This window comes from Zalophus californianus, chromosome 4, assembly GCF_009762305.2.
Source record: "Zalophus californianus isolate mZalCal1 chromosome 4, mZalCal1.pri.v2, whole genome shotgun sequence".
NCBI classification, from domain to species: Eukaryota; Metazoa; Chordata; class Mammalia; order Carnivora; family Otariidae; genus Zalophus; species Zalophus californianus.
This window is the reverse complement of record NC_045598.1, coordinates 115,095,491-115,239,669: the sequence shown is the minus strand read 5'-3', so window position 1 is coordinate 115,239,669 and position 144,179 is coordinate 115,095,491. Positions and strand designations below refer to the sequence as shown.

The 144,179-nt window shown below is 39.6% G+C and overlaps 1 pseudogene; it reads left to right on the top strand.

Annotated features, from left to right (window-relative positions):
- Positions 1-32,511: 32,511 nt before the first annotated feature.
- Positions 32,512-87,299, top strand: LOC113926232 (annotated as a pseudogene).
- The last annotated feature ends 56,880 nt before the right edge of the window (positions 87,300-144,179 follow it).

The following is a 144,179-nucleotide window of genomic DNA, read 5'->3' as shown; positions in this document are numbered from 1 at the left end:
TTCCTTTAGTTTTTGTTTGTTCTGGAAGATTTTTATCTCTCCTTCAATTTTCAATGACAGCCTAGCTGGATATAGTATTGTTGGCTACATATTTTTCTCCTTTAGTTCTCTGAAGATATCATGCCAGTCTTTTCTGGCCCGCCAGGTCTCTGTGGATAGGTCTGTTGCCAATCTAATGTTTCTACCATTGTAGGTTACAAATTTCTTCTCCTGAGCTGCTTTCAGGATTTTCTCTTTGTTTCTGAGACTCGTAAGTTCTACTATTAGATGTCGAGGTGTTGACCTATTTTTTGATTTTGAGAGGGGTTCTCTGTGCTTCCTGGATTTTGATGCCTGTTTCCTTCCCCGCATTAGGGAAGTTCTCTGCTATAATTTGCTCCAATATACCGTCTGTCCCCCTCTCTCTTTCTTCTTCTTCTGGGATCCCAATTATTCTAATGATGTTTCATCTTATGGTATCGCTTATCTCTCAAATTCTGCCCTCGTGATCCAATAGTTGTTTCTCTCTCTTTTTCTCAGCTTCTTTGTTTTCCATCATTTGGTCTTCTATATCGCTGATTCTCTCTTCTGCCTCATTTATCCTAGCAGTTAGTGCCCCCATTTTTGATTGCACTTCATTAATAGACTTTTTGATTTCGTTTTGGTTAGATTTTAGTTCTTTTATTTTTCCAGGAATGGTTTCTCTGATAACTTCGATGCTTTTTTCAAGCCCAGCTAGTATCTTTAAATCATGATTCTGAACTCCAGGTCCGACATCGTACTAATGTCCGTATTGAGTAGGTCCCTGGCAGAGGGTACTACCTCTTGTTCTTTTTGCTGAGGTGATTTTTTTCGTCTTGTCATTTTGTCCAGAGGAGAATAGATGAATGAGAGAACAAAATGCTAACAGGTTAAGACGGTCCCCAGCAAATATACTCTAATGAATCAGAAAAGACCTGACACCGGGGGAAAAGAAAGGGACAGAAAGAAAAAGGAAAGAGAAAAGAAAAAAGAAAAAAAAAGAAAAAGATAAAAACAAACAAAAACAGAACAAAATGAAACAAAAAATAAAATATGATCAAATATGATCAGTCTCGTGAATAGATCAGTGCCACACACTAGATTTTGGGCGTATTTTTGTCAAAGAAAGTGCCTCCTAAAATTTTAAGGAATGAAAGACTAATATATGTACAAAATAAGTGTTGATACAATGAAAGGATGGAAGATGAATGTAAAGATGAAAATTATAAAAGATTTTATAAAGGAATTGATAAGATAAGAAGTCATTTGAAAAAAGAAAGAAGATTTTTAAAAAAAAAAGAAAAAAAAGGGAGAGAATGTGATCAGGCAGGAGACTAGAACAAAGCCATACACTAGTGATTTAGGGTATATTTTGTTCTGTTAGAAGAAAGTGTATCTCAAAATTTTAAAGAGAGAACAGTTATATATATAGGCCAAAAATGAGGGTATCTACTCTGAAGGGATAGAATATGACTCTAAAAATGAAAAATAAAATTTTTTTAAAAAAGGGATTGATAAGATGTTGTTTGAAAAAGAGAAAAAGAAAAATTAAAAAAAAAGCAGTTAAAAAAATTAACTTTGAAAAACTAATGACTCATGGTAAAAAAGCCATGAATTCTATGTGCACTCTTCCCCTAGCGCTGGAGTTCTCCCGTTCTCCTTGATCGGTAAACTTGGTCTTGGCTGGCTGTTCGTGCTGATCTTCTGAGGGAGGGGCTTGTTGCCGGTTCCCAAATGTCTTTGCTGGAGGCGGAATTGCTCCGCCCTTGGTCCAGGCTAAGAAATCTGCTCGGGTTTGCTCTTGGGAGCTTTCGTTTCCTGCAAGCTTTCCGTACAGCTTTGGAGGACAAGAGTGAAAATGGTGGCCTCCCAATCTCTGCCAGGAGGAGTCAAGAACTTGGGGCCTCGCTCCTCAGCGTGCCCCCAGAGAAAAGCAGTCAGTCAGTCCCGTGTCCCTGGTCTCCAGCCATACTCCGTGCTCACCCAGCCTGCGACCGAGCGTTTCTATCTCTGGCACCTGACTCGGCGTGGAGTCTCCAAACCCAGCAGATCCCTGTGGTGCGCTCCTGTGCCACTCCTCCTTGGGGAGGAAGGGGAGTCTCCCCAGATCTGCTGCTTGTTGGGTCCCTGCTGGAGGAACAGTGACCCGACTGGGCTGCGGATCAGTTTATGGCAACCCTGAGCTGGCAACCCATGCCTCGGCTCCGTCTCTGCAGCTGGCTTCCCCGCTCTGATACCTGGGAGCTCTGCTGCACTCAGGCACCCCCGGTCTTTCTGTGACTCCGAGGGTCCTGAGACCACACTGTCCCACGAGGGTTTCACTCCCCGCTTAGCCACTGAAGCGACATCCCTCAGTGGAGCTGACTTCTAAAAGTTCCGATTTTGTGCTCTGTGGCTCTATCACTTGGCAGAAGCGGCCACGGAGACCCCCTCCCCCGCCGTCTATCCTCCTGAGTATCGCCTCAGATTCACTTCTCCGCATGTCCTACCTTCCAGAAGGTGGTCGTTTTTCTGTTCAGAGAGTTGTTGCTGTTCTTTTCTTCGATCTCCTGTTGAGTTCGTAGGTATTCAGAATGGTTTGATCCCTATTCAGCTGATTTCCTGAGACCAGAGGAAATCCAGGTCTCCTACTCCTCTGCCATCTTGCTCCGCCCCCCCTACAGCATCTATTCTTGATAAAACCCCTCAGCCAAGTAGGTATAGATGGAACATACCTCAACATCATGGAGGCCATATATGAATGGCCCACAGCTAATATCATCCTTAATGGGGAAAAACTGAGAACTTTTCATCTAAGTTCAGGAACAAGGCAGCGATGTCCTCTTTCACCATTAGTATTTAACATGGTACTGAAAGCCTTATCCTCAGCAATCAGACAACAAAAAGAAATAAAAGGCATCCAAATCATCAAGGATGAAGTCAAACTTTCACTCTTTGCAGAAGACATGATACTCTATTTAGAAACCCAAAAGACCACTAAAAATTGGTAGAACTAATACATGAATTCAGTAACGTCACAAGATATAAAATAAATGTACAGAAATCTGTTGCATTTCTATACACCAATAATGAAGCAGCAGAAAAAGAAATCAAGGAATGGATCTCATTTACAAAAAAACTGTAAGAGTTCTAAGAATAAAACTATCCAAAGAGGTAAGAGATCTGTACTCTAAAAACTACAGAAGACTTATGAAAGAAAGTGAAGAGGGTTGGAAGAACAAATAATTATGTTAAAATGTTTGTACTATCCAAAGCAATCTCCACATTTAATGCAATTCCTATGAAAATACCACCAGCGTTTTTTCACAGAGCTAAAGCACACAATCCTAAAGTGTATATGGAACCACAAAAGACCCCGAATAGCCAAAGCAATCCTGAAAAAGAAAAGCAAAGCTGGGGGCATCACGATTCCAGACTTCAAGCTATATTACAAAGCTGTGGTCATCAAAACAGTATGTCACTGGCTCAAAAAAGGACACATAGATCAATGGAGCAGAACAGAGAACCCAGAAAAGGACCCACAACTCTATGGTCAATTTATCTTCGACAAAGCAGGAAAGAATATCCAATGGAAAAAAGACAGTCTCTCCATTGGGAAAACTGGACAGTGATATGTAGAAGATGGAACTGGGCCACTCTCTTACACCGTACACAAAAATAAATTCAAAATGGATAAAAGGCCTAAATGTGAGACAGAAAACCATTAAAATCCAAGAGGAGAACACAGGCAGTAACCTCTTTGACAGCAGCCATAGCAATTTCTGACTAGACATGTCACGGGAGGCAAGGGAAACAAAAGCAAATATGAACTACTGGGATTTAATGAAGATAAAAAGCTTCTGCACAGCAAAGGAAACAATCAACCAAACTAAAAGGCAGACTACAGAATGGAAGGAGATATTTGCAGATGATATATCTGATAAAGGGCTAGTATCCAAGGCCTATAAAGAACTTATGAAACTCAACACCCCTCAAAACAAATAATCCAATTAAGAAATGGGCAGAAGACATGAATAGACATTTTCCTAAAGAAGACATCCAGATGGCTAACAGACACATGAAAAAATGCTCAACATCACTCATTGTCAGGGAAATACAAATCAAAACCCCCTCACACCTGTCAGAATGGCTAAAATTAATAGCACAGGAAACAACAGATGTTGGTGAGGTTGTGGACAAAGAAGAACCCTCTTGCAGTTTTTGGTGGGAATGCAAACTGGTGCAGCCACTTTGGAAAATAGTACGGAGGTTCCTTAAAAATTTAAAAATAGAATTACCCTGTGATCTAGCAATTGCACTACTAGGTATTTACCTAGAGGATCCAAAGTACAGATTCAAAGGGATACATGCACCCTAATGGTTATAGCAACATTACCAACAATAGCCAAACTATGGAAAAAATCCAAAATGTCCAACAACTAATGAATGGATAAAGAAGATGTGGTATAGATATTTATATACAATGGAATATTACTCAGCCTTGAAAAAGAATGAAATCTTGCCATTTGCAACAATGCGGATGGAACTAGAGGGTACAAATACCATATGATTTTACTCATGTGGAATTCAAGAAACAAAACAAATGAACATATGGTAAGGGGAAAAAAAGAGAGAGGGAAACAAACCACAAGAGACTCTTAACAATAGATGATAGAAAAGAAACTGAGGGTTGATTGAGGAAGGTGGGTAGGGGATGGGCTAAATGGGTGATGGGTATTAAGGAGGGACTTGTGATGAGCACTAGATGTTATATGTAAGTGATGAATAACTAAATTTTACTCCTGAAACCAATATTACACTGTATGATAACTAATAGAACTTAAATAAAAATTTGGAATAAAAAAATAAAAATAAACACTACATTTAAAAGTGAAAAAAAAGAAGAAGCTCCTAGTGGGTCTGAACCTTAGGAAGGCTGAATCTCTGTAGAGACAAGGAGTGGATGGGAGAATTTGGAGCACAGATTTACTGGGGTTTATTTGCATGGAGCAGGGGCTCAGTGAAAAGATCTTGGAGAAGGGTAGCAGGGGGAGTTGGAGTTAGGAGTCTAAAATTCAGGACTTCTGAGACCTGCAGTGAATCTTATGCTCAGTGAATCCCACCTATATCATGCAGTGGTGGTTAATTTTATGTTGACTTAGCTAGGTTATGGCATCCAGTTTTGGTCAAACAGCCTAGAAGTCACTGTGAGGGTACTTTTTGGATGAGTTAACAGTTAAATAAGTAGATTGTGTATAACAGATTGCCCTCCATAATGTGGGTGGGCCTCATCCAAGCAGTTGAGGGCCTTAGGTGGAAAGACTGAGATCCCTGAGGAAGAAGAAATTCTGCCCCTAGGCTGCCTTTGGACTCAAGCTGCAGCATCAACTCTTGCCTGGTCTCCAGCTTGCTAACTGGTCCTACATATTTCAGACTAAGACTTCATGATTGCCTGTGCCAATTCTCTAAAATCCCCCTCTCTCTCTCTGTCTTTCTCTCTCTCACACACACACACACACACACAGACACACACCTTGTTGGTTCTGTTTCTCTGGACTACCCTAATACACATGCTTACTATTTTCCAGTCATTTTTCTAAGCTTTTCATTTATTTACTCATCTTGCTTTCACAGGGATATTAAACCTCTGGAATCAGTGGTGAATGGGAGGACACAGGCCTCCTTGGAAAGAGTTAGCAGCATCCTGGTCTGATTCTTGCCTTACATGAATTCCTGGCCTGGGGTTTGGGCACTCAGATTAATTAGAAATGTCCAAGGTCTTGGTCAGGAATTAGATCATGCATTCAATTTTATGCATCTCCTTTCCCCCGCTCCCAGCACTGTGATCTCTCACTGTGATTAACATTTTATACATGAAGAAACAAGGCTCAAAGTTTTCACATGGGTAAATTCTGGTTTAGGCAAAAGATAGACTTAACTAATGTTGATCATTCATTCTACTCCTTTCTCCTGCCCAGCTTCTACTTTCCTTTTCTTGTGGCAAATATATATAATATAAAATTTACCATTTTCACCATTTTAAAGTAGACATTTCTCCATTTCTAGGATGATAGTGAACTCTTTCCTTTGGAACTATGAAATGTCTCCTAGCATAAAAAGAAGTTTAATAACATAAAATAACATTTGGAAGTCCAGGAAACAATTGTGTTAGACATCACTCATTCTAGAGACTATTATTAAGCTGTTAAACCAGGTTATTAGGTAAGGCACGCATGTGGAGATCTAAGTTTTGCAAGTGAACATGTGAATATATTTATATTGTCTCTGCATCCATACTTGGTTTCCTCATGGCAAGCAAAATGAGGCAGCCAATATGTTATTCTGTATTGAATGGGCTTTTGAGGTTGGGACTCCATTCAACCACCAAAATTTGAATTGAGCACTACTATGTGCAGGCAGTGTTAGATATTGGGGATGGGATGGCAGACGAGACCATTGCAGTTCTTGTCCCCTGAGAATTGATAGCCTAGTAAGGAAGACAATTAATCTAGGAATTCCAATAGAGGTGGCAATGCTCTGGGAAGGACAGGTGGGGATACAGTTGAAGCATCCCACCCATATATTTTCAAGATGTGTAACATGGTTTGAAAGTGACTTGTAACTACATCCATCAGTCACTCAAAATGGGAATCTGGAATTTAAAAAAATCAATAGCAGGAAAAACTGGATCACTCACACATTGCTGGTAGGAATCTAAAATGGTATATTCACCCTGGAAAACAATTTTCCAGCTTCCTAACAAACTAAGCATACACCTACCATCTGACCCAGCAATTTATTCCAGAGAAATAGAAACCCATTTTTACACAAAAGCCTGCACACAGATGTTTATAGCTGCATTGTCTGTAAGTGCCTAAACTGGAATCAGCCCAGATGTCTTTCAACAGGTGAATGGATAAATAAACTGTGAAACAGCCATATCGTGGAATACTACTCAGCAATGAAAACAAAGTACAGATATGCACCACAACCTGGATAAATCTCCAGGGAATAGTGGTGAATAAATCTCTCCAAAAGTTACATACTGTATGAGTACATTTATATAACATTTGTAATGGCAGAGTTTTAGAAGTGGAGAACAGATTAATGGTTTTCAGGGGAAGAGGAAATTGGATGTGGTTATAAAGGACATCATGAGCGGTCCTTGTGTGGTTGGAACTGTTCAGTATCTTGACTGGGGTTGTGGGTGTGTTAACCTAAACTTATGATACAATTGTATAGAACTTAACACATGCACAATGTGCAAATAAAACTGGGGAAATCTGAATGAGATGGGTGGATTCTAACAGTGTGCAGATACTGGTTGTGATACTGTACAGAAGCCTTGTAAAATGTTACAATGGAGGAAGCTGGATAAAGGGTACAAGGATCTCTTCTGTGTTCTCTAACAACTGTGTGCAAATATATTCCCTAAAAAAGACGTTCAGGGGTGCCAGGGTGGCTCAGTCATTAAGCGTCTGCCTTTGGCTCAGGTCATGATCCCAGGGTTCTGGGATTGAGCCCTGCATCGGGCTCCCTGTTCAGTGGGAAACCTACTTCTCCCTCTCCCACTCCCTCTGCTTGTAGTCCCTCTCTCACTGTCTCTCTGTCAAAAAATAAATAAAATCTTAAAAAAAAATAAAAAAGATGTTCAGAGGAGTGAGACAAGTGGAGATGGAACAAAGGAACCATGAGGGGAGGACATTAAGGAAACACTGTCATTGCTGAACAGAGGATCAAAGGTAGGCCTTCAGAGATCTGGGGAACAACTTGTCCAGGAAAAATCCCATCAGAACCACAGGTTAAGCCTTCCAGAAAGGTAATTTTTATTCAGAGTGACAAAAACTTGATGCTTGTTAATATAGTTTAAAAAAAAAAATCTCTATTGTTTAGAGATAAAACCTCTGGCAAGTGTATTGGACCTTAATATTCACTGGATGGAGAGGTGAGCTGCATTGGAGGTCCTGAAGATGACTCCCAATTTCCCTGATTCACTAGAAGGAATCATGGAGTATACAATGATATTCAGTGATATTCATGACTGTGATTTATTACAGTGAAAGGATACAAAGCAAGATCAACAAAGGGAAAGGCTCATGGGGCAAAGTCCAGGGGAACCAAGTGCAAGACTACAAGACTACAAAGGGACATTTCCCAGTGGAGTTCTGCAGGACACACTTAATTTCCGCAGTAATGAGATGTGACAGCACATGTGAAATGTTGTCTGAAAGGGAAGTTCATTAGAGGCTCAATGCCCAGAGTTTTTATTGGGGACTGCTTAGCAAGTACCCAAATTCTAGACTCCCCAGAGGAAAGCAGATGTTCAGCATAAACCACATTATTTGTATAAACGGTTTCAGCACAGTGAGCAACCCTTATTAGGATGATGGGAACATTCCCAAAATCCAGGTTTTCAGAACGTGGCTGAAGGTCTTTCAACCTTGTAAGTAGGTCTTTCAAAGGATAGCAGTCAGGCCGTCACTGTTTACTGCACAAAGGCCAACATGATCTCTATTTCTCTATTTTTGTCTCTGCCTCTATTTCTATCTCTAGTTCTACTTCTGTATGTCCTTACATATCTACATCTATATATCTTTATTTCTGTATTATTTCTCATACCGTAACAAGGTGTAGAATATTGAAATATTATTCAAAGCTAGCGTGTCCTTAAAGGCCCCATGCCAGGGACCAATGGCACATGGTGTTGTGTGCAGAGGGCTGGGCGGTGGAGCTGGACCCTTTGGTTCTCCTAGGTCTGCTGAAGAGCTGGTGGGTGACAAAGGCACAAGCAGTGGAAGGGATTGTTACTCTATGGACTGAAATCCTAACTTGGTCACTCAGTTGCTGTGGGACCTCAGGCAAATTATGTACTTGCTTTCTCAGGTGATCACTGTAAAAATTAAATGAAAGGAAGCATGTGATATGTCTGGCACATGGTAGACTCTCAGTCAATGCTTGTTCTACCAATCCTTAGAAGGAACTACAGTCTCCAGGGGAATGATTTAAATGTTATAGAATTATAGGAAGCTGATTAGCAGATCACATTCTTATAAATAAAAATTAATGTGTATGGTATGTAATATGTTTGTGTAACTTGCTGATATTTTGTGAAAATAGTTCTCATTATAGCACATTAACCTTCACAGACAGTGAGACCATTAAGCTATTTATTAGTTATAACTACCCCATTCTACCAGTATTAAAAATAAATTCCATATATAGCCATTCATACACATTTATTGAAATCTTGGATTTTTTTATGAAAAAAAGTTTACCTAACAATAAATCATTAAAATAAAAAAAAGAGGTTCTGAAGTTTCCTGGTACATTAAAAAAACATAAAAATCAATCGTTTTTCTTTTTTACCAAATTAAAGAATTAGAAAAATAAAAAAAAGGTGCCATTTCTCAAAGCATTGAAGAGTGTGAAGAATCTAGGAGTCAAATAGCAAAGGATGTGTGAGACCTCTATGCAGAAAACTATACAACATGATTTAAATTGACTTAAAACAATGGAAAGATATGCTATAGTCATGGATTAAAAGATTCAATATTGATATATTGAGCCTGTATAATTCTAATAAAAATCTAGCAGGACATTAAAAAAAATTCTGAGAGGCTCATTCTAAGATTTATATGGAAATGCAGAAGACAAAGAACAGCCAAGACACACTTGGAGAAGCAGAGGAGGTAGGATTACTGGTCCTACCAGGTATTAGGACATTATAAAAGTATGGTAAGTCATAAGAGAAATGTTTGTGTAGGGGAGCTGTGGCTTGAAAATTCATAATAGAGGGCCCTAAAAATTAGAGACCAAGGCACATGTTGACACTTGTTATATGAGAGAGTTGGTACTACAAAACAGTGTGGGGAAGAACAGCCTTTTTAGTAAATGATGCTGGGACCATTGGACTTAGTGGACCTCACATCATGCACAAAAATCAATTCTGGGTGGATTAAAGACATAAGTGTAAAAAGCAAATGAAAACATTTAGAAGATAGTCTTAAAAGAGAATCTTTATAACCTGGGGCATAGGGAAGAATTTCGTAAAAAGATGCAAAATCCACTAGCCAAAAGGAGAAATATTGATAAAATTGAATACATTATAATTGGGTGCAAATTTTATCAAAAGACTCCATTAAAGAGAGTGAAGAGACAATTCCATCTAGTAGGAGAAGATACTACGGACATATGTATCTGAAAAAGAGAAAGTATTAAAAATGTATAAGGAGCTCCTACAAATGAATGGATGGAAAGCCCAAAGGAGAAATGGGCAAAAGGCTTGAACAGGTATTTCAAGCTAATGGACATGAAAGGATAATCAACTCATTGGTAATCAGGAAAAGGCAAATTCAAACCACCATGAGATTCTATTACACATTCACTGGATGGATGGGTAAAACTCAAATGGCTGATAACACCAAGTGTTGATGAACTATGAAGCAGCAGGAACTCTCAGACACTGCTGGCAGGCAGATGAACTTATTCAACCACCTTGGGAAATAGTTTGGCATTATTTACTGAAGTTGAACATACCCATACCTAATGCTCATCAAATTCATTCATAAATACAGTCAGTGAAGTCTTACACATTAATGAGAATGAAAAAATGGATAAATCTCACAAACATGATATTGCACAAAACTAGCGAGACATTAACTAACACATGTGCACACAAAAATCATATGGTAAGACTGATTCCATTTACATGACTTTCAAAACCAGGCAAAGTCAGAGTACATCAGGTAGGGGTATATATACAGATGTGATAAAACTAGGAAGACAGCCAGGAAACTAACATCATAAAGGGGTAGGTAACCTCCAAGGTGGATTGAGTAGTGGTCTGGGAAGGATGCAGGAGGGAGGGGTGACTTCTGGGGCTCTGGCACATAATTGCTTGACCTGACTGGTAGTTATAGAAGGGTTTGCTTTATAATTATTCTTTAAAATGTAATTCTGTTATGTACTTTTCTGCACGTATATTTAATGACAAAAAGAAAAAGAAATAACAGAAAAATGTAGTCTTATTTTTGGCTTATAATTAACAGTCAATATTATTAATATTATCTTGTCCTGGGTCTTTCCCCTTCTTGGCAACTTTTATTTCAATATACTGTCCATGTAAAGCCAGATGATGAATGAAGGGAGAGTGGGAGAAGAGTATGCAGTAATCATGCCAGCATTAGAGAGTATTAGTATTCTCATCAAGTTTTAGAGTGATTGTGATGCCAGGTGAGTGCATGCTGAATTCAGAAATTGGCAGACAGGGACTTAGCCTTTTCCCAGAACTTCCTGTCACAGGAAGATGTGCTGATCCCCAGCTGTTACTACTGACAGTGGAGAGAATCGAGTGCCAAACACCCTGGTGTTGTGCACCAGGCCTGATGAGTTCTGCAGTCTCATGGCAGAGATTAGGAAATTAGCTTCCTTAGAGAGAGAGAGACAATGAAACGGACCAAGTGTAGTCAAGAAAAAAGCCCTCCCTATCCCTCATCCCACTGTGAGGCAGGCCCTGGTAGGCTTTCCAGACTTTGTGTTCAGGGGAAGGATTTGCCCCCATTATTCTTCCTTTTTGTAGGGCAACCTTGAGGCATATGTACTTCCCCACAGACAGGCTGGGCTCAAGCTATTAAACAGGGGCTGTCAGGACCCTCTGAGTCCATGAGGACACACAATCCCTCCTGCTGGCGGGAAGAAGCCACTGGTTCTATGGTGACTTAGTTCAGGTTGCTCTAACAAAATACTATAGACTGGATGGCTTAAATAGCATTTATTTTTTATAGTTCTGGAGTCTGGGAAGTCTGAGATCAGGGTGCTTGCATGATCAGGTTCCTGGGGGAAGGCCATCTTGGTTCACAGACAACTACCTTCTGGTGTGTCCTCACTTGGCAGAGAGAGAGAGAGAGCGAGCGAGCGTGAGCACTTGAGTGAGAGCAGCTCAGGTCACTTTCTCTTTATAAGGGCCTTAATTTCATCATGAGGGCTCCACCTTCATGACTGAATCACCTTCCTAAGGACCTGCCTCCCAATACTATCACATTGGAGCTTAGGGTTTCAACATATGAATTTTAGGGGAACACAAGCATTCAGTCCATAGAATATGGGAAGCTAAGCTTGACTGCAGCCCCCTCTGTCTGGAAGAAAGGGGAGTCCCAGGTCCCAGGTTCATGGTCCAGAGTGAGCGCTCAGTGTGGCTTTCAGATGATTTTTCTCAGTGAACAGCAATGGCTCTGGTTGGAATTTTTAAAAATGACAAATTTATTTATTTTTTATTTTTTAAATTTTATTTTATTTTATTATGTTATGTTATTCACCGTACAATACATCATTAGTTTTTGATGTAGTGATCCATGATTCATAGTTTTCCCATAACACCCAGTGCTCCATGCAGTATGTGCCCTCCTTAATACCCATCACCAGGCTAACCCATCCCCCCACCCCCCTCCCATCTAGAACCCTCAGTTTGTTTCTCAGAGTCCATAGTCTCTCATGGTTCGTCTCCAAAATGACAAATTTATGAATGAATTCGTAGGATCTTAGGTATAGGTAAGTTCAACTTCAGTAAATAATGCCAGTATAATATCTAACATCTCTTTATTTTTCTCCTTAAAAATATTCTTTTGTTTTTATTTTACAATATGTACATACAGGAGATAGGATATAAATACATACATAGTATCTATAATCAAACTCTATATAAATATTTAACATCATATTGGGTTTTAAGATTCTACCTGTTAGAACTGTTAAAATTCTACATTACAGCAGAAAGTTTTTTCAAGATGGCTTCCTTTGACTTTTACTGAAACAGCCAACTTTTTACTGATGCTGGCATAACATGAAGTTTGAGACAGGTGAGGGAGCTGGCTTAGTATGTATCACTTAGAAGACATTTGAGTTGTATCTAATGGTGTTTGGTATGCAATTTTTTTCTTTATTTTATTGTGGTAAAATATATAACAAAATTCACCATTTTAACTATATTTAAACATGCAGTTCAGTGGCATTAATTATATTCACAATGTTGTGCAACCATCACCAACATCGATGTCCAGAACTTTTTCATCTTCCCAAACTGAAATTCTAGACCCATTGAACCCTAACTACTCATTCCACCCCTCCCCCATTCCCTGGCAATCACCATTCTACTTTCTGTCTCTATGGATTTGACTGCTTTAGATCCCTCATATACTTGGAATTATACAGTATGTGTCTCTTTGTGTCTGGCTTATTTCACTGAACATAATGTCCTCAAAGTTCATCCACAGTGTACCCTGGGTCAGAGGTTTTTTTCTTTCTTTAAGGTGAGTAACACTCCATCATATCTACCTAATTATCTATCTTACATTTTGTTTACCCATTCATCTGTTGATAGACATTTGGGTTGTTTCCACCTTTTGGCAACTGTGAATATTGCTGCTATCAATGTGGGTGTACAAATATCTGTTTAGGTCCCTGCTTTCAATTCTTTTCGGTAAATACCCAGAAGTGGAGTTGTTGGATGATATAGTAATTGTATGTTTAATATTTGTGAGGAACCTCCATACTGTTCTCCACAGTGGTTGCTCTATGTCAAATCCCCACGAGCAGTGCATGAGGGCTACCTCCCCATCTTCAGTGCATTTTCTATTTTCATTTAAAGAGTTTTGTTGCTTTTTGAACTTTGAGGGTTTTGTTGCAAAAGACTGTAAAGCCATGGGGAGCAACACTCTAGAATATACACCTGCAATTCATTCAGTTTTAGGTGGCTTTCTGTTAGGGGCAGCCAGGACTGGGTCAAGTCATTTCTTCCAGAAACTTCCAGAAACAACTTCAATCACAGAGATCTCTTTCTTTTCTGGGTTCTGATTGTCTCTCTAGTCAGTCTCAATCAATCCAACGCTGGGTTATATGTTGCCTTTATCTAAACTTTAATCCTCTATTTTATCAAATCCAGTGGAGGCATTCTTGTCTGTTGAGCTATTTTGATGTTTCTAATTTTTATTTTCAGAATTTCTATTTGATATTTTTCATATCCATCTGTTCTTAATCATAATTACCTATTTTAAACGTACTTTTGTACTTGTTTTTTAATATTACTTACTTGAGAAAATTAAATATACTTATTTAAAAGTCATTTTTGTGTTGTTCTATTTGTGTTTTGTCAGTAGAACGTTTATACCTTGACTGTTGCATTTGTTGAACGTTTTTCTTATCAACTTTTTTCTCGTGTGCTTTGGAGTTTTGATAAGCAGCTGTTGTGTGCTTGCTTCCTTAAGAGAAACCCTGGGCTGGAAGCAGCTCTTGTGTAGGCAGGTTCGGGGTCCTTGCCTGGGGGTGAGCTGGTAGGGAGCATGGATATAGCCATTGAGAAGTGAGTGGTTTGGCTTATCTTCTGCTGACTTGCCTCCCTGTACCTTCCTGGAGTTCTGTAAATTTGGACCTTCTGCACTCTGGTGTCACCCCCATGCCCCATACCCCAACAATGTGCAATCTCATTTCAGGGGACCAATGTGTTCAGGTGTTTTGAACATAGTTATATCTTTAAAATAACTTAAAAACTAATTTAGGGGGCACCTGGGTGGCTCAGTAGCTTAAGCATCGAACTCTTGATTTTGGCTCAGGTCATGATCTCAGGGTCATGAGATCGAGACCCTCCTCAGGCTCTGTACTCAGGAGGGAGTCTGCTTCTCTAACCCTCTCTCTCCCTCTCCCTCTGCCCTTCCCTGCCACTCATAAGCTCTCTTTCTCTCTCTCAAATAAATAAATAAATAAATCTAAAAAAATAACTTAGGATGGAGGGAGATTACATTGTGAGTCTCAGTTGTCTTCTCACATATAATCCTTGGTCATATATTGTATTTTAATTTTATTTTCCAAATAAACTATAAATTATTTCTATCTCCCCAAATTTTACTGCCTCCAAATACCTAGCAAAAATATCAAACACCCATTGGTGTCATTTATTTGATTAATAAATATTTGTTGATTGTTCACTGAGCTTGTTTTTTTTATGTTATGTTAATCACCATACATTACATCATTAGTTTTTGATGTAGTGTTCCATGATTCATTGTTTGCATATAACACCCAGTGCTCCATGCAGTACATGCCCTCCTTAATACCCATCACCAGGCTAACCCATCCCCACACCCCCTCCCCTCTAGAACCCTCAGTTTGTTTTTCAGAGTCCATCATCTCTCATGGTTCATCTCCCCCTCCAATTCCCCCCCTTCATTCTTCCCCTCCAACTTTTTTTTTTTTAACATATGATGTATTATTTGTTTCAGAGGTAGAGGTCTGTGATTAAACAGTCTTACACAATTCACAGCGCTCACCATAGCACATACCCTCCCCAATATCTATCACCCAATCACCCCATCCTTCCCACCCCCCACCACTCTAGCAACCCTCAGTTTGTTTACTGAGATTAAGAATTTCTCATATCAGTGAGGTCATATGATACATGTCTTTCTCTGATTGGCTTATTTCACTCAGCATAACACCTCCAGTTCCATCCACATTGTCGCAAATGGCAAGATTTCATTCCTTTTGATGGCTGTAAATTTTCCATTGTATGTATATACCACATCTTCTTTATCCATTCATCTGTCGATGGACATCTTGCCTCTTTCCACAGTTCGGCTATTGTGGACATTGCTGCTATAAACATTGGGGAGCACGTACCCCTTCGGATCCCTACATTTGTATCTTTGGGGTAAATACCCAGTAGTGCAATAGCTAGATGGTATGATAGCTCTATTTTCAACTTTTTGAGGAACCTCCATACTGTATTCCAGAGTGGTTGCACCAACTTGCATTCCCACCAACAGTGTAGGAGGGTTACCCTTTCTTTGCTCCCTGCCAACAACTGTCATTTCCTGGCTTGTTAATTTTAGCCATTCTGACTGGTGTGAGGTGGTATCTCATTGAGGTTTTGATTTGGATTTCCCTGATGCCGAGCGATGTTGAGCACTTTTCCATGTGTCTGTTGGCCATTTGGATGTCTTCTTTGGAAAAAATGTCTGATCATGTCTTCCACCCATTTCTTGATTGGATCATTTGTTCTTTGGGTGTTGAGTTTGATAAGTTCTTTTTTTTTTTAAGATTTTATTTATTTGACAGAGAGAGGGAGAGACAGCGAGAGGGAATACAAGCAGGGAGAGTGGGAGAGGGAGAAGCAGGCCTCCCACGGAGCAGGGAGCCAGATGCGGGGCTCGATCCCAGGACCCTAGGATTATGACCTGAGCCGAAGGCAGACACCCAACCGTCTGAGCCACCCAGGCTCCCCGAGTTTGATAAGTTCTTTATAGATTTTGGATACTAGCCCTTTATCTGTCATTTGCAAATATCTTCTCCCATTCTGTCGGTTGTCTTTTGGTTTTGTGGACTGTTTCTTTTGCTGTGCAAAAGCTTTTGATCTTGATGAGGTCCCAATAGTTCATTTTTGCCCTTGCTTCCCTTGCCTTTGGTGATGTTTCTAGGAGGAAGTTGCTGCAGCTGAGGTCGAAGAGGTTGCTGCCTGTGTTCTCCTTTAGGATTTTGATGGACTCCTGTCTCACGTTTAGGTCTTTCAAACATTTGGAGTCTATTTTTGTGTGTGGTGTAAGGAAATGGTCCAGTTTCATTCTTCTGCATGTGGCTGTCCAATTTTCTGAACACCATTTGTTGAAGAGACTGTTTTTTTTGCACTGGACATTCTTTCCTGCCTTGTCAAAGATTAGTTGACCATAGAGTTGAGGGTCCATTTCTGGGCTCTCGATTCTGTTCCATTGATCTAGGTGTCTGTTTTTGTGCCAGTACCATACTGTCTTGAAGATGACAGGTTTGTAATAGAGCTGGAAGTCCGGAATTGTGATGCCGCCAGCTTTGCTTTTCTTTTTCAACATTCCTCTGGCTATTCGGGGTCTCTTCTGGTTCCATACAAATTTTAAGATTATTTGTTCCATTTCTTTGAAAAAAGTGGATGATATTCTGATGGGGATTGCATTGAATGTGTACATTACTCTAGGTAGCATTGACATCTTCACAATATTTTTTCTTCCAATTCTTGAGTATGGAATTTTTTTTTCCATTTCTTGGTGTCTTCTTCAATTTCTTTCATGAGTATTTTATAGTTTTCTGAGTACAGATCCTTTGCCTCTTTGGTTAAATTTATTCCTAGGTATCTTATGGTTTTGGGTGCAATTGTAAATGGGATCGACTCCTTGATTTGTCTCTATTGTGTCTTGTTGTTGGTGTATAGGAATGCCACTGATTTCTGTGCATTGATTTTATATCCTGCTACTTTACTGAATTCCTGTAGGAGTTCTAGCAGTTTTGGGGTGGAGTCTTTTGGGTTTTCCACATACAGTATCATATCATCTGCAAAGAGTGAGAGTTTGACTTCCTCTTTGCCGATTTGGATGCTTTTGATTTCTTTTTGTTGTCTGATTGCTGTGGCTAGGACTTCTAATACTATGTTGAATAGCAGTGGTGCGAGTGGACATCCCTGCCGCGTTCTTGACCTTAGGGGGAAAGCTCTCAGCTTTTCCCCCATTGAGAATGATATTTGCTGTAGGTTTTTCATAGATGGCTTTTATGATATTGAGGTATGTACCCTCTATCCCTATACTCTGAAGAGTTTTGATCAAGAAAGGATGCTGTCCTTTGTCAAATGCTTTTTCTGCATCTATTGAGAGGATCATATGATTCTTGTTCTTTCTTTTGTTAATGTATTGTATCACATTGATTGATTTGCGGATGTTGAACCTTCCTTGCAGCCCAGGGATAAATCCCACTTGGTTGTGGTGAATAATCCTTTTAATGTACTGTTGGATCCTACTGGCTACTATTTTGGTGAGAATTTTGGAATCCATGTTCATCAAGGATATTGGTCTGTAATTCTCCTTTGTGATGGGGTCTTTGTCTGGTTTTGGGATCAAGGTAATGGTGGCCTCATAAAATGAGTTTGGAAGTTTTCCTTCCATTTTTACTTTTTGGAATAGTTTCAGGAGAATAAGTATTAATTCTTCTTTAAATGTCTGATAGAATTCCCCTGGGAAGCCATCTGGCCCTGGGCTTTTGTTTCTTGGGAGTTTTTTGATGACTGCTTCAATTTCCTTAGTGGTTATAGGTCTGTTCAGGTTTTCTATTTCTTCCTGTTTCAATTTTGGTAGTTGATACATCTCTAGGAATGCACTCATTTCTTCCAGGTTTTCTAATTTGCTGGCACAGAGTTGCTCATAATATGTTCTTATATTTGTTTCTATGTCTTTGGTATTGGTTGTGACGTCTCCTCTTTCATTCATGATTTTGTTGATTTGGGTCATTTCTCTTTTTGATAAGTCTGGCCAGCGGTTTATCAATCTTGTTAATTCTTTCAAAGAACCAGCTCCTAGTTTTGTTGATCTCTTCTACTGTTCTTTTGGTTTCTATTTCATTGATTTCTGCTGTGATCTTTATTATTTCTCTTCTCCTGCTGGGTTTAGGCTTTATTTGCTGTTCTTTCTCCAGCTCCTTTAGGTGTAGGGTTAGGTTGTGTATTTGAGACCTTTCTTGTTTCTTGAGAAAGGCTTGTATTGCTATATACTTTCCTCTCAGGACTGCCTTTGCTGTATCCCAAAGATTTTGAACAGTTGTGTTTTCATTTTCATTGGTTTCCATGAAATTTTTTAATTCTTCTTTAATTTCCTGTTTGACCCATTCATTCTTTAGTAGGATGCTCTTTAGCCTCCATGTATTTGAGTTCTTTCCGACTTTCCTCTTGTGATTGAGTTCTATTTTCAAAGCATTGTGGTCTGAAAATATGCAGGGAACAATCCCAATCTCTTGGTACCGGTTGAGACCTGATTTGTGACCTAGGATGTGATCAATTCTGGAGAATGTTCCATGGGCACTAGAGAAGAATGTGTATTCTGTTGCTTTGGAATGGAATGTTCTGAATATGTCTGTGAAGTCCATTTAGTCCAGTGTTTCATTTAAAGTCTTTATTTCCTTGTTGATCTTTTGCTTAGATGATCTGTCCATTTCAGTCAGGGGGGTGTTAAAGTTCCCCATTATTATTGTATTTTTGTCAATGCGTTTCTTTGCTTTTGTTATTAATTGCCTTATAAAATTGGCTGCTCCCATGTTAGGGGCATAGATATTTAGAATTGTTAGATCTTCTTGTTGGATAGACCCTTTAAGTAGGATATAGTGTCCTTCCTCATCTCTTATTACAGTCTTTGTTTTAAAATCTAATTTGTCTGATGTAAGGATTGCCACCCCAGCTTTCTTTTGGTGTCCATTAGCGTGGTAAATGGTTTTTCACCCCCTCACTTTCAATCTGGAGGTGTCTTTGGGTCTAAAATGAGTCTCTTGCAGACAGCATATTGATGGGTCTTGTTTTTTAATCCAATCTGATAGCCTGTGTCTTTTGATTGTGGCATTGAGCCCATTTACATTCAGGGTAACTATTGAAAGGTATGAATTTAGTGTCATTGTATTCCCTGTAAGGTGAGTGTTACTGTATATTGTCTGTGTTCCTTTCTGATCTATGCTGCTTTTAGGCTCTCTCTTTGCTTAGAGGACCCCTTTCAATATTTCTTGTAGGGCTGGTTTCGTGTTTGCAAATTCCTTTAGTTTTTGTTTGTTCTGGAAGATTTTTATCTCTCCTTCTATTTTCAATGACAGCCTAGCTGGTTATCGTATTCTTGGCTGCATATTTTTCTCGTTTAGTGCTCTGAAGATATCATGCCAGTCCTTTCTGGCCTGCCAGGTCTCTGTGGATAAGTCTGTTGCCAATCTAATGTTTCTACCATTGTAGGTTACAGATCTCTTCTCCCAAGCTGCTGTCAGGATTTTCTCTTTGTCTCTGAGACTCGTAAGTTTTACTATTAGATGTCGGGGTGTTGACCTATTATTATTGATTTTGAGAGGGGTTCTCTGTGCCTCCTGGATTTTGATGCCTGTTTCCTTCCTCACATTAGGGAAGTTCTCTGCTATTATTTGCTGCAATATACCTTCTGCCCCTCTCTGTCTTTCTTCTTCTTCTGGGATCCCAATTATTCTAATGTTGTTTTGTCTTATCATATCGCTTATCTCTTGAATTCTGCCCTCATGATCCAATAGTTGTTTCTCTCTCTTTTTCTCAGCTTCTTTGTTTTCCATCATTTGGTCTTCTATATCTCTGATGCTCTCTTCTGCCTCATTTATCCTAGCAGTTAGTGCCCCCATTTTTGATTGCACCTCATTAATAGCTTTTTTGATTTTTACTTGGTTAGATTTTAGTTCTTTTAATTCTCCAGAAAGAGTTTCTCTAATAACTTCCACGCTTTTTTCAAGCCCAGCTAATATCTTTAAAGTCATGATTCTGAACTCCAGGTCCGACATCGTACTAATGTCCGTATTGAGTAGGTCCCTGGCTGACGGTACTACCTCTTGTTCTTTTTGCTGAGGTGATTTTTTTCGTCTTGTCATTTTGTCCAGAGGAGAACAGATGAATGAGAGAACAAAATGCTAACAGGTTAACAACGTCCCCAGCAAATATACTCTATACAAATCAGAAAAGACCAGAAACCAGGGGAAAAGAAAGGGATAGAAAGAAAAAATAAAGAGAGAAAAAAAAAAGAAAAAAAATAAAAACCAAAACAGAATAATACCAAAAAAAAAAAACCAGAATATGATCAAATATGATCAGGCTAGTGCATAGATCAGTGCCACACACTAGATTTGGGGCATATTTTGGTCTGTTAGAAGAAAGTGTCTCCTAAAATTTTAAAGGAAGAAAGACATATATGTACAAAATAAGGGTTGATACAATGAAGGGATGGAAGATGATTGTAAAGATGAAAATTATAAAAGATTTTATAAAAGGAATTTATAAGATAAGAAATTGTTTGAAAAAAGAAAGAAGATGATCTAAGAAGAAAAGAAAAAAAAAGGGAGTGAACATGATCAGGCAGGAGACTAGAACAAAGCCATACACTAGTGATTTAGGGTATATTTTGATCTTTTAGAAGAAACTGTATCTCAAAATTTTAAAGCGAGAGCAACTTATATATATATGTCAAAAATAAGGGTAACTACATGAATGGATAAAACATGACTCTAAAAATGAAAAATAAAATTTTTTTTAATAAAAGGGATTGATAAGATGTTGGTTGAAAAAGGGCAAAAGAAAAATAAAAAAAACAGTTAAAAAATTAACTTTGAAAAACTAGTGAATCATGGTAAAAAAAGCCATGAATTCTATGTGCAGTATTCCCCTAGCGCAGAAGTTCTCCCGTTCTCCTTGATTGGTAAACTTGGTCTTGGCTTGCTGGCTGTTTCTGCTGATCTTCTGGGGGAGGTGGTTCCCAAATGTCTTTGCCAGAGGCGGAATTGCCCCGCCCTTGCCTGTCCAGGCTAACTAATCTGCTCGGGTTTGCTCTCAGGAGTTTTTGCAAAGGTGCTGCATCCCAAAGATTTTGAACAGTTGTGTTTTCATTTTCATTTGTTTCCATGCATTTTTTAAATTCCTCTTTAATTTCTTGGTTGACCCATTTAATCTTTAGTAGGATGTTCTTTAGCCTCATGTATTTGAAATTTTTTCTGACTTTCCTCTTGTGATTGAGTTCTAGTTTCAAAGCATTGTGGTTTGAAAATATGCAGGGAATGATCCCAATCTTTTGGTACCAGTTGAGACCTGATCTGTGACCTAGGATGTGATCTACTCTGGAGAATGTTCCATGGGCACTAGAGAAGAATGTGTATTCTGTTGCTTTGGGATGGAATAATCTGAATAAATCTGTGAAGTCCATTTGGTCCAGTGTGTCATTTAAAGTCTTTATTTCTTTGTTGATCTTTTGCTTAGATGATCTGTCCATTTCAGTGAGGGGGGGTGTTAAAGTCCCCCACTATTATTGTATTTTTGTCAATGTGTTTCTTTGCTTTTGTTATTAATTGGCTTATATAATTGGCTGCTCCCATGTTAGGGGCATAGATATTTACAATTGTTAGATCTTCTTGTTGGATAGACCCTTTAAGTAGGATATAGTGTCCTTCCTCATCTCTTCTTATAGTCTTTGTTTTAAAATCTAATTTGTCTGATATAAGGATTGCCACCCCCACTTTCTTTTGGTGTCCATTAGCATGGTAAATGCTTTTCCACCCCCTCACTTTCCATCTGGGGGTATCTTTGGTTCTAAAATGAGTCTCTTGCAGACAGCATATTGATGGGTCTTGTTTTTTTTATCCAATCTGATAGCCTGTGTGTTTTGATTGGGGCATTTAGCCCATTTACATTCAGGGTAACTATTGAAAGATATGAATTTAGTGCCATTGTATTGCCTGTAAGGTGAGTGTTACTGTATATTGTCTGTGTTCCTTTCTGGTCTATGTTACTTTTAGGCTCTCTCTTTGCTTAGAGGACCTCTTTCACTATTTCTCATAGGGCTGGTTTCGTGTTTGCAAATTCCTTTAATTTTTGTTTGTCCTGGAAGCTTTTTATCTCTCTTTCTTTTTTCAATGACGGCCTAGCTGGTTATCGTATTCTTGGCTGCATATTTTTCTCATTTAGTGCTCTGAAGATATCATGCCAGTCCTTTCTCGCTTGCCAGGTCTGTGGATAGGTCTGTTGCCAATCTAATGTTTCTACATTGTAGGTTACAGATTTCTTCTCCCGAGCTGCTTTCAGGATTTTCTCTTTGTCTCTGAAACTCGTAAGTTTTACTATTAGATGTCGGGATGTTGACCTAGTTTTATTGATCTTGAGAGGGGTTTTCTGTGCTTCCTGGATTTTGATGCCTGTTTCCTTCCCCAAATTTGGGAAGTTCTCTGCTATAATTTGCTCCAATATACCTTCTGCCCCTTTCTCTCTTTCTTCTTCTTCTGGGATCCCAATTACTCTAATGTTGTTTCATCTTATGGAATCACGTATCTCTCAAATTCTGCCCTCATGATCTAGTAGTTGTTTATCTCTCTTTTTGTCAGCTTCTTTATTTCCCATCATTTGGGCTTCTATATCACTGATTCTCTCTTCTGCTTCATTTATCCTGGCAGTTAGATTCTCCATTTTTTATTGAACCTCATTAATAGTCTTTTTGATTTTGACTTGGTTAAATTTTAGTTTTTTTATTTCTCTAGAAAGGGTTTCTCTAATATCTTCCTTGTTTTTTTCAAGCCCAGCTAGTATCTTTAAAATCATCATTCTGAACTCAAGTTCCGACATCTTACTAATGTCCATATTGATTAAGTCCCTGGCAGTTGGTACTGCCTCTTGTTCTTTTTTTGAGGTGTTTTTTTTCTGTCTTGTCATTTTTTCTAGAGGACAATAGATGAATGAGAAAACAAAATGCTAACAAGGTAACAACGAGCCCAGAATAATATACACTAAACAAATCAGAAGAGACCTGAAACCGGGTGAAAAGAAAGGGAAAGAAAGAAAAAAGAAAAAAAAAGAAAAAGAAAAAGATAAAAAAAAGAATATGATCAAATATGATCAGGCTGGTGCATAGATCCGTGCCACACACTAGATTTTGGGCATATTTTGGTCTGTTAGAAGAAAGTGCCTCCAAAAATTTTAAAGAAAGAAAAACTTATATATTACAAAAATAAGGGTTAATAAGATGAAGGGATGGAATATGACTGTATAGATGAAAATTATAAAAGATTTTATAAAAGGAATTTATAGGATAAGAAGTTGGTTGAAAAAAGAAAGAAGAGGATTTAAAAAAAAAAGGGAGAGAATGTGATCAGGCAAGAGACTAGAACAAAGCCATACACTAGATATTTAGGGTATATTTTGATCTGTTAGAAGAAATGTATCCCAAAATTTTAAAGAGAGGACAACATATATATATATATGTTGATATATATATATATATATATATCAAAAATAAGGGTAATTACTATGAAGGGATAGAATATGACTCTAATGTGAAAAATAAAAAAGATTTTTTAAAAAGGGATTGAGAAGATGTTGGTTGAAAAAGGGAAAAAGAAAAATTAAAAAAGAAAGATAGTTAAAAAAATTAGCTTTGAAAGACTAAAGAATCATGGGAAAAAAGCCATTAATTCTATGTGCAGTATTTCCCTGGGGCTGGAGCTCCCCCCCCCCCCCCCCCCCCCCCCCGCCTCCCTGTTCTCATTGATCGGTAAACTTGGTCTTGGCTGGCTGTTCTTGCTGATCTTCTGGGGGAGGAGCCTGTTGCTGTGGTTCCCAAATGTCTTTGCCAGAGGCGGAATTGCCCCACCCTTGCCTGTCTAGGCTAAGTAATCTGCTCGGGTTTGCTCTCGGGAGCTTTTGTTCCCTGCAAGCTTTCTGTACAGCTTTGGAGGATGAGAGTGAAATGGCGGCCTCCCAATCTCTGCCCCAGAGGAGCCAAGAACTTGAGGCCCCACTCCTCAGCCCAGAGAAAAGCAGCCTATCCCTCCTGTCTCCCCAGTCTCCGGCTGCACTCCGTGCTCACCCGGCCTGTGACTGAGTGTTTCTATCTCTGGCACATGACCCCGTGTGGAGTCTCTAAACCCAGCAGATCCCTGCAGTGCGCTCCCATGCTGCTCCTCCCGGGGGAGGAAGAGTAGTCTCCCCGGATCTTCCACTTGTTGGGTCCCTGCTGGAGGTGCAGTGGCCCAACTGTGCCGCAGATCACGGTTTATGGCAACCCCAAGCTGTGAGCCTGCTCCTTGGCTCCGTCTCTGCAGCTGGCTTCCCTGGTCTGATAACTGGGAGCTGTGCCACACTCAGGCACCCCCTGGTCTTTCTGTGACCCTGAGGGTCCTGAGACCACACTGTCTCAGCGAAGTTTCCAACCCCTGCTTAGCCACTGGAGTGATGTCCCTCAGTGGAGCCAACTTCTACAAGTTCCAATTTTGTGCTCCGCTGCTCTATCACTTGCCAGAAGCGGCCAACGGAGGCCCCCTCCCCCACCGTCTATCCTCCCGAATATCGCCTTGGATTCACTTCTCCACACATCCTACCTTCCAGAAAGTGGTTGCTTTTCTGTTCAGAGATTTGTTGCTATTCTCTTCTTCGATCTCTTGTTGCGTTCATAGGTGTTCAGAATGGTTTGATCCCTATCTAGCTGAATTCCTGGGACCAGACAAAATCCAGGTCTCCTACTCCTCCACCATCTTGCTCCCCCTCCCTATTCATTGAGCTTGTTAAGAAAATAAATGGATTAATCCTTTTGCTCAGTAAATAGGGTGTCTGTATCCGGGGCTAGAAACAGGAGGATAAAACTAAGTCAGACAACGTTGGACTGTAGAATCCCTGAGATTGAAGGTTGCTTTTGGTGCTAAACTTGCATGGATGTTGGTTCTGTTTCTTTATTTGGGACTCCAGAATTAATGGCTATGAGAGATTTTAACTCTCCCAGAGGAAAATGGGGCATTTTCCTGATGGCTAACTCCTTTCATGGGAACAGGGTAAGATCAAATCACAGCAGCCCACAGACAAATTTTTTCCACTTCTGAGCAGGGCACAGAGACCCGTCCTTCCTGACAGCTCCTCTTGATAGTTTGGCTAAGCATCAGCTAACCTGCCTTGAAGACTTCCTATGTTCCAGACTCTGGTTCAAGCAGTAAATTATTTAACTCTCACAGTGATTCAATGAGATAGGTACAGTTAAGGTTCCCATTTCATAGATGTGGAAGCTGAGGCACAGCGCTAAGTAACTTTCCCAATATCTATAGTTAGTAAGTGATAAAGCTTGGAAGGCTGGCTCCCCAGATGCCCTCTGAGCCACAGCAGAGCTATGGACATTTTGTCATCTCTGGGGTGAGTGGCCTGAGGGGCTTCTTGCTTTGACTTTGGGAATCTCTGCTGACCCTCTCAGAAACCGAGGTCATCACGTTCCCAGGTTAATTCGTCCTGACCCTGTGGGCTCCTTTCATGCTCCAGCTGGTGTGGGTGGGTCCTTGGCTGCAGTTGATTTCAGGGTCCCTGGGAGTTGGGATTAGCCTGAAATTCATCAAACACTGTGTATCCACAGACACTTGCCGGGTTCCTAGACCTTTGAGATGTTTAGTCTCAGCAGCTTCATCTTTTTTACATGGTTGTTTCCAGAGCTGCAGGGTGGGGGTTTGGAGGTACAAAGTGGAGGTCCCCCTTCCAACTCAGTGGAAATGGACCCCATGGTTCTCCCTGTGATGCTAGGGTTCTCCCTCGAGAGCAAGTCAGTGATGTGTGCATGCCACTGGTGCCAGAGTCTCTTGGGCAATGAACACTTCTGATAGTTCACCATGGGCTGGCAACTCTGCTGGGCACTGTCCCCTGCCTTTCTACCCTGTTATCAAGTTCACTCTGGCGTGAGCACGACACTGTGTTGGTACCTCCTGCTTCTTCAGTGGGCAAGCATCTAGAGTCTGCCAATCTAGATACTTTGTTTGAATTCATACAAATCCATTTTATTTATTCCTTAGGGAGAAAGCAATTTCAGTTATTTCCAGTGAAATGGCATTTCTGAAGAAAGGGCAAGCTTGCTTTCTTCCAGCCTGGAGTGGGTATCATGCTTGTCTTTAAGTACCTGCCTGGAAGGAGTTAACCTACTGCAAGTTAGTAATAGTCATATTTTAAAGTGGTTAAAAAGGATTAAAAAGACTATTCTATTTACTTGCTCTCGGTAGTGGAAACAAACTCTGGGATCATCTTTTGGGACTAAATAAGCAAATTAGAGTCCTGCCGTTTGTTAGTGGGCACTCACCAGGGCAGTCTGCAGCACTTCTAGTGCTTCACACCACATGCCACTTCATGAAGGGGGAGCTGAAGAAGACCAGTTCTGTGCTCAGGACAGAGCCACCCCTTGGGCCAAGCAGGTGTTCAATAAGTATGTTTGAAAGGAATGAATCTTTTTTCCCCCTTTTTTTTCTCATGAAGATAGAAGTGTTTTTATTTTATTTTTATTTCTTATTTCTTTTTTTATTATTATGTTATGTTAATCACCATACATTACATCATTAGTTTTAGATGTAGTGTTCCATGATTCATTGTTTACATATAACACCCAGTGCTCCATGCAGAATGTGCTCTCTTTAATACCCATCACCAGGCTAACCCATCCCCCCCCCCAGAATCCTCAGTTTGTTTCTCAGAGTACATAGTCTCTCATGGTTTGTCTCCCCCTCTGATTTCCCCACTTCATTCTTCCCCTCCTGCTATCTTCTTTTTTTTTTTGAATGAATCTTAAATGATCTAGTGACACCTGAAGGCATTTTACATGAAACAAGATATTCCTCTAAATCCTCTAAAGTTGAATAATAAACCATTCAATTCTATCAGATGGAACTTACAGGCAGATGACTATGTACGTCACAACAGTAGTGTTGTGGTCTGTCTTCCCTTCTTTGTTCCCTACAGTGATCCCATGCCCCACTAGCTGAATAGAGTAAGTCAGTGGTTCCAGAATTTTGCATGTAATTAGGCATTTCTGTAGGAAGAGACGGCCTTTTTTTTCTTAAAAAAAAAGATTTATTTATTTGAGAGAGAGAGAGAGAGAGAGAACACGAGTGGGAGGGTTAGAGGGGGAGGGAGAGGGAGAGAGAATCTCAAGCAGATTCCATGCTGAGTGCTGAGCCCAATGAGGGACTTGATCTCACACCCCTGAGATCAGGACCTCAGCCAAAACCAAGAGTCAGGTGCTTAACCGACTGAGCCACCCAAGAGACTGCCTTTGATGCAACTGAATGTATCCTATCAAGTGAATTTTCTTTTGGAGGGGGAGTTTTGAGAATTGATTCAGCAGGTAGGATATTAGAGAATCTTCTAGGTACTTATGAGTTCTTGATCAAGTAAGTGACAGTTCTCTAGCTTCTTGTGTTTCTTTCTGGTTTCTGCTCCCAGCATGTTTACCCGAGACCACAACACCCTACCAGATGGGACAGCTACTGCTCCCAGGGAGAATTTTTACCTTGTTGCAGCCTGTGAGAGACTCTGAGCGAGAGGACACTGGTACACTGTGCCTGCATTCCCGTTCACAGAAACTGGGAGTTCATAAACGCTCTTTTAAGCTGCTGAATTTGTGGTGATTTTTTACATAGCCATGGTATGCAGGAATAGCATACAGATCTTAGGGGAGGTGTGGTGGTGGTGGGTGTTTAGAAGGAGAGCTAAAGCAAAGATACACCAAAGAGGAGTAGCAAATGCAAATGCTATGGCCTAAGAAGGCAGATGCTTTCAGAGAACAGGGTGGGTTCAATGTGGCTTTTGGTGAATGAAGGTAATGGTGAATGAACGTGCTGGACATATCAGAAGATGAGGCTGAGAAGGAGTTTGGTGCTGGGTTATAAAAGACCTTGTGTAACATCCTGAGAAGTTTGGTCCATATCCTGGAATCTTTGGGAAACTATCAAAGCATTTTAGGCTGGGAAGGGAAAGTATCACTTTTATTTAGAAGAAAACATGGCATTGATATGATCAATGGAAGTGGGAGACCAGTTCAGTTGACTGCTTAAGAGGGATGCACTATGAGATTCTTGCCACACCTCCTTCCCTATAAATTGGACCAACCCCTTATTCCGAAGTGATATTGATAAAGGGGCACTACATAAATCTTCGGATCATGGTACTGTCTACAGAACAGCATTCAGGGAAAGGAATCCAATGTCTAGAGTCAACTTTGTAGGATGCATTGCTATTATCTCCAAGGTGGAAAAAATTTAGCATATTTACCTAGTAGCAGATTAATTACCAGTAGCTGCCTGGTCTGCCCAAGGGGACTATGCTGGCAGACTGGGTGTGTGGAAGAGCCATAGTGAATGGAGGCCATGCAATTGGGCCAATGAGCAGTCCCCCTCCTGCCACCATAGCTGCACTATTAATGGGTCACCTTCCAGCCACTGGGTGTTGGGGATGGAAACTGACATCTCCTGGGTGAGTTATTTGTCCACCCTGTTGTTGTCTCCTCTGAGACACATGCTGTCTGGTGGGCATTGATGTGAGAACACAAAGACCCACATACTTGTGCCCTGAAGTCCTGAGGGCCCATCCTTATGACTCTAATCCCAGACCTTGTGCCCAGCTGGGTTTCACAAGGGATATAGATGACCAGTGATTGCTTTGTGTCTTCTGTTTACTTTCTTTTGCATTGGGAGTGTCTTATTTTTCCTCTCCTGGCTCCATCTTTGCATTTTTGGTGCCTATGGGGTGATACCTTGTCTCTTGAGTTCACAGGTCTTCCAATCAAGAGGAACTGCTCCTGGAGAGCCTCCTCTGCACCTGGACCCGATTTAGGTGAGATCCCAGACCTGGAGCTTGAGTCTGGATTGGAACATTTAGATACCTTGGGAGGGGGTTTACCCGCAATATGGATCATCAGAGTCTACCATCTTCTACTTTGTGCTTTTGGGAACCATGAACCTCAATACAAAAAAATCAACTACTCTGACCAATGGAATTGTGACAAATAAGATAGTTTGGGCTGCTTACTTTTGAGGGGTTTGGTATATAGTAATAGATAACTGAGACATGGTGGATCAAGAATACTGAGCTCATTATGGGCAACTAGGGTGATACAGTAACACAATGTCTGGTGAATAGATGCTCACTCTTTACTAGGATTCAGTAATGCATAGGAGCTACTTTCCAAAGGGTGAGTTAATCCTCTGCATGGTCTTGTTCCAGAAAATTGGAGTCTATGTTGCAGTTCTCCTACTGGGCTGGCTAGAGATTCCACGTGTTCTCCTAACCTACCATGGAAACCTCTGGCCCCTTTGGACCTACCAGGTCATGCCTTGTCCTGGAGGCTTGCCCTGGAGCCTGGAGTTGCTGTGGAACCCTCACTTGCTCTGGTAGCATTCTGAGATACCTGACGTATAGAATTCCCAGTATAAGTATACCACGCCTCCAAAATCTAAATCAAGTGCTATACATCTTTTTTAGTGGTGGGGGTGCAATGCTCTCTCCTTGACTGTTCCCCCAGACCACTGGACCCCTGAAAGCATCATTGATGTGGTGGGCCCCTTTTAAGAGTTACTTCTCATGCTATGGGATACATATTTCTTATCAGTGCCTTTGTGTGTACTTGCCACTCCTCTGCACCAGGTACAGTCAACATAAAGCCACTCGTGTAGTGGGTCTTTGAAATTCTGTGGACTGTCAGGTGATCCAGAGCCCTGTGAACTATTGGGGGCAGGCTAGGAGAGTTAACATAGAGTCAGGCAAGAGACTGAATGGTCCTGCTAGTATTCTCAAGAATACCAGCAGCCTTGGGTCCTCTTTAGTGATGAAGATTGAAAAGAGTGCATTCATCCTGACCATAGCTACATACCAACAGCCAGAGACTGTATTATTTGTTTGAGTAAATATGCCATGTCTGGCCTAGCAGCAGTGATGAGGGCTATTGGTTAATGGGAGCATGCCATTGTCCATCTTACTGGATCTGGCTCTTTGCAGGGGTCATGCAGGTTAATTGAATGGGGATATTCTGGGAACTGTCAATCAGAATATTGTTTCTATTTACTGTCTTGGCTGGGAGGGGGCAGTTTCAGTAGCCTCTATTTGACTTCTCTTACCATAGTGTCTTACTCCACCTTCTAGAAAACCACTGAGGGTTCTGCCAGCTGCTAAATATCTATCTCAGTATGCACTTGGGGTCCAGGGACATGACCACTAGGTGGGCCCACAGACCCACTGAATCTGCAATTTGATGATCTGGTTTGTCATTATGGCATTTTGTCTAATTTGGTCACCTAAACACTGACACCTAATCCAGTAACTTTGAAAGATCTGGATATTCTCTGTCTCCCCAGTTCAGGAAATCTGGTAAATTACGCCAGGTCTCTTTGGAGAAGACTTAAATTCTCATTGCATATTCTTGTGGGGACTTGACAGGGTTATTTTTCAGGGACTTCACGTCTGAGAAATGGCTCATATCTGGAGTCTTGGTGAAGGATTATGACTTTCAATTGCAACAGTTGACATCATCTATATAAGTCAAATAATACTCAGGTTGACTGTTGGGTCATCTTACATGAAGAAACATAAGGGTGGGTCTATTTGCCATTCTGATAAATTCCTGTAGAACAAGGTGCCTTGTTTGCAGTTCTGGATTTGACACTTATTATAGTAATTATATCTTCCTTGATGTTCACTGATAATTAAATTTTGTCTCCTGGCCTCTCTTAAATCAGGACTCCTTTTGTCCCTGCTGACACTGGGTAACCCGCTCTCATGGTGACATCTTCTAATATCAGCCCTAGATTATAGGGGACACTGAGCTTCTCAAATGCTGGTTTCCTCTCACTAGAGCATTTCTTCAAGTGAAGGGACTCTAGGTGATGGGTTCTCTGATTTCATATGATAAAGCCATTTGAACACGCCCTCCTCCTTGAGTTTCTCATCCCTTCTGCAACACCCTACCAAGGTGGGTCTGGCCTCTGTCTCTTATTCACTGTACGTGTCATGAGATCCACTTTCAGGGAGCCATCCTGCCAGCTCCATAGGATCAGCCCCAGTCATCCTTGCCAGACTATTAAATCCTGAACCTCAAGAGAAAGTTTCCATGTGAATAAACTCTCTCCTGTCCAACCCCATATGCTCTCCTTCCCTCCAACACCCTCAACACTGATGCCCATACATGTGCTCCTCTGGCTCCTTCCAGTAGGTATCGGTAAGATTTGGCACTTTGTGGTGAGGTATCTGTTTCCTCTTCACTCACCTGACCCTCATTATTGTTTTGGAGGCAAGTCAGAGATGCAGAGATAGGCTGGTGTCACTTTGCCTCTGCCACATGTGAGGTCTTGGCATGTTTTCAGCAGGGGATGATGCCTTCTAGATTCTTCTATAACAAAAAGGAAGGGCAGGGGGACTCAGCTGACCTGGGGGATTTAGGGACATCTGACTCTTCAAGACCCATCCTCTGACTCAGGGTCCCACTTTTTCTTTAAGACTGGAGACCTATCAGTGCTCACTCATTCTCCTTGGCAATTCTACCATTCTCATGACAATCCTGAGCCAAACCTCTCAGTACAGTTTGCTCATGGACTATAGGATATGAAGATGGCATGGGGCCTTTTAGCTTTCACAGAATGCTCTGGCTTAATGTTGGCCAACTTGAGCCTTTCTTCAAGGCTTTTAGGACAGGCAAGGCCAGAATTAGGGTGAGGCAGGTGAGGCATTCACCTCTGGTGCAAAATTTAAGGGGGTGCCAAAAAACTTTAGTAGCCAAGGAAAATATTTTAATGCAATACAGTTAACCCTTGAGCAACATGGCTTTGCACTGCATGGGTGGTTATATGCACTTACTTATTATATAAGTAGTTATATGTAGCTTTTTTCCATAAATACACTACAGTACTGTAAATGTTTTTGTCTTCCTTATTATTTTTGTAATAACATTTTCTTTTCTCTAGCTTACTTTATTGTAAGACTACAGTGTATGATACATATAACATATAAAACGTGTTAATTGACTGTTTATGTTATCATTAAGCCTTCCTATTAACAATAGGCTATTAGTAGTTAAGTTTTTGGGGAGTCAAAAGTTACACATGGATTTTTGACTGCATGGATGGTTGGCATCCCTAACACCTGCATTGTTCAAGGGTCAACTGCATTAAAAAAGTGAAAATCAATGCAAACCATACATAATGAATAAAATATAAAAATGTTAAATCATGATGGAACTAAAGCGAGTTAAACTATTATTTAATTTGATTAATGAGTATCTTGATGCCCCCTTAAATTTTCAGCTTGCCTCACCCAAATCCCAGCCCTACCAGCAGGTAACAAAAGCCAGTCAATTCTACAATATACACATGTATTCTTGTACCAGTGCAAGGGCTCCTGTCTAGACCAGTGCTTTCCCTTCCCCTGTACCCCTTGCAGTCCAGTCAGGTGAGAGTCTCAGTCATTGTCAAGCTCCATAATGTCAGAAATTATCGCTGTTGACCACTTGTCATCTACTGACTGGTGAACAGTCCAGTTCCTGAAGCCCATTCTGAGCTTCTGCTTTCTTGGTCTGCTATAGTTATCAGTTCATGAAGCTATCCTAGAAAGCAGGCATCAGAGGCAAGGAGAATGAGGCAGGGACAGAAGTATATTCAACAAAGTGTTTATTATTGAGCTGGTTATTGCTGAGGGCACCTAGAGTGTAATCCCCTTGGGATCTTCTTGTCTGGAGGGGAAGGCAATTATCTCAGAAATGAGAGTTTTTCCTGGGGGTGTGAACATCCCTGGGCCTGCTGCTGCTGAACTGGCTTCCAAGGCTTGGGGGGATCTCAGGGAGAAAAGCAGAGGGATGCTGCATCTTGGACTGGAAATGGGATGTGGTCTGTGCCACAGGAGCTGTGACTGAAACCCAAGGGGTGTTGAAAGGGTGTAACGTGGGCTCAGGAAGCACTTGGGCTTCCTTTCCATGCATGCATGCATGTTTTCACTCCGTTCTCTATTTGTGAGGAGAATGAAGAAAAACAAACTGTATTTGATTCTCTATGCTTGTACATCTTTCTGGCTGAGTAAAAATATTTTAAGATTTGCTATGAACTCTGTCAGTGATCAGGCATTGCAGCAAAAATTGGTTTGGATACCCACAGCTTCTCTCCCTTATTCTTTCCTAAGGGATGGTGGAGCATACTGATAAGGTGCACGGGCCCTACGAATGCTTGGGTTTGAACTGTGGCTCTCATACCACTTAGCTGTTTCATCTCATGCAAGCTAACTGAGCTCACTGTGCCTCAGTGTATTCACCTTATAGAGTTGCTTTGAGGATTAAATGAGTTATAACATATGATAACTTGCACTTGTGCTGGGCACAGACTAAACTTTCCATACATGGCCTGTAGGCCATGTTTCCTCTCAAAATCCTTCCATATTTATCCACTGGGTCCTTTTGTTTCTTTCCCAAGCACCCCCAAGTGCCATTCCTAGTTGTAATGGCCCCTGTTCTTCTGTTCTATGTCTCACCTATTAAGTTTTCCTGTTTTGGCCTCCTCATCCTTTTGGTCAATCAATCAATTGGTGAGTGTTTACTGAGACTTTGTGGCCCAATGCCATGCTAGGTATGGTAGGAGATACACAAGAAATATAACACTTGGTTACTGCCTTTCAGGAGAACTTGCTTCTTGAGGAGATGAGATTTGCAACAGCAAATATTACATAAAACATAAAGAATATTCTGAGTTCATGTGTTCATAGGGGCTTCAGGAAAGAAGGTTCATCACACACAGAAACTCTTTTGGAAAAGGTGAGACTTTCTTTTGGAACTGGACAGGTGAGTATAATTTAGTTCAGCAAGAGAATGGTCCAGAGCAACACTGTTTGGTGCATTTCCCTTGTTGGGTTCTGGACTTGATATCAGTGCTCCTCCTGAGGGTGTGCAAGCCTGGTGAATTGGGCTCCTCAGGGAAGTAACTAACCAAGGCTGATTGGGCTTTAACAGATCTTTCTAACATTTCTTCTTACCACTGCTTAAATTTCTCCAAGAATATTCTAGCTTGGCTTGTGAGACTTTGGGTTTTCAATTCCTGTGCACTTTCTTGTGGCTATGTGGATTGATGCCCAATGGAGTTATCTAAACTCATAATCTTAACTCCTGGTTTTTTGGGATGGCATCTTTCTAGTTAAGTTTTTGGCAATTAACTTGTAATTCATTCATTCAGTCATGTCATTTTTATTTTGACTATAAAGCCACTTATTGGAGATAAAAGTGCTCCAATCTTATCTTTTTTCCCTGCACACTAAAAAATATGATTAAGGAAAATAGAATTTATTCTGTTCTTATGAAGTAGTTTTCTTACCAGGGAATGGGGTGTGTGTGTTGAGTGTGTGTGTGTGTGTGTGTGTGAGAGAGAGAGAGAGAGAGAGAGAGAGAGAGAGAGAGAGAGAGAGATTGAGAGGGGAGACTAAGTTCACATGATGAATAAGAGAACCTGTTAAACTGACGTGGCTTCTAGAAGGGCCTTTGTTGTTGAGCTGCAGAGCCTGGGCAAGATCTCTGGTGTGGGTGGGAACAGTGTGGCTGAGAACTTGACCTCCTGCATCTCTGAGACACCATGGTCACGGACCCTTAGAGAGCCAAGGTTTTAAAAATCAGGATAGTAGTCAGTTTTAAGACCCCTGTAATAGATAAAGGCATAAAGCTCCCACTCCATCCTTGTTCCTTCTTTATCTCAGTTCCTATTTCTCTTCACATCTTTTTTTCTTAGTGGCATGAGAAATAGCTTCCCATTACCAGCCATAAAGCGTTTTGGAGACATCTGTTGTAGTCTCCTTAGCCCCATATTTCAACAGAACACAGAACACTCCCTATTTTCTTGGGTTGTTCTCAGCTGGCCCATTTTTCCTTCTAGTCACATTTGTCCCTCTCCTGGAGCTGCTTTGAATCTTCAGGTGTCACTCATTTTTGGATTCTGGAGTCAGGACACTGCCCAAAACACAAGGGTGTCCCAGAGTCACACACAACATTGTCTCCTTCCACCACACTTCAGTGTTAAGTGTTCAAGGACAGCTACAGAGATCCAGTCAAAGGCCTCAATGAATTCACTGTGGAGAAGTAAAAAGGATAGAGGTAAAATGTAACCTATTTCAGGAAAACAGGTCAAACAGTGGGTGTCTGAAAAAAATGAAAAGACAAAAACAAAAACAAAAAAGAGGGGCAATCTTCCAGGTTCTACACGTCTGACTTTCTGAGAATCTGGCTGACTTTGGCAGGCAAGTGTGTGATCACAGGGTCTGGGTTTCGCTCTGTTTCTCCCAGGTGCTACCATGTTGCTGCTGGAAGTTCTATCTGAGATAAAGCTCCATTGAAATCAATTTCATTTTGCAATGTTTAGATGGTCAGGGAGGTTCTTCCAACTCCTCTGGTAAAGGTGAAAGGCATGTCAGTAGTCTGTTCTAATGAATTCTGTGACTTTGGACAAGTCCCTCTTGGCCTCAGTTTTCCTGGCACTACAATGAAGGATTTGAATAGATGATCTTGAAATCCCCTCCTCACTTTAGAATGCTTGATTTTATGAAGCTGTCACTCTGCACTTTCTGTAGTAGCATCCCGTACCAGGAAAGCACTCTGAAGAACCCATGGGCGTTGAAAGAGCAAGTCCATGTGACAGCTTGAGTTGGGTGTCAGTTTAATAAACAAAGGACTTGGAGGAGTCAGCCAGTGAAAATCCTTTCCTGCAGTTCTTTCCCTGGGTCCTCTTGCCCTTCTTTCCCTAGCATCTCTGGGTGCAAAAACTGTCTACAATCCTAAACTTTAAAATTTTTCTCTAAGTCACGATTTGCTGACATTTACCCTTTTTAAAGCAGCTGTTGTAGAGTTTTCCTGCAAGATCCTCAAAAGTAGAGCTTAGCTGGGTTAAGACTGCTTTATGGGTGGAAGAGATAGTAACTGAGGACAGGGCTGACCCTGGGATCAGGAAGCCGAAAAATGACAAAAGAGGTATCTGGATGCAACCCATGAAGTCATCACCCTTTTCTAGAGCTGAGAAATGTTTTTCTGAAACAATAGGTTGCCTGGAGGCTGAGCTCATGAACCTAGGCAAATTTGCATTATGAGACCTGATCTTGTGTGCTCTGCCAACTGCTATTCAAAAATGCTAAATTATATATGCTATCTAATGCAACAATTGAACTTGGCGGGGAGGAAGAGAACAGATTCCACTGTCGTGGAGACAAGGGCCATCAGCCATCTTTCACCTTTGTTTTTCCCACAGACATAATAAGCAATCTCTTACTATGCCTCCCTTACCTCCTGCTTCAGAGGGCTCAGGATTTTGTGTAATAACAGTGAGTGAAGTGCTCGTGTCAACTCAGAAGTAGAGTGGTATTTGAGAGTGGATTAAAATCATTGCAGACCCCAGCAGGAAGAGATATACCTTGCATTACCAGCAAAAAGAAGCTTACTTTATTACTTCAGAAGGAGGAAAGAAGAATTTCTCCCTGCCCAGTGACAAGCTCAGCCAATAAGAAAAAACCACAACTCAGCTAATGAGAAATCTTCAGCACCTGGAACTCTCTCTATCCTCCAATGGACTTCCATTCAAAGTACCACCTCCCAACGTCCTTCTTTCCTCTTCTATAATATTCCTTTCCAGGGCACCTGGGTAGTTCAGTCAGTTGAGTTTGACTTTTGGTTTCAGCTGAGATCATGACCTCGTGAGTCATGAGATTGAGCTCTGTGCTCAGCAGGGACCCTGCTTGAAGATTCTCTCCTTTTGTTATTCATGAGCACCTTCTTTCTCTCTAAAATAAATACATACATCTTTAAAAAAAATAATGTTTTTTTCCTTGGATTTCCAGACTTGCCTATGGCTTGCCATAGCTTGCATGTCCCGAATTGCTATTCCTCTACTATTTCCAAATAAGCCCATTTTGCTGGTAAAACTACTGGTCATTTTACTTTTGAGGCCCACAGGTGAAGGAAACATAACCAGGACTAAGATATGGAACAGGAGCAGCAGAGTACCTTAACTTTTCCACAGTCTTTTATTGTTCTTATAGGAATTTCTTGGTTGAGAAGGATAATGTTCTTGACATCATGAGAATACAAACACACCATCACTAGACTCAAAGTCCTAGGCTTTGGTGTTGAGTCCTAGCCTGGGCACTTTGAGCTCTGTGCTCCCGCCAAGCAGCAACCATTCTGAGGATGTTATGGGATCTGCTTCTCACACAGGATTGTTGTGTAGGCTGCAATGGTTTATGCTATACAAGCAAGCATATTAATATTGTTTTCCTAAATTACAAAAAAAAATTTTACTTTTGCTATCTCTCATAAGAATTTTTCTTCTTTTTTTTTGGCTAAAATTCTGAAATGATGCCACAGTATTTGCTAGTATTTGTTGGGTTGCTGTTTAATAGCAGTTTCTCCACAGCCTATGCTCATTTTTGGATAATAAAGGGAAAAACATTTCAGTGGAGTTTTCTCCGAAGTTGAGAAACTTTTTTCCCTTCTCTGTTTATTCATGTTGTCCTACTAACTAGCCCATAGGTACTAAGGGATTTACAATGTAATTTGAATAGTTTTATCATATTACATGTGTTATACACATTGATTTAAGATAATTAATCTTAATGAAATACAAAGGTAAATATATTTAAAAAACTTATCTGCTATTTTGGATCTTCCAAGTCTTTACCTATTGCCCACTACTTGGACTATTTAGAGTTAATTTGAAGTCACTTCCTTATGCCTGAAAATTGATGTTTATTTTTTCTTCTATAAAATCAGGATAAGGAAAGACATGTAAATAAGGGTCTCTGAATCTTTCAGATAGTCTTAAAATGATCAGAATGATGATTCTAAATTATATATTTCTCATCAGAAGTTAAAAAGTATTTATTTGGAGTTTAGGGATTCATGAAATTGAAATTAAGAAAATGAAATTGACTTGGTGACTCTGGGCAGATTTTTCATCTTAAAACCTGGAGGGAGAATTACATTAGTGAGGTGTAAAATATAGTGGGAGGGATGAAGAGTTCATGTCCTTTGTACACATGAGAAGACTGTATGTCAACTTGGTTTATGCAAATATAGGAAGACAGACACACCAATTTCCCACCTGGGAAGTTCCATAATCAGTAGCTACCTATAGGTGCTTGTCTCCTATAAGTGATTAGAAAATTATCAGGTCTGTTTTTCAGTACCTTATCTCCTAAACCTCCTTGTAATTTTTGCAAACTCCCTTCTGTGGTTCTTCCAGAATGATCTCCCCATTCACTCAGTAGGGGAGATTGCTTGATAGATTCAATAACTCCCAATGACCTTGTTCAGGCTACAAAATATTAACTGGGGCTTAGAAAAAGAAACCAGGTGGAATTACATCTCTATCCAAATTCTAGAAGTTTTTATCTGGCTAAACGGAAAGAATGCCAACATGTAATTTCTAAGTCAGCTTTATCCCAAGAGCCTTTTTTTCCTGCCATAAATACTTTGACCTTTCTACACCCATCTAGGAAGCTCAATAGCTACACATCTCTGGGGCATATTTTCTGGAATCAACATTCAGAGAACAGGCAAAGGGTGAAGGCTCATAAATTTAGATTAGCCTTTTAAAGTGGTTGCTGTCATCCTCTCAGACAGAGATTACTCACCATTCTCTGGAGACTTTGGTGCTTCCTCCTGCTGCCTGCTGTGCAACATTTACTTTCTGTCATGATGGCAGAGACAGAAATGTGGGCTATGATCTGTGAGTGTCTCTTTGGCTTTCCAATGAAAATCCCATGTGTGGCTATCTGAAAACCCACACAATCTGTGGAAGGTAGTAGAGTTTTGGCAATCTCTGTTCTAATGTATTTAGAGTTATTTTTTTAAACAGTTTGTTTCTCTTGTTTAGCATTTCTGGATTTTCTGTTTACTGTTTATTCTTAATTGCCCACATTTGTTAATCTGGGAAAGAGAGGGAAAGCTAGACTTTAAAAGTCTGGAAACTGGTGAAATCCTCTTGGTCAAGCTCACAGATAAAAATTCCAGGGATGGAAAGCTCCTGTGGCATTGTACACTTGGAAAAATACTGCAGCTCTGGAGGAAAATCCTCAATTTCCTGTACACAGGGTGACAGAAGACAATGAGGGCAACAAAGACTACTGGAAGTCTTTGGTTGGCCATTAGTGGCTCATTAATCCCATCCAAGAGTTTAGACAAGTCATTCTCAAAGTAGTGTACAAATTAGGAACAGTAGAGTTGAGGATAAGTAACAACTTGTATTTATTTTATTTCTTTAACTCTCTGCATATAGGGCTGAGGGAATAAGAATTTTGGGGGATGGTAAATGTTATGTTCTCATTTTCAAGATCATACAAGATATGAAAATTAGCATGTTGAGATGGTAGCTAGATTTATCATTTTATACTTCATAATGTATATAAATGTGAATCACTATGTTATACACCTGAAACTAATATATTGTCTGTCAACTACACATCAATAAAAATATCAGCATGTCAATAGCATTAGCAAAAAAGAGTAATTGGAGGCATTCTGTAAAGGTGACAAGAACGCTACATTAGATGGGAAGCTGTTTATTTCCAATAACTCTAAGGAGAAAATGTAACACTTCCTTGTCAAAGCTCACTTTACCTCCTACAGCTTTTATGTTTCTGGTTGCAAACCTCATTTCTGTATGAACCTGTGATTTCTGTAGACCAGATATATCTGAAATGCAGTGCATTTCCCTGAGTTGTAGTGATAGTTAGTTACACTGCGTTCATGGGCACTTGCACATACCAGAACACACATGCAGTTCCTGGAGCCTGCCTTCCATCTTCCATCTTTCATGGGCATGAGACTCAACAACTGGCAACTCTGATTTCAGAGCAAGAGGCTTTTCTGAGATAGAATTGATCCTCCATTAAAAATAATAAAAGCAGTAAGCCACACTCCCCACGCCCCATTCTGTTCTGCTGGCTCCTCATGCCCACCCACCCATGCCCCAAGTGGCCCCATTCAGCAGCTGGTAGGAAGATGGTCCTTAGTGGAGAGCAAAGGCTTTGAAGGAAGTAAGAGTGGGAATGGGCTCTGCAAAAAGTGGATGCCATGGCCAAACCAGATTGTATCATCTCTTCTGATAGCAAACACCTCACCATAAACACTGAGAGCACTTTAAAAATAGCATAGTTTTCATGTAATCTGGAAGGGAAGTTTGAAGAAACTACAGCTGATGACGGAAAAACTCTGTCTGCAACTTCACAGATGGCGCATTGGTTCAACATCAGGATTGGAATGGGAAGGAAAGCACAATAACAAGAAAATTGGAAGATGGGAAATTAGCGGTGGAATGTGTCATGAATGTCACCTGTTACTTGGGTCTATGAACAAGTAGAGTAAAAATTCCATCATCCTTTTGGACAGGAATTAGCTGTGAGGATGAATGAGCTCAGTTCAGTGAGCAAATCTCTATACTGCTTTTTTTTCCTCCTTTACTATGTCCAATTATTTTTATAACAAACATTTTATACTCAACTATTTCGAAGTGTTGATTTAATTAGGATCATCCCTTTGGCTAGGAAATAAATGTGTTTGTGCTAAAAAAAAAAAAGGAAAAAACCTCTTAAAGTCTTATCATCCTTCAAGGTCCAGTCCATTCATTAGTGCAGTTAAAAGCAGTTCACCCAACCTTGATACTAAGGTTTGTGGATGAGTTTGTCCCAGACTGGGTTTGTCTTGGTCTCCAGACTCAGAGCGTTAATGGCTTCCTCAAGTTGATGTGACCACTCAATTCAACACTGGCCATATGTTGAGGGGTGTGTGTGTATGTTTGTGTGTGTGTGTGCATGCCTGTGTGTGTGCGCATATCTGTTTGCATACTTACATATGTGTTTTGTGTGTGCATGTGTGTGTGTGCATGCACATCACTGGAAATAGTTAAAACTGTCCAAAGCTGCCTCTCCATAAGCCAGGAACACTTCAAAGTGTGACATCTCCTGGGGGATATTGTTGATTACCTTTTGGTGTTCATGCAGACTTAAATCTGCAGGGAAGCTGTGTTTGCCTGTGGTTGTGGGCTTGGGATCCAGAACCGGAGGGTCTGGAATCAAATACCTGCTCCACAACTGACCTGTGATATGACCTTGAGGAAATGGCTTAACCACTCACTTCCTCACTTCCTCCAGCTGTAATAGGGTTACTGTGAGGGCTAATTGAATGAATCAATAATTATAAAGTACTTGGAACAGTGTGCAGCACATAGTAAGTGCTCAACAGTATAAGCAGACAGTATTATTTTTACTGAGAAATATCAGGAAGTTGATGTGGGCAGCCAGCCACTAAGAGTTAAAGCTGAAACTGGACAAGTGTAACTAAGGGAAATGTCATATATTCCACTAGTCAGGCACCATCATGAGATGTGACCAGGTAATAGAAAATGCCAACATTGGTGGAACTTCCCTAGGGGCAAAGGAAAAAAGGAGGAAGAAGAGATGAAGACTTTAAAATTTTTTTTTTAATTTATTTTTTTTTTGAGAGAGAGTGTGCACAGGGGATGGGGAGGCAGAAGGAGAGGGAGAGAAAGAATCTCAAGCAGACTTCCTGCTGAGTGGAGCCAGAGGTGGGACTTGATCCCAGGACCCTGAGATTATGACCTGAGTCAAAATCAAGAGTTGGACACTTAACTGACTGAGCCACCCAGGCGTCCTGAGATAAAGACTTTTTTTTTTTAACAAGATGGGAACAGGGAATATGAAAAGCTCTCCATTTCTTGCCTACTTCTCTGCTTTTATTCAAGAGTCTCACACTGCAGAAGGACCCTCTCTGTTCCTCAGTTGACTTGATGGATGGAAGGTCCACCAGCAGCTTCCAAGTCCATGTGTTACTATTCTGCTGTATGCTGACTCTCACTTTCTTACCTCAGGATCAGGTACTCTTCAAGGGCCATGGGAGTGGGAGTCACATGATATCAACATGGTGGTGGGGAAGCAACCTCACGTCTTGGAGATGTGCTGGGCAGAAAGGCCACCGCACTATACACCTCCAGGGAGCATCATTCACTTGGTCCACAGTGGTGGCCTGAATGGTAATAGCCTCTTCTTTATTTGGTATTAATAAATCCATATACCACAACTATTAACCATATGAAATATATCATGTCCACATTCTGAGGTGATACCATTTGATTAAGCAAGTCAATTCTGTAGAAGATCAACTTCATTGTCATGCCAGTATGTCTTTGCCTTTTCACCACTTTCCTAGAAACATATCTTTTTAAAAAAATGGAGCAGATACATTTTTCAGCTGTAGAAGTTATCTGATCTCTAACACAGGACTTTTGTGAGTGTGTCCACCTTGCCTGTGACCTGAGGTGGAGGGAATTTAGCACTCACTTCTTGTCCAGGGAACTTGCTGTGTCTTAAAATTTACAACTTCCTCACCATCCTACCTGATATTACAGTTTTCTCAGCTTATTGCCACTTGGGGACTTTGATTTTCAATTGAATGAGATTTCTGGTGGCATGGCTCTATAAATCATGATCACTATGGCAACAGGAGGACTGTTTTTTTCTGGGTGATTGCTGCTTCTATAAACGGACAAGATCATATATGGTCTCCCACAATTTTGGAATATGTATTACAAGGAAAAAGTAAGATACTTTAAAAAACATGTTTTCATCACCTCCTTTTCAGGTGGGGATCACGTGATGCAGACAGGTGGTCTGCTTAAGTAAATTATGATAACATCTGCATTCCTTCCCCACATCTAGCATGTCTCTTACTAAATGTCCCAAGACTATCTGGGTTGTAATTATGAAAATTTAATGCTCATATTGAACATTTTATTTTCTTTCCAGGATAATAAAAGAAAAATTTAACAGCATTTAAAGATCACCAATGGAGGGGTGCTTGGGTGGCTCAGTCAGTTAAGCATCTGCCTTTGGCTCAGGTTATGATCCCAGGGTCCTGGGATCCAGCCCCACTTTGGGCTCCCCGGTCAGTAGGGAGACTGCTTCTCCCTCTCCTCTGCCGCTGCCCCTCCTTGTGCTTTCTCTCTCTCTCAAATAAATAAATAAAAATCTTAAGAAAAAAAAAGATCACCAATGGATCCATAAGGATTTCAAAATTTTGTCTGTTCGGTAAGATAGGAACCAGCAGCAAAGTGATGGTTCTACTAACTTTCACACGTCATTTTGGTATTTCTTTGTATCACCATCCCTATCACACTGATGATCAACACAGTGACTGGTGAACAATAAGTGCTTAAAGTATTTGTTGATTAATTGATTATTAACCAGTTTCTGTCAGTACTTTTTGTTATATTGTCTCTGAATCTCCATGGTCTTGCTCCTCATTGGTGATCCATTGAGGATTCATCCAGATGAAGAAGAGACAAGGTCTGAGGCTGAAGCAGCAAAAGGAGAGAAAGGAGGTGAGGCTGGTGGGAAAGAGGGTCAATTTCTACCCAGCTGGCATACCATGAGCTTCTTCTGGGCTTCCATTTCCATGCCATGAGCATTGAGTAACACGTCTCCCCTAAGGGCCTTTCCAAATCTCACTTCTAGGAGTCTTTTTTTTTTTAAGATTTTATTTATTTATTTGAGAGATAGAGAGAGAGCACAGAGGGAGAGTGAGAGGGAGAAGCAGACTCCCCACTTAGCAGAGAGCCTGATGCGGGGCTTGATCCCAGCATCCTGAGATCATGACCTGAACAGAAGGCAGACGCTTAACCAGTGGAGCCACCCAGGCACCCAAGGAGTCAAACATTTCTGCCGAGCCAGAGCTTATTAGATATACTTGTACTCATGATGAGTTTTTTCTACAGGTCTTTTTTAACTTCTTTCCTGCCCCTATTTTATGTCTGAAATGTTTTTCTTTCTCTTTTGCCTCCCCTTTTGATTTATATTATCTTAAGTTATCTTAAATCCTTTCTGGGACAAGGCAAGAAATTATTTAAAAATTCTATACAAGCGATCACAGCTGAATGATCACCTAATCTCTCTGTACTTGAACACCCTCTTATCCTTTCTGCTTCTGAAGCTAATTTTATTTGGATAATCACATGCTATTGCTGCTAAGGATATTTATAGCCCTCAAAGAGGGATGTACAGTTTTACGAATGCTCTTTCCGAGTCTCTTGGAGGAAAAAAAAGGTATTTTATTTAAGAAAAACTTGTTTCATTAAGAGTATTTCTTCTTGGGGCACCTGGGTGGCTCAGTCATTGGGCCTCTGCCTTCAGCTTGGGTCATGATCCCAGGGTCCTGGGATTGAGCCCCACATCGGGCTACCTGCTCTGCAGGAGTCTGCTTCTCTCTCTCCCACTCCCCCTGCTTGTGTTCTCTCTCTGGCTGTCTCTCTCTCTGTCAAATAAATAAAAAAATCTTGAAAAAAATCCTTAAAAAAAAGAGTATTTCTTCTTTGAAGTATATATTATTTTAAAATACCTTGCTCTAAACATAAAATTTCTTTAGTTTCATCAATGTATAGAAACTGCTATGCATTCCCTTTCCTTGTTTATTTTTTATTTGTAAGTTTTAAAAGTTTTTATTTGCAAAGCAGTTGCTAGAGTAATTAGAATGCAGTGAACACATTTGATGGTCTAAGTGGAATGATTTTTTTCCCCCATGAGCCTTTTAAAATGTAAACTTCAAGTAACACTGATCCTGAGTGTGTCAGCCAATGTAACTGATGGGCTCTAACATTTTTACTGCCGTCAGGAAGCAGTTAGCTTAGTTGGAGGAAGAGCATTTTCTGGATGAAGAAGTTAACTGGGCAGTTAGCAGTCTTTCAAGAGTGAAAATAAATTGTTATCCACAGCTAGCTGGTTTTGGCTCTGAGCTACCTCTTTGACTCAATTCCATAGGCCAAAAAGTATAAACATTGCCCTTGACACAGGAGAAAGAGCAACCAGCTGAGGGAATGGGGAGGAGGATGGGGTACAGATGAACTCCTTGAGTCTGGCTCCAGATGCTTAATCAGTAAACTAGAAATTAGAAAAGGCTTTCTCAGGAAGAATGATTTTGTGAGTTACGTCACATGTTTGAGAAAAATAAAGTAATATACTGATCCTCTGGAAGGAAAGAAAATCTCTTGGAGATATAAATAGCAACTCTCAGAAATTTACCCTAGTTGAGGGTCTCCACCCAGAACCTTGGTGAGCCTGAGAAAGTGCCAACCATAAAGCTGGAGGGCCTTCAGATGTTGGCTTTCAGGGCCTGGGGTGCGGTGAGTGAGGCACTTGTCTAGAGAGCAAAACTTAAGGAGAGTGCCAAAAAATGCTGTCATCAAGATGAATCCTATTTTAATGCAATATTAAAAAAAATTAAAATCAATACACAGAAACAGGACAGTGGATGTTACAGTGGTGATGTATGTGGTTGGATGAATCTCCGGGGTCTCTGCAGTGGGTTGACAGCTCATCGACCGACCCTTGGAACCTTGACTTGAGCCTGCAGAAGGATGGGAAGAAACTCCTCATATGACTGAGGTTAATTCTTTTGCCTACTTGGCAAAAGAATTAACTTGGGATGGAGACTCAAAATAGAAATTAAATGCATTTATTGAAAAAGAAATTTGTATAATGTTTCTCACACACTATAGTTTGTGAACTAAGGTTCATATTTATTAGGTTGCGCAGTCATATTTTGCCAATATAGAGTTTAACATAATTATCTCTGAATATGTGTTGTAGAAAAGCAGGACTTTTCGGGTCTTGCATACTGCTGTTTCCTCTTGCATAGAGTACCTACCTAAAGAGAGATTAAATGAATGACTCTATATAAGATGGTGGTTTAGACTATTCTACATAGTATAAGAGCCAGCAAGCCTCTGGTTTCCATTTTTAAGAATTAAATAATATCTAATATTAATATATTCCTTTATGTGTGTGCATACAGTAATAATAATGATGAAAATAATAGTATTTGCTATAATTTTTTCAGTGAGACAAGTTGCTATGGACTGAATATTTGTATCCACTCCTCCCCACCCCTTAATTCATATGTTGGAGCTCCAGTATGATGGTATTTGGAGGTGGAGCTTTAGGAGGTGATGGGGTCATGAGGGTGGAGCCCCCATGATGGGGTTCACTTCCTTAGAAGAAGAGGAAGAGAGCTAGCCCTTTCTCTCTCTCTCTTTCTCAGCCATGTGAGGGCACAGAGAGAACGCGACCACATACAAGCCAGGAAACAGGCTCTCACCAGACACTAGACTTGCTAGTGCCTTGATCTTGGATTTCCTCATTTCCAGAACTGTGGGAAATAAACAAAATGTTGTTCAAGCCACCCAGTCTATGCTATTCTGTTATAGCAGAAAATTATGATGTGTTCCACATGAGTAAGAGGTCTAAACATATTTGTATCACCAAACTGGGCTCCAAGGTTTATCAATATTGTGTCCTTTAGTAAGCTTGCCAACACCTGGAGAAAACTTGAGCTCCAGGGGAAGTGGATGCATCTTTGGGAACACTGTGGCAACTGGGCAAAGGTGGAGGGAGTGTCAGTGTGTTTGAAAATTGGTGATGGGAGGGGGACAAAGGGTAATTTGGTCTGGGAAGTAATAAATGTGATTAGGAAGACTTTGTTAGTGCTGCCTGGTCCGGCTAAGCTAAACACCCTGGGACATGGCCAGGGTTCTGGAAGGTGTCAGCAGATGCAAAAATAAGGCATACAGCTCACACTTGCTATTTTTTTTTAATGCCTGCACAGGGGTCCTGCTGACCACATTTCCTCAGTTTAGGGGCTGAGACTCCAAGGGGTCTCATCAGTCCCTGTATTCCATAGTCTGCAGGTTCATGAGGCATTTGAAGCACACAATCACTGGCTGCATTTTAAAGCAACGACTCAGTGGAACCTGAAATTTTATATGTCATTGAGGAAGGAGATAAGATCACCTACCTGCCTGGTGGGAATGTGGGGAGCATGAATGAGATGAGTTCTTTGGAGGAAAGATTGCTATAGAAATACAAATCAGGGCTGGGATAATTATTCTTTCTCTGAATTGCCTCAATGGTTAAACAGTGGCCAGTAGATCGGCGTGACACTATGACTTTATTTACAGCAATTTCCCAAGCCTGTGTTGGTGAACCCACCTTCAGGATTTTTGCTATAACTGGATACTGTGTATATTATTATTACCAAATACTGTTAAATTTCGCCCAAATTATTTTTAATGCTTTCATCATGGGAAATTTAAAAATGCATATAAAAGTAGAAAAAAATTGTATAATGAACCCTTATGTATCCAGAACCACGTATCAACAACTAATAACTCATGGTCAATCCTGTTTCTTTCACATCCTTGTCCATTTCTACCCTTACACCCATCCTTCCTCTGTGAATCCTAGACATTGAATCATTTCATCCATAAACAATTAATAGTATATCTTCAAAAGAAGAGGCCATTTAAAAAAATTCTTAATTATAATAACATTATCACAGTTAAAAATTAACAGTATTTTCATAATATCCTATAATATCAAATACCTAATCAGTATTCAAATATTCATAAATATTTTCTACAGACTGACTTCAAATCCTGACAAGTCTATATGTTGCAACTGGTTGACATGTCTTATAAATTTCTTTATTCTGTAGATTCCCACTTCCTTTCTTTTTCCCTCACAATTTATTTGTTGCTAATACTTCATTATTTGTGCTGTATAGATTCCCCCAGTCTGCATTTTGCTGATTGCATTCCCAAGGGAAAATACTTTTCAGTCCCCTTTACTTACAATTACTCAGCTATCCCCAACCAAGAATCCTTTCTAGGTGATGTTATGTGCTTTCATCAGGTGGAACAATGAATTTTTACTATTATCATTATGAATTCATGGATTTAAAGATTTTTGATGTGTTTCAATCCATTGGAACCATCATGATCATCATCATCAAGGTCCAATTGGCCTCACCTTTGGCCAATTGGAGCCATGTCTGAGTCCTTTTGACATGATCCCAATTGTCCTTCATAGCTTTCTTGCCTTCTCGTGGGAAAATATTCTAGCTTTACCATGTATATATTTATATTTATGTGTGTGTGTGTATATATATATATATATATACACACACACATAATGTATAAATACACACACAGACACAGATAAACACACACACACACATACTTACCATGTATGTATATTATCATGTTCCCACTTGATTCCTGAGTGTGGGAAATGGTATTTAGAAAACATTCTCAGCTGTAGACTTCCTCATTTTTTCTATGCCTTTTTATTGAACATAATGTAAAACATAAAATTTTTCTTGAGTTTGTACTGGTATTTCCAACTCAAATTTAGAACTACAAGTTTTTATTCAACCCCATTGATCTTAAGTGCCTATTTCTCTTCTTGCATGCCCAAAATATCAATTCCCAATGGTATTAATGCAGTAACACATTTGCTTATCCCCCCAAGACACACGGAATTGTCTCAGAAAAATAATAACTCAGAAAAATAATAACTCTATCACCAACCATATGATTATTGAAAACAGTTGAAGATTTTGTTTGGCTAATCTTTTAATCTTCAGGTTATATCCCTCTAAGGAGATGCAGTTCAACTGCTGGTTGGACAATCTCCTGAAATAATATCTCTATGTGTGATTATGCTACTTACTTGTTATACAGTTAGGTTCACTTATTTCATTTCCCCCAAAGTTTTAGAAATTATCTTTCACTTCAATATTTGAAAAACTTGACAGGTGAAATAGGTGAAGGGGATTGAGTACACTTATCATGATGAATACGGAGTAATGAGGTATAGAATTGTAGAATCTTGTATGGTACACCTGAAGCTAATATAACACTGTATGTTAACTATATTGGAATTAAAATAAAAAAACTTAATAAAAAAGAAATAATTTTAGATTCACGGGAATTTACAAATATAATACAGAGAGATTGCAGGTACCCTTCACCCAGTTTCCTCCAATGGTTTCATTTTACATAATCATGGCACAATATCAAAACCAGGAATATGACATTGGTAAAATGTATGTGTATAGTTTTATGTTATTTTATTACATGGGCAGATTTGTGTAATCACCACCATGATCAAAATACAGAACTATTCTATCCATGATGATCTCCCTTGTACTAATCCTTTATAATTATACTACCTCCTCCTCCCACAATATTTATCCCTGACAACCACTAATCTCTTTTCCATCTCTATAAATTTTTGTTTTGGGAATGTTGTATAAATGGAATTATACCTTATATGATCTTTTGGATTGGCTTTTGTTTTTGTTGGTTTTTTAAAAGCATATTGTTCTTGCAATACATCCAAGTTGTGTGTATCAATAGTTGGTTTTGTCTTATTGCTGGGTGCTATTCCACAGTGTGGATATTCCAGTTTGTTTAACCATTCATCTACTGAGGGCCATTTTGATTATTTTCAGTTTTGAGTCACTAAATATAAAGCTGCTATAAGCAATTATGTACAGGTTTTGGTGTGGACGAAAATTTTTGTTTTTCCTCTGAGATAAATACCCAAGCATGCAATTGCTGTGTTATATGGTAAATGTATGTTTAGTTTTTAAAGAAATTGTGAAATTGTTTTCCAGAGGGTGTGTACCATTTTACATTCCTCCCAGTAATGTGTGAGGAATCCAATTTCTCTGCATCTCACCTGCATTTGGTATTGCTAGTACTTTTTATTTAACTGTTCTGAGTGTGCAGTAGATATTTCATTATGGTCTTAATTTTCATTTCCCTAATGGCTAGTGATGTTGAACATTTTGTTCTGTTCTGTTTGTCATTTCTAGCCATTTCTGGTGAAGTATCTTTTTATGCTTTTTGCCCATTTTCTTTTTTTTAATGAGTAAGTGCCCAGGGCATGGTCAATTTTATTAATTTTTCTTTTTAAATTAATTTAATTAATTAATTTTTATTATGTTATGTTGGTCACCATACAGTACATCATTAGTTTTTGATGTAGTGTTCCATGATTCATTATTTGCGTATACCACCCAGTGCTCATTACAACACATGCCCTCCTTAATACCCATCACTGGGCTAACCCATCCTCCCACCCCCATCCCCCCTGAAACCCTCAGTTTGTTTCCTAGAGCCCATAGTCTCTCATGGTTCATCTCCCTTCTGATTTCCTCCCCTTCAGTTTTCCCTTCCTTCCCCCAATGTCCTCCGTGCTATTCCTTATATTTCACATATGAGTGAAACCATATAATTGTCTTTCTCTGCCTGACTTTTTTCACTTAGCATAATCCCCTCCAGTTCCATCCATGTCAGTGCAAATGGTGGGTATTCATCCTTTCTGATGGCCGAGTAATATACCATTGTATGTATGAATCACATCTTCTTTATCCATTCATGTATTGAAGGGCATCTTGACTCCTTCCACAAAATGTCTATGCTGCCCAGAGCAATCTATACTTTCAACACCATCCCAATCAAAATACCATTGGCATTTTTCAAAGAGCTGGAACAAACAATCCTGAAATTTGTATGGAACCAGAAAAGACCCCAAATCGCCCAGGAAATGTTGAAAAAGAAAAACAAAGCTGGGTGCATCATGTTGCCTGATTTCAAACTATACTACAAAGCTGTGATCACCAAGACAGCATGTTACTGGCACAAAAACAGACACATAGATCAATAGAACAGAATAGAGAACCCAGAAATGGACCCACAACTATATGGTCAACTAATCTTTGACAAAGCAGGAAAAAATATCCAATGGAAAAAAGTCTCTTTAATAAATGGTGCTGGGAAAATTGGACAGCTATATACAGAAGAATGAAACTCGACCATTCTCTTATACCATACACAAAGATGAACCCTAAATGGATGAAAGACCTAAACGTGAGACAGGAATCCATCAAAATCCTAGAGGAGAACATAGGCAGTAACCTCTTCGACATCGGCCACAGCAATTTCTTTCACAACATGTCTCCAAAAACAAGGGAAACAAAAGCAAAAATGAACTTTTGGGACTTCCTCGAGATAAAAAGCTTTTGCACAGCAAAGGAAACATTCCTAACATTGTTAGGAAACAAAACTAAGAGGCAACCCACGGAATGGAAGAAGATATTTGCAAATGACGTTACAGATGAAGGGCTGGTATCAAAGATCTATAAAGAACTTCTAACTCAACATCCGAAAAACAAATAATCAAGTCAAAAAATGGCAGAAGACATGAACAGACTCTTCTCCAAAGAAGACATACAAATGGCTAACAGACATACGAAAAAATGCTGATCATCATTAACCATCAGGGAAATTCAAATCAAAACCACACTGAGATACCACTTTACACCAGTTAGAACGGCATAAATGAACAAGGCAGGAAACAACAAATATTTGAGAGGATGTGGAGAAAGGGGAACCCTCTTACACTGTTGGTGGGAATGCAAGTTGGTACAGCCACTTTGGAAAACAGTATGGAGGTTCTCAAAAACTTAAAAATGGAGCTATCCTGTGACCCAGCAATTGCACTAATCGGTATTTATTTACCCCAAAGATACAGATGTAGTGAAAAGAAGGGGCAATGAACCCCAGTGTTCATAGCAGCAATATCCACAATAGCCTTTTGCCCATTTTCTAATTGGATTGTAGTTTTATGGTAGGTGTTGGAGGGTTCTCAATATGAGTCCTTTGTCAGCTAAATGGCTTTTAAAGATTTTTTCCCAGTGTCTAGCTTGTCCTTTCATCTCTTAACAGAATCTTTCATACAGCAGATGTTTTCCATTTTAAGTCCAATTTATCACGTTTTTATTTTAGGAATCATGCTTTTGGTGTTATGTCGAAAAACTCTTAACAAAGCCCTAGGTCCTGAAGATTTTCTCCTGTATTATTATTTAAAATTTTTATAGTCTTAAATTTAAATATATGATCAATTTGGAGTTAATTTTTGTGTAAGTTGTGAAGTGTAGTTTGAGGGTTATTTTGTTGTTTTGGCCCGTGGATATCTGACTGCTCTAGCTTCGCTTGTCAAAAAGAAGCAATTCTTCCACTGAATTGCTTTTACACCTTTGTCAAAAACCAGCTGATTGTACTTATGTGGCTTTATTTCTGGGATTTTTATTATGTTCTATTCATCTTTATGTCTACCTCTCAGCCAATACCACACTCTTTGATTGCTGTGGCTCTACAAGTCTTGAAGTTGACAAGAGTGATTTTTCCCACTTTGTTTTCAATTTTTAGAATTGTTGGAACTAAAATAGTTCAGTTGCCCTTCCATATATATTTTAGAATGATTTTGTCTACCTCTCCCTAAACACCTTCCTGGTATTCTGATAGATACTGTGTTAAACTAGTGTTATCAATCTGGGGAGAAATGACATCTTTACTTTGTTGAGTCTTTCAATTAATCAACATGGTATACCTCTCCATTTATTTAGATATTCTTTCATTAGTTTTCAGCATAAAAGTTCTATACATGATTTATTAGATTTCATTTTTGAGTTACTGTAAATGGTATTGTGCTTTTAACTCCAGTTTCTATGTGTTCATTGCTGGTGTAGAGAAATACAGTTGCTTTCTATATATTGATCTTGTGCCCTATGACCTTGCTGAACTTAGTTCTTTGTGTGGGTTTTCTTTTCCTCCTTCCTCCCCCACCTCCCTCCCTCCCTTCCTTCCTTCATTCGTTCCTTCATTCCTTCCCTCCTTCCTTTTGATTCCTTGGTATTGTCTGTATAGACCATTATGTTGTCTGCAAATAGGGACAATTTATTTCTTCTTTTTCAAACTATGTATCTTTTATTTCCCTTTCTTGCCTTACTGCTCTGGCTAGAACTTTCACTATGTAAAGTAACAATAGTTGCAGGGGACATCCTCACCTTGTTTCTGATCTTATGGGGAAAGCATTTATCCTGTTTCAGTTTCATTCAGCTTATTCAATGTTATGTTTTTTGCCAACTTGGGAAATTTCAGCCATTATTTCTTTGAATACTTTTTCAGCCCTAACTTCCTTTTTCTCCCCTTCTGACACTCTCATGATAGAGATTTCTCCATTTTATTTTATTTTATTTTTTTATTTTATTTTTAATTCCAGTATAATTAACAGAGAGTTACATTAGTTTCAGGTGTACAATATAATGATTCAACAATACTATACATTATTCAGTGCTCTTCATGATAAGTGTACTCTTTAATCCCCATCACCTTTTCCACCCATCCTTCCACCCCACCTCTCCTCTGGTGAAATAACCATCAGTTTATTCTCTACATTTAACAAAATGTTAGATTTTTGTTATAGTTCCATCAGTCTTTCAAGTTCTGTTCATGTTTTCTGTTTGTAATTCTTTTCTCTCTGTTGTTGAGACTGGTTAATTGTTATCATCTGTCTTCTAGGTCACCAGTTCTCTCCTCTGTCATCTCTATTCTCCTGATGAGTCTACCCTTTGTGTTTTATTTTGGTCATTTTAATTTGAATCTAGATATTTTTAGTTCTAAAATGTCCATTTGGTTCTTCTTTATATCTTCTACTTCTTTGCTGGGACTTATTATTATTTTAATTTGTTTTAAGTGTTTTCATACTTGCATGTTGAAGCATTTTTTTATGATGACTGATTTAAAATCCCTGTCAGGTAATTTTAATGTCTGTGCCATCTTAGTGTTGGCCTCTTTTGGTTGTCTTTTCTTATTCGGTGTAAGAAATCCAGTGTTAGATTTTTAAAAAAAATTTTTAAATTTTATTATGTTATGTTAGTCACCATACAATACATCATTAGTTTTTGATGTGGTGGTCCATGATCCATTGTTTTCGTACAACACCCAGTGCTCCATGCAGTACTTGCCCTCCTTAATACCCATCACTGGGCTAACCAATCTCCTCTCCCCCCCTCCCTTCTAGAACCCTGTTTATTTCTCAGATTTTCAACTGAAACTTGGAAATGTTGGGTCTTATAAGATTCTGATCTTATTTAAATCTTGTATTTTAGGACATCTCCCCTAACCCTGATCCATGGTTAAAGAGGGGGACCTCCTTGTTATTGCCAAATGGGGGCAAAAGTCCAGGTTCTCCATTCAGACTCTGTTGACATCTGGGGAGAAGGGGCCCCTTGTTATTGTTGGGTGGGGGTAGATATTCAGGTCTAGACCTCCTTTGAGGTCACCATGTCTGAGAGGAGGAGGGGAACCTTATTTCTTCTCCCCATGTAGCATCTGCTGACACTGGGGTGAAAAGGTGTTCATTAATGCTGAGCAGTTGATTTAGCTCTTGACTTTATACTAGGCCTTCTCTTAAATCACCCCAGCCTGAAGAAGATGGGAAACCTCATTATCACTGGTGTGGGTGGAAGTCCAGGCTCCCCACATCAACAGGGGATGGAGAGGGAAGCAGGGATGAAAGTCCCAGCTCTCCACTCCTAGTGTCCTTCTCTGACACCATCCTCGAGGAAGGAAGAGATGGGGCACTGCATTATGGGCCTGGGTCTCCACTCAGCCTTTGCTGGTCGGGGCAGGTGGGTCTGTAGTTTTCTGTGTTTGGCCTGGGTAAGGTGGTTATTGTCCAAACATTTTTCTCCTTTGTTAAGCTGATCCTTTGAGTTGAGAGACCAAGATTTTGGAGGATGTTTTTGTCTGTATCCATTGGCAGTTCCAAGTTGCCGGCTTCTCCAGTATTCACTTTGGGTATTTGAGGCATAAAAGAAAATTCATATGTCATTCCTCAGGTCTTGAGGTCTCTTGCTAGTCTGTCTGCTTCTCTCTATGTTTCAGAGTCTTTGTATGCTTGTTTTATGTATAATGTTGGGGGTTTTCAGTTGCATTTAATAGGAGGAGAAAAGTGTGTTCGCTTCATTTTCTTGGAAACAGAATTTGCTAATTTTGTTTTATAATTGCATAAAACATTTACATATTTCTGAAGTCAAACTTTCAAAATAAATTATGTTCAATTAAGTCTAGCCTTTATCTTTAATTTGTCCAACCTCATGCTTCCTTCCCCTTTAGATAATAAGTTTTTTTTAGTTTCTGGTTTATATTTTCATTTTTAATGTAAGCAAATGTATATTATTATATATAATAAATATATAATATATACACATATAAATTTATAAATAAATATATGCTCATATTTATTGAGGTTGGATTTATATATATATAAGACATATATATGTATATACATACAGATAAATAAATATATAAATAATTAAATAAAAAATGTTTTAAAGAAAATGACAGCCTATCTTATGCACTTTTCTTCACCTTACTTTTTCTCACTTAATATACCCTAGGGTAACTTTATGGTAGTATATAGAGCTATTCCTCATTCCTTATACAGCTGCATAGTACTCCTTTGTGTGGATGTGTCTAGTTTATCCAACCAGTCTCCCATTGCTAGACTTTTGTGTTATTTGCTGCCTTTTGCTAGTTTGATACTTTTCCAACCTCAATAAATTTATTTAAAAAGCAAAGTATATCACTATCATAAAATGGAAAACAAGTGACTCTTACTATGTGTAAAAAATAAATATAAAAATGAATAGAATAAAACCAGAACATTTTAATTAAATTCCCTCTTGTTACTATTACCTGTTCATACTTTTACATATAGCATGATCTTTCTTCATTAGAAAAAAGAGATCAACAAGTGATTGTGTTAAAAATGAATGGTAACAAAAAAAAAATGAATGGTAACTTTCTTTTTAGTGTGATCATGGGAATGCAAAGACCAATAAAATGGACTAACTCTTGCAGTATGTGATTCCCAGTGTCTCATGCCTTGTCTTTGTTCCATCAATATCTAAATGTGGACGGTGGGGGAAATAGATGAACGGGGCTCAAAGGTAAAAAGAAAAAATAATAAATAGAACAAAAACTCTTAAGCAACTTGAACTCATACATAAACATTGAACACAAAGAAACATTTTTTTTTTTGTCTATCAACCCAGTTGGCATTTGTTTACCTTAATAACATTGTTTTTTTTAAATTAACATATAATGTATTATTTGTTTCAGGGGTACAGGTCTGTGATTCATCAGTCTTACACAATTCACAACGCTCACCATAGCACATTTTTTACATGCAGTATATAACTGAAGGTTACCAAGTAGTTTGACTTCTGTAATGAGGTGTCAAAGCATGCATTGTCAAGGATCTTCAAAATCATATCAAAAAAGTAATCACATTCTTGACAGGTTTGCAAAATAACACTTCAAAAATAGTTCAAGTTATAATGAAAGTTATAGTCTATTAATCAGTAAGGTTATTCAACTGAAATCCCCTTTCATTAAACATTAGATTAAGAAACATTTTAGATAACATAAATATACCTCATCCTTTACTTCCTACTCCCCAAGGGGGACAAAATGGCAAAATAATTCATTCATACCACCTTCAAACTTCTCATGCTCTCCCATTCTCTGTAGAAGATTCAAGTTACTGTCTAAAATGAACATGGGGGGGCTCCTGGGTGGCTCAGTTGGTTAAGCATCTGCATCAGTAAGGTTATTCAACTGAAATCCCCTTTCATAAACATTAGATTAAGAAACACTTTAGAACATGGGGGGGCTCCTGGGTGGCTCAGTTGGTTAAGCATCTGCATTGGGCTTAGATCATGATCCTAGGGTCATAGGATTGAGCCCCACATCGGGCTCCCTGCTCAATAGGGAGCCTGCTTCTCCCTCTCCCTTTGCTGCTCCCACTGCTTGTGCTTTTTCTCTCTCTGTCAAATAAATAAATAAAATCTTTTGAAAAGATAAAATGACACATATGAATTTGCTTGCTAAACACAAAATCTAAATAAAAAAGAATTAAAAAAACCTAAAGAAGACTCTTTTAAGCTCAAAGCCTGAAACAGCTAAACTTGAATCCAACACACACTACTTTTAGCGTCCAGGATTTCATCTCTAATGCTTACAGATCATAACATTAGTGTAATAAAATATGAACAATAATTTAAAAAGAGCTCCCCCAAACTATACTCATTTAACTTTTCATTACCAGGTAGGTTTGGAGTACATGTCTAATGTGGCCCATGAATTAGTTTCAACCACATATATAAAGATTTACTCTTTTTTCCTCCTGACCTTAGAATGTCACAGTGAAAGAAGTAAATCCTAGCTTTAAGGGAGCATTCTCCGATGATGAAATAGGGAACTGAACTGAGTTGCCAAATCAAGACACCATTGTTCACCAAGTTCAGAGAGGTGCTCTCATGCTGATACTTATTTTCAACTAACTGAAATTCCCTAAGAAGGAAAATTAACTCAAATAACAAGATGTCCAAAAGTAGGGTGTGCTTCCTCAGGTCTCTAGATTTGCTTTTTGGAGATTTTCTTGGCTTTACTTCCTCCTCAGTTTGGCCACAACATTCTAGGTATCAAAACCAGATAATGGCAAGCTCCAGGAAAAAAAAAAAAAAAGAAATGTCTTTTCTGGGTGTTGTTTTTAAGAGACTTTACCAGAGCCCCTAGCTTCTCACAAGCTCAAATTGAACCATATGTTCGTTGACCATGTCAACCACTGGGATGGATTGCCATGAGTCTTAATAACCAAAACTCACCCCTCGTAAGTGAGGACGGAGTTACCTGCTCCTGAAGAACACAGCTACTGGGAGAGAGATGGAGAACTTAAAATCTGGGTTGTGTTGTGAAGGATGAGAATGTTAGAGAGTAATCAACAGTGTTTACTATGATCATAAAGGCATAATAGCCCTTATTCTGCTCCCCCATCTCAGTAGACTGAAGACACAAATTAGTACCTAGTGACCCATTTCATTTTACAGATATGAAAATTAGTGCCCAGAGAGGTGGCAGTCCTATTCCTAGTCAAGGACAGAGATAAGACTTGGAGTCAAGTCTCCTGATCTCTGCCCAGAAGTTCCTCCCCCAACAAAAGCCAACTTGTGCACCACTAATTGCATGAGATTCCTACACTGGGAGGCTCTGTCCTGTAGCAAAAAGAATGTATAAAATCCTAGGTCATGTGCTTTCAGTCCTTACTCTGTGCTTGGATGCTAGTGTATTACCTCATGATACTCCAAACAATACCATAATGCAGGTACTTCTGTAATTCTCATTTCACAAATGAGGAATCTAAGGCTTATTGCCCCTGGTTCCATAACTCATAAATGGGGATTTGGGTCTTGATCAGAGTCTATACTGACACCAAAGTCCATACTCATCACCACTGTGCACAGAACCATGCTCTGTGATCTACTCTGTCTGCAGCATGGGTCAGTGGGATGCCATGCAGGCAAAACTGATTATGGGGATAAAAAACCAAGTGTGATTCTCAAACTTCCTGATTACTATTTATTTTTAGGTGTGTTAGTTTTTGAGGCTTGTTTTCTTCACCTGAAAAACTGGGTTGATAATCATTCCATATATATCCCAGGTTTGTTTTGAGAATTTCTATATTATGTATTCCTATATAAATTTATTTTGTAAGCATTTACTTATTCCTTCATTTATCCAGTCAGACAGTATTCAACAGCTACTACTAGCCAGATATAGTCCTGTAAGCAGTGGAGGTCACAGTGTTGAAGCAGGCCGGTGACCTACCCAAAGATGCTTTCAGCTTAGCAGTGACTAAAACGTGTGAATAACATTTTCTGGAATCAGAAGGCCTGAGTTCAAATCTTGGTTCTACCACTTCTGGTGTCTGAATGTGAAAAGATTCCCTAATTTCACTAGCCTTCCTTTTTATTTTCCCCTTGTAAAATGTAGACAATGACACTTAATCCTGTGAGTGGTATTGTATAGTGATGAGAGAGTGAATGTAAAGACCAACCAATAATAGTATAGTTTTGCAGAGAGCAGATGATATGTAAACAAAACCAAAATCCATTCAGGAAGCATGGATATTTTTGGAGATGTCTGCTCCAGTCTTATGGTGATATGTTTTAAGAAATCAGTATATGTACAATTGCCAAGTTGAGATTCATGGTACTTATGAATGCATTAGAAGTTCATAATTAAACAAACCCAAGAGAAATTAAGCATCATGAAACTCACCCTGAATGATTAAGCTACAAACCCATCTAAAATTTAATTTGATGTTTCTGTAATAATCTGACTTCATGGAACAAATTCTTAATTTGTTAAAGCTCAGAGTAATTTGTACATGTCCTCTTAAGAAGCAGACCTCCATAACATTCTTAATTAAGTTCATTAAGTAATATATTTGAGAGGAAAAACACAATCCTTACCCATATAATTTACAACTCTTCATTTAATGTCAAACAATAAGCTCTAAAAACAAATGCATATACATAAGTGGAATAAAAATAGTATATTTCCTATTCCAGATACCCAATATTAGGGTAAAATAGCCGACTAACAGCTTGGGGAATAGAGGTGATGTTTTCTCAAAGCTTAACATTAATCGCTGAGTGCTGTCTACTTCAACTCTTAAGTATATCTTAAGAGAGTTCCCTTTTCTCTAATCTGGTTCCCAGGGTTTTTTTTATTTGTCTGCCATCAGAGTGCATAACCAAAACCAGTATTTTGCTTTTTCCTACTTAAAACCTCCTACTTAAAATGCTTCAGGGTGATGTCTTGTCTCTCAAGCATTGTCCACAAGGCTTTGACTGATCTAGTGGTTGCTTCATGTCTGTTGTCCCATGTTGGACATTTATTGCTTCACAAATGCAGATAATGCTTTTAGTTCCAGGAAGCTGCCGTGCTGGTTTTCATCTCCCTATCTCTGCTTATGCTGTTTTATCTAAAATGTGTACTTAACTCCCTATCACTTCACTGCCAACTCTTAACCTAATAATCTCTCCAGACTCAGTTGAGTTGTAGACCTTTCCTAGAACTCTTATAAGCAATGTTATAGACACTGGGACAGGCAGGGCCATGTGTTGCAAAGGAAACAAACAGTGGTGGGTGGTCTAGGAAGCTACTTTAGATGGAAAAAGAGAAGGGTTTCCTGAGAAGTGGATGTTAGAGCTGAGATTTGAACAGTGAAGGAGAGGAGTCAGGGGAGTAGTGTTCCAAGCAGAAGAAAATCAAATGCAAAAAATAAATAAATAAATAACAAAGCCCTCAAGTGAGAATAAATTTGATCTATTGAAGAATCGGGAGAAGGACAATGTGGCTGCAAGAGAACAAGCAAAGGGGAGAATGGTGGGAGAGGAGCTTTGAGGACCAGAATTTATGGACCTGGTGCTTTTATGTGCCGAGTAATGAGACTGAATTTTATTCTGACTGTGATGCGGTATCACTGTAGAGTTTTTTTTTTTTTTAAAGCAGCTTTATTGAGGTATACTTGTCATGCACATATTATAGCTTACAGTTGATATACTTTATTTTTTTAAAGATTTTATTTATTTATTTGACAGACGGAGACACAGCGAGAGTGGGAACACAAACAGGCGGAGTGGGAGAGGGAGAAGCAGGCTTCCTGCTGAGCAGACAGCCTGATTCGGGGCTGGATCCCAGGACCCTGGGATCATGACATCTGAGCTGAAGGCTTACTTAACCGACTGAGCCACCCAGGCGCCCACAGTTGATATACTTTAACAGATGTATACACCTATTATGCCATCACTGCGATGCACAATCAAGATAGTGAACGTATTTGTCACCCCTTCTTGTCATTTCTTCACCTGATTAGCCCAGGCCCACCTGGAATAATTTCCTTTTTGGTTAACTTAGTCAACTGATTAATGATTGTAAATATATCTGTGAAGTTCCTTCACCTCTGCCATACTTATTTGTTAGAAGTAAATTAAAGGTCCTACCCACACTCAAGGGGAAGGAATAATATAAAGACTTGGCTTACTGGGGGTCATTTTAGAATTCTACCTACCATAACAGGTCTTTCACATATTTATCCTGAAGATGCTACTGTAAATGGCATTTAAAAAATTAATTTCCAAGGGGCACTTGAGTGGCTCAGTTGGTTAAGTGTCTGCCTTCGGCTCAGGTCATGATCCCAGAGTCTTGAGATCGAGCCCCACGTCAGGGTCCCTGCTCAGTGGGGAGCCTGCTTCTCCCTCTCCCTCTGCCATTCCCCCTTGCGTGTGCTTGCTCTCTCCCTCTTTTTCTGTCAAATAAGTAAATAAAATCTTTAAAAAAAATTAATGTCCGGGGTGCCTGGGTGGTTCAGTATGTTAAACATCTGACGCTTGATCTCAGCTCAGGTCTTCATCTCAGGCTTCTGAGTTCAAGCCTTGCGTTGGGCTCCACGTTGTGTGTAGGGCCTACTTAAAAAAAATAAAAGTTAAAAAAATTAATTTCCAGTTGTTTGGAAATAGTCTGACATACAGTTTATTTTTGTATATTGCTCTTGTATTCTGTATCTCACTAAACTTTCTTCTTTAAGTCCCAGTGATTGTATATATATGATGGCAAAGATAGTCCCTACCTGTTAGGGTAATTTGGAGGATTTAATGTAAGGGAGTCTGATATATTATAAATACTCAATAAGTGTTAAGATGATGATGATGATAGCATTTGAGCTTATTTTTGTGTGTTTTTCTCCTTTAGTAGATTGTAATCTCCCTAAAGTTAGGCATTACATCTACTTTATTTTTGGATAGTGGACCTACCCACTACATTACTGTGTGCTCAATAAATATTTGGTATTTACTGATGACTTATAGTGCAAATGGAGATAAGGATATTAAGTGAGAAGTTACTAAGGAGAGAGAATAAACAAAAAAATGTTTAGTCTTTTAACTGAAAAGGATATAGAAAAGAGAAAAGAAATGAGTCTGACTGCTAGGTCTCTGGCTTGAGTGAATGGTGGATCATCCCCCATTCACCAACAGAGAAGGAAAACTAAAGGTTTTGGGGAAAAGGGAAAATACTCAATTAGAACTTATAAGTTGAAACTGGCAATGGTACATCAAGTGCTGATGTAGCCCAAGTTTTGACAATGTATATATATTTTTAATTGAGCCTTTATGGTGCTCTAATTTAGGCCCACATTTGGGAAATTTGATGGCACCTGATTTTGTGCTTTTTTTATTGTGATAAAATACATATATATAAAACTTACTATCTTAAATATACAGTTCAGTCATGTTAGGTACATTCATATTGCTGTGCAACCATCACCAGCATGCATTTCCAGAATTCTTTTCATCTTGCAAAACTGCAACTCTGTGATGGCACCTGATTAGAAAGAGAAATTTAGTGAATTATTGTAGAAGATTGTTTCCAAACAACATAATTTTTTTGGAGAAACTTAAAAAACAGTGATATCATAGTGATTATAAATGATTCATGATTTTTATGCAAGGTTTTTATTTTTAGAGTTATTTTTTAGGCAACTACCTAATCATTTATTCAAGATGGTGCAGGTTATCATAAGTAATTGCTACATATTTTGTCTAGAAAGGCAGGGGGTGTGATGACATCCTACAGGTTTATGTGGGGTGTTTTTTGAGAAATAAACTTTTAAAATTAAAAATTTTTATTTTTCCTTAAAAAAATCATTGTTCTCTTTTGAAGTTAAGAGGGCTCAGTTCTGGAAATCTTGGGTCAGGAATTGGACATTTCAGATAAATGATTCTACTGGTTATATTGAAATCAAGGGCAGGACAGACACTCTAAGGCCAGGAGCATCTGGTTGTCTGCAGAATAGAGACCAGCTTCCACCTTAGTGGTTGTGACTCCAAATGGTCTTTAGGGTTTGAGAGAATGAGGAGGCAGGTGGTGATGCCCATGAGACCTCAGACCATAGTTGATACGAAGTGTGGTTATTAAATTTTAAAAAATCATAACATTTAAAAATATCATTAAATGGCTTTTGTAAATAAGGTGTTCTATGAGGGTGTTTTCTGGATTTTTGAGAAGGAGTTTAAGGCAGATCATGAGATTGCCCTCACAAATATGATGTGTGTCCTTTGGGCTGTAGGAACATCTGGGTCCAGAAATACAAATGGTGACAGTGACCAGTAGCATAATAACACATAAGAGGCTGCAAAGTGTTTTGATTCAGACTATTTTTTTTAAAAAAGATTTATTTATTTATTTGAGAGAGAGAGAGAGAAAGAGAGTGTGTGGGGGGAGTGGCAGAGGGAGAGAATCTTCAAGCAGACTCCCCTCTGAGTGTGGAGCCGGACATGGGGCTTGTTGTGGGTCTTGATCTCACGACCCATGAGGTCATGACCCATGAGATTGTGACCTGAGCCAAACCAAGAGTTGGAGGCTTAACTGACTGAGCCACCCAGGTGCTCCTGATTCAGACTATTTTTAGGAATGCTACAAATGTCACTGTTGTTCTAAATGAACTAAGGATGCAAGGTTGCTGCATTCCGGCTGGGACTGCCTCTGGCTGGGACTCCGTCTGTCTGACGCGATTGCTGATGATAAATGATTCAGAGGACAGCTCCATTTGAGAGAGGAGAAAGAGTAAGCAATGATACATTATTTGAGGCTTAATAAATGATTTCAGACCCTATCTGAAAAGGGTCCATTAGATTTAAATAGGTTTTTCTCCCAAATCCCAGTTTTGCTTGCACAAAGATGTCTCATAATAAATGCTCTTTTTATTAATTCTACAAGGTTAGTGTAGCAATGTAAACATGGCAGAACGGGTCCTGTCATCCTTTTCCTTTTATATATCTGTGACCCCTGAAGTTACAGGTCAGGTTGAGAGCAAAGTAATCATTGTGAGTATTTCATCCTTACATATGAATGAGTCAATTTCTGAAGTGAAGCCTTTGTCCTTTATTTTATCCTTGCACAAATGAAGTTGCCTATCAAAAAAGTAACTTGAATCGTGCTCTCAGATATGTATTAACTTTCAAAATGTCTTCGATGTGCTTTTCAGTGAGTTAAGAGAGTACTAGCCACCACGATAGTGCTTCCCCAGTCTTAGGCCTTCACACATTTTCCATGTGGAGCCCGATGGGGATGAGGAAGGATGTTCCATGCAGCCATGGTCCAGGCATTCAGGCTGATGGAGGGTTCGACACCTTGCATGCGTGGTGCCTGTAGCTAGCTTGGTGTTGATATCCAACTGGGCAAGGAGGGAAGAGAGAGAGCCTAAGAGAACCACGTGGAAGGCTTATTTGGAGCACACCTGACTTCCCCCATATTCCATAGGCCTGAACTCAGCTCTTTGGCACCTGGAAGCCGGGATTCATGGAAACATATTTGCTCTCCAGAAACATCTCTACCCTGTAGAAGGTGGACAGTTTGCCATCTCTGCCACCAGGGTTATATGAGAAAAGCAACAATCAGGTATATAGGTAAGTTGGAGACATTTTAAAAATTTACCCATGAAACTATAAAAATTTATCTAAATTTTAAATTTGGTTGTAACCAAACAAGGAGATATGGGTAAAACATTATTCCTCCACCCCGTTTTCTCTCTCTCTCTCTTTCTCACTATCTTTCTCTCATTTTTCTCTGTTGACAGGACTTTCTAATGACAGACTTTGCTTTTGGAAGGTATCTTTGAAATGCATTGTCTTGATGTTCTCCCTTACACTTTAAAAGAACGTAATGACCAAACAACTCAGTTCCTTATTAATACCGTGCCTCTTCTAATTCCTGGCGTAGTGCTCTGGAGTCCACCCTACTTTGCAGAGGTCCTGTGATGTCTGATGCTGGTTCTTAGCTCTTCACTAACTGTTTCCCTCCCTATTTTCTCAGCCAGGCTGGTTTGCAGAGGGAGGATCCTTTCACTTGTGTTAAAGTTACAGCAGGGGTAGAGGTGCAAGGGGATCATAACCTGTTTCATGGTACCTGGGATTTTTTAAAAATCAGGTATGGTAAGACATGCAGACATGGAAATGATTCCCAGAAGGAAGATGTTTTTATCTTACTTGCTGTCCCCTAGACACAGGGAGGCATGGCGCTCCACACAGGGCCTTGTGGGAAAGCAGGAACATGGGATAAGCAGACACACAGAGAGGACTGTGAGTGAGCAGGAATCTTTATTGTGGTTTTTGTGGGAAGAAAGCAAGCTAAGCAAGCTAAGTGGGTTTAGGACTGGCCAGTTAGAATGTTTTCAGTGGGGTCTGGGCATAAGGATGGTCCTAGGTGTCTAGTACCTGGCCCTGGGGTGATTAGGGCAGAGGCATAGTGGTCCAGAGTGAGATCAAGGAGGTGGTTGGGAGTGTGGGATGTGGGTTGATTCATTTGTGTATCCCATGTCCTGTCCCAGGAGTATTTACTGTCTCTAGAAACTGGCTAAACCTGGGAAGAGCAGCCCCCCTAGGGTCAGTAAAACCCCAGATGTTAGAGCATCATGAATACAGAAAATAAAAAAATGTAGTTAATACAAAACCCAATGCTAATCCTTTGTGTATTCACTACATTGGCTTAGATGTAACAATGTAGAAACCAACCGGAGGTAGCCTTTTCAAATTATTTATATTTATAAAAGCAAAAGATTCTCTAATATAAAACTGTTAATTTATCTCAACTAGACCTTCCTACTAACATCTCTCTCTCTCTCTCTCTCTCTCTCACACACACACACACACACACACATACACACGTTTATGGTGGAAACATAGTAGCTAAGACCTTAACTGTAGGTGAGCGTCTATCTGCTGATGGACCATGAGCGGCCCTGGGGGTGGAGATGCTCTGTCCTTGTGGCAGCAGATACTGCCACTGCACAGTGGGTTCGGGCAGGAGTACTTGCCTGAGTGACGAACGGGTCTCTAGCAAAGAATGGACCTCTGGCTTGAAGAGAGCCCTAGGACCTGCAGGGGAGCAATGCTGCTGAGGTATGGAAGCTCAGGGTTTCTATATGGAGTGAACCCTACTCTGTTGATCCCATGTATGGTTCGTGCACATGCTGTCCCTGCTTATATCTGAGTGATGGCAGGTTTCACATATACGTAAGTTAGGCAGCTCAGCATGTGGATCCAGGTGGGATGAGTTAGCTTTCACTGGGATGTGGCTGTTGTGTATTGGCACAGTAAAGTGTGTGCCAGCCCCATGAATTAGAGATTTAACTAAGACACATGCACTCCATGCCCTGCTGTGTGTTTCCAGGTGAAGGGGCCTCTACTCAAACACTTTTGGTCTGCTGCCCCGTTCCTTTTCCCCTCTTCCTCAGTGAAGTAGTGAGTCTTTTGATTGGCAACTAACCATCCACCTTGACTGGGTGAAGCTAATCCATTAAATACAGGAAAGCACCAGGGATTCATTTTCTCCTCTCTTCCTGCAATCCTGGCTGAGCATGCATGCTCTGTAGCCTCTCTGGTGGGGCAGGGTGTAAGCGGGCCCCTTTGACACACATGCAGCACCATATTTTGAAAATGACTTATCAAATCTAAAAATAACATTATAATCTAGTGGTTGCCTTGTTGCCTTGTTTCTCAGTTGATTCTGACCTACACGGAGGAAAAAAGAAGTGCTCTTTATTAACCAATAAAGATTGGTTAATACATGCCAGCATCATTCCATGCATTTTCCTGTACATGTGGCGGGATGCAAAGTCTCTAGAGAGAGGTTCAGAGGCCTGGGTCTCTGTCTTTATTTACCTATTCCTTCTCGCTTATGACCTCAGGCAATTCACTGGACTTCCTGGCTCTCCGTTTCCCCATCTGTTGAGTGGATGAGTTTGTCTAAAATGATCTCTGACAATGTTTGCTTTCTGCCTTTGCTTCTTATTCAGGTCCCTCCTTGTGTACTTTATCTGAACATTGTGTTACATGGGGGCTTTCTGAGCAGGATAATTTTATATGTGAAGGTCCAGGGTTTGCATTCCACCTCAATGATTCTGGAGGTTGGCAGTGATCCTTACTAAAGATTTAAGAATGGGTTTCAGAGGGTTTGTTAAGCCCCTGAAATTGTATGAAAAATGTACATGAGTATTTGGGGTGCATGAGAATATTTCCACAGGTCTTCAAAGGTTCTCCAAATTCTCAAGTGGGTAGGGACTGCTGCTGTGGGGAAAGTTACCTGGGGAAAGTCACTGGGCAGCATGACATGAGTGGGGGAAATGTGTCCCCAGCTGGAGAGCAAGGCTTTGCAAGAGCAGTTTAGGACATGACTGGTGCACAGAGTGGGGACTAGCCTTGTCTCCCATCCCATCCAACCCCAATGCAACATCGCACAACTGAATGAGCTCTAACAAAATCTTGCAGTGCTGCTCAGTCATTCTCCATTTCATCATCCGCTCGAGTGAAACACATTAGTTGATCTTCATGGATAAAGAGAAGGTCATTAATTAGATGTGAGATTTGGGAACAAGATATAATTGGTGCCTCTAATATCAAAACAATTGATGTGGAAGTCTCCAAGTGGTTTAAAGAAAACATTAGATTTTTCTTGTGTGGAGTTCTCTGTGAATCAAATGAACCAGGTAGTTCTCCATATGATTTTGTACTGTGTGGACATGCTATAATCTTTTGTAGTCTCTGCCAATTTTCTTCTGGATCAATGACACTACAAATTATTGTCTTTCATGCCCAGACACTTTAAAACCTTTAGTAAAAACCTTTTCTGCTCCTTTGAGCTGTAGAAATGGATGGTGTATGGGTACCTCTGTCTTATTTCTCTTGCCTTTTCTCTATTCATACTGGTCTCGGGAGAGTGACTTTATATGATACATTACCCAAAGCCTTTGAGTTCATGAACTCTGTGACTGTAAGAAAATGGTTATTCTATTTCCCAATTTTCCGGGCTTTCATCTTCACATCCATCCATTCAATTAACTCAGATTCTATTAATTCCAAACAATAAATGATGTTGAGAAAAAAAGATGTAGTTTATAACTAAATGAGGTATTTTACTGACAAAGGAAATAATACTAAGAGGATATTTGTATGTTCACACAAGGCATATTTGAAGACTCGATAAATTCTTTTGGGCGAGGTGATGCAGAAAGACAAAACTCCTTAGTAAATGAAATATCTGAGAGCTCTTCTGAATCATTTCATAAAGCAAATTCAAAATTTGAGATGGCCAAGTTTAATTCAATTGTTAAAAACATAAATTGAATCTTGCAGTTTTTCTTAAATTACCTATCACCTGCTTGTAATGTTGAATTTCTGAATTATTTGATGTTGATTGAAGGACTGTCATCTAAGAGTCATCAAAGACCTCTATTTTATTTTTTTTAAACTTTAAAAAAAATTTCATTTATTTATTTGTGACAGAGAGAGAGAGAGCAAGAGAGAGCACAAGCAGGAGAAGCTGCAGGGAGAGGGAGAAGCAGGCTCCCTGCTGAGCAAAGGAGCCCGATGTGGGACTTGATCCCAGGACCCTAGGATCATGACCTGAGCTGAAGGCAGATGCTTAACTGACTGAGCCACCCAGGTGTCCCAAAGACCTCTATTTTAAACCAGAAGAAGAAAGAAAAATAAATTACTGATGCCCTGAAAGTTCTCCCCAGCTCTGTCAATTGCTGTAGATATTCTAGATATGGAAACAATAGCAAAGATCCTGCATCTTTGTAGACTGTCACAGCACAGAGCAGACTGTTCGTACGGGAGGACATTCTTGTTGATGCCTCTCCTGGGTCTGCAGGGGAAAAAGTTGGCCTTGGTACTGCAATATCTGGGCTGAATATTTCTCCTTGGTTACACAGATCCTCAAACTGCATTGAAGTTGTTGATGCGATTTCTGCAAAGTTCATAAGCAGGTCAAGAAGAGCTGTGTACACTTTGCAATACTTCACTCAAAATGCTGGTGGTGGGATGCGGGGGCACAAAAAGTAATTGGAGGGCAATGCTTTTTATTTTATTTTGTTTTAAAATACTGAATATGTTACTATACAGCTATGAAAAGAAAAGACTGATTTAAAAGATATCAAGGATGTGCCATTAAATAAGACAAACATATAGCAGGTAATCCATTTCATGTCATCCCCTTTTCTTTTTTTGTAAAAATAACTTTCAACAACATAGCTTCCCTAAAATGTGACTCTAGGTATGCATTGTTTGAACATGGGGAAAACCATGAAGGGTTCTTATCAGCCTGTATATTGGCTTCCCCAGCAGGGGAGATTGGGAAACGTGGTGGTGTGCCACTAAATGACATTGTGTTCTTCAGAAAGCATATGTTCTCAAAAATTTTGAAGAGAAATGTAAAAAAAAAAAAAAAAAACTAAAAAGGAAAATTATTCATTGCTCAAATAGTACCAAAGCAACAGTAACAGACAATTTAAAAGAGAAAACAGAATCACCCAGTTTTCTGTTTCTTTACTACTTCTTGTCCTAATGGGTATGTGTTATTTTTCATAGATATCATAGTAAAAATAACATTTTTATTCTGTTTTCCTGACTTACCTTTGTATTAAGTATATCATTTTACGTTTCTACATTCTTAATGATTTAGTTCCTGACATATCTATAAAACACCATAGAGAGGTTGCACCATAATTTATTTAACCATCGTTTGATTGATAAACATTTAAATGTTTGTACTTTTCTTTGTTAAAAATATTAAAATAATGTCTAGTTTCTGTATAACACTGTTTCTATTTTAAAAATTAAGTACCTCTTTAAATTAAAACCCCAGATTTGGAGTTTTAGAAATGGATAAAAAAATTGTGAACGTCTTCTTTATAATACACTCTAGGGACTTATTAATAATTTCTTACTCACATTTCACGTTCCCTGAAGCATTTGGAAATCTATCTGGCCAAAAGATGCCATGGAGAAATGAAAAGTATCTACTGGAAAAATGTGTATTTATGGTAGAGTTAGTGGACTCAGTTCCTGGACAACACTCCCAACTTGGAAATGAAGAACTCTGAATAACAGCCTCTCAGTGATTTGAAATAGGGCTATAATGGCCATTGATTTTACTTCTTGATGATGAATTAGCTCTTGAAATTCTGGGTCAAATTTGTGAATACAGCAGAAGAAATATGCAGCTATCAAGAAGTGGTCTTCAACTATACATTAGTTTTGGCACAAAAAGAAACTTAAGGGAGTTGCTTTGATAATCTAGATGTTTATTTCTTTCTCACATGACAGTCTGGACCCAGCCAGACAGCCCTGGGCAAAGTGAGTGGCATTGCTCCATGAGGTTATCTTGCTACACAGGCTCCTCATATGGCTCTGCATTCTCAACAGGTAGCTATCATCTCAGGGTCCAAACAGCCTTCTGTAGTTGGTTGCTGTTTTCCAGCCAGTTAAAAGTGGGAAAGAGGAAGAGGGCATAAACAGCTTCCTGATATGAGGCAGGAGTAGCACATGGTTTCCATTTGTTAAGCACGAGTCACATGGCCACACTCACCTACAAGTAAGGTTGGGAAATGTAGTCTCTGTTTTGACATCTTCATGCCCAGAAAGGGAGAATGGATACTGAGGGACCGTTACCAAGCTTTGCTACAAGCTGAGCTATGTTTTCAGAGCTTGATCAAGCAAAGATGTGTGAATCTTGATATCCAGGCTTCAGAGAATAAAACAATCAGAAAAGGTGATATACCTTAGTGGTTTTAATGGTAAGAAAGTTGGGCTTTCTATTTCTAACTTCTAGAAAAATTGGCGATTTTTTTTTTTTAGGCAGGCTTCATGCCCAGCGTGGAGCCCAGTGTGGAGCTTGAACTCACTACCCTGAGATCAAGACCTGAGCTGAGATCAAAAGTCAGAAGCTTAACCTACTGAGCCACCCAGGCACCCCTGGGCAATTTTTTTGGTTTGCTTCTTACATGCTTACTTGTAGATGGAAAATGATAGCTTTTTTACAGGACTATTATAAGAAATAAGCAATTCTAAGATATAAAAAATAAAAGCTTTCTGAATATGCTCAGAAAATAAAAAAGTGTAAAGAAGAAAATATCGATATTCAGCAATCTTATCACCCAGAGATAGCTATTTGTAAAAATATGTATACACATGTTTCTTACAGTAAATTTAGGATCATAGTATGTACACAACTTTGTATATAATTTTCCATTAACATTATAGTATAAACATTGTTCGTATCACAAAAAAATCTCTGAAAATAGGATTTTTAGTGACAATATAATGGGTTATTTTTTAAAAATATTTTTGGGACTTCTTTGTAAGTTTTTGTAGATTGAAAACAATGCTTCATCGTTAGATGTAGACTAGTATAACATGTATGTAAAGGGACCTTAGAGGTGGTCCTAATATAATATCTGCATTTTACAAGTCAGGAGGCTGAGGCTCATAAATGATAAATTAATAACTCTATATTACAAAACAGTAATATCCTCTGTTTTCTGATTTCTGGTTTAGAATTCTTCCACTGTACTACTGCTCAACATGCATTATACCCCTTTAGAGAGCTTATGATCTAAGGAGGATACAAATAAACTTTTTCCTGTGTATCCTTCAAATGACAGCCCATAAAAGGCCTCCTTTATGAAGCCTTCCTGGTTCCCTGTGAGGCTTCAGTGTCCTTTGGGTCCTCCCGAAGCTGTGTCCAGTTCTCATGGGTGGGATAAACTTACAACACATAGCACAAGAACCCATTCATATTCTTTTTTTTTTTTTAAGTAGGCTGCATACCTGGTGTAGAGCCCAATGCAGGGCTTGAACTCACAACCCTAAGATCAAGACCTGAGCTGAGATCAAGAGTTGGACGCTCAACCAACTGAGCCACCCAGGCTCCCCAAGCCCATTCATACTCTTAAAAATTGTTGAGGCCCAAAGAGCTTTTATTTATGTGAGTTATATCAACTTGTATTTTCCATATCAAGAATTAAAGCTGAGAAAATTTAAAATACATATTTATTAAATCCACTTACAAATGACAATAATAATTATACGAAACAAATAACTATAATTTCCCAAATGAAGAGAATTCAGTAAGAAAGGTGGCATTATGTCTTTTGCTAATTTCTTTAATATCTGACTTAATTAGAAAGGCAGTTGAATTCTCATATCTGCTTCTGCATTTAATCTGCTACAATATGTTGTTTTGGTTGAAGTATATAAAGAAAAAACAATCTCACACATGTAGGTGGTTGGACAAGGGAAGAATAGATTAGTAGCCTTTTCAGATAATTGTGGATATTCCCCTTTGATGCCATACCAAATTCAGCGAGTGACAGTCCTGATACCCCCAGTTTTATTGAGGTATAGTTGACACATTAAAACTGTATATAATTAAAATGTACGACATGATGATTTGGTATATGTATATATTGTAAAATGATTACCACAATCAAGCTAATTAACACAGTTTCTTAAAGGTTAGTTGCAGAAGGAAGGCTAAAACCCCAACAGCAAACTTTGGGTACTCTGCAGCATTCAAATCCACTGGACAAGCTCTCACTTTGGATGGAGCTTCAACCCATGTGTGCTCTTGTACCATCATGCATTGGTAATTTGGAAAATATTGGTTCATTTTGTTCTGCAGATCTTCCATTTCATACACAATATCAAAAATTATGTTTGCTAACATTACTACTGACCTCATTATAAAAATTTTTAAGTATTGGGAAGTTCTAAAATTTTAATTTTCACTTGAAAGCTTGATTTTACGTTGGCAGTAAATACTGTCAGTTGTTTTCCTTGAGGTGACAGGTTCAATTGAGCTTATTTTGGGAAAAGAAAAAGAGGCTCTTAAATACCCAACTCTGAATAACCATAGTTGGTTTGCAATCTTTCTGTTAGTAAAAATGATGTTCCATGAAAAAACTAATTAGTTCAGTTTAGAACTCATATGATTACACAAGTGTTTTTCTTTGAGACAATCATCACACTTTGGTATGCAGTGGAAGTGTTTTAAAAAAACTTTATTTTTATCACACAAAATTAAAAGTTGTGCACTCAAGGGTTGATATTTAATAAGTTTAGTAATTGTTACTATTTAACAATGAAGCGAAGGGTTTACATGGAACTGGCTTTTTTAGAGAGAAACTGTGGTAATGAATTCAATGAATACTGGCACAATTTGGTGCCACTGCCTTGATTCATGATAAACATCATCAATTTTACCCACTAGTGCTTTTGTACCATCAGTACAAATATCCATGCAGTAGAAAATGTCTAAGTATTATTATGAAAACAGTTTTGAACTTGCACACTCCTGGGAGGGTCTCCAGGACGCCTGAGCATTTGTGGACCACCCTTTGAGAACCTCTGTCCTAGAGGAAGGAGGTGAGGGTGAGGGACTGTGGGAAAGGTCAAGAATAGGGCTCTGAACTGTGACAGATCTAAGTACAGGCTCTGAAGGCACAAGCAGGTGATAATGGTCCCAAGCTGGTGATGAAAGCTGAGAGAGGCCTCTGACAAGCCTCATGCAGCATGCTTTGGGTAAAAAGGGGAGACTGTCAAGGAGTGCAGAACTGAGTACCAGAGCTGGCTGAGAGCAGGCAGGATTAATTTGAAGGTGGTCAGCCATCAGCTTTCTAGAGCTTAATTCCATTTGTGGATGGAGTAAGCCCTTAGCTAGAGGTGGTACTAGCACACTCTGTATTGTATTATCTGTTTACCCATAATGGTCTTCCCTCTGATTGGTAGCTTCTGGAGGGCAGGACCCATATCTACTCATAGCGTGGCTCAAAGTAGCTACTTGATAAATATTTTCAGAAAGGATAAAGATACATACAACATTGTTTATTGCCAAATGTGATAAGATCAGAGTACCTGGACTGGATATTAAAGAATATCTAAATAGAATAGCTTCAGGCAGAGAGATAGGGAGAGGAAAATAACACTGTGTCAGGCAAAGGGAGAAGTGCACACCACTGAGGGTTGCTGGAGTGGGGGTGGGGTGGGAGGGATGGGGTGGCTGGGTGATAGACATTGGGGAGGGTATGTGCTATGGTGAGCGCTGTGAATTGTGCAAGACTGTTGAATCACAGATCTGTACCTCTGAAACAAATAATGCAATATATGTTAAGGAAAAAAAAAAGAAGATAGCAGGAGGGGAAGAATGAATGGGGGGAAATCGGAGGGGGAGATGAACCATGAGAGACGATGAATTCTGAAAAACAAACTGAGGGTTCTAGAGGGGAGGGGGGTGGGGGGATGGGTTAGCCTGGTGATGGGTATTAAAGAGGGCACGTTCTGCGTGGAGCACTGGGTGTTATGTACAAACAATGAATCATGGAACACTACATCACAAACTAATGATGTAATGTATGGTGATTAACATAACAATAAAAAATTTAAAGGAAAAAAAAGGAGAGTGATTCAAATGTTAAAATCTGCAAGGAGGTAGAGCAGAGCAGACTACATTCTGTCTTTTCATGACCTGTTTCATGTCTACTTCCTCAGCTGACTTAGTATTTATGTGCACCTGGATGGGAACTGTGTGGATGGAAGTAGATTCCATTCCAAATGAGGAGCTTTAGTTGATCCTTTTAGAACCAAATGATGCTAGAAGACTTCATTTTTGTGCTTTGTGTAGAAATTAGAAACCAGAAAGCCACATCAACTAAATTCGACAGTAGTACAGCAACATCTGTCTATAATCTCATATTTGATGGCAGAATTTGTTAGTCAAAGTCATATTTATTAGTAACCTCTATATGTTGACTTTGGCTCATATTATTTTATTAACACACAATAAACTTGTAAGATTATTTTACTGATAAAAATAGAGGCTCAGAGAAGTTAGATAACTTGTTCAAGGTCAAAAAGTGGGGAAAATTCAAGCCCAAGTTCTAAAAGTGGTTGTGTTGGGAAGGAGATGAAGTAGTTTTGCAGGGTGGGATATACTTTAATTTGAAGTATTACCTTTGATACTACAGGGCAAGAGTTGTATTTAATTACTGGGAAATTTGAGAATTTCTCCCTGTAAATAATACTTAGCCATAACCTTAGGGCTCATTTCACTAGTCAATAGGGAATAAATTATCTACCTTTTGGAGGTGGATGAGTAGGTCGTAGGATATTAGGCTGCTATTCAGCTAATTGCTTTTCTGATGTACTAAATGGCTATTAATCCAAAAGGTGAGCAGTTCATTTCTTGCAGGCTGGTCAGATAAAACATAATATCTGTAATAATTATTATTAAGAAATGTATATTCATACTGGAAAAGGGGCTTGTAATGAGAGTGATCTGACCCTGCTGGGAGGGTCAACAGAGAAGTCATCAATAAGAATAAACTGAACATCAGTCCTTCATGGAAACCTAGCCACCAATTAAAGAGCAGAGGTAATTGCGTTATTTAATGGATATTTTAATTTTTACAAGCTATGAGTTTGTAGCTTGAAAAATGATCTCTTGAATTAATAATGTGCACAGAATTGATGTACTCTGTTACCATAGAAATCACCTTCAGTGCTATTAACACTGCTAATTATGTTGCATCACCCTTAATGTGTTTCATAAGTATAAATGTTTCCTTGTTGCTACATAAATCTGTGTTACTTTATAATCTAAGATCTAAGACTACTTTTCCTTTGCTATGTTTTTTGATAAAGCAAATTTTTTAAAAGACACTCATCTTATACATTTAAACAAACATAAAACAAAACCAAATTCATGTTTCCTGATGGCAAATATCAGATTAGAATCTTATTACTTGGGTCCCATTTTTCATATTTCTATCTTTTACCTCATCTCTCTGACACTGCTTGAAGCCATCTGTCCATCCATCCATCCATCCATCCATCCAAACTTTAACACATTACATGAATTAAGCACCAAGTACCCACAAGACTTTATGCTAGGTAGAACCATGGGGCTTATAAAATAAACTACACATCATACCTCCTGTTTGCATTCTGGCAATAAAAATAACACATACATATATATTATATATATAAGAAAATTTTTGGTAACCGCTGGAAGGGTATGTGTGTAAAGTGTTACCGGGGGAAATAAATCACTTCTGGATAGAGGTTGACATTTCCACCTAGATGTCTCACACTTAATAGGCAACAGTTTAAAGACACCTTATTATATACTGTTAAGGCATATCACAGCTCTCTTGTGCCTAGGAACATGAGACAGCACTCCAGCACTACACTTGGGGGCCATTTTAAAGAGTGAAATCACCAATGAGAAACGCAAAAATGCAAAAAATGTGGCACTAAATAGAATTTGGAAAGGACACTTGTAAACATTATGAGACCTGAAACAAGAAGGTGGTGTCACCTTGCCCAGCCATAGCTGGGAATCTTCATTTGGGTGACTCATAGTTTTTACCTGTCTGGGCACATCTGCACATGACCATGAAAGCTCTGAGTACTGATTTTGGACTTACATAGAAATATTAGCAAATATTACATAGAAATATTAGCAATTTGCAAATCTGAAATCCACAAACAATGAGAACCAACTGTACTTTCTAATATTTTATGATGTGAGTCCAGGTTCATGTGGTAAATTTTGTACATACATGTAGTCCAAAGCAATTGAAATCTGATTAGAACTGTGTGGCTGGCTCCTCGTATAAACCCTTGATTATGTGTGAGTCTAATAAATTTCTGAGACGTTTTCAGCTCACATAAATACATATTTGTAGGAGGCAGTGAAGGACTCTGAAGGTGACAATTAACTAAACAAACCAAAGCATGGTGAGGTAGACCAGCTGTTGGTCAATTTAAGTCATCGTGCACAGTGAAAGCAGAGTCTCCACAGCCAGGCATTCTGGATTCCCAACCAGCTCGTTTCATAGTAGCTGTATGATCTTTTGTGGAGAGAGATTTAACTTCTCTGTGCATCAATTTACTTATTTGTACAATTGGGGCAGTAATAACAATAATGTCACAGGGTCATTGTAATAATTACATGAATTACATATGCTTCCATGTGCTACAGAAGTGCAGAACATTATTATTAATTTAATATTATCTGTGCAATAATTTAATACATAAGTGACAAATATGTGTCTTAAAGAAATATAGAACCAATAGAACCTTCTGCAATGATGGAAATGTTTTATATTGACACTGTCCAATATGGTAGCCACTAGCCATATGTGGTCACTGAGCACTTGAAATGTGGCTAGTGTGACTGAAGAACTGACTTTTACATATTATTTAACATTAATTAACTTAAATTTCCTGTAAAATAGTAAAGGGGGCCTGATACAGAATTTGGCCACCATGTCCTGGTGGTATTCCCTGGAGCTCTTCTAGCTATAGGCCTTAACCTTTTTTCCTTAGCAGAAGTATACATGTAATGAATTAGAGTGCATCAAACAATCAGAGCTGAGGAACATTCCAGCAGGATTCTGTAAATATTCCTTTGTTCTGACTTTAACATACCAGATGTCCTGCTCATGGCCATTTTGACTCCAACTAGAGCTTGACCATAAGGTGAATGTGCCCAGCAAGGACTGCACCTCCAGTGCCCCAGGGCATCTCCTAGTGTCTTTGAGTCCAGCTAACACAGCTTCTTCTGACAGTGCTAACCAGCATGATTCTCAAGGCCAGAAGGCATGCCCTAGAAGATGCCTTGTAAAATGGTTTGCTCCCTTGTTGCTCCTCTGGAGCAGATAGTGGTAACCTTAGGAGGACATGTATCCCTCTACACCTTGGAGCACAAATGTAAGGCATACAAAGAAGCCCAAACCCTGGGAGGTTGAGGGACCTGTCCAAGCTATTTTTTTTAAAGATTTTATTTATTTGACAGAGAGAGAGAGATAGCAAGAGCAGGAACACAAAGAGGGGGAGTGGGAGAGGGAGAAACAGGCTTCCTGCCAAGCAGGGAGCCCGATGTGGGACTCGATCCCAGGACCCTGGGATCATGACCTGAGCTGAAGGCAGATGCTTAATGACTGAGCAACCCAGGCGCTCTGTCCAAGCTATTATTATTAATAAGTGTCTGAACTGAAATCAGAACCCTCAGCTTTTGAGTCTTAATCCCTTTGATCATTCACTACATCACATGTGTTATGATGGTGAACTTTATCCTCCCATCCCCAAATTCATGTTGAAGCCCTAAGCCCCAGTACCTCAGAATGTGATTGTACTTGAAGATAGGGACTTTAAAGAAGCAATTAGGTTAAAATAGGTCATTAGGATGGGACCTAATCCAATATGACCAATGTCCTTATAAGAAGAGGAATGAAGGCAGAGGAGCAAGATGGTGGAGGAGTAGGAGCCCTAAATGTCATCTGGTCCCAGGAATTCAGCTAGATAGTTATCAAACCATTCAGAACACCTATGAACTCAACAGGAGATCAAAGAAAAGATTAGCAGCAGCTCTCTGAACAGAAAAGGGACCACTTTCTGGAAGGTAGGATGTGCGGAGAAGTGAATCCAAGGTGATATACAGGAAAATAGACTGTGGGGGGAGGGAGCCCCCATCACCGGCTACTGGCAAGTGATAGAGCAGCGGAGCACAAAATCAGAATTTTAGAAGACTGCTCCACTGAGGAATGTCACTCCAGTGGCTAAGTGTGGGTGGAACCCTCGCTGGGACAGTGTGGTCTCAGGACCCTCAGGGTCACAGAAGGAGCAGGGGTGCCTGAGTGTGGCAGAGCTCCCAGGTACTGGAGCAGGGAAGCCAGCTACAAAGACGGAGCCAAGGAGTGGGCTCTCAGCTTGGGGTTGCCATAAACCGTGATCTGCAGCACAGTCAGGCCACTGCTCTTCCAGCAGGGACCCAACAAGCGGCAGATCCGGGGAGACTCCCCTTCCTCCCCCAGGAGGAGGGGTGTGGGAGCGCACCACAGGAATCTGCAGGGTTTGGAGACTCCAAATGGGGTTGTGTGCCAGAGATAGAAATGCTCAGTCACAGGCCGGGTTAGCACAGAGTGCGGCCAGAGACCGGGGAGACAGGAGTGATTAACTGCTTTTCTCTGGGGGCTCACTGAGGAGTGGGGCCCCAAGTTCTCAGCTCCTCCAGGACCAGAGATTGGGAGGCCGCCATTTTCACTCTCATCCTCCAAAGCTGTACAGAAAGCTTGCAGGGAACAAAAGCTCCTAAGAGCAAACCTGAGCAGATTACTCAGCCTGGCCCCTGGCAAGGTGGTGCAATTCCACCTCAGGCAAATATTTGAGAATCACTGCAACAGGCCCCTCCCCCAGAAGATCAGCAAGAACAGCCAGCCAAGACCAAGTTTACCATCAATGAGAATGGCAAAACCCCAGTGCTAGGGAAATACAGCACATAGAATTCATGGCTTTTTTCCCATGAAGCTTTAGTCTTTTGAAGTTAATTTTTTAATTTTTTAAAATTTTCTTTATTTTTTCTTTTTCTATTTTTTTAGTTGAACTTTTCTTCTTTCTTTTTTCAATGAACATCTTATCAATTCCTTTTTAAAAATCTTTTTAATTTTTCATTTTTATGGTCATATCATTTTTCTTCATTGTATTTAACCTTATTTTTTGTATATATAGAATTTTGTTTTTCTTCAGAATTTTGGGGTACAGTTTCTTCTAACAGACCAAAATATACCCTAATCTAGTGTATGACAATCTATTGTCCTATGATCACATTCTCTCATTTTTTAAAAATTTTTTTCCATTCTTTTTCAACCAACTTCTTATCATCAATTTTTTTTAAATGTCTTTTTTAATTTTCATCTTTACAATCATATTACATCCTTTCATTGTATTTACCCTTATTTTTGTATATACATTTTTCTTTCTTTAAAATTTTGGGAGGCAATTTCTTCTAACAGGCCAAAATACTCCCAAAATCTAGTGTGTGTCTCTGTTCTATTCACCAGCCTGATCATATTCCCTTTTTTTCCCCCTTCCCCCACCCCTGGTTTTGGGACTCCTCTGATTTGTTTAGTGTATATTTTTCTGGGGTCATTGTTACACTTTCAGCATTTTTTTAGCATTTTGTTCTCTCATTCATCTATTGTCATCTGGATAAAATGACAAGATGGAAAAACTCACGTCAAAATAAAGGACAAGAGGCAGTACCGACTGCCAGGGACCTAATCAATACAGACATTAGTAAGATGTTGGAACTAGAGTTCAGAATGACAATTATAAAGATACTAGCTGGGCTTGTAAAAAGTATAGAAGATACTAGAGAATCCCTTTCTGGAGAAATAAAAGAACTAAAATCTAACCAAGTTGAAATGAAAAAGGCTATTATTGAAGTGCAATAAAAAGTGGAGGCTCTAAGTGCTAGGATAAATGAAGCAGAAAAGAAAATTAGTGATATAGAAGACCAAATGATGGAGAATAAAGAAGCTGAGAAAAAGAGAGATAAACAACTACTGGATCATGAGGGCAGAATTCGAGAGATAAGTGATACCATAAAGCAAAACATTAGAATAATTGGGATCCCAGAAGAAGAAGAAGAAAGAGAGAGAGGGGCAGAAGGTATATTGGAGCAAATTATAACAGAGAACTTCCCTAATTTGGGGAAGGAAACAGGCATCAAAATCCAGGAGGCACAGAGAACCCCCCTCAAAATCAATAAAAATAGGTCAACACCCCGACATCTAATAGTAAAACTCATAAGTCTCAGAGACAAAGAGAAAATCCTGAAAACAGCTCAGAACAAGAGGTCTGTAACCTACAATGGGAGAAATATTAGATTGGCAACGGACCTATCCACAGACCTGGCAGGCCAGAAAGGACTGGCATGATATCTTCAGAACACAAAATGAAAAAAATATGCAGCCAAGAATACTATATCCGGCTAGGCTGCCACTGAAAATAGGAGGAGAGATAAAAAGCTTCCAGGACAAACAAAAACTAAAAGAATTTGTGAACAGCAAATGAGCCCTACAAGAAATATTGAAAGGGTCCTTTAAGCAAAGAAAGAGCTTAAAAGTAACATAGACCAGAAAGGAACAGAGACAATATACAGTAATAGTCACCTTAAAGGCAATACAATGGCACTAAATTCATATCGTTCAATAGTTACCCTGAATGTAATTGGGCTAAATGCCCCAATCAAAAGACACAGGATATCAGATTGGATAAAAAAAACAAGACCCATCGATATGCTGTCTGCAAGAGACTCATTTTAGACACAAAGATACCTCCAGATTGAAAGTTTAAGGGGGTGGGAAACTATTTACCATGCTAATGGACACCAAAAGAAAGCTGGGGTGGCAATCCTTATATCAGAAAAATTAGATTTTAAAACAAAGACTATAATAAGACATGAGGAAGGACACTACTTAAAGGGTCTATCCAATAAAAGATCTAACAATTGTAAATATTTATGCCCCTAACATGGGAACAGCCAATTATATAAGCCAATTAAAAACAAAATCAAAGAAACACATTGACAACAATACAATAATAGGAGGGGAATTTAACACTCACCTCACTGAAATGGACAGATCATCTAAGCAAAAGATCAACAAGGAAATAAAAGCTTTAAATGACACACTGGACGAGATGGACTTCACAGATATATTCAGAACATTCCATCCCAAAGCAACAAAATACACATTCTTCTCTAGTGCTCATGGAACATTTTCCAGAACAGATCACATCCTAGGTGACAAATCAGGTCTCAACCAGTACTAAAAGATTGGGATCATTCACTGCATATTTTCAGACCACAATGCTTTGAAACTGGAACTCAGTCACAAGAGGAAAGTCGGAAAGAACTCAAATACATGGAGGCTAAAGAGCATCCTACTAAAGAATGAATAGGTCAACCAGGAAATTAAAGAACACTTAAAAAAATCATGGAAACAGATGAAAATGAAAACACAACTGTTCAAAATCTTTGGGATGTAGCAAAGGTGGCCCTAAGAGGAAAATGCATAGTAATACATGCCTTTCTTAAGAAACAAGAAAGGTCTCAAATACACAACCTAACCTTACACCTAAAGGAGCTGGAGAATGAACAGCAAATAAAGCCTAAACCCAGCAGGAGAAGAGAAATAATAAAGATCAGAGCAGAAATCAATGAACTAGAAACCAAAAGAACAGTAGAACAGATCAATGAAATTAGGAGCTCGTTCTTTGAAAGAATTAATAAGATTGATAAACCCTTGGCCAGACTTATCCAAAAGAAAAGAGAAAGGACCCAAATAAATAAAATCATGAATAAAGAGAGATCACAACCAACACCAAAGAAATACAAACAATTATAAGAACATATTATGAGAAACTATATGCCAGCAAGTTAGATAATCTGGAAGAATTGGATGCATTCCGAGAGATGTAGCAACCACCAAAGCTAAACCAGGAAGAAATAGATAACCTGAACAGACCCATAACCACTAAGGAAATTGAAGCAATAATTAAAAATCTCCCAAAAAACAAGAGCCCAGGGCCAGATGGCTTCCCAGGGGAATTCTACCAAACATTTAAAGAAGAATTAATACCTATTCCTCTGAAACTGTTCCAAAAAATAGAAATGGAAGGAAAACTTCCAAACTCATTTTATGAGGCCAGCATTACCTTAATCCCAAAACCAGACAAACATCCCATCAAAAAGGAGAACTAACCGACCAATATCCCTGATGAACATGAATGCAAAAATTCTCACCAAAATACTAGCCAATAGGATCCAACAGCACATTAAAAGGATTATTCACCACAACCAAGTGGGATTTATCCCCGGGCTGCAAGTTCGTTCAACATCCGCAAATCAGTCAATGTCATACAATACATTAATAAAGGAAAGAACAAGAATCATATGAGCCTCTCAATAGATGCAGAAAAAGCTTTTGACAAAGTACAGCATCCTTTCTTGAGTAAAACTCTTCAGAGTGTAGGGATAGAGGGTACATGCCTCAATATCATAAAAGCCATCTATGAAAAACCTACAGCGAATATCATTCTCAATGGGGAAAAACTGAGAGCTTTGCCCCTAAGGTCAGGAACATGGCAGGAATGTCCACTATCACCACTGCTGTTTAACGTAGTACTAGAAGTGCTAGCGTCAGCAATCAGACAACAAAATGAAATAAAAGACATCTGAATTGGCAAAAAAGAAGTCAAACTCTCACTCTTAGCAGATGATAGGATACTTTATGTGGAAAACCCAAAAGACTCCACCCCAAAACTGCTAGAACTCATACAGCAATTCAGTAAAGTGGCAGGATATAAAATCAATGCACAGAAATCAGTGGCATTCCTATACACCAACAACAACACAGAAGAAAGAGAAATTAAGGAGTTGATCCCATTTACAATTGCACCCAAAACCATAAGATACCTAGGAATAAATCCAACCAAAGAGGCAAAGGATCTGTACTTAGAAAACTATAGAATACTTATGAAAAGAGATTGAGGAAGACACAAAGAAATGGAAAATTGTTCTATGCTCATGGATTGGAAGAATAAATATTGTGAAAATGTCTATGCTACCTAGAGCAATCTACATATTTACTGCAATCCCTATCAAAATACCAACAACTCTTTTCAAATAAATGGAACAAATAATCCTAAAATTTGTATGGAACCAGAAAAGATCCCGAATAGCCAGGGGAAGGTTGAAAAAGAAAAGCAAAGCTGGTGGCATCACAATTCCGGACTTCAAGCTCTATTACAAAGCTATGATCATCAAACAGCATGTACTGGCACAAAAACAGACACATAGATCAATGGAACAGACTAGAGAGCCCATAAATCGACCCTCAACTCTATGGTAAACTAATCTTCGACAAAGCAGGAAAGAATATCCATTGGAGAAAAGACAGTCTCTTCAACAAATGGTGTTGGGAAAATTGGACAGCCACACGCAGAAGAATGAAACTGGACCATTTCCTTACACCATACACAAAAATAGACTCAAAGTGGATGAAAGACCTAAAAGTGAGCCAGGAATCCATCTAAATCCTTGAGGTGAATATAGGCAGCAACCTCTTTGACCTCAGCTGCAGCAACTTCTTCCTAGAATCATCACCTTAGACAAGGGAAGCCAAGGCAAAAATAAACTATTTGGACTTCATCAGGATAAAAAGCTTTTGCACAGCAAAGGAAACAACAAAACCAAAAGACAACCAACAGAATGGGAAAAGATATTTGCAATTGACACATCAGACAACTTATCAAACTCAACACCCAGAGAACAAATAATTCAATCAAGAAATGGGCAGAAGACATGCACAGACATTTCTTCAAAGAAGACATCCAGATGGCCATCAGACACATGAAAAAGTGCTCAACATCACTAGGCATCAGGGAAATGCAAATCAAAACCTCAATGAGATACCATCTCACACCAGTCAGAATGGCTAAAATTAACAAGTCAGGAAACAACAGATGTTGGTGAGGATGCGGAGAAAGGGGAACCCTCCTACACTGTTGGTTGGAATGGAAGCTGTTGTAGCCAACTCTGGAGAACAGTATGGAGGTTCCTCAAAAAGTTGAAAATAGAGCTACCTATGACCCAGCAATTGCACTACTGGGTATTTACCCCAAAGATACAAATGTAGTGGTCTGAAGGGGCACGTGCTCCCCAATGTTTATAGCAGCAATGTCCACAATAGCCAAACTATGGAAAGAACCTAGATGTCCATGAATGGATAAAGAAGATGTGACACACACACACACACACACACACACACACACACACACACACACTGGAATATTATGCACCCATCAAAAAATGAAATCTTGCCATTTGCAACGATGTGGCTGGAATTAGAAGGTATTTGCTTAGCAAAATAAGGTAATCAGAGAAAGACAAGTATCATATGATCTCACTGATATGAGGAATTTGAGAAACAAGACAGAGGATCATAGGGGATGGGAAAAATGAAACAATACAAAACCAGAGAAGGAGACAAACCATAAGAGACTTTTAATCTCAGGAAACAAAGTGAGGGTTGCTGGAGTGGAGGGGTTGGGAGGGATGGGGTGACTGCCTGTTAGACACTGGGGAGGGTACGTGCTATGGTGAGTGCTGTGAATTGTGTAAGACTGATGAATCACAGACCTGTACCCCTGAAACTAATAATACATTATATGTTAATTTAAAAAAATGCTAGTTAAAAAAAAAAAGAAGAGGAATGAGGACACAGACATGTACAGGTGAAGAGCAGGCATAGGCACAGGGAGAAGGAGGCCATTTTCAACCCAGGGAGAGAGGCCTCAGAAGAAACCCACTCTGCCCACATCTTGCTCTCTGACTTCTAGCTTTCAGAATTGTGAGAAAATAAATTTCTGTTGTTTAAACCACCTTGTCTGAGGTACTTTGTTATGGCAGTCTTAAGAAACCATTTCAAAACCCAACCTCCAAAAGGACTTTTAAGCTAAACAAAATATTAAAATAATTCCACTAAGTTGCTTGTAGTTTTAATTAAATAGGTAGCAGGTGATATTTCAGTAGCATGGATGGCACTCACCAATGCTGAAGAATAGATGTGAAGATTGATTACACTTGCAGATCCATTTGAAATATTTTGCTTGAGAATGACAAGGAGTAATGAGGTGATGTCAATTACTCTTCAAGAAGTAGCAACGCTCAGGTAGGCAAAGACCTGAAACATCGTTTTTGAGAAAAAGAAAGAAAATGACATAGATGGGTACATCCCAGTATTTGACTTACTGGCCAAATTTAGTCCTTTTAATGAACTGTACTTTAGAATATAATGGTGCTATAATATAACAATACATATGCAAAATTCCTTGCATTTAAAATTGTTTGTACTCTATTTTGACAACACCTGGATTTCTTCATTCAAGTCTCTTGATAATGTCAGAATTTCTAAAATCCCATTAACTTGCTCACTTTCTAATTCTCTCTCCAGCAGATCCATCATGGCCCAAAGGATGCAGAGTAGCTGATGGTGATGCCATTTTCTCTAATCTGAGGATCATGCAGATGGTGACAGTGTTTGGTGCGATTCTAGAATTTTAGGAAATGCAATACTTTATTGTCAGCAAGCTTGAGAGAAAAAATCCAAGTAATATTACAAAGTAGTAAACCAATTTATACAACAAATTTTTAAAGAGAAACTCTCATGACTTCATCTAAACTTACTTACCTCCTAAAGACTCCACCCCAAGTACCATCACACTGGGGATTAGGGCTTCAACATATGAAGTTTAGGGGACACAAACATTCAGCCCAATGCAAGTTGAAAAGCTGTTTTTTATGAGATATGCCTTTTCTTACATCCTGGAAAAGAAAGTAAAAACTCATAGCATCATCATTGGTTATTTTCAAGATTTCAGATTATCTGCGAATAAAACCATGCCTTTCAAAAACTGTAGCTTGTGCAATTAGTATCAGTTTACACCTCAGAGTAGTTTATTAAGCAGAAATTAGTCCTGATCTCAAAGCAAACCTTTAGTGGGATATTTAATTCATGTTTTTTTTTTTTAGTTCTTTGTATTCAGTACATAGCTGTATTGCATCTAGTATAGGAAAAATGTCAGTCCTCCTGTGTGTCTCTTTTACCCTCACACTACCATCCTCACACTTTTGACACCAGATATGTGGGGCTTTCCCCACAACAAGCAGCTCTTTGCAACACTAGCTGAGTGTTCTATAATTTAAATCTATTTTGATATTATCTGCTTGGTGATAGTGGCAGATCCCATAGGTGAAGGGCTCTGTCCCACAAGACTATCCTCCCTTCAGATGCCATTTGCAAGTAGAAGCCCCCAGGTTACCCACAATTTCTGTCTGACTTGGTTATAAATTGGAGATGACTTCCAATGACCTCTTATCCTTTGGATTTGATTATTTTCTAGAACAGCTCACAAAACTCAGGGAAATACTTACGTTTACCAGTTTATTAAAGGATATGGTAAAGGATACAGATTGGGCTGAAAGTTCCAAGTGTCTAATCATGGCTTGGTCTTTCTGGTGACAAACCCCCAGTTAGGGGCCCACCTAGATCACCTCATTAGGAATTCTGTGTCAGAAACCGAGGTCAAAGATCAAATACTAGAACAAAAGATGCTCCCAGTGCTCTTACCATTTATGGTATTACAAGGGTTTAATGGAACTTGTAAATTCCATAATTTACACAGGAACTGGGGGCAGAGACCAATATGTACATTTTCTATTATCTCACAGTCTGAGTAGAGAATAGTGCAACTATTAAGTTGTGAATTAATTCACTGTAGTTCCCAGTCCAATATGGCAAATTATTTTCCTAGCAAATTTTTCCATATATCCATCACCTCAAGATGTCCTCATGACAGGAATATTTCTAAACTAAAAACTTATTTTCTAATTAAAACTTTTAAAAGTTCTTCACAATCTCTGATATACATAGATGGTATATATCAAGATGTTAACAGATTACCCATAAAAAATGTGTTCTGTTTACAAGTCAGTCTGAAAAATGTTGATCTAAACAAAATTGAAACTTTTTTTTTTATAGGAACTCTCAGTCTTTGAGTGTTATTGTGCCCTGTGGGCCCAAGGTACAAGAAGCTATAGAATACAACGTTTCCAAGTATGTTTCTTATGAACGCTTTATCACACAGTACCTATGAACATTTTGAAGGACACATTTAAAAGTAGTGTACAAAATGGCGCCAGAAGATGAGGTGGGATCTCCATGCACTTCTTAACTCTGCCCACATGTTTTACTCATGATCTGCTTTTGTTCGGCAGTTCTAATGAGCTGTTGTAATTCTCAGGAGGCACCATGCTTTCTCCACATTTGCATATGAGGTTTCCTCTACTTAAATGTTCTTCATCCATTTCTTTGACTTTCAGCCTCTACTTATGTTTTAAGAATCTCATCTGAGTTTTCTTTCATGGAGACTTCCTGGCCTACAGGTGAGGCTTGTTGCTCAGTTCCCCTAGCATGTTGGTTCTCAAACTCAAACATAATTCAGTGTCTCTTACTGGGCTTGATAAAACATGGACTGTTGGGCTTCACACTAACATTTCTGATTCTGAAGTGGGGTCTAAGAACTTCATTGAGTCCAACTCACTTCAGATGGGGAAATAGACCCAGAGAGATTCAAAGAGGCAGAATGGTCCAGTCTGGGAATTAGAACACCTGGGTTCTTATGCACCTGCTCCTCTTACCAATCATGTGATCCTGGAGGAGAGCTTTAACCTTCATGACTCCCATTACCCTCTACTTTAGAATTGGAATAATGATGTCTACGCTGTCTAGATATCCACAGGATCAAATGAGGCTATATGAAACAGGCTGCCAACTCTATATAAATTCCAGGCTTTATGATAAACAGGATGGTGTATTAGTTTTCTCAGGCTACTGTAATAACTTACCACTACCTGGGTGACTTCAGACCAGAGAAATTAATTTTCTCACAGTCTTGGAGGCTAGAAGTAAAAATCAAGGTGTCAAGCAGGGTCATCCTCTCTTCCTAGCTTCCGGTGGTTGCTGGCAATCCTTGGCATACCTTGGCTTACAGCTGTACCCCTCCATTCTCTGCCTCTGTCATAACATGGCTGTTTTCTCTGTGTGTCTCTGTGTGCTAATATCTTCTTATAAGACACCAGCCATATTGGATCAGTGTCCACCCTACTCTGGGATGAATTCATCTTAAGTTGATTACACTTGCAAAGACCCTGTAACCAAATAATGTCATATTCACAGGCCCTGGGGTTAGGACTTGAACGTATCTCTTTAGGAGACATAATTCAACCCCCAACAGCTGGTAATGGTCGCACAGTTAACTAGGGTAGAGCTGACCCAACAGTTCGCCTGGGACTCTTTCTGCTATATGACACCAGATTTCACTTCTAAAATGATTTAATGCATATCTGTTTTCCATCCTTTCTCCCTCTGCTTCTCTGCTTGAAAGTTCAAGGGTTCTGTGGTGACCTAGTAATGATTAGAACATTGCTAACACTGACCGGAGACTGGGAGCAGACCGATATAGCAGTCACAGTGAGGCCTGCGCACAGCAAGGAAATGGATGGATGGTGCCACTGACATAGTGATGAAATTAAGAAAGAAGCAATTACATAGAGGAGGGAAGTGAGTCCATTCGGTATATCCTCAGATTCAGGTGCTGGTGGGCCCAGGGTATAGTGAAGGCCTGGGGGACACTGAGAAACCCGGTAAAGTTGTGTGGGTCTGAGATCAACTATGCACGTTGTGCCCACAAACATGTAGAAATGATAAGCTTTTGGGGGCAGTCTTTATACAGAAAAAAAAAAAGTGTGAGATCAGAGTAGTTTAGCTTTCATCTTATTGGTTGATATTTTCATTTGTTATCTGCATTGTTTATAGTAGTAGATCAAAAGCCAAGGTTATAAGATAATCAGTGCATTTCTTTGTTTCAGTATTTGTTGAGCATGTAATGAATGCACAGTGCTTTGCTAGGCACTTGGAGTTTCAGAGATGGAATCAGATGTGTTCTACATTCTTAAAGAACTTACCATCTGGGGTTAGAGGCAGATATTAAAACCACCCAAGGCAAAGGGAAGTCCAGTCCTTTCTGAGCTGGTACCCAGGGGAGGCATCATTGGATAGGTGTCAACTGATACATGCTTTGATGAATCAACAGGTATCAGCATGTTGAGAGAGGGGATGGGAGGGTGAAGTCTGCTTTTCTTTCATCTCTGTCCCTTACTGCAGTGTGGTGGCCCAGAAGTAAACAGGTGGAGAAAGATGCACAGATGTGTCTAGGGTCACAGTATTGAATGAGGTTACTCAATGAGAACTCGATAGAAGGCAAGGAGTTTAAGTCAAATAGAAGAACAAGAAGACTGATCTCTGCTTGGACATATTTTACAGTTTTTTTGGGGGGAAAACTTTGCGATAAAGAATTTCAAGGATGAGATAATGCCTTCTAAATCCTTTGGTTGATCCTTTTGCAGGTTTGTATGTTGATTGCCCAAAAATATGGCTTTGTGAAGAATGTATATGGTACATTTATTTAAGTACGATTCTATAGCTGAAAACATTAAAGAAAATCTGAATCAGTTTCAAAGTATTATAACAAAACCCTCAGAACATGCAGCAAAATTTTTTAAAAACTTGGCAGGGTTCTAAATACTATTGTGAAATAAATATATTTGGTTCTAAGTTGGCCTCTGATTTTATTCTTCATGGCAACTAAGTCATATTCCCTGTCCCCTTTCTTCACTTAATGTTACCTCCTATTTCTTGCAAAACCAGAAATCACCAGACATGAGCTCCCTTACTGTGGTGCCTTTGACCTTCAGGCATATGTATTTCTCTGTTGTTCTCTCAAAGAATTACCTCTGTTACTTTTAAGTCTACCAGCTTACCTTGTTCTTTGGGCCCCTCATTCTCATGCCTCCTCCATGCTTGTCACATGAATCATTTCCCCATTCTGTTCTGTATTTTGTCCTTCTATACAGGTTCCTTTACTGTTGTCAATAGCCATGCTTTAGTGCCCTCCATCCAAAAGCATGGGTTCTTAAATTGGATTTGTCTCCTTTCTTTATATAGCAAAACTTCTTGAAGGAATAGTCAATAAAAGCAATCCGCACTTCTGAACCTTATTTGTTGCCACCTCCAACACGTTAAGCATGGTCTTTGTCTTGAAAGGTTGTTGGTAACCACTTCCCACACCTGTCAGTGGTAAAGTCCTCTTCCCAGCCTTGTCCTACCTGATTGTGTGCAGTACCTGACACACATGACTGTCCCATTCTTCCCAAACCTCTCCTGACACAACTTCCAAAATTCTACTTTTTTCTGGCTCATACATTGAACAAATGAATAAACATTTTAGAGGACCTACTATGTGCAAACCTCTGTACTTGGCACCAGGAATACAGTGATGAAAACTCTCATTTCTACAAGCTACTCAGATTCTCCTAGGAAGGCAAGAATCATTCAGTGAAACTACTACTGCCTCTGATCTCCCTCAGCCTCATTCCCTGCGTTCTCTTCCCCTAACACCCATGCAGAACTGGAGTTGCCCAACTTCCCAGCTGCCATTGGCTTCCTCTTCCAGGTAGTCCAGTCAACTCCCATCAACTTACCTCTTATAGGTGGATGGCTACCAATGTTATTGCTTCCAATTTAGACCTCACTCTTGGAATACAGACCTGAAGATTTACTTATGGAGTAGGCATCACCACCCGGTATGCCCACACACAATGAACCCAAAGCAAAATTCCCTTCCAGAGCCGTCTCCTTTATTCTCAGTAATGACATTGCCATTCACTCAGTTAGCATGTTTGGAAATATCACAGGTTTCATGTCCTCCTTTCTTTCCAACAAATCAATTAAATTGCTCACAAAATCACCTCCTTAGCCACCTTCCTCAGTGAACCTTTTCTCCATCCCCATTGTTTCTTAAGGATAGTCTAGGTTATGTAGAGGTCTAAAGTTAATTCCAAACTTTCATCAGCTCAATACAGAGAAGATCTATGTCTTCCTTCTGGCCTTTACTCCCCATTGTCACTGAGGGACTCTGGCAGAGAGAGGTCCCCCTCATCCTGTAAGGCCATCTCCTCAACACATGGCGGGAGGATTTTCCATGGAAGGGTCTGAACAAGGTATTTCAGTGCCTAACCTGGATGTGACACATGACACTTCCACTTATAGTGCAGTGGTCAGAACAAGTCACATCTTCTAAATTGCAGGGACACTATGCAGTGTAGTTATTGATAGGTCCAGGAGAAAGCAGAACTGGATTGGATGTTCCTGAGCTATACCTGTTGTGGGCTAGATTGTGTCCTTCCAAAATTTATATGTGGAAATCTTAACTCCTAGTACAGCTGACCCTTGAACAATGCAAGAATTTGGACTCCAACTGCCTGCACAGTTGAAAAGCTGTATATAACTTTTGATTCCCCCAAAACTTAACTAATAACCTGCACCTGTCTTTACAGCGTTAATTGAGGGAAAATGAGGCTGTTCAGATGGGTTCAATCCAATCTGACTGGAGTCCTTACAAGAAGAAGAGGTTGGGGCACAGACACAGGGAAGACCATGTGGGGACATAGGGAGAAGACAGCCATCCATAAGCCAAGAAGAGGGACCTAGAGCAGTCGTTCATTCAGAGTTCTTATAAAGAACCAACCCCACTGACACCTGCTCAGACTTTTATCCTCCCAAACTGTGGGAAATAAATTTCTGTTGTTCTAGACCACCCAATTTGTGACACTTTGTTACTGCAGCCCTAGTGAACTAATACACACACCCACTCACATACTTCAGGCCCTCTTACTTTAGTGTTGGGACATTGCAGTCATTTCTGCTTTTCAGTTTATGTCCAGACTTGCACCATAGAGCCTGAGCTTCAGTTGTGCCTTTAATCAGGAACCTAGCTGGGATCATGTGGTCTACAGGACAGTATTGCCAAAGTAGATTCCAGGGGACCCTAGTACCATGAGTTGTCTTAGGGAGGTTTGGAAAATACTGGGTTGAACAAAGTTAAACAGGTTTCTTTACTGTAAGATTGTTCAGAGCCTTTAATATGTTCCATGCATTACGAATCTTCTAGAAGGAAATCTTATAAATTGTGTTCCAGAAACGAAGATAAATTCATCTGTTGAATAGAATGTGGCCCTTTTTAAAAATTTTAGGTTATCTGGGTTCAGATTGTTTTTGCCTTTGAAGCTATCTGGGTTTCTAAAATGAATTTGCACACAGAATCCAGTTTTCTCCCAGACCCTGATGATGGGTGAAATGCACAACCTTTGGTGTGACATGCAAGACTCTTCAGACTTGGGCCAACTGATTTTGGACACCTCATCTCCCTCCATTCCTCTCTAGGGCAATGCTTCCATCGCATAAAAGTCCTTCCTATCACTTAAACATGGGGCATGCCTATAGAGATTGGCTGCAGGAGCCTGATTGGCCGAGAGCTTCTAGCTTCTATACCTTTGCACCCCCTGCTTCCTTGGACTGCTCCCAGTAATGATAAATAAATAAAATGGTGGGAGTATAAACAGTTACATCTTTCCTGAAGGGCAGTTTCGTATGTACTAAAATTCAAAATATTCCCAGGTGTATTTTCCACTTCTACAAATGTAACTGAAATAAATTATTGGCAAGCAAATGTAAAAAACCTACCTATACAAGGATGTCTACTACAGTAGAGTAGATCACAGAGATGAACAGGAAATGTCCTAAATGTAAATCAATAGAGGATTGGTTACATAAATTATAATTTATCTATTTAGGTAAGTACTATATGGCTTTTAAAAATGATAATGTAAATTATATTTACAGACTACTAAAGATGAAAGATGTCTGGGACATAGCTTTATTTAAAAGAAGACAGGCTTGCAAATGATATACTAGTTTTAGAAAATCTTTTATGGACATATATATTTATATGCCCATGTGTGTATATATATGCACCTAGGAAATGAGCAATAAGATATATATCAAATAATAACAGCTCTTATTTGTGTCTGCTGGATTTTGCAAGTGCTTCTCTCTTTACATCTTCATTATTTTCTGGAGTTTTGTTAAGATTCTGTGCTACTTCCATTTCTAAAAGGAGAAGAGCCTCTAGAACGAGGAGCAATTTTCCCGGTCTGCGGAAGGGTGTGTGGAATCCAGTCTCTGAGGAAGGAGGCCAGACTTAAGAACCAACTTATGTTGCTATGTTGAGAGCTTAGCCCAAGGCTCTAACCTTAAAGTTGCCAGCTCAGTCTTGATTTTGAACGAGGGGCAGAGTTTCATGACTGGAGACTTTATCTTCTTTCATATTTGTTAGTATGGTCAGAAACCTCAGATCTTCCAGCCTCAAGCTTGGAGGGTAGTGCTGAATTGGTTGATGCTGAAACTTTGTTTGAGGCAGTTTTTAAAATCCAGGGTAGGCAAAACTTCTCTGTTGATAAAAAGCATCAGATGGCTTGTACATTTTTAGCAAATTAGCACAGAAGAGAGGAGAGATAAACTACAGGCCAATTTGACATTGGAGCAGGCTTCCATCAGAGCATATTAACTCATTTTACCCCAGATGAGTTGGAACTGGTTGATTTTTCCTTTTAATCCTAAAAGGACAGTTTTCTTTGTGTGTTCGTGTCATGAAGACATGACAGCCAAGTCCTATACTGACAGCTTTCAGTAGGTTTATCTTAGAAATGTCTATGAACTAATCTAGATCATTATATATATCATATTTACATGAGATATATAGGGATTTTTAACTTTTACCACCTGTGTAGCTAAAATTTTTATTTTAACCTAATGATATATGCGTATGTAAAACATTCAGACAATGTATTTAAAATAAAAAGTAAAAGGTCTTGCTTTTAATTTCATCCCAACCTTTCAATCCCTGGAGGAAATCACAATGAAATGCTGTCTTTCCAGACACATGCACCAGAATTCTTCCCCCATAAGACATTCAATGTGATTTCAAAAAAATGAAAAACTCAATATTATAGACATTAATGGCTGCATGATATGGCACAATGTGGGCATGCCATCATTTATTTAACCATCCCCACGACAACTGACGTTCACGTTGTCTCCATTTATCTTCCTTTAAAATTAATACTTAAAGTACATCTTCTACACACATACTTATGTAAGTCTAGAATCTTAGATGAGGAATTATTGAGACAAAGGTGTGAGCATTTTGATGGACCCTGCTGGTACTGTCACGAATCAGCAGAATTTATGAGGCACTTGGGAGCACTTCACAACCTGGGTGGGAACATTTCTTCCCCCCCCCCCCCCGCCCCCTTTGCTCTGCCTCTTTGAACACGCACTGAGGCTGATGAATGAGAACACCAGGGTCAAATTCGTTCACTGAACTGGGAACATGATCTGTATATTCAGTCCCTTCCTGGGGAACTCCCAAAGCACAGACAGGCCCTCCTGAGAAGCACATGTGTTCCCATAAGGACTTGCGGATCTTGACAGTATTGAATGGCTTCTCAGGACACATTTAGGCTCAATGTGCTGTTAAAATCAGGAACAAAAGAACAATGAGCTTAATGGAACTGCTGCTTCCCTTAAAACTATTTGTTACTTTAGTTTCAGATATCAGTCTTAGAATGTCACATTAGAATTTTATTTTAAAATCTGTGATAAAGAATCCTTTGTCATTCATAGGAAGCCTCTTCTGGGTGTGGGCAGAATTAAAATAGCAGCCTGAAAGCCATGAAAACATCAACTTAACCCAATGTGTGTGCTCCTGTCCTGATCAAACATCGGTGTTGGGGGGGTTAGGATAGCAATTTCCCTTGTGGCTCCATCAAGATGAGTTGCGCTCCTCAGAGATCATTTTATAGTGTGTAGAGTTTTACAAATAATCCCATATGCTATAAATAATAAAGATTGGCTGACTTCTGTTTTTCCACTCCCTGATATTGTCAACATTTTTGGTGACAACAATTCCAAAGCTTGGAAGTGTTTGGGGAGGTGGATTCTAATTGTCTACTGAAGTCGTGGATCTGGACAGATAGTTGTTTAATTTGTTGCAGAATAACAACATCGTGGAGTAAAATCAAGAGTGCAGAAGTTGTTATAGTCGGGCCATTTCAGAACAGAGCCAGAGTGTTGAAGGCTGATGGAGCAAACTCATTCATGTATAAATTGATTCAATCAAAATGTATATATAGAACACCTAGTAGGTACTGTTCTACACGCTGGAGAAAAAGGGATAAAGTCCCTGCTCTCGTGGATCTTCTGTTCCAATGGACAGAAGTGTGACAAATATGCAAAGAAGTTTACATCAAAAGTAGAGAACCACTCCTCTGAGATGCTCCGAGTTGATGACTATCTCTGGAAGGAGGTACTCTCTGTAGGGAATATGGAGTACTAAGGCTGTGGGGGGATGGAGTGGAGTGTAGGCAACTCCAGATGTTTCTTTTGCTTTATGGGATGATCTAACTTTTCTAATCCAACCAGCCCTACCTTGACTTTTTCAGCATAAAATCATGGTAGCTACAATGCTTGCTTCAGCAGCACATATACTAAACATGGTAGTTAGCAGACAAGCAGTGGCACTCCCGGTGCCTTGCTTTACTGGCAGTCCTGACTGCAGCTGAACTGTCAAAAGCCAGTTACTCAAATGACATTGACCTTCCCAGCTGGGCTCTCAATGCCTCATTTCCTGATGGAGCTATTAAAGGGGGAATGAGAATTCTTTTCTGGTCTCAGTGATAGAGATGTTTTCTTCTTCACACACGTCCCTTGTTTTACTGATAATGAAACTCATGGATACGGACACTGGCTGATTGATTTATCCTTAAGTCTTAATTGTCTGGTTTCACTGGGGACCAAACTATTGGATTTGTACAGTGGAATGCAGATAATAACTTTGAATTATTCCAAATAGGTTGGAACTGGGATAAAATTCATATGTGTATATGTCAATTGATCCAACACATATCTATTGACTCCATTCTGCTAGAGCTAGGATACAAGGAGAATCAAGGAATAATCCCTGCATTGAAGTATTTACTATCCAATGTGATTAAAAAGGTTACTGTAAGAAAAGCTGCATGGGTATCTACAGAGTACAGTGCTTAATGTCAAGTGCTTCTTATTCCAACTGCATGTTCAATTAGTGGTGTCTTCATTTAAATTCAAAGCTGTCATGATATATGATAGGAAAAGGCACTTGTCCAAGAATCACAGAATAAGCACCCAGATTTGGTACTGATTAGTTCAGTAAATGTATTAGGACAGGATAGCTGCTGTAACAAACAATCCCCAAATCTCACTGGCTTAACAATGAAAGATTTATTTTTTTGTTCACGTCAGAGTTCAGGGAGGGGCAGGTCTATATATGCTGAGGTTGTGCTCCTGTAGGCTCTGCCATCCTCTACGGCCTTGAAGTTCGTCCCTGAACACACTGAATCTGGCTTGGGAAGACAAGAGAAAAGAGAAGGTAAGGGACTAAGCAGGAGTTTTATGGGTCAGCATGGAGAATGTGAGCGTCTCTTCTGCCCACATTTTATCCAGAGCTGAGTCAAAGGGTCACACCTAACTTCAAAGGAGGTTAGGAAATATATTTGCTGTGTACTCAGGAAGAAAAGGAAATGGTTGGAGAGCATACTGACAGTTATTGCTAGAGGAATCTTGCAGAAATTGCCTGGATTAAGGATCTGCTACCTGTGAGAGTCTTTATGTTGGGTAGGTCCTATAAGGAATTTCATACTATTACTCCTATCACCAAATTTACAAACTAGTTATAAGAATAAAAGATCCATACAAAGATCACTGTAAAAGAAGGCAATATGTATTAATTGTTTGAAATGGGGAGATAGTATAAGAATGTACTTTAAGGGGGCGCCTGCATGGCTCAGTCATTGAGCGTCTGCCTTCGGCTCAGGTCATGATCCCAGCGTCCTGGGAACGAGCCCCACATCAGGCTCCCTACTCAGTGGGAAGCCTGCTTCTCCCACTCCCCCTGCTATGTTCCCTCTCTCGCTGTGTCTCTCTTTGTCAAATAAATAAATAAAATCTTTAAAAAAATTAAAAAAAAGAATGTACTTTAGGAATTACGTGGGAGAAAAATCCCTCCTGGACACAGGGGAGGCTAATATCTCCAACTGAATGTGAATTGGGTATCTGAAATTCCCCATGACCCAAAGTGGCACACTAACGACTATTCAAACTTGTTCTCCCCCTGCTACAATCATCTTGGACAAGCTGTATCAGGTCAAAACCCTCCCTGTTCCAAACTTTAAAACAGGGACACTATCTCAAAGGATTATGGTGAAATTCATTCAACACATATTTATGAAGCCTCTGCTCTTATGTTAGTTTCTGTCTAGGCACTGGGGATGCAATATTGAAAAAAATAGACAAAAATTCCTGCCTTCATGGAGTTTAATGGAGCATGCAATAATTTATGAATTGGAAAATGCAATGCAAAAGCTCATCTGCAGGCCTTCAGCAATACCTGTGTGGTCCTGGAATGACCCTGCCATGGGGGCTGTCCTATCTGGGTTGCTGGGAGAATCATGAGCCGTCTGCATACAGACAGATGCCTCCACTCCACACCAAGGGGCACATCTCCGTGTGGTCACTATGGTGAAAGCTGCCTGACAGCAAACTAACACCTGCAATTCAGATCATTAGCTCTGGTGACTTTTGATTTGAGCTTTGTATTTAAAGCCACTGCAGCTTGTCTTTATCTCTAGCTTTTCAATAAGTACATCATGTTCCTCCTAATTGACAGACAGAAGTCTCCAATTGTGCTGGCTTCTGCTGCTTTGGAAAGTAATGGCTTCTCTCAGATGTCTCTCCCATGCCAACCTTGATGCAAAGGAACCCTCCAAATTCAGTTACAACCCCCTCCCCAAATCCAAAAATCCCATCTGGCTGGTTTTGTGTATTGTAGTGAAAGACAAACAGGTGAAATTTCTGTTTATTTGCAGAGGTGTCATATCTTCTCACTTGGGGGTTAGGTTCTAAAATCCACACATAAAGTCAGCCAAAATCTCATGTGGACAAGAATACCCTTGAAAGTCCCTTCGGAAGGGCCTTGTTAGGGACTGATGTTGTCTCTCAGGGGTCAACACTGTGTATTTTTCTATCCTTTTTGCAGTTGAGCATTTGATGTTGACAGAAAAGATGTTGACAGAAATGAAGCATCTTCACCCTTCTGACAGCAGAATTTCATTCTTCGGACAGCAGAATCACAGTCAGGAAGCTCAGGCTGTGAGAAGCTATGAGAAACGAGACTCCCGGAGAGGACCCCAACTGTGGGCTGACTTCTCCCCTCCCCCCTCGAGGCTCTCCTGGCCTGGAGTGGGGTTCTGTGTTCATTGGGTGAAACAGGGAGCCTCTTCTCTCCACTGTTTAAATTTGCCCCTTCTCCTAAGGTCCTGTGGTTGAATTTGTATGAGCTGAGTGTGCACACAGCACAGCACTCACTGCTGTCCCCCTGCCTTTCCACTTGCTTGGAAGCTTCAGAGTTTTCTTGCTTGGCCTCCCAGGACACATTTCAGAACTGAGTCTAAATTCAGTTAATGGAATAAAGGTGGAGATGCCCAAGGAGTACAAATGACTGACTTTATGAAGGGTGGGTGGCAGTTTTCCTAAGAATAGAAAGCTGAATGTTCTGGGGGTGGAGGAGATGAAAGACATGGAGTGTGAGATTTGGGGAGAGAACTTGGGAGGATGGTTTTTAGGATACCCTGCTGTGTCTTGCAATGTGAACACGCCTTTGATGTCAGCAGGATGGGACACTTGTTCCCCTAACGTTCAGTCCCCTCCCTGAAGTGCCCTGCTGGAGGGAGCACTGTACCTCTCTGTCTTGTTGACATCCAGTGACTTTTCGGGGCAATGAACTATGAGCAGAAGGGCTGTGGTTCACCTCTGGGAGGAGCTGTGGGAGGCTGCCCGCACTTGGGCATCATCTTTCCTGATCCTACAGGGCCAGGCCCATCCTTTTGGGCTTGGGGTGAAGGTGACATGCAGCAGAGCAAAATCAACGTAGGACAGGCATGCAGCTAGGGCCAACAGCACTGAACATTTGTTGTATGCACTGAGGTTCAAGGACTATTTGTTACTGCTGTGTAACTTGGCCTGAACATGTTAATGGGACACCTGGGTGGCTCAGTTGGTTAAGCGACTGCCTTCGGCTCAGGTCATGATCCTGGAGTCCTGAGATCGAGTCCCACGTCGGGCTCCCTGCTGAGCAGAGAGTCTGCTTCTCCCTCGGACCCTCCCCCCTCTCATAATCTATCTCATTCTCTCTCTCAAATAAATAAATAAAATCTTAAAAAAATAAATAAATACAATGTCTCTTAAAGAGATTTCAGGGAACATTAAATTTCTTCTCAGGTCTTTTTAAAAGCAGCCTGCTGTTTCTTTTGAATATGACTGGTTGTGAGGAGCACGAGTTAGCTCAGTTTTGTCAAGTTATTGTCAAATAAAAAACAACTTAGGAGAGACTTTGTTTGAAAGCATTATTGCAAAGTGGGGGAGGGGAACTCTTGCAATGGTGGGGCGTGCTCTGAACAAGTCAACAAGGGTCTCAAGGGCTAGGCGAAAGGGCTTTTCTTTTATAGGGAGAAGTAAACAAGGCTAGAAAGAACCAATCATAATGAAGTGGGATCAAAGGGTGGCTTGATTGGACAATAGATCAGAGAAGGTCTTCTCTAGACATCAGCCTTTTCTCCTGAAGGTCTGTCTGCTGGCTCAGGTTGAGGATGAGCCACGGTTCAGGGACTTGGGGGAAGGAGAGGATCTTAAATAAGTTTGACTAACAAGCCTTCTGTTCCGATTGATCATGGAGGGCAAATGTACAACTCATCACTTCTGAGGCAAAGATGGGAATCTGGAAAGTCTGCATCTGGCCCTGTCATAGATAAATGAGAGAGGCAACCATGAATCTTATCTAAATCATTTGGGGTGGGGGTTCTTTGAAGTAAGCATTCCTTAACACAAAGCGGGAGGGAGTTGTTTCTTGACTTTCCCATCTCCAGGATCACAGGCTTAAGTAAAGTTCCATGTTGTTTTTAAAACACTTCTAGGGTGGAAAAGAATTTTAGAGTCGAATTTAACCCTGTCATTTTACTAATGAAGAAACCGAGGCCCAAAAAGATTTTTTCCACCAAATTCATATAGTGGTTAAAAGCAAAGAGAAGAACATACTAGAGAGCTTCTTATACTCAGTACTATTCTTCTAAACTTTGTGAGTATAAATATGGGATTGCTGTGAGATGCAAAGGAGATAATTTTGAAGATTCTTTGGTAAATTGAAAGCAAGACATAAAATAAGCTTCCAGCATCTACAGTGGACATCTGTTCATCTCGGCACTCTGCCTCCCTTACCTCACTCTCCTGTTCTTTCAGGGCATTTACCTTCTAACGTATTTTATTTACTCATTGTGTGGGTTTATTGTCTGTCTCTCGGCACCAAAATACAAGCTCTATGACAGACGGGATTTTGGTTTCCCATTTTGTTTATTAATGCATTTTTATGGCTTAGAATCTTTCTTGGGGGTTAGGCATTCTGAAAATATTTATTGGATAATCAGTGATTATTCAATTATTTATTGAATAATTTTGAGATAAACGTGTTCTTCAACATCAGCTCCTTGGTAGATGTATTCAGTCATCTGGCAAATACTGATGGGAAGCCTTTTCAGAGTTGTACATGTTCTTTCAGGATCTGGAAATCAAGGGGTCCCTCTGAGGTTCCAGAGGGGAAGCTTGACAGCAGCTAGTAACTGTTGAACAAGGAAAGTCTCAGGAGTGACCCCACAATGCAGAGAATTAACGGGGGGGGTGTCTCGCTTAGGCTGGGGTCAGGGGAGAACCCTCTGGTTGTCATATTTAAGCTGATGTTAAAAGACCAAGAAGGCAGCCAGTAAACCAGCAAGAAAAGCACTCCAGAGAGCAGCCTAGGAGAGTTAAGCTTTCCTGTGATGTACATTTCCATAGTACTTTGTTTATTTCTAAGTGCTTTTTTGTCATTATTACCAAGAGCTTCTGAGAGTTAGGTTTTTGTTATCACAGTGTCTTATTAGAAAGGGCTCTAAAGTATGCCTCCAGTCTAGGATTCTGTCCTTTGTGTTTATCTGGGTGGAGAACAGCTAACCTTTGGAATTTCTGTTTTAATTTGCATGAAAACCTAGGCTTGTAATGAATCACAATGAATGGCAGTGAATTGAGAAAGGCAGATCTGATATACATAAAGACATACATACATACATACATATATTTTCCCCCCAAATCTTCAGTATATGGTTAGAAAACATTATATATGATCTGTTCTTACTGTGGGGTTGGAGAGGGGTAGATCGGTCAGATCTCATAGATTCAAAATATATCTAGCTTAAAGATGATAAAGGGAGAATCAAAATTGATTTTTATGAAAATATCAGGAAAAAGGTTGAATCAGTTGACACATAAGTGAGACAGTTACTAAAAAAGTATTTAAAAGAAACTGCAGGATAATAAGAATGATCATTTTAAAAGCCTTTTTTTTAAAAAAAAATATTTTATTTATTTGAGAGAGAGAGAGAGCATAGGCAGGGGTGAGGGGCAGATTGAGAGGGAGAAGCTGACTCCCCACTGAGCAAGGAGCCAGACATGAGACTTGATCCTGGGACCCTGAGATCATGACCTGAGTCCAAGGCAGACACTTAACCAACTGAGCCATCCAGGGGCTCTTTAAAAGCCTTTATGATTAATGTCAAGTGCCAATGTGAAATGAACAAACCTTTTTGAAATTTTAAAGAAAAAAGAAAAGAACTTTATTTAAGTCCAGGTTAGGACAGCTGCCTGAGATACACAATCTTTATTCATAAAGAAGAGAATGCTCTGGGGAAGGAATATTTAGTGCAGGGTTATGTATATTTTAGTTTTTACATAAAGTTACAAATCATTATGATGAAAGACATTCCAGAAAGTTACAGACATTATCTTATGCTTTAGTATGTGCAATGCTGCATGGCTCCAATCTTATGGGAATTTAGGGAGGTTTTATTCTTATCTTTGTATTTGAAATGTTTCTTTCTTTGCTAATAAAGTGGAGGTACAGGGTGTGCTTGGGGCAGAAATAGAACCCATGCTTTGAAGTTTGGTCAAGTCATTCTGACCTTGGTAAAATGTGTAAACTATAGCTTCCCTGGGACCCCAGGAATAGAACATTAAAGTTGAATATTTATTTTATCACAAGCTAGAAAAGAGTAACACCTTTTACAAGGCTATACTTTAGTGTCTGCCTGCATATTTGTCACATATAAAACTGGACATTTTATGAAACATTTATAAACATTAAAATATTTTAATTGATAAAGTGAAACATGATTCCTGTAGAGTCCCCCGAGTAGCTGCTGACAGGTCTGTACAATGATTTCTAAGTTATGTTTGCAGTGATGAATCTGAATCACTGTCAGAAAAATTCCTTTATCCATTCATCAGGTATTTTGTGAAGGCCTACTATGTGCCTGCCAGGGTCTGCGAGGGGCTGGGGATACAGAAATGAAAGTTATCATCCCCACCCTTGGTTAGCTCAGCAAATAGCACAAAACTTGTTAAGTGCTATGTGATCATCAAAAAATCATCTGGAGTTTTATTTGTTGACACACTTTTCAAAGTGATATGTAAATACATGGCCTATGAAAATGTCAAAGCAATTCTGCAAGTTAAAGATTACACTCCACTCCTGTTTGATGAAAGCCCATTCTCCTATAGAGGGAGGGGGTGCCCCAGAGCAGCAGAGACCTGGCCTTTCATGCTGGTCCTGGGCTTACCCAGAGAGAAAGTGGACTGATGCAATGTAGAGAGAGTTCTAATTATGCTAGTAAAAACAGAAAAGATTTGGAGAGTTAATAAAAAATAAATTAATAAAAAATTTAAAAATTACATAAGCCTTTTCATATTTTTTTTTTGTTTTTGTTTTTTTAATCAGGAAAGAAGTGTCTGTGGTTTCAGAGGATACCCAATCCTTATCTCTCTCTCTCTTCCTCTCTTTCCCCATGTTTTCGCATAGTTCAAGCCTTTGTGGAGTTTAATGACATTTATTGTATAATTTTAATTTCACTGTAAAATGAATTTTCTACATTTTAAAAGAATCAAAACACCACGAGCCTTGGGAATTTGCAGTCTCCTGTTTCCTGCTGCCTGCTTTCAGTGAACACCTGCTAGCGTTGAAAACCTTGAATAAATAGTCAGTCTTTTGAGATGAGATCGCTTGTGTGCCTGTGATTTGCCCATGGACTCTGTCAAACACTGCTATTTTCATAATGACATTTTCTAGCCCAAATGAAGCACATATTGAGTTGACTCCTTTCTTTTTTTTTGACATCAGACTAGAATGTAATGCATACCTATACAGCTTTAAACAAACTCAAATAAAAATCGAAACTTCCCAAACAGATGTGTCAGGATTGACTATTTCTTGTACAAAGATTCATCTGAAAGTTTGCATTTGTTTACTCCTTACAGTCTGTGCTCTGTATTGCTCCTTGAAGTGATCTTTCAAAACCCAGATTCACCTCTGATGCTTATTAGACAATAAGCAAGACTCCCCTTTACTCATTAACCAAATACCTCAACTTGATAGGAAACCTCTTTCCAATAGAGCTCTGCTTGGCTCTTCAGTAGAATTCTGGTGGGGTACCATGGGATGTCCACACTGGGCTGATCCCTGGTGTGCACACATACGTGCCCACCCCATGGGTGTCGCCTCTCATCATCGGCCACCATTCCTCACAGTCTGCAGGTTCCTGGGGGTCCCATCCCTGAGCCAAGGCGTGATGTTTTTTTTCTTGGCTCAGTTAGGGCTGGGCCTGAGAGACTTGTGAGGATGTCAGCTCTCCAGCCTGGTGAGGTTTGGCATCTCTCACCTCCTCTGAGATGGCTTGGGCCGGAACCTTGACACTCAGTCTGAGGTCCCAGGGCTAGCAATGTTGGCCTCACATGGGGGCCTGTTAGTGGTGCCATGTGCTGGGGCCCCACCTGAGCTTACTAATCTGAAACTCTGGGGTAGACCCAAAGATCTGTGTTTTAACTTCCTGGTGGGAGGAGAGTAGGGAGGTGGGGAACTGACAATAAAATAAAATAAAATAAAATAAAATAAAATAAAATAAAATAAAATAAAATAAAATAAAATAAAATAAAAAACCAAACAAACACAAAGCCCAGATAAAATAGGTTTAAAGTAATGCCAGTTCTCTGCCTAAGATGATCCAGCATGAGAAAAATAGAGCAGGAGGGGGCAATGTGAGGGCAGGATGACCAGGCCTCTCTGAGGAGGGAATATTTGATGAAATCTGAAGACAGAGCTGGCCTGTGTTAGCCAGGAGGAGTCATCTCACCTGGGAGATATTGCCAGAGGTCACTGGGCCTGCTGCAAGGTTTCTGACTTAGTAAGTCTGGGGTAGGGCCCTGACACAGCATGCTGTGTTGCCAAGCTCCCAGCAGGTGCTGTTGCTGCTGGTTGGGGACCTATTTTGAAAACCTTTGGTCTAGGGCACCTGGGTGGCTCAGTCGGTTAAGCCACTGCCTTCGGCTCAGGTCATGATCCTGGAGTCCCGGGATCGAGTCCCGAATCAGACTCCCTGTTCGGCAGGGAGTTTGCTTCTCCCTCTGACTCTCCCCCCTCTCATGCTTTCTTTCTCTCTCTCAAATAAATAAATAAAAATCTTAAAAAAAAAAAAAGAAGAAAACCTTTGGTCTAGAGAGAACATTCCAGAAAGAGGGCACTGCATTTGTTAAGATTGTGGGCTTTGGCCAGGGCAAAAATGAACTATTGGGACTTCATCAAGATACAAAGCTTTTGCACAGCAAAGGAAACAGTCAACAAAACCAAAAGACAACCGACAGAATAGGAAAAGATATTTACAAATGACATATCAGATAAAGGGCTAGTATCCAAAATCTATAAAGAACTTATCAAACTCAACACCCAAAAAACAAATAATCCAATCAAGAAGTGGGCAGAAGACATGAACAGACATTTCTACAAAAAAGACATCCAAATGGCCAACAAACACATGAAAAAGTGCTCAATATCCCTCAGCATCAGGGAAATGAAAATCAAAACCTCAATGAGATACCATCTCACATCAGTCAGAATGGCTAAAAGTAACAAGTCAGGAAATGACAGATGTTGGCGAGGATGTGGAGAAAGGGGAACCCTCCTACACTGTTGGTGGGAATGCAAGCTGGTGCAACCACTCTGGAAAACAGTATGGAGGTTCCTCAAAAAGTTGAAAATAGAGCTACCCTAGGACCCAGCAATTGCACTACTGTGTATTTACCCCAAAGATACAAATGTAGTGATCCTAAGGGGCATGTGCACCCCAATATTTATAGCAGCAATGTCCACAATAGTCAAACTATGGAAAAAGCCTGGATGTCCATCGACAGATGAATGGATAAAGAAGATGTGGTATATACACAATGGAATATTATGTAGCCATCAAAAAATGAAATCTTGCCATTTACAATGATGTGGATGGAACTAGAGGGTATTATGCTAAGTGAAATGTCAATCAGAGAAAGACAAGTATTGTATGATCTCACTGATATGAGGAATTTGAGAAACAATGCAAAGGATCATAGGGGAAGGGGGGGAAATGAAACAAGACAAAATCAGGGAAGGAGACAAACCATAAGAGACTCTTAATCTCAGGAAACAAACTGAGGATTGCTGGAGTGGAGGGGGGTGGGAGGGATGCAGTGGCTAGGTGATGGACATTGGGGAGGGTATGTGCTATGGTGAGGGCTGTGAATTATGTAAGACTGATGAATCACAGACCTGTACCCTTGAAACAAATAATACATTATATGTTAAGAAGAAAAAAAATGGTTTAAAAAAAAAAAAAGACTGTGGGCCTTGGGGTGTGAAACCGGCCTCAGGGATTTAATTCTGTGGGCAAAGGAAAGTTATTGGTGAGCTGTGGCAGGGGAAGGACATGGTCTGATTTGCATGGGACCCAAAGATCCCTTGGGTGTTTTTTGGCAGAATGAATTTGGGGACAGCAGAGATCCCTTAAGACAAGGCAGTGGCCTGGGCCAGGGTGACCGCAGGGGAAGCTTAAGAGACAGGGGTGGGTGTGGGCTGCAGCATGGGGGTGCAGCTGATGGGCAGGGTGCGGTGGTGAGGAAGGGAGGGGCCCAGTGTGATGCCCAGCTCAGTAGTTGCCACGGTGAGAGTGACGTACTAGTTATGCACCCGGAAGACTGGGGTAGGAGCAGTTTGCTGGTGGGGAGGAGGACTGAGTGTTCTTTTTAAGCTATGTCATCATGGTTTACCATGAGGCCGAGAAGTCTCAGTGGGGATGTCAACTTGGCAGTGGGTATGTGAGTCTGAAACTCAGGGAAGTAGTCAGGGTGGAGGACAGAATTTTGGGGAGCCATTGATGGAAAGGTGCTATTTGACTAAAATCACCAAACTGGCTTGGGTATCTGAGGGATTAGTACTCCTGGCGGGGGTGTGTGTCTCAATTCCCCAATTCCTAGTCTCCTCCCAATACTCTCCTGAGCTCTGTCTGGCTCTGGCTGCTTCCTCCAGAGGGTGGAACTGGCCTGCCCCCTTCCCCTTAGCATTGCTGGCACCCTGCTAGGAAAAAAGAAATCCCCAAAACCAGCTCCCTTCTCTATCTGCCACCGTGCTGGCCTCCAACACCAGGAATCTCTCCCTGCATCCCCATCTTTGCTTAACCCCCTATACCTGCCTAAACATGGTTTTGGCTTTGTGAGTCTGAACGCTTGGCTCTTTGGCCTCTGAGCCCTTGCCTAGTCTTGTCTGGGAGCTCCACTGAGCTTTGGGCCCCACGCAGCCCTTCGTCTTAGCACCACTGTGGCAACTCCGTGTCCTCCCTATTCCCAGCACGTGGAGCTGTCTTATCACCCAGTTACTGCTTTCACCCTTTTCTAAAGTAGTTCAAATCATCAAGATTTGAAAGAGAATGAGTCCTTTTCATTTAAAAAACACACTCTCCAAACCTCAGTTTTAGATCAGTTCTTCCAACTTGGTTTTCTTTTTCCTTTTCCTTTTCTCCAATGGAGGTGTTGGCAGGTCTTTTGAGAACTGTTCTGTGATTGTGCTCATTTCTTTGGCCTGAATGTGATATCCCTTAGGATCTATTTAGCTATTAGGGTCGCGCTAAGATTGATGAGCAGCGAGTTCCCCTCACTGACTTTCTCTGGCAAACCAGACTCTTAGAATTAAATGACTATACACACTGTGCTGAAATACTCATTTGTAAGATCTGTGTTCCTGTCTTCCCCAAGAAGCACCTTTGATTTGATTTCACATTCTAGTTCTTCTTCCTATAAATAAGCTCTGTTCAATTCATCATAATCTGCTACGGACAGTTCCAAATTTGAATGATGTCAACTGGGTGAGTCATGCTTAATGGAATGCCCAGTTGGTCAATACACTGGTTCTGCATAATCTAAATTAAACTTGAGGTCAAGTCTCACAGAGCACATTCAGCAGGTGATGAAAATTGTAAAGACCAAGCTGTTTTTGGTTGATTGTACATAATAAACCAGGCTATCCCAGTTCACAGGCTGATCCTGGAGAATTTCAGTGTCCCGGAAGGCGTAAAATTTTCTCAGGTGCTGAGAAACACTAAGGAATATTAAACTGCTAAATAGTATCTTAGCAGACTGAAAAAAGCAGATACTGTTTTTAAAGAGCCTCAGTAATGCTCTGGAAGTACCTGGTACATTAGGAGAAGTTTATTTATTTTATGTGAATCAGAGGAAAGAGGATACTAAATTTGGCAGGGACAGTGGCACCTTGAATATTTTTAGGCTACTTATGGTAAAATTTGTACCTGCCTTGCATAGGAATGATAGGGTGTTATTGTGTTGGCATTTTAATGGAAACATAAGTTAAGTTTGCTGAGACACTGATAGTACATTTCTTGCTCCAGACTCCTTTCCAAGATAGTACTTTCCTCCTCCTTCAGAGCCCAGAAACAAATAATTGATTCCCCCCCTCACTTTAGCTCAAATTTGGTGAGCAATTGTTCTGCAGTGGACACTATTATAGGCCTTGGGGGTACCAGTGTGGATAATGTAGTGCCCCGGGTCAACAAGAAGTAAAGAATTTGGTGGTGGAGACATATGTGTAATTAATGTCTAGTACAATGATTAGTATAGGGGCACCTTGCATGGACATGAAATCTGGGGGGCTCCAAGACAATAATAATTCCTTGAAGCCAAAACTTTGGAAAGGGCAGACCAAGAGTGAGCCCAGAGACATAAGTAGATGGGTTGCAATGAAACTTTGGAAAGGGCAGACCAAGAGTAAGCCCAGAGACATAAGTGGATGGGTTGAGATGAGAATGAGATGAGAAATTCCTTCCACATCAAGCTTGGATTTGGATTTTATCTTCCAAAGCAATGGCTAGCCATTGAAAAATTTCAAGCAGAGGTGTAAAAGTCATCAAATTTTGCATTTGAAAAATCCTTCTGGAAGTAGTATGGAAGATGGATTAGGAGGAACTGGGGTGGCAAGACCAGTAGGGAAAGGCCTGACAGACCAGGGGAGAGAGAGTGAGGCTCTGGAGTAAGGCAGTGGTGGGTAGGTACAGAACAGAGGTTGAGTCAAGAGGTACAAGCAAGGAGAAAGCAGTAGATGCCTGGAGGGAAGAGCTATGGTGGGAAGTATGGGTTTGTGTGAGGAGTGCCCCAGGAACATCTTGCCACTGGAAACATGAGTTTGGACTTGAGAAGAGGTTGGGGATGGAGATAAGTCTGAGGAATTCCCTATGTGGAGTTGGCACTTAATCTATGGATGTGGATAGGCTCTCCCTGGAAGAGAGCTGAGAGTAGGGAAGAGGAGGGGTCATTAACCTGGGGATAATGAGGGACTGACAGACAATGCTGATGGCAGCAGAAACAGGAGGAGAATAGACATATTGTCTTAAGTGAGATTCTGTAGTCATCTTCCTCTACCTTATCTTATTTGTTTCTTGCAATTTCCCTGTCAAGCAGGAATGTCCTCAGTTGATGGAGAGTAAACAGGATCAGAGGGTGAGGTGGATGGTCTCTGGGATGAGTGCCATGAACACCTTGGAAGCTGATGCTGCTCTTCACGGGAAGGGTGGGATCTGGTTCTTCTTTCTTGAGTGGGGCTCATCTGTGGCACTTGATTATCAGAACTTGGGGGGGGGGGCGGGGTTGGGAGTTTCGGGAGACCAGGTCGTAAGAGGCCATGCAACATCTGCCCAAGTCTCCAGGAACGTTCCCTCTCAGAACGGAGCCCACACCAAGTGGAGAAATCACGTGGAGATCCACACAGGGATGTTCCAGTGAGCTCTTGGGCTAGAGCCCATGTCACTGCCAGCCATGGGCATGGCCTCTGAGTCCATGTTCTTGCTTCTGTTCTGAGCTGCTTCATCCATGCTGCAGGGGTGCAAAGGCTGTAAGCAGGTGCACATTCCTACAAAAATTGTGATTATGCACAGAGCATATTTGTCATGCACAATTATTTTCCTAAATATTCAGAATAAAATTTATCCCATAGATAGACTCTAAAAGAGTAAAAAAAAAAATTCATTAGGATTTACTTTTTTTCCCCCCTCAGTGGTGAGTTAGGAAACAAAAGAGCCCTTAAGAACCCTATGACATTCCAAATTGTTTATGAGTAGTAAATTAGTCAGCTCAGGCTGCTGTAAAAAAGTGCACAGATTAGGGGCTTAGACAACAGACATTTATTGTCTCACAGTTCTGGAGGCCTGAAGTCTGAGATCAAAGTGTCAGCAGGGTTGGTTCCTTCTAAGATTGTGAGGGAAAATCTGTTCCCTGCCTCTTGCCCAGTTTCTAGTGGTTTCTGGCCATCCTTGATGTTCCTTGTCTTGTAGATGCACCGCTCCCATCTCTGCCTTCATGTTCACATGGTATCCTCCCTATGTGTGTGTCTGGGTTCAAATTTTTCCTTTTTATAAGGACACCAGTGATTGGATTAGGGCTGATCTTGATGACCTCATCTTAGCTAATTATACCTTCAACAGCCCTATTTCCAAATAAAGTCGCACTCTGGTGTGCTGGGGGGTGGTTAGGAGGACTTCAGCATATGCATTTTGGGGAGACACAATGCAGCCCATAACAAATAGCACTGATTAAGTGTGCCTTGTGGAAAGTCTTTCCCTGGATATTACCCAGAACCACAGATGCCACTGTCTTTAATGTGCTGGAACTGGGGCCATAGAAGAGGTTGCGGTAGCTAAAAAGAGTCCCAGGTTATCTGGGGAGACAGAAATACACAGAATCATATCAAATGTAGCAACTAGTATAAGAGACAGGAATTAAGTACCCTGCATAAAGAAGGGAGTACTATCCTCTGCTTGGGGCAGTTAGGGAAAACCTCCAGGAGGGAGAATTCATCTGATGAACGGAGTACATTTCAAAATGAGGAAATCACCTGTGCAAGAGTCAGGAGCAACAGGGCCTGTGGGTGGAGAGCGAGACCTGCTGTGGAGCCCAAGGGAGGCGCTAGAGCCTGGAGGGCTGTGTGGCCATGTCTTATCCAGAGACAGGGGTTTGGATTTGAATATCAGAGAAGGCATATCTAGTATTTGTGTGCATTTTTTTCTTTTACTTTTTAATATTATATTTTGTTGTTGCTGTTAAAAAACTGTCACCTATATATATCTGCATTTTATCCTTAAGAACACCTAGATTTGATTTCCCTTGAGTACATGGGGCTGATTTTTTTTTTAAAGATTTTATTTATTTATTCATGAAAGACAGAGAGAGAGAGAGAGGCAGAGGGAGAAGCAGGCTCCCAAGGAGCAGGGAGCCCGACATGGGACTCGATCCCAGGACTCTGGGATCATGACCTGAGCCGAAGGCAGACGCTTAACCAGCTGAGCCACCCAGGCGCCCCATGGGGCTGATTTTTACTTCCACTATGAAGTTGGAAACTGGGGCCGGAGGACCAGGCCTCTAAGTGGGGCTGGCTTAGAGGTGTCAGGGTGGCCCTCCCATTAGATGCGCATTGCTCTGCACCTCACCCTCCTTCCTTCTTGTGGGTGCCTGAAGAATGGAGGGGGTGGCCACCGCCGCCTGCAACTCACTTTCACCAGCAGCGCTGATGGTTCCGCTGAAGAACACTGTGCACATGCACCCTGCTCGGCATTCCAACAGCATCTCCTGACTTAATACTCACAGCACTCTCTGGAGTGAGGCATTGGGACTTGCTCCGATTGACTGTTGAGAAACAGAGGCTCAGAAAGAGAAATCAGAGAAAGACCTTGAAGGGCTTTAGGGCCTGGAGGAACCCCTGAGAATATTTCCCAGGGTGGAAGCTGAGACCCAACAGGGTACAGAGAGTTGTCAAAGTCACAGGGGCCCAGCCACCTGAGCAGGCAGGCAAATGAAGCTCAGACCCAAGCCACTCTTCCACCATCCTGGGCTGCTTCTAGTTTCAGCTTTCAAGCTTCATGTCATCTTCTGTGACTTTACCATAATGATATCCAGAAATAGACAGCATTTTTCACTCTTGACATTTGTCTTGTTTTCTTTAAAAAATGTCAGGGCATCTAATAGTTTAAAGTGTCCTGCCTAATAAATATGCAAAGTGAAGAATCCGCTTGGGGTAATGATGCGTCAGATTTTAGAGTTGGAAGGGCCCTTCAAGACCTGTGACCCAACCTTCTGCTCTAGGAAGGCAGTTCCCAAGTGTTAACCTATCAAGACTGGCCATGTGCAAAGCTATTGCCACACCTTGCAAAGCACATACAGCTTTGTTCCCGTTCACCCACAAGAAAGTAAGCTTTAGAGATGCTGGCAGTTTGCTCAAGGTCACATAGGTGTGTGGCCATGTAACAGTCCCACCCTGATAATCCCTCTTCCTGGGCATTTTACTTTACTTGCCCAGGGTCACTGCACCCACCTGCTTCAAGTCCATCCATATCAGTTACTCCTGTGCTACTGTCTCATACCACCTGCACAAGACTTCTGTTACACTCCCCACAGCTTGCAACTCCAAGTACATTTCTGCAACTCCTTGTAAATGCTGCCTCCTATTTACTCGGAAGAAGCTGAGCATGTTTTGTTCACCCCTGTGATCTCCTGGCAGAGCAGAGCCCCTGACATGCAGTGGGGCTGTTTGCAGAATGAGTGAATCCAGAGCTCCCCTCTGAGCACTCCATTTTACTGCTTCCCAGCACTGTGGTGGGTGAAAAAGCACAACAACTTGAGCTTCTGTGTGGCTGTGAGGACCTGATTCCATTCCCGTCCCACTGTGGGCTGTCCTTGCTTCCTTTTTCCCTCTTCCCATGCATGTTGCTGCTTATGTCAACAATGAAGTATGTTAGAATGCTGTGCGCTGATCATTTAACCTGAAGATTTGAAGATTTTTTCAGATTCAAGTATAAAAATCATGAGTTGTTCTCCTCTCCTCTCCTCTCTTCTCCTCTCCTCTCCTCTCTTCTCTTTTCTCTTTCTTCTCTTCTCTTCTCTTCTCTTCTCTTCTCTTCTCTTCTCCCTTCCCTTCCCTTCCCTTCCCTTCCCTTCCCTTCCCTTCCCTTCCCTTCCCTTCCCTTCCCTTCCCTTCCCTTCCCTTCCCTTCCCTTCTCTTCTCTTCTCTTCTTTCTCTTCTCTTCTCTTCCTTTTCTTCTTCAACAACAACCCTGGCCCGGTGGTCCAGACCCTGTGATATTTGCCTTCAGTTGACACCAAAGGCAAAGTAGATCCAGACTCAGGATTTTCTGCTACTAACTTCAGAGTCTTCAGGTTTCCATGGAAACAGATGCTGGCTTGACAAAAAAAATGGTGCACTATTTTTTTTTTTTTAATGGGAAAGATTGCTGAGCCCCGACCTTGACAATTTGATTGGCAAAGACATAAGAGCCTGTTGGACGTCAAGTGAAGGACTGCCCTCATTCTTTGGTGGGGACTTCCTTGGCAGTTCCAACCTGCTACCAGAATTACATGTTCCCACCCTTGTTTCCAAAAGGTAATGATAAACAAATACGTACGAACTATTCAGTGGACTCTTTTGGCAAATTTTGCTTTCTCCTTGCTGATTGTTGGTTCATTTTTTTAAATGGTTAATCCTTCCTTCCTTCCTTCCTTCCTTCCTTCCTTCCTTCCTTCCTTCCTTCCTTCCTTCCTTCGTTCCCTTCCCTCCCCTCTCTTTTCTTTCCCTCTCCTATCCATAGACTCCAAGACTCAAAGGTTTGGAAGCTCTCTAAATGTCTCTGTCTTTCCTCTCTTACCCATTATCTACCGTCCAACACTTCTTCCTCCTCTCCAGCACCTCTGCCAGGTGTCTCTTCTTCTCCCAGGGGACTCAGATTCCCAGATTGCTGGAGAAAGGAGGTACTGTGTGATTATTGCCACAGAATGGTGATGTGTCAGAAAAATGGCCAAGGATAGGTAGAAGATGTAGATGTTCTTAAATGGTGAAGGAAACCTAGGGAAATGGCTGGATAAATCAGAAAGTAGCACAGAATGCTCCAGATGGAGGCATGACTCCCAGTTCCTTGGAGCTCCCCGGTGGGCAACCAAGGAGTTGTCCAGATGCACGCAGTGTTCCATCAGATTCTCTATCACAGTGGAGGTCTCTGGGAAGCCCATACCTCTTGGCTCATATTTCCTCTCATTGTAGTGGAGACTCTAACAAATGCTTGTTCACTCAGGGGACAAATAACAAGCACAAAATCAAGAGTCCATTCCTGCAGCAGCACTGCTGCATAAAATAATAGGTATTATTTTATCCATCCAATTATAACATCTTAACTTACCCTATGAGGAAACTGGCTCAGAGAGGTGGCTGGCTTGCCCAAGTTCATAGTCAACAGCAGAGCAGTTCAGCTCTTCAGACTCTCTTCTAGGCCTTCCTGTGCTATAATCTCAGGGTTCTCCCCTCTGTCTGGGCTGCTCCACTCCTGCCCATTGGGTCAAAACCACTCTGCAAGTGTAGCCTCCAAACACAAGGCAGAAGAGCTGAGGAGCTTTCTGAATCCCAGGGTAGCTCTGTGCCCTGTGCTGATACTTTACCAAAAGCTGCCTTATGATCTGCCTTACACACTGAGTTCATAGATCACTATTGTTTTGGTGAAAGGACTATTGCTGGCTCTTAATATTAAACTGAGTTCTTACCAAGAACAGTCTGGAATTGGAAATCAAGTACAGATTCCTGATTCTTCCTAAATTCTCTCAATTTGTTGTTCCTGCTGAAGCGCACTTGCACTCAAATGCCAGCATGATATAATTGATGGAGTAAAATCACATTAAAAACATGAGTTAAGGGAAAGAATATTAGGGGCTGTGCAAATTGGGTTATATTGAAAATTTCCTTGCTTCTTACACTTATAGAATCTAAAATAGAGTGCCTTTTATCATAAATAAATGATTTACATATAGATGATGAACTAAGAGCTGTAAATCAGAGCAAAAGTAGAAAGTAAAATATTCTGCATATGTCAGGGGTAAGTTCAAGACTATAAAGAAAGGAAGTGACGGACATTTGTAAGTGTTTCCTGGTCTTGAACTTTAGCTATATGACATTGTCTCAGTCAATTCCTATTTTTTAAATTTTGGCATTCTTATCTAAGACAAAGAGCTAAGTCTATGCTGAATGATACCAAAGACCTTCCTCGCTCCAACATTCTGTTTTGTTATGGGAGAATACATATAAATGGGGTGACAATTGGCTGGGGATGGGGGACTAGCACTTTGAAATTGGTAAGTACCTTATTGAACTGTCTAGAGTCATGCTGTCACTATTTTACTTCAGAAAGCACATTTATTTTTTATTGGAATGAAAAACAACTTTTGAGAGGAAGAGCAAGATGGCAGAGGAGTAGGAAACCTAAATTTCGTATGGTCACAGGAATTCAGCTGGATAGGGATCAAAACTATTCTGAACACCTACGAACTCAACAGGAGATCAAAGAAAAGAAAAGCAGCAACTCTCTGAACAGAAAAGTGACCACTTTCTGGAAGGTAGGATGTGCAGAGAAGTGAATCCGAGGCGATATTCGGGAAGATAGACGGCGGGGGAGGGGGCCGCTTCTGGCAAGTGATAGAGTAGTGGAGCACAAAATCAGAACATTTAGAAGTCGGCTCCGCTGAGGGATGTTGCTCCAGTGGCTAAGCGGTGGATGGAACACTTGCTGGGACAGTGTGGTCTCAGGACCCTCGGGGTCACAGAAAGACCGGGGGTGCCTGAGTGCAGCAGAGCTCCCAGGTATCAGAGCAGGGAAACTGGCTGCAGAGATGGAGCAGAGGAATGGGTCTCAGCTTGGGGTGGCCATAAACCATGATCCAGGGCACAGTCGGGCCACTGCTCTTCCAGCAGGGAGCCAACAAGTGGCAGATCCGGGGAGACCCCCCCCTTCCTCCCCAGGGAGGAGTTGCATGGGAGAGCACTGCAGGGATCTATTGGGTTTGGAGACTCCATATGGGGTCCTGCGCCAGAGATAGAAACGCTTGGTCACAGGCCAGGTGAGGCACGTGGTGCAGTCAGAGACCCAGGAGATGGGAGTGATTGACTGCTTTTCTCTGGGGGCTCACTGAGGAGTGGGGCCCTGAGTTCTCAGATCCTCCAGGGCAGAGATTGGGAGGCCACCATTTGCACTGTCGTCCTCTGAAGCTGTATGGAAAACTTGCAGGGAACAAAAGCTTCCGAGAGCAAGCCCAAGCAGATTACTTAGCCCGGACCTGGCAAGGGTGTTGCAACTCTGCCTCCAGCAAAGACATCTGAGAAGCACTGCGACAGGCCCCTCCCCCAGAAGATCAGCAAGAACAGCCAGCCAAGACCAAGTTTACTGATCAATGAGAACGGCAGAACTCCAGCGCTAGGGGAATACTGCACATAGAATTCATGGTTTTTTTCCCCATGATTCTTTAGTCTTTCAAAGTTAATTTTTTAAATTTTCTTTTTCATCTTTTTTTCTGAATTTGTCTTTTTCCCTTTTTCAACCAACATCTTATCAATCCCTTTTAAAAAAATCTTTTTTATTTTTCATTTTTACAGTCATATTCTACCCCTTCATAGCAGTTAACCTTATTTTTGGTATATATATATATATATATATATATATATATATATATATATATATATATATATATATATATATATATATATAAGTTGTTCTCTCTTTAAAATTTCAGGATACAGCAGTTTCTTCTAACAGACGAAAATATACCCTAAATCTCTAGTGTATGGCTTTGTTCTAATCTCTTGCCTGATCACATTCTCTCCTTTTTTTTTTTTCTTTTTAAATCCTTTTCTTTCTTTTTTCAACCAACTTCTTACCTTGTCCATTCCTTTTATAAAATCTTTTGTAATTTTCATCTTTACAGTCATATTCCATCCCTTCATCATATTTACCCTTATTTTTGTACATATGTAAGTTTTCCTTTCTTTAAAATTTTGGGAGGCAGTTTCTTCTAACAGACCAAAATATACCCAGAGTCTAGTGTGTGGCACTGATCTATTCACCAGCCTAATCATATTTGATCATATTCTTTTCTTTTTATCTTTTGCTTTTGCTTCTTTTTCTTTTTTCTTTCTTTTTCCCTGGCTTCAGGTCTCTTCTGATTTGTTTAGTGTATATTTTTCTGAGGTCATTGTTACCCTGTTAGCATTTTGTTCTCTCATTCATCTATTCTCCTCTGGCCAAAATGACAAGACAAAAACATTCACCTCAAAAAAAAGAATAAGAGGCAATACCGACTGCCAGGGACCTAATCAATATGGACTTTAATAAGATGTTGGGACTAGAGTTCAGAATGATGATTTTAAAGATACTAGCTGGGCTTGAAAAAAGCATGGAAGGTATTAAAGAAACCTTTTCTGCAGAAATAAAAGAACTAAAATCTAACCAAGTTGAAATGAAAAAGGCTATTAATAAGGTGGAATCAAAAATGGAGGCTCTAACTACTAGAATAAATGAGGCAGAAGAGAGAATTAGTGATATAGAAGACCAAATGATGGAAAATAAAGAGGCTGAGAAAAAGACAGATAAACAACCACTGGATCACGAGGGCAGAATTTGAGAGGTAAGTGATACCATAAGATGAAACAACATTAGAATAATTGAGATCCCAGAAGAAGAAGAAAGACAGAGAGGGGCAGAAGGTATATTGGAGCAAATTATAGCAGAGAACTTTCTTAATGTGGGGAAGGAAACAGGCATCAAAATCCAGGAGGTACAGAGAACCCCCCTCAAAATAAATAAAAATAGGTCAACATCCCGACATTTAATGGTAAAACTTACCAGTCTCAGAGACAAAGAGAAAATCCTGAAAGCAGCTCGGGAGAAGAGATCTGTAACCTACAATGGTAGAAACATTAGATTGGCAACAGACCTATCCACAGAGACCTGGCAGGCCAGAAAGGACTGCCATGATATCTTCAGAGCACTAAATGAGAAAAATATGGGGTCAAGAATACAATATCCAGCTAGGCTGTCATTGAAAATAGAAGGAGAGATAAAAAGCTTCCAGGAAAACAAAAACTAAAAGAATATGCAAACATGAAACCAGCCCTCCAAGAAATTTTGAAAGGGGTCCTTTAAGCAAAGAGAGAGCCTAAAAGCAACATAGACCAGAAAGGAACACAGACAAAATACAGTAACAGTCACCTCACAGGCAATACAATGGCACTAAATTCATATCTTTCAATAGTTACCCTGAGTGTAAATGGGCTAAATACCCCAATCAAAAGACACAGGGTATCAGATTGGATAAAACATAAGACCCATCGATATGCTGTCTGCAAGAGACTCATTTTAGACCCAAACAGACCCCCAGAATGAAAGTGAGGGGGTGGAAAACAATTTACCATGCTAACAGGCACCAAAAGAAAGCTGGGGTGACAAGCCTTATTTCAGAAAAATTAGATTTTAAACCAAAGACTATAATAAGAGATGAGGAAGGACACTATATCCTACTTAAAGGGTCTATCCAACAAGAAGATCTAACAATTTTGAAGATCTAATAATTGTAAATATCTGTGCCCCTAACATGGAAGCAGCCAATTATATAAGGCAATTAATAAAAAAAGCAAAGAAGCACAACAACAATAAAATAATAGTGGGGGACTTTAAAACCCCTCAATGAAATGGACAGATCATTTAAGCAAAAGATCAAAAAGGAAATAAAGGCTTTAAATGACACACTGGACCAAATGGACTTCACAGATATATTAAGAACATTTCATCCCAAAGCAACAGAATACATTCTTCTCTAGTGCCCACGGAACATTCTCCAGAGTTGATCACATCCTAGGTCACAAATCAGGTCTCAAGTGGTACCAAAAGATTGAGATCATTCCCTGCATATTTTCGGACCAAAATGCTTTGCAAGTAGAACTCAATCACAAGAGGAAAGTTGGAAAGAACTCAAATACATGGAAGCTAAAGAGCATCCTACTAAAGAATGAATGGGCCAACCAGGAAATTGAATAAGAATTTTTTAAAAATGCGTGGAAACAAATGAAAATGAAACTGTTCAAAATCTTTGGGATGCCAAAGTCTATCCTAAGACGAGAGTATATAGCAATACAAAGCATTCTCAAGAAACAAGAAAGGTCTCAAATACACAACCTAACCCTACACTTACAGGAGCTGGAAAAAGAACAGCAAATAAAGCCTAAACCCAGCAGGAGAAGAGAAATAATAAAGATCAGAGCAGAAATCAATGAAATAGAAACCAAAAGAACAGTAGAACAGATTAACGAAACTAGGAGCTGGTTCTTTGAAAGAATTAACAAGATTGATAAACCTCTGGCCAGACTTATCCAAAAGAAAAGAGAAAGGACCCAAATAAATAAAATCGTGAATGAAAGAGGAGAGATCACAACCAATACCAAAGAAATACAAAAAATCATAAGAACATATTATGAGCAACTCTATGCCAGCAAATTAGATAATCTGGAAAAATTGGATGCATTCCTAGAGACATATAAACTACCAAAACTGAACCAGGAAGAAATAGAAAACCTGAACACACCTATAACCACTAAGGAAATTGAAGGGGTAATCAAAATCTCCCAACAAACAAAAGCCCAGGGCCAGATGGCTTCCCAGGGGAATTCTACCAAACACTTAAAGAAGAATTAATACCTATTTTTCTGAAACTGTTCCAAAAAATAGAAATGGAAGGAAAACTTCCAAACTCATTTTATTTTTATTTATTTTTTTAAATTTTTTATTGTTATGTTAATCACCATACATTACATCATTAGTTTTTGATGTAGTGTTCCATGATTGTTTGTGCATAACACCCAGTGCTCCACGCAGAACACGCCCTCTTTAATACCCATTACACGGCTAACCCATCCCCCCACCCGACTCCCCTCTAGAACCCTCAGTTTGTTCTTCAGAGTCCGTCATCTCTCATGGTGCATCCCTCCCTCCGATTTACTCCCCTTTATTCTTCCCTTCTTGCTATCTTCTTCTTCTTTTTTTCTTAACATATATTGCATTATTTGTTTCAGAGGTACAGTTCTGTGATTCAATAGTCTTGCACAATTCACAGCGCTCACCATAGCACATACCCTACCCAATGTCTATCACTCAGCCACCCCATCCCTCCCACCCCCGCACCACTCCAGCAACCCTCAGTTTGTTTCCTGAGATTAAGAATTCCTCATATCAGTGAGGTCATATGATACATGTCATTCTCTGATTGACTTATTTCACTCAGCATAACACACTCCAGTTCCATCCACGTCGTTGCAAATGGCAAGATCTCATTCCTTTTGATGGCTGCATAATATTCCATTGTGTATTTATACCACAGCTTCTTTATCCATTCATCTGTCGATGGACATCTTGGCTCTTTCCACAGTTTGGCTATTGTGGACATTGCTGCTATAAACATTCGGGTACACATACCCCTTCGGATCCCTACATTTGTATCTTTGTGGTAAATACCCAATAGTGCAATTGCTGGAATGTATGGTAGCTCTATTTTCAACTGTTTGAGGAACCTCCATACTGTTTTCCAGAGTGGTAGCACCAGCTTACATTCACAACAACATGTAGGAGTGTTCCCCTTTCTCCGCATCCTCGTCAACATCTGTCGTTTCCTGACTTGTTAATTTTAGCCATTCTAACTGGTGTGAGGTGGTATCTCACTGAGGTTTTGATTTGGATTTTCCTGATGCCGAGTGATATTGAACAATTTTTCATGTGTCTGTTGGCCATTTGGATGTCTTCTTTGGAAAAATGTCTGTTCATGTCTTCTGCCCATTTCTTGATTAGATTATTTGTTCTTTGGGTGTTGAGTTTGCAAAGTTCTTTATAGAATTTGGATACTGGCCCTTTATCTGATATGTCATTTGCAAATATTTTCTCCCATTCTTTCGGTTGTCTTTTAGTTTTGTGGACTGTTTCTTTTGTTGTGCAAAAGCTTTTTATCTTGATCAAGTCCCAATAGTTCATTTTTGCCCGTGCTTCCCTTGCCTTTGGCGATGTTTCTAGGAAGAAGTTGCTGCGGCTGAGGTCAAAGAGGTTGCTGCCTGTGTTCTCCTTTAGGATTTTGATGGACTCCTGTATCACGTTTAGGTCTTTCAACCATTTGGAGTCTATTTTTGTGTGTGGTGTAAGGAAATGGTCCAGTTTCATTCTTCTGCATGTGGCTGTCCAATTTTCCCAACACCATTTGTTGAAGAGACTGTCTTTTTGCCATTGGACATTCTTTCCTGCTTTGTCAAAGATCAGTTGACCATAGAGTTGAGGGTCCATTTCTGGGCTCTCTATTCTGTTCCATTGATCTATGTTTCTGTTTTTGTGACACTACCATACTGTCTTGATGATGACAGCTTTGTAATAGAGCTGGAAGTCTGGAATTGTGATGCCGCCAGCTTTGCTTTTCTTTTTCAATATTCCTCTGGCTATTCGGGGTCTTTTCTGGTTCCATACAAATTTTAGGATTATAGGTTCCATTTCTTTGAAAAAAGTGGATGGTATTTTGATGGGGATTGCATTGAATATGTAGATTGCTCTAGGTTGCATTGACATCTTCATAATGTTTGTTCTTCCAATCCATGAGCATGGAACGTTTTTCCATTTCTTGGTGTCTTCCTCAATTTCTTTCATGAATATTTTATAGTTTTCTGAGTACAGATCCTTTGCCTCTTTTGTTAAATTTATTCCTAAGTATCTTATGGTTTTGGGTGCAATTGTAAATGGGATCGACTCCTTGGTTTGTGTCTCTTCTGTCTTGTTGTTGGTGTATAGGAATGCCACTGATTTCTGTGCATTGGTTTTATATCCTGCAACTTTACTGAATTCCTGTATGAGTTCTAGCAGTTTTGGGGTAGACTCTTTTGGGGGTTCCACATACAGTGTTATATCATCTGCAAAGAGTGAGAGTTTGACTACCTCTTTCCCAATTTGGAGGCATTTGATTTCTTTTTGTTCTCTGATTGCTGAGTCTAGGACTTCTAATACTATGTTGAATAGCAGTGGTGATAGTGGACATCCCTGCTGCATTCCTGACCTTAGGGGAAAAGCTCTCAGCTTTTCCCCATTGAGAATGATGTTCGCTGTAGGTTTTTCACAGATGGCTTTTATGATATTGAGGTATGTACCCTCTATCCCTATACTCTGAAGAGTTTGATCAAAAAAGGATGCTGTACTTTGTCAAATGTTTTTCTGCATCTATTGAGAGGATCATATGATTCTTGTTCTTTCTTTTGTTAATGTATAGTATCACGTTGATTGATTTGCCGATGTTGAACCAACCCTGCAGCCCAAGTATAAATCCCACTTGGTCATGGTGAATAATCCTTTTAATGTGCTGTTGGATCCTATTCGCTAGTATTTTGGTGAGAATTTTTCCATCCATGTTCATCAAGGATATTGGTCTGTAATTCTCCGTTTTGATGGGGTCTTCGGTTTAGGGATCAAGGTAATGGTGGCCTCATAAAATGAGTTTGGAAGTTTTCCTTCCATTTCTATTTTTTGGAACAGTTTCAGGAGAATAGGTATTAATTCTTCTTGAAATGTTTGGTAGAATTCCCCTGGGAAATCATCTGGCCCCGGGCTTTTGTTTCTTTGGAGATTTTTGGTGACTGCTTCAATTTCCTTAGTGGTTATAGGTCTGTTCAGGTTTTCTATTTCTTCCTGGTTCAATTTTGGTAGTTGATACATTTCTAGGAATGCATACATTTCTTCCAGGTTATCTAATTTGCTGGCATAGAGTTGCTCATAATATGTTCTTATAATTGTTTATATTTCTTTGGTGTTAGTTGTGACCTCTCCTCTTTCATTCATGATTTTGTTGATTTGGGTCCTTTCTTTTTTCTTTTTGATAAGTCTGGCCAGAGGTTTATCAATCTTGTTAATTCTTTCAAAGAACCAGCTCCTAGTTTCGTTGATCTGTTCTACTGTTCTTTTGGTTTCTATTTCATTGATTTCTGCTCTGATCTTTGTTATTTCTCGCTCCTGCTGGGTTTAGGCTTTATTTGCTGTTTTTTCTCTAGCTCCTTTAGGTGTAGGGTTAGGTTGTGTTTTGGGGACCTTTCTTGTTTCTTGAGAAACGCTTGTATTGCTATTTACTTTCCTCTCAGGACTGCCTTTGCTGTATCCCAAAGATTTTGAACAGTTGTGTTTTCATTTTCATCTGTTTCCATGAATTTTTTGAATTCTTCTTTAATTTCCTGGTTGACCCAGTCATTCTTTAGTAGGATGCTCTTTAGCCTCCATGTATTTGAGTTCTTTCTGACTTTCCTCTTGTGATTGAGTTCTAGTTTCAAAACACTGTGGTCTGAATATATGCAGGGAATAATCCCAATCTTTTGGTACCGGTTGAGACCTGATTTGTGACCTAGGATGTGATCAATTCTGGAGAATGTTCCATGGACACTAGAGAAGAATGTGTATTCCATTGCTTTGAGATGGAATGTTCTGAATATGTCTGTGAAGCCCATTTGGTCCAGTGTGTCATTTAAAGTCTTTATTTCCTTGTTGGTCTTTTGCTTTGATGATCTGTCCATTTCAGTCAGGGGGGTGTTAAAGTCCCCCACTATTATTGTATTGTTGTCAATGTGTTTCTTTGCTTTTGTCATTAATTTCCTTATAAAATTGGCTGCTCCCATGTTGGGGGCATAGATATTTAGAATTGTTAGATCTTCTTGTTGGATAGACCCTTTAAGTAGGATATAGTGTCCTTCCTCATCTCTTATTACAGTCTTTGTTTTAAAATCTAATTTGTTTGATATAAGGATTGCCACTCCAGCTCTCTTTTGGTGCCCATTAGCATGGTAAATGGTTTTCCACCCCCTCACTTTCAATCTGGGGGTGTGTTTGTGTCTAAAATGAGTCTCTTGCAGACTGCATATGGATGGGTCTTGTTTTTTAACCCAATCTTTTACCCTGTGTCTTTTGATTGGGGCATTTAGCCCATTTACATTCAGGGTAACTATTGAAAGATATGATTTTAGTGCCATTGTACTGCCTGTAAGGTGACTGTTACTGTATATTGTCTGTGTTCCTTTCTGGTCTATGCTGCTTTTAAGCTCTCTCTTTGCTTAGAGGACCCCTTTCAATCTTTCTTGGAGGACTGGTTTCGTGTTTGCAAATTCCTTTAGTTTTTTTTTTGTCCTGGAAGCTTTTTATCCCTCCTTCAATTTTCAATGAGTGCCTAGCTGGTTATAGTATTCTTGGCTGCATATTTTTCTCATTTAGTGCTCTGAAGATATCATGCCAGTCCTTTCTGGCCTGCCAGGTCTCTCTGGATAGGTCTGTTGCCAATCTCATGTTTCTACCTTTATAGGTTACAGATCTCTTCTCCTGAGCTGCTTTCAAGATTTTCTCTTTGTCTCTGAGACTCATAAGTTTTACTATTAGATGTCGGGGTGTTGACTTATTTTTATTGATTTTGAGAGGGGTTCTCTGTGCCTCCTGGATTTTGATGCCTGTTTCCTTCCCCACATTAGGGAAGTTCTCCAATATACCTTCTGCCCCTCTCTCTCTTTCTTCTTCTTCTGGGATCCCATTTATTCTAATGTTGTTTCATCTTATCGTATCTCTTATCTCTCGAATTCTGCCCTCGTGATCCAGTAGTAGTTTATCTGTCTTTTTCTCAGCCTCTTTATTTTCCATCATTTGGTCTTCTATATCGCTAATTCTGTCTGCTGCCTCATTTATCCTAGCAGTTAGTCCCCCCGTTTTTGTTTGCACCTCATTAATAGCCTTTTTGATTTTGATTTGGTTAGATTTTAGTTCTTTTATTTCTCCAGGAAGGATGTCTCTAATAACTTCCATTCTTTTTTCAAGCCCAGCTAGTATCTTTAAAATCATGATTCTGAACTGTTGGTCTGACATCATACTAATGTCCATATTGAGTAGGTCCCTGGCAGATGGTACTACATCTTGTTCTTTTTGCTGAGGTGATTTCTTTCATCTTGTCATTTTGTCCAAAGGACAATAGATGACTGAGAGAACAAAATGCTAACAGGTTAACAACATCCCCAGATAATATACTCTAAACAAATCAGAAAAGACCTGAAACCAGGGGAAAAGAAAGGGAAAGAAAGAAAAAAGAAAGAAAAAAAAAAGAAAAAGAAAAAGATAAAAACAAACAAAAACAGAACAAAACAAAACAAAAAAAACAGAATATGATCAAATATGATCAGGTTAGTGCATAGATCAGTGCCACACACTAGATTTTGGGTGTATTTTGGTCTGTTAGAAGACAGTGTCTCCTGAAATTGTAAAGAAAGAAAGACTTATATATGTACAAAATAAGGGTTGATACAATGAAGGGATGGAAGATGACTGTAAAGATGAAAATTATAAAAGATTTTATAAAAGGAATTGATAAGAAGTTGTTTGAAAAAAGAAAGATTAAAAAAAAAGGGAGAGAATGTAATCAGGCAGGAGACTAGAACAAAGCCATACACTAGAGATTTAGGGTATATTTTGATCTTTTAGAAGAAACTGTATCTCAAAATTTTAAAGAGAGAACAACTTATATATATATATGCAAAAAATAAGGGTAACTACTATGAAGGGATAGACTATGACTCTAAAAATGAAAAATAATTTTTTTTTATAAAAGGGATTGATAAGATGTTGGTTGAAAAAGGGAAAAAGAAAAATTCAAAAAAAAGTTATAAAAAATTAACTTTGAAAAACTAATGAATCATCGTAAAAAAGCCATGAATTCTATGTGCAGTATACCCCTAGTGCTAGAGTTCTCCCATTCTCCTTGATCGGTAAACTCGGTCTTGGCTGGCTTTTCTTGCTGATCTTCTGGGGGAGGGGCCTGTTGCTGTGGTTCCCAAATGTCTTTGCTGGAGGCGGAATTGCCCCGCCCTTGTGAGTCTGGGCTAAGGAATCTGTTTGGATTTGCTTTCAGGAGCTTTTGTTCCCTGCAATCTCTTGGACAGCTTTGGAGGATGAGAGTGAAAATGGTGGCCTCCCAATCTATGCCCAGAAAAGCCAAGAACTCCGGGCCCTGCTCCTCAGTGCGCCCCCAGAGAAAAGCAGTCAATCACTCCTGTCTCCCCGGTCTCTGGCTGCACTCTGTGCTCACTCGGCCTGTGACCGAGCATTTCTATCTCTGGCACCCGACCCCATGTGGAGTCTCCAAACCCAGCAGATCTCTGCAGTGTGCTCCCGCGCCGCTCCTCCCAGGGGAGGAAGGGGAGTCTCCCCGGCTCTGCTGCTTGTTCGGTCCCTGCTGGAGGAACAGTGGCCCGACTGGGCCGTAGACCACAGTTTATGGCCACCCCGAGCTGAGAACCCGCGCCTTGGCTCCGTCTCTGCAGCTGGCTTCCACGCTCCAATATCTGGGATCTCTGCCGCACTCAGGCACCCCCGGTCTTTCTGTGACCCCGAGGGTCCTGAGGCCACACTGTCCCATGAGGGTTCCACCTCCCAGTTAGCCACTGGAGTGATGTCCCTCAGTGGATCTGCCTTCTTAAAAGTTCTGATATTGTGCTCCGCGGCTCAATCACTTGCCAGAAGTGGCCGAGGGAGGCCCCCTCCCCCGCCGTCTATCCTCCCGAATATCGCCTCGGATTCACTTCTCTGCACATCCTACCTTCTAGTAAGTAGTCGTTTCTCTGTTCAGAGAGTTGTTGCTACTCTCTTCTTCGATCTCCTGTTGAGTTTGTAGGTGTTCAGAATGGTTTGATCTCCATTCAGCTGAATTCCTGAGACCAGAAGAAATCCAGGTCTCCTACTCCTCTGTCATCTTGCTCCGCCTCTCCCAAACTCGTTTTACGAGGCCACCATTACATTGATCCCAAAACCAGACAAAGACCCCATCAAAAAGGAGAATTACAGACCAATATCCTTGATGAACATGAATGCAAAAAATCTCACCAAAATACTAGCCAGTAGAATCCAACAGTACATTAATGGGATTATTCACCACGACCAAGTGGGATTTATCCCTGGGCTGCAAGTTTGGTTCAACATCTGCAAATCAAACAATGTGATACAATACATTAACAAAAGAAAGAACAAGAACCATATGATCATCTCAATAGTTGCAGAAAAACCATTTGACAAAGTATACAGAGTATAGGGATAAAGGGTACATACCTCAATATCATAAAAGCCATCTATGAAAAACCCACAGCAAATATCATTCTTAATGAAGAAAAACTGAGAGCTTTCCCCCTAAGGTCAGGAACACAGCAGGGATGTCCACTATCACCACTGCTATTCCACATAGTATTAGAAGTCCTAGCCTCAGCAATCAGACAACTAAAAGAAATAAAAATTGGCAAAGAAGTCAAACTCCCACTCTTTGTAGATGTTATGATACTTTATGTGGAAAATCCAAAAGACTCCACCCCAAAACTGCTAGAACTCATACAGGAATTCAGTAAAGTGGCAGGATATAAAATCAGTGCACTGAAATCAGTGGCATTCATATACACCAACAACAAGACAGAAGAAAGAGAAATTAAGGGGTTGATCCCATTTACAAATGCACCCAAAACCGTAAGATACCTAGGAATAAATCTAACCAAAGAGGCAAAGGATCTGTACTCAGAAAACTATAAAATACTCATGGAAGAAATTGAGGAAGACACCAAGAAATGGAAAAACGTTCCATACTCATGGATTGGAAGAACAAATATTGTGAAGATGTCTATGCTACCTAGAGCAATCTTCATATTTAATGCAATTCTTATCAAAATACCATCTACTTTTTTCAAAGAAATGGAACAAATAATCCTAAAATGTGTATGGAACCAGAAAAGACCCCAAATAGCCAGAGGAATGTTGAAAAAGAAAAGCAAAGCTGGCGGCATCACAATTCCGGGCTTCCAGCTCTATTGCAAAGCTGTCATCATCAAGACAGTATGGTACTGGCACAAAAACAGACACCTAGATCAATGGAACAGAATCGAGAGCCCAGAAATGGACCCTCAACTCTATGGTCAACTGATCTTTGACAAAGCAGGAAAATTGTCCAATGGAAAAATGACAGTTTCTTCAACAAATGGTGTTGGGAAAATTGGACAGCCACATGCCAAAAAATGAAACTAGACCATTTCCTTTCACCACACCCCAAAATAGACTCAAAATGGATGAAAGACCTAAATGTGAGATGGAGTCCATCAAAATCCTAAAGGAGAACACAGGCAGCAATTTCTTTGACCTCAGCCACAGCAACTTCTTCCTAGAAACATCACCAAAGGCAAGGGAAGCAAAGGCAAAAATGAACTATTGGGACTTCATCAGGATAAAAAGCTTTTGCACAACAAAAGAAACAGTCAACCAAACCAAAGAACAACTGACAGAATGGGAGAAGATATTTGCAAATGACATATCAGATAAGGGGCTAGTATCCAAATTCTATAAAGAACTTATCAAACTCAGCACCCAAAGAACAAATAATCCAACCAAGAAATGGGCAGAAGACATGAATTGACGTTTTTCTAAAGAAGACATCCAAATGGCCAACAGACACATGAAAAAGTGCTCAACATCGCTTGGCATCAGGGAAATCCAAATCAAAACCTCAATGAGATACCACGTCACACCAGTCAGAATGGCTAAAATTAGTAAGTCAGGAAACTACAGATGTTGGTGGGGATGTGGAGAAAGGCAAACCCTGGTATTTTGTTGGTCAGAATGCAAGCTGGTGCAGCCACTCTGGAAAACAGTATGGAGGTTCCTCAAAAAGTTCAAAATAGAGCTACCCTATGACCCAGCAATTGCACTACTGGGTATTTACCCCAAAGATAGAAATGTAGGGATCTGAAGGGGTACATGCACCCTGATGTTTATAGCAGCAATGTCCACAATAGCCAAACTATGGAAAGAGCCAAGATGTCCATTTTCAGATGAATGGATAAAGATGTGGTATATATACATATACAATGGAAAATTTGCAGCCATCAAAAGGAATGAAATCTTGCCATTTGTAATGACATGGATGGAACTGGTAGGTATTATGCTGAGTGAAATAAGTCAATCAGAAAAAGATATGTATCATATGATCTCACTGATATGAGGAATTCTTAATCTCAGGAAACAAAGTGAGGGTTGCTGGAGTGGTGGGGGGTGGGAGAGATGGGGTGGCTGGGTGATAGACATTGGGGAGGGTATGTGCTATGGTGAGCACTGTGAATTTTGTGAGATTGTTGAATCGCAGACCTGTACCTCTGAAAGAAAGAATACATTATATGTTAAAAAAAAAAAAGAAGAAGATAGCAGGAAGGGAAAATGAAGGGGGGGAAATCGGAGAGGGAGATGTACCATGAGAGACTATGGACTCAGAGAAACAAACTGAGGGTTCTAGAGGGGAGGGGGGTGGGGGATGGGTATTGAAGAGGGCACACACTGAATGGGGCACTGGATGTTTTAAGCAAACAATGAATCATGGAACACTACATCAAAAACTAATGATGTAATATATGGTGATTAACATAACATAATAAAATAATAATAATAAAAAAAGAAAAACAACTTTCTATATCTGTTAAAAAGGAAGATGTCCTCATGTGTCATTCACCCTTTCCGAACACCCATGAGTTGAGTTGTGAAGGCGAAGCTCTATGAGGTCAGCTTCACAAGGGTTAACAGATGTCAGTTTTCACATCATGCTATTTATGAGACATTTCATATCAGCAGGACTTTAAACGATGTTAAGAAATCCACTCTCTTTGACATTATCTGGGGCGACAGAGCACTTTCTTATTTTATCTATTCAGGCCAGGGAGAGGTTCCTATTTTGAATTCTGTCACTGTCTTAAAGAGCAGCACTTTTATCCAAAGGACAAATTAAAAGTAGAGGAGGATGAGTTGCCCACATTGTCACTCTGTCAACTTGATTAAAACATAGCCAGCCAACAAAGATCCAAAAAACTGTGGAATGAAGAGGGAGGGGTTCATATATTGCTCATAATAGATCCCAAACCAAGTAATAATTAAAAACAAAAACCAAGTAATCGATCAAATAAGATGCCATTACTTTGAGGATTCATACTTTTTGATAATTAAATGTTAGACCATCAGATGGTTGAATATGGTTTCTAATATGACTTTCAAAAGAAAGAAGCCCATTGAATAGAGGCAGATAATGTGGTAGAGGAAACCCAGGCTGCCGCTCTTCAGATTTCAAAGCTGTGCATTTTGGAAGGCAATGTGGGTGCATGACCAGCTTCCTCAGGTCAGTTAGTTACATATCTTTCTTAAAACCAAACATATTTTAAGTGTGTAGAGCAGTTAAATTTTTAAAATTTTAAAGCAGTTAAAATTTCTGAAGCCTGTTCAGGAATATATATCATGGTTTCTTGAATTGGCAGGCAGGCATATTGACCATGTTTCTAGCTTCTGTAAACTTGATGCTTTAACATCTGCCTTGCACACATATGCCTGATACGCCTCATTCTGGATAACCCAATAATATGCCTCAGTCACTTTGCCTTGGCCTCTTGCTTCCCTCATCACCCCTCCCACACCTTGGGAGCAGTTCTACACCAGGGGGCACATTTTAAAATACAAACCAAACCAATCCATAGTCTACATCTGTAACAACCTCTCTTATTGGGCTCTCACACTCCAGGCCACCATATATCTGCCCTAATCACCCCAGAGCTGGGTATCAGACAACTAGAACAGCCCCTCTGCCCCAAAACCTGATGAAATTATTCAAACTAACCAACCCTAGACCTGAATTGCCTGTTCCTTCTTCTGGAAACTTAATAAAGGCTCTTGCACACAGTTTGTCCCTCTGCTTGAGGACAAACCTGGGGGGTTCCTTGAACAACTCCCATGGAATTATATGTGTTCCCTCTCTTGGAATCTGTGAATATAATTAACTGTTTTTTTGATGGCAATTGCCTCCTGATTTGTTGGCCTTACCATACCTAGATAATAATAAAACCTATTAAAATATAGGATAAGTAGTAAGGATCCAATTCTTATGAGGTGCAGATTTATCTCTAACATCCTGGCATAGGATGTTTCTATCTTTTAGCCCTGGGCTTTGTCCCTGCATGATACCTTAGTAGGATGTATGGTGGAATGAGGAAAAGAAATCTAGTTGGTAGTATATGGATCGGCCTTGGACATTGATTAGGCTCTTTTTGCTTACCTATCTTGCTTGGGCATTTCCAGACCTTCATCTGGACCATTCCAATAACTGCAGTTTAAAGCCCTGGTATTTCAGAGAATATGTCACCTTACCTCGTTTCCCAATTATAAATAAAATCCTTACCACCGTTCTGATACTTGTGAATGCCGTGACTTTAAAAGTGTTTGACTTCAACTTCAATTCTCACAAGCTGGGACCATGTTTGTCTGTTCCACAGCTGTGTTCCCAAGCTCAGTGCAATGTCTCACACAGAGTTGGTACTAGCAAGATATTAGTTGAACAAATACATGAGTGAATTGTTCTACTATTAAATCAGGTTGTCTCAAATCCATCCAAAAGTTTATATGGAATGGGTACACAGAACTCCGTGGGTTTTTATGTTAGACTGAATAATGGTACCCCCAAAAGACATCATTGTTGAAATCCCTGAACATGTGAATGTTACCTTATATGGCAAAAAAGATGTGATTTTGCATTGCACGTATGATTAAGTTAACAATCTTGAGAGGGGGAGATTATCCTGCCTTACTTGGGCCCTAAATCCAATCACAAGTGTCTATAAAAGAGAGGCAGAGAGAGATGACACCACAGAAAATGGAGAGACAATGTGACCAAGGAGGCAGAGAAGGGAGTGATGTGGCCACACCATGCAACACCAAGGAAGCTGGATGAGGCAGAGATAGATTTTCCCCTAGAGCCTTCAGAAGGAGCATCGTCCTGCTGACACCTTGATTTCAGATTCTGGCCTCAAAAACTGTGACAATGTATTTCTGTTGTTTTAACTCCCTAAGTTTATCATAATTTGTTATAGCACACTCAGGAAACTAATAGAGTTACTGAGGGAAACTGTTTGGTGTTTATCTCTAAAGAATTCTAAAAACAGAAACTGTATGGTGTTATTCTGGAGTGGTCAGATGACAGGAACTAGATTTGGTGGCCTATAGATTTTCCTTTCGAAGAACTTTTCTTTAATTCTGAGAGAATCTTGGTTACTTGGCTTCATTTCCTTTCCTCATGTAAATAAGTTTGGTAAGTGTATATGTAAGGCACGGAAGAGGACAAATATATGTAAGCAGACTTGGAATGCCTGCAAATTTAAGCTACTTTAATTCCTATTATTATTACTCCATTCTAATACTTGCCAATCTGTCATTTAAATAAAAGGGAAGAAATTCTTTGAGATTCATTTTTGATTATTACTTGGTGATTATATTTATTTACCTACTGAGTTAGTGCTGGGAAAGATGATTCAAGAAAACTTGTTGACTCTAGTGGATGATCTTTGAAGGGAACATGGATAAAGTGGATATTTAATAAAACCTTGTGCAATCTCAGGGAAGATATTAACATTTTATTTTGTATGGCATTATCCCGCTTTTTTTGGTCAATTAATTTATTAAGAAACCACTGATGATTGTTGTCATTGTTGTTGTTTTTAAGTTTTTATTTCAATTCCAGTGAGTTAACACACAGTGTAATGTTAGTTTCAGGTGTACGATAGAGTGATTCCACACTTCCACACAATACCCAGGGCTCATCATAAGTTCACGCCTTAGTCATTGTTGTTTTTTAAATGATCCAAGTAAGATGAGCAGAGGCTTATAAAATCTTAATAAAAATCTGATCCTTAAATATGAAATACACTTAGGGAAAGAGTAGCCATATATCTTATCTAATCATTTCGGTATGAAATGTTAGAATTCTTGGAGTTAGATTCACAAATATGTCCAAATCATACCCTGTATTTTCTTGTCTCCCAGGCAACTGCTAGAGCACATTTGAATTTTCTTTGAAAAAAAAAAAAATCAATGCCTTATATAACAGGCTGACAGTCAACAAAACAGAACATATGATTGTTTTGCCATTTTATTTATTTATTTATTTATTTATTTATTTATTTATTTATTTATTTATTTTGCCAGCCAGGCACCCCTGCACTTTCTTTTTTTAAATTTTATTTTATTTAAATTCAATTAATTAACATATAGTGTATCATTAGTTTCAGAGGTAGAGTTCAGTTATTCATCGGTTGCACATAACACCCTGTGCTCATTACATCATGTGCCCTTCTTTTTTTTTTAAGATTTTTTATTTATTTATTTGAGAGAGAGAGAATGAGAGATAGCACGAGAGCGAAGAGGCCCTCTGACCCTCTTCCTTCTCGTGTTTTGCCATTTTAAAGAACACAATTTGGTCACACAGATTACATAGAATGTAAAAATTGATAGAGAAATATAGTTTCAAGAGATGTAATGTCAGTATGTTATGTTTTAGTGAAAGTTATAAACAAAAGTTTGTTACATGACATTTCTTTCCTTAATCTAGAATTTTTTGGGAAACTTCTTATCTGGGATGTTCTTTTCACCAGGAGGCTGAGGTGGTAGGTTATTGTTTGATCTCACTATTCTTCAGCCTCTATTCTCTGTCCAGGCTCTATCCAATAACTTGCAGAGACAACATATCTAGCAGGGTTCACTATCCTCTAGCTAGAGAAACTCTTGCAGAGAGCAACTAAAGGTTTTTCTTTAAACAGGAAGGTCAAAATGCCTCTTCTCTGTTAAAGTAGATTAATTTCCAACTCTACATCCGACAGGACATTTTTGTGCCCAGTCAGTTGGTGTCTGAAAGGTCTTCAATCCGAACCTACCTTACTTTTCTTCTTTTAGTCAACTCCAGCGGGAACCTGCTATTTCAGAATATGCTTCTCATAAGCTTTGTTTTGCCTTTATGGAGTTTCCTAAAGAGGTAGCCTGTGCCTTACAAAGTTAAGTAGATAGCCAATGCGTGCATGTATCTTCTCAACCAATATAAATGATTTCTTTAATAACATTTCTACCAATGTTATTGGTAGAAACAGTAGTGGGAACAGTGATGTTAGTAAAAAGTTCCTTCCAGGATTCTGGCTAAGACACCTGATGAGTGGTTGTGATATCCACTGGTAAAGAGAACATGGAGTGAAGCAAGTTTACTGGGGAAAATGGTGAATTATGTTTTGATATATTGAGTTTGCATATGGGGGATAGATGAAGCCTTGCAAATCAATGACATTGCCTAGGAATGGGGTGTAGGATGAGAAAAAAAGATTGCCTGTCATTGAATCTTGAGGAGTATCTACAGGCAAGAAAAGACTAGTTCAAGGAGGAGGCCTCTACATTAGAGTGAGAGTGACAAAAGGGATGAAGTATTTCATTCATTCACTCATTCAACATGTATTATTGAGTGCCTAATATGTGCCAGACATAAACTTGACAGTGTGTCAAAAAATAGAAAATGGTCAAATAAATGCATTTTGGACCTAGCAGTTATTGGTGACTTTCAGAAGAGAAGTTTCACTGGAGTCTTGGGAGTAGGACCCAGAGGGTGGCTTGAAGATGGAATAAGCAAATTGGACAATGAGTGTGAATAGTTTTTCAAATAATTTGATTGTAATTGAAAAGGACAGAATGGTGAAGGGACTCTGGAGTTGCCAGTAAAAAACTGGCAAAACTATCAAAATTAATATTTTTGGGACTCAGGAATTTAAACAAATACTTGCAGCAATCTGGGGAATGCTTATCCAAGAAAAATATTGAGTCTTGCTAATAACAGAGAACTTTGTGGCATTTTTCCCTTACTTTTGCCCCACTGTCTGCTCTGTAGTTTAACAGTAGCCTTGAAAACAAAGTCGGTATTTCTAGCACTGGAGAAAGCAGAAAGGACCTGATTCAGAAGGAAATTTAGTTATTTATTTTAGACTGTTTAATGGCTCCCTGGAAGACCCTGCTTGAAAGGCTTTTCATTTTTTCCCCAGACTCAGAACACACTCTGCTAAAGATGCTACCACAGGATGTTCCTCAAATACGTGTGTAAGAAAATGTTTTAGCTGCTGCTACCTGAAGTGATAGATAGCAGTTGGGGCAAACAACAGACTGAGCAAAAAGCTTAGGAGGAAAGACTGGTGAATGAGGTTTTTAAAAGTGGTTTGGAAAGTTCTAAAACATTCCTGAGAATCTGGAAGGGCTTTCATATACCCAAGGGCTGTGCCTATACCAGAAAAAAAAACTGAGAACACTGTATGCTCTCAATTTTGGCTGAGATTGAGGCTCTCTTGAAGTAGAAGTGAATGCTATCAGAGTTGTAAACTGTTTAAGCGTTGAAGTTATTCCCCAATGTGCACGGAGAGCCCCTCAGCAAAGACAGAGATTTTTTGGTTCCAGGAACTTAAGAAAAAATATCTCTTGTTTAACCGTTATCTGACTACCATGCTAACCGGGAAGACTTCACATGAAACAGAGAATACAGACTTTACAACATTAGATCAAAAAAGTCACTAAATAAACAAAACAACAACTACAAAAGCAGTGACAAAAACTCTGGGAAGGAATGAAAATATAACCTCCAAAGTAGTCACATTCTAATATTAAAAGCATTCAGTTTCCAAACAAAAAATTATGAGACATGGAAAGAAACAAGTAATGACCCATCCATAGTTAAAATAAAAAAAGCAAGCAATAGACTGTCCAGAGAATGCCAAGATGTTGGACTTTTTAGCATAGATTTTTAAATCAGTTATCTTTTTAAGAAAGATTTATTTATTTATTTTAGAGAGAGAGGGAGAGACAGAGAATCTCAAGCAGACTCTCCCCTGAATGTGGAGCCCTATAGAGGGCTCCCTGACAGGCTTGATCTCACAACCCTGAGATCATGACCTGAGCCAAAACCAAGAGTCAGACGTTCAACTGACTGAGCTCCCCAGACGCCCCTTAAATCAGTTGTCTTAAATATGTTCATAGAGACAAAGGAAACCATTTCAAGAAGTAAAGGGAAAAAAGGATAATAATGGAAAATATCAATAAAGAAATAAAAAATTAAAGGGAACAAAATAGAAATTGTGAAGTTGAAAAGTACAATAACTGAAATGAAAAATTCACTAGAAAGTTGTGACAACAGATTCAAACTGAGGAAAATCAATGAACTTGAAGATAGTTCAGTTGAGATTATCAAGTGTTAGAAACAAAGAAAAAAGACTAAAGAAAAATACAGTCTCAGGGACCCATCAAACACCATTAAGCATAACAACATATGCATAATGGGAGTCCCAGAAGAGAAACAAGAGAGATAAAGCAGAAAAAATTTTAAAGAAATAATGGCTGAAAATTTCTCAAATTTGAGGAAAAACATTAATGTAAGCAGTCAAGAAGAATCACAAATCCAAGTAGGATAAAGTCAAAGAGATCCATTCCTAGACACACCACTATCAGTCTGTCAAAAGCCGGTAACAAAGAATCTTAAAAGCAGCTACATTCGGGGATTTTCAATAAGATTAATAGTTAATTTATATCAGAAACCATGGAGATCAGAAATCAGTGAAATGACCTTTGCAAAGTGATAAAAGGAAAAAGACTGTCAACCAAAATTTCTATACTGCTACTTAAATGAGACAAGTGGCTTCTGTATATTGGCCCTATTTTACTTTTTTGCAGCAGAATGGGATCCATTGGCTTCAAAGCTCGATGGTACCAAACTCAAATTTTGTGCATCTGATTGTTTTAACTATAGCTCCCAGTAAGCAGATTTTTAGACATTTAAAGACTGCCTGCATTGCATCCCCACAAAATTATACCCAACATCTGATAACCATAGATAAGATAAAGCTGGTAGCTCTGAAAGACCTCAAACTGTTGCTGCGCTCATAAACTCTTGGACCCATAGACTCCCTGCCATGCTGCTGAGTGACCACACCTGGACGTATAATCCCCCTCTGGAAGGTCTTATGCTGCAACACACTTCCCCGGATGCAGATTTGTCAAACATCACCCAAATAAAACTTGTCATATGTTACTGCTACATTGTGTTCTTATTTTCCTTGATTATCCTGAATATCCCTTGAACTCACTGTATATATCTGGCAAAACCATCCTCTGGAAATGAAGGCATTAATATTAAGATGATCATACTCCCCAAATTGATCTAAAGGTTCAATGCAATCCCTATCAAATTTTCAATTATCTTTTTTTTTCAGAAATGGAAAAACTATCCTAAAATTTATTTGAAAATGTAAGGGCCCTTGAAGTCAAAACAGTTTCAAAGGAGTGAGCTGGAGAATTCATATTCCAGAGTTCAAAACTTATTACAAAGCTGTAGTCATTAAGTGAGTGTGGTAATAGACATATAAAGAAATAAAAAAGAATTTAAGGTCTAGAAATAAAACCATACATCTATGGTCAATTGATTTTTAACAACGGTGCAAAGACATTTCAATGGGGGAAAGAAGTGTCATTTCAACAAATGGTGGAACAACTGGATATTGACATGCAAAAGAATGAAATTGGACCCTCACCTTATGTCATATGCAAAAATTAACTAAAAATGGTTCAAAGATCTAAACGTAAGAGCTAAAATTATAAAACCCTTTGAAGGAAACACAAATAAATCTATGTGATCTTGAGTTAGAATAGGACACCAAAACGAAAAAATAGATAAATTTGGGCCTCATCAAAATACAGTGTAATAAAGGACACTATAAAAAATTGAAAATCTACCCACAGAAAGAGAAAACATGCTTGCAAATCATAAAAACAATTAAGGGTTTGTATCTAGAATATATAAAGAACTCCTGTAACTCAACAATAAAAGACAACCCAGTTTAAAAATGGGCAAAAGATTTAAATAGATTCTACACATAAGTGATGAATCACTGAATTCTACTCCAGACTTCAATATGTACTATATGTTAATGAACAAAATTTAAATAAATAAATAAATGGAAAAAATAGATTCTACACAAAAAATCAATATGCACGTGAAAAGATGCTCAAAATCATTAGACATTTGGAAGTGCAAATCAAAACCCCAGTGAGATCCATTTCTCACCCACTAGAATTGCTAGAATCAAAACGTCAGATAATTCAGATGTCGATGAGGATGTTGAGAAATTGGAACCCTTATATATTGCTGATAGGAATATAAACTGGTGCCACCCGCCACTTTGGAAAGAGTTTGGCAGTTCCTCAAATGTTAAATGTAAATTATGATACAATAATTGCATTTCTGGATATGTAAAAGAGAATTGAAAACATGTTTACACAATAACTTGTACACAATGTTCATAGTAGCATTATCTGTAATAGCCTAAATGTGGCAACAACCCAAATGTTCATCAACTGACGAATGGGTAAATGAAGGTGGCACATCCATACAATGGAATAGTATTCAGTCATAAAAAATAATTAAGCACTGATCCATGCTGTAATATGGATGGACCTTGAAACTGTTGTGTTAAGTGAAAGCCAGATGCAAAAGGTCATGTATTGTGTAAATCCATTAATATGACATGTCTAGAATAGACAAATCTGTAGAAACAGAAAGTAGTTTAGTGGTTGCTAGGGTATTGGAAAAATGAGAAATTGAGACTGCTGATCAGTACGTGTGTCTGTTCCAGTGATAGAAATTTTCTGGAATATTTGGTGAAGCTTGTGAAATGTAGTAAATATATTCTAAACTACTGAATCATTTTAAAATGGTGACTTATGTTATATGAATTATATCTCAATAAAAAAAATTAAAAAGAGTGTTTTCTTTTTTCTCATTTTAACATGGAAAACACTTGAGCATATTTCAACACTAATTTGAAAAATCCAGAAGAACTTGATAGATTATTTGAAGTTACTGTAACTGTGGAGGGGTGGTATCTGGATCCCAGTGGAGGGACTTTGATGGAGGAGGGTCACTTCTGCTGTGGTGAGGGGGAGGGGATAGACCAGGTGCAGTCTGCTGGAGCAGAGTAGTGTTAGTTCTTCTTCTATGGCTCCCATTTTTTCTATTAGGCAAGAGGCACAGTCCATCCTGGTGATAACTATGAGACAACCAGAGAATCATAGTGGATTTTATAGTCCCTGGTATGGTGCTCATGAAAACAGGAACCTGTGAATTTTTGATAAGTATCAATTTGTGGAGTTGTTTGATTTTTTTTCTTTCTACAACAAAGTTCAGATATCTACTGCAGTCATGGAGAAAGTGTATATATTGATCCAAGACTGAAGTTTTGCTGGCCATTTGCAATAAAAGTGAGGAGCGATAAACTGAATTACCTGTTGAATCCCTTGGGTTATCTGGCAACAATTTAACTGAGACCAGTCCCGACTCCATCTGGAAGGGCTTTGTAGAATTTCAACTTATTGTGATGTCTTTCAGATGCTATCAGGAGTAGTGTGCCATTCCCCGGAGCAACTGAAAACTAGCTGCAATATCTACTACCAAAGCTACTTTCACACCATAGAAACTCCCTGTGTTACTCAATGATCTGGTAATCTCAAAGCATGGGGCTGGGAGTGCTGGCATGAGTCCTTGGTGTGTACAGCCACGTATGGAACAAGCACACTATTCTGGGCAAGGCTGACAGTCCCAGGGTCAGCATGTCACTTACCAGGCCCTCGGTCTCCATGTTCTAGCATGCACTGTGTGACATTTGTGGGGGTTAGCTGAGCCCTGAAGGATAAAGAGCCAAGTGTGTTGGCAAAAAGTAAGCTGAAATGATGAGATTCCAGATGTTAAGGTAGATAAGGAGGAAAGCGAATATAAGAGGGCAATTTGGATGGGGAGAAATGAAGCAATAGTGCTGGCAGGCTGATGAGAACAAAGAATAAATATATGGGATTCATTAAATAAAGAAGCTATGAAGATAGGATTATCATGAGGAGTATCTGAAGTATTACATTGCATGTGGAAAACTTTTGCTACATGATGAAGTTAAAAGGGTGCCCTCAAAAGTGGGCTGCTGAGATAAGAGGAGGAAGACTTTGGAGGTGATGAAGCCAAGCACCAAGGCACCAAGACATGGATGGGTCTCTGATGAAATTATTTCAATGTTCATTGAAATAATCAAGAAAGATGGCAGGTGTCAGGATGGTGAGGAAGACAGAACCTGATGCTAAAATGTACGCTCTCATTTGGATTTGAGCTTTTGCCTTAGGTTGGATGACATGGAACCACACAAGGTTCCTAGAATTCTGAACACCAGGCTGATCTGAATTTGTTATTTAAGGAGACTTAGCTAAAAACAGGGCTCCATCCAAATACTGGCAGCAATTTTATTTTATAGTATATTCATTACATTTCATTACCAATCAAAGGGGCATTTTTACATACTTTCTTTGTGGTCACCATTGTCTCAAGTATTATGTGGGCATACAAATGAAATATGAAATATAGTCCCTATGATCAAAGTTTAAAACATGAGCAACAAACTTAAGACAAAATCCAAATAACATAAGGGATCGTGTGCACTAAATTTTGCTATCCAGGCACTGGGTACCAAAAGAATTTGCAGAAGGAAGAGATAAATGGAATATTAAAGATTTGGAGAAACTGAAAAGCTGAGGCTGGATAGATGGGTATGATTTGGGTAACCCCCAGGCAGAAGGAGAGTATCACTGGTAAAACAAGGAACCAAGAGAAATCCCAGAAGTGTAAGTGAACATGATGAGTTTGTGTATGGATAGCCTCTTAGCCCGACAAGAAGGAGAGGCATATACTGGGGAACTTATGAATTAAAGCAGGCAGTAGTGAAACAAGAAAAGAGCTCATGAAACAAAATATGGTTTAGTATGATGTTAGCTTTTATTTGGAAGAAACAGCTCTATAAGTTTATAAGCAAAGGGATTATTTGGTTACAGTGTTATTTATGAAAGAATAGACTGACTGTAGCAAGGAGTTTGGATTTGAATGGGCACAGCCTAGAGTCTGGAAGATCAACTATTAGACAATCCAGATGATCCAGAGTTGAGGGTATGAGGTCTTAGAATAAGGTGGATGCAGTGGAAATGGGCAGGAATTACATAGGGTATAACAGAATTCTGGGGCAAGCAGATTGAGTTTTTGTTTCTGATGGAGGAAAGGTGGTAATGTTGTGAGCAGAGGGCAGCTGGCTTGAGAAAAAAATAATTTTTGAATATTTATTTTAAGGGACTAGTTCCTTGTCCTTGTTTAATGATCTAAGGCATATAAGCAAAAAAATTAATTAGTACTTATTTATGTCAGAAGCTATTCTGAGTAATAAAATAAAAAGTTACTGGCCCTCTCTAAAACACAATTATATTTTATATTATAATATATATGTGTACAGAGATGACTAATGTAAAGAGAAGAATAATATGGAGGCAAAATACATAAATAGGGTGCCTGGGTGGCTCAGTTGGTTAAGCGACTGCCTTTGGCTCAGGTCATGATCCTGGAGTCCCAGGATCGAGTCCCGCATTGGGCTCCCTGCTTGGTGGAGAGCCTGCTTCTCCCTCTCCCTCTGCCTGCCTCTCTGCCTGCTTGTGCTCTCTCTCTCTATCTCTGTCAAATAAATAAAATCTTTAAAAAAAATACATAAATAAAATTTTGTATGAAGTGCAAGTTAAGTTGTTAGAATTTATGTTCGGAGGGGAATTAAAGAGACAATGACTTTGTGTTCACATAATATTATAGCTAAAACTATGCCTAGTTTTAAGTCTATTTTTCTTGCTAATAGATAATAAATACTCATGTATTTTATTTAATAAGGAACTACTATACTGTTAGGAAATCTACTTTTCTTCTTGATAAAATTGAATTGATAATATTTTTATTACTAGATAGTCTTCTTTGAATTTTTTAATGACTTCATAATATCTTGTATTGATGTTTTATAATTTTTGCTAAGTATTGTATGGTTGGGTATTTAGTTCACTTCTAATATTTTGTTACTTAAAATAATGCAAAGAACACCTGACAGCTTAATCCTGGAATATATCCATGAACATTCTCTTAGGATAAATGCTGGAAATGAAACATTATACAAATTTTAAAAAATTGTATTGCCAAATTTCTCTCTTGAGAATAGGAATTATCTTTGCTAATATAATAGGCAAAAATAGCATCTCACATTTAAATTTGACTTTACTTCTTATTTAAATATACTTAATAGTTTTTCTTTTTGAATCACCTGTTCTTGTCCATTGTCCATTTTTCTATGGGATATTTTGTCTTTTTTATTGTTTTGCAAAAGTTCTTTAAGCCTCCTGACATCATGTATGTTGCAGATATTTTTCTTAGTTTGTTATTTACTTTCTAATTTTAAAATATTTTTGTACTAAATTTCTCCACACAATCATGCCAGCGTCTCTGTGAGTGAAGGAATAGAGAAAAGTGGGGATAGAAGATATTAAACTAAATAAAATTATTCCGTTCTTCTGGGAAAGGGCTTTTATCTTAGTGGGAGAAAATCTCCATACAACATGTGATAGGAAGTCAACATAAGATGAGATGAAAACTTAATTTATTTCATTCATTGACTAATACTTTTCAATTATGCTTTGACAAGAAAATCAGGGTAAACAATTGTGTTTATCTATGTTACAAGTACAATTTTTTCCTTTTTTAGTCTTTCTATGCTTTTCTTCTTGTTTTTTTTTTCTCAGAAATATTTGGATCTATGTCTAGTCATGAACTACTTTGATTTTATTTGCATTTCATTTTTACCTGTCATGCAAGATAAATGAGCTATTTTAGGGTCTATTAAAAGCATATCTTACTTAGCAAAAGAAAAGTGAGCTCATGAAATAAAATCTGGAAAATTCAAATAAAAATAATTGATCAGCAATACAAATTTAGATAAATTTTACTTTTATCATATATCAAAATAATTTGAACACAACTATACTTAATAATCACAGGTTAAAGCTTATTCTTAGTCTTTTTCTTTCTTTCCTTCACTTCATTATAATGAGATTAAGTAAAATCTTGTTTAACTTTAATCTTTTTCAATTTAAGTCACTCTTGGTGAAGCAAATATCACACATTTCATTTACAGGATTGCTTTTTTCTGCACACTGAAAAAGATGTAGAAATGCTGTTTTTGTACCTGCAATTTTGTGTGATATCTGGTGATCTTTCTCCTTGTAGTGGATTGTCTTCTTCCTACACTCCTTTAAAAACACTATAGGCTTATGTACCAAAAACTCTTTCAGAAACAAGAAATGCTTCTAATAACAAAAGAAAAATATGTGGTTTATGATTTTTTAAGAATGTGAAATGAATAATCTTTACTAAGGGTTTAAAGTTATGTTTAGGTTATTCTAACCCTTGGCTAGATATAGACTTGGTTTTCCATAATGGACCTTGAAATGAGGGAAAACTGACTATTTCGACCATTGCTTGACCTTCTGTTCTATCCTCACTGTTTCTTTTCTTGAACAATCTCTAATCTAAGGTCACAAGGGGTTGAGTTTTGGAAAAAAAATTCTTAAGAATTGGATTAAAACTTGTATGCAGTATTAGAAAATATCTTGCCTTAGAGCAACATATTCTATTTGTTCACTCTGAAAGTCTAGCTGCCAAATTAAGAACTAAAGGGAAGAGACAAGTCTTATCTGGAGCTTATTACATACATATTTGTTTCTTAATTGGAAAATGCACAATTGAGGTTAATCATGTGACTATCTATGGCTACATAAATGTTTTTCACTAATAGTTTTGCTTCAAGCCATTCTTCCAATACAGTGTTCCAATAAATGTGACAAAACGATGTAGCAATCCCAGGTGCGGACACTGATTGCCAGTATGTTTCTCTGTTGGAAAGGTGGCTTTGTCACAGCTCTACCCATTAAAAGAGAACATTTCCTGAGAAGTTCAATATTCCAATCTGAGTACTGGCCATTGTAATTTGACAAAAGTTTACAAAACTAGATGTTAAGAGCTATTCAGAATGGTTCTCACTGGCACTTAGTTTTTAATCCTATTTTTAGGGGTTCCATTCCGTGGTCCCTTGATGTACCCAATATTATTGAGAACTGATGTAATAAAGATAAAAACTTGAAACTAAAAGCCTAGACCCTAGCTCTATCACTAACACACTATGAAACCTTAAGCAAGTCCTTAATCTCTCAGAGCCTTATCAATAAAATAAGGATAATTGTATTTAATTGTTAGGATTGTTAGAAAAATAAAAGGAGATGCTGTTATACTTAGGGCAGTGTTCATTCCTCATAGAAATTCAGTTAATGTTTGTCAAAGAAATTGGCTTCATTCAATCATCCAACAAATATTTGCTGTATGTCTACCTTAGGCTAGGATCTTATCTAGTTCCTTGGGATAAGTCAGTAAATAAAATAACTGCTCTGTCAGGCTTTGTGTGTGTATGTGTGTGTTGTTGCCCTACATAATCAGCAAGGAAACAAATAAGTTATTAGAAGGTGATCTGTGCTATTTTGAAAAGAAAGGACCAAAAGGAAGGAATCTCAGGGGAGCAGAGAGTGACAAAAGTAAAATATACTTCTCAGAATATAGAGGGCTCCTCTAAAATAAGTTGAGATTTTGGTAGCAATCTGAATGAAATGAGCCACTAGTGTATCTGGAGCATGCTTGGTTGGGACAAAGAAAGGAGGCCAATGGACTTGGAATAAAAAGAACAAGGAAGACATGGAAGGAAATGAGGTCAGAGAGGATATGGGTGGGGTTGATACAGATTATACAGAGTCTCCCAGGTTGTTTTGAAGACTTTGGTTTTTCTTTGAGTAATAACTTTAAGCAGTGATGT